The sequence below is a fragment of the Carcharodon carcharias genome, chromosome 14, assembly GCF_017639515.1.
Source record: "Carcharodon carcharias isolate sCarCar2 chromosome 14, sCarCar2.pri, whole genome shotgun sequence".
In the NCBI taxonomy this organism is placed as follows: Eukaryota; Metazoa; Chordata; class Chondrichthyes; order Lamniformes; family Lamnidae; genus Carcharodon; species Carcharodon carcharias.
Genome location: NC_054480.1, coordinates 135,852,003 through 135,985,560, shown reverse-complemented (window position 1 = coordinate 135,985,560; position 133,558 = coordinate 135,852,003). Strand labels below are relative to the sequence as shown.

The following is a 133,558-nucleotide window of genomic DNA, read 5'->3' as shown; positions in this document are numbered from 1 at the left end:
CAACTCTTTTCTCCTCCGCCGAAGCTGCCAGACCTGCTGAGTTTTTCCAGGTAATTCTGTTTTTGTTTTGGATTTCCAGCATCCGCAGTTTTTTGTTTTTATCTCTTAGTTCCAGGCAGCTAGTTGCAGTGCCTCTTCTGGCCACTGCAGCGCTGTCCCTGGAATGACTGGAGAGTTGCCATTCAAGGCGGGACTTCCTCCTGGTGACAGACTGAAGTCCCACCTCCTGCCAATCAATGCTTGTTAGAGAGTGAAATGGCATCGCGGCTGCTGGAGTTGGCAGGGATGTGTTGCCTGCCAATTCCTTGGATGGTAGGGGCCGAGATCCTGCCTTCCTGAAAATTCAGCCCATTATCTTTGCTCAGCAACAAAATTGTAAAAGTGTTCAGAAAGAAACCAAGAACGCTAGAAATAGCAGTCAATTATTCTTGCTATATTTACAAGGACGCTAACACATAGCAACTTGCCTTGTGCCTTTTTGAGTTACTCGGGAGCCTGGGGAGCCTATATTTCCCTGTTGCTTTCGCCATGGCAATGCTGCAGCCAATCAGTGTTAAATTTCCAACCAATCAGCACACTTTTCTCCTGTAGTATAAATTGCTGCGATCATTTGAAATTTGGTATTCTTGTGTTTGTCCTGATGAGTGCAAGATGATAAGATTCGACAGCACGTTTCTATATTCAGCAATATACACAGCAATGACAACAACAGAAACTGGTATCTATAGTGCTTTTTACACAATAAAATGTTCCACGGTGTTTCACAGGAGCATTATAAAATTAAAATTTGGCATGAAGAACATACTAGGGCAGATGGCCAAAAGCTTGGTCAAAGAGGTAGGTCTTAAAGAGCCTCTTAAAAGGAGAGAGAGGCAGAGCGACAGAAAGATGTAGGTATAGCCACCAATGATGGAGCAATTAATATCAGGGATGCGCAAGAGGCCAGAAGCAGACCAGTACGGATACCTGCGAGGTTTGTACAGCTGATGGAGGATACAGAGATAGGGAGGGATGAGACTGTGCAGGGATTTGAAAACGAGGGGAAGAATTTTCAAATTCACTGCTCAACCGGGAACCAACTTAGGTTTGCAAGCAGCGGGATGATGGGCGAACGGGGCTTGATACGAGTTAGGACTAGGACAGCAGCACTTTGGATGACCCGAAGATTGCTGAAGGTAGACCCTGGGAGGCTGTCCAGGACCGGATTATTCAAGAGGTAACAAAGACATGGACAAGGGTTTCAGCCAAAAATGAGCTGAAGCAGGGGTTGAATCAGGCAATGTTACTGAGGTGGAAATAGATAGTTTTAGTGATGTCACAGATAGATGGTCGGAAGCTCATATCGGGATTAAATATGACACCAGGGCTGTGCAGTCTGGTTCAGCCTCAGACAGATGCATGGAGCTAGGCAAAGTCGGTAGAGTTTGCGATATGGACCAAAGGCCAATGACTTGTATCTTCCCAACATTTAGCTGGAGAAAATTTCTGTTCATCCAGGACTGGATGTCAAACAAGCAGTCTGATCATGTCTAGACAGTGGCGGGGGGTAGGGGTGGGGGGGTTGCTGAGAGAGGTGGTGGTGAGGCAGAGCTTGATGTTGTCAGTGTAATGATGCTGTTATTTTCAATGATGTTGCCAAGGAACAGCATGTAGATCAGAAATAGGAGGGGCAGGGCAAAGGATAGATCCATGTGGGACACATGTAAATGCACAGGAGCAGGAAGGGAAACCATTGCAGGTGGCTTGCTGGCTTTGATTAGATAGATTAGAATGGAAGTAGACGAGTGAAAATCCCACCTCGCTGGACGATGTTGGAAAGACATTAGAGGAAGAGCCTCTAATGTCAACCACGTCAAAGGCTGCAGACAAGATGAGAACTGTGGCCTACTCCTGTTCCTATTTCTTATGTTCTTCTGATAGTTTCCTGTTGTCACATTCACACAGGGTGCCACTTATGATTTTTATCAGAGTCATCCTGGCATTGTGGGAGAAAGCAGATTGAAAGGATTCCAATGTCCCCTTCTGGGAAAGATGGGCGTGAATTTGGGAGACAAGAACATGTTCAAGTACTTTGGAGAGAACAGGATTAGCTCTGGCTATAAAGCAACCCACAGTCTGAAAGTTTGCTGCTATTCACTGTTGAAGCTCACGTCCACTTGTACAAACTACAGGAAGAAATGCATCTCAAAAAGCAGGGGAGATAAAGAGGAAAATTGGATGGGGGAAACTACGTCAGATAGAAAGCAATGGAGATAACAATTAAGTGGCCGGAGTCTGAATCCAAATCAATGACTGCAGATGGGAGATCTTGATCCAAAATAATTCATTAATATTGGCACTTTGTTGGATTCCCTTTGGAATGTCAATGGTTAGAATCTAATGACTCTGGAAAGGAGAATTAAAACTGGGACATCAAGGAGTCAGCAAATTCACTGTTGCACAAGAGCGTCTGGTCAGCTTAACCTACATGAAAGAGACTTGGCAACAGGTTACAAGACAGTTGCCCAGATCATATTTCAGAAAAGAGTCAAACGTTAAATTTTATGGACTTACTATGGTATCTATTGCTGTGACAAAACCAGATATAGTATCTACTCACCGCAGAGTTTCTGAGGAATCAGCCGTGAGCTACTAACCATAAGCTAGCAGTAGATGATATCGCAATCATAAACCTACCAGTATGAACGTCAGTAATGTTCCTGCAGTTTACGTCTGTACAGCGAGCTGCTGTAGGGACTGGGCACAAAACGTCACTGTTTACATGAACCAGATATAAACTAGCCCAGTAAAAATAATAGGTAAATTGGCCAATATCCTGGGCTAATTTCAAGGAAGCAATCTAATATTGGGGATGACTGTTGTAAATTGCTCATATTTTGTTCTCCTTGTTTTTAACATTAACTGCCCCTCCTCTTCCCCAGTTAGATCATTTACAAACAACCTGTTCTCTGCTAATAGATCTGCAGCAGTGTGGTTCATTGGTGGTGCAGGACCTGGAGCTTACAAATGTGATGAACAACGAAAGAGTTGTAATTCATACATCATGGCCAGATAGTGATTGCAAGGTTCAATCTAACTAGCTGTTAGGAACAACCCTGTGTTATATAGTGTCCTTAAAAAGGGAAAATGTTTCAAGGTGCTTCACATGAACTAATTCAGACAAAAAGTGATACCATAACAAAGAAGGAAATATTAAGACAGGTGGTCAAAGAGGCAGATTTTAAGCAGCGTCTTAAAGAAGGACCAAGATGTTGAGGTTTAGAGAGGGAATTCCAATTAGGACCGAGACAACCTTCATTGATGGGACAGAGGAAGTAACAAGGCCTATCACCCTCCGTTTCATGAAATAGAGAACTTCTTTTACTCCTCAAAGTATTAAATTTATGCTAAGAGTGCTTTTCTTTGCAACCTAACAAAGTAACCATGGCTTTAAAATGGAGCCGGCAGCTGAGACCCATGCGCTCATACGCCCAACACTTCTTCCCTGTGGCCTGACATCAGACACCTGCTGCCACTGCCATTGGCAGGGAGTCATTTTAAAGATATTAAGATACAACTTCCAAGCAAAAAAGAAAGCTGCTCGCGGCAGGATAAAATCAATCCAATTTGTTTGTATCAGGGTCCCACCCAGCATTTTAACAGGATTTGTGTTTATGTAGAACAACAAAAAAAAAGACCAGATGCCAGATTGTACTCTCCTAGTGAGCACAAATGGGGCCTTCAAGAGCCCCAGATCTCTGCAGAGCCACAGACAGTGAGTTCACGATGACGCCATTCGGCGCCGTTTACTCACAGAAGTCAACCTCGATTTGAAGCGCGCCCTGGAAATAGCACCAGCCATGGAAAGTGCTGCTAGAGACTCGCAGGCTTCACAACACAAACAAACATGGCGTTATCTTCATGTGGGACGGGAACCCACCGCCAGGCGTGGCATGAAAAACCAGAGACACGGCAGCGATGCGAGAAACAATGTCCGCCGTTCAAAACACAGAAAGGCCTAGCAGTGACTCCGAGGTTAATCTGCTATAGATATGGGGGTGACCATGTACCAGACACCTGCAGATTCAAGGAGGCAGAATGCTATTACTGCCATAAGAAAGGTCACGTAATAAAGCAATGCAGGGCGAAATCAAAACAGCCCATAAAGCAGCAAACCAATATGACTGAATTGAATAATGCAACAGAACCTGAAGCTGTCAGTACTGACATTTATTCTCTGTACGACATCATTGCTGTAAAAACTAAACCAATTACTGTCACAATCCAAGTAAATGGGAAGCAACTAACAGTGGAGGTGGATACAGGAGCCTCAACCACAGTGGTGGGAGAGCACACATTGAAATACCTAAATGAAGATACCCAGTCACTGAATCTGGAGCAGACAACTGCCCAATTGAAGACCTACACTGGTGAGTCCATACAAGTAAAGGGCATCGCCACAGTAACAGACAGCCCAGCTTCCAGTGATAATAGTGACAGGTGAAGGACCTAGTCTTCCGGACCAAGACTGGTTACAAAACAAAAATCAAGCTCAACTGGTCTGAAATATTTCACTTCAGAAAGGGAGTTTGTGAACTGCGAAGGAAATAGGACAGTGATTTTCAAGCTAACTTAGAGAAGTTAAAAGACTTGCAAGCAAAAATACGTGCGGATTCTCAGGCGACACCTCGTTTCTTTAAGGTCAGGCCTGTGCCTTATGCCTTAAAGGGGAAGGTGGATGCAGAATTGTGCTGGTTAGAAAAGCTGGGCATCATCCAGCCAGTCCAATTCTCAGAATGGGCAGTGCCCATAATCCCAGTGGTGAAGACTGACCAAACTATACACATTTGTGGGGACTATAAATTGACTGTGGACAAGACAGCCAAACTGGATAAGCATCATCTTCTGAGGATAGACAGCTCATTTGCAAAGCTAGTTGGAGGCAAATTCTATACAAAACATGAGCCATGCTTACCAACAATTAGAGCTGGATAGCACATCTAGAGGGTGTGTAAATATCAACACACACAAAGAACTTTATCAATATACTCCTTTGGAGGATCACCTGCATGTGCAATCTTACAAAGGACAGTGGACAGTCTTTTGCAAGGACTTCCCCGAGTGGTAATATACCTAGCTGATGTTCTAATCACAGGGTCAACTGAAACCGAACCCTTGGCCAACCTGGAAGAGATGTTGAGAAGATTCTTGGAAGCCGGTGTATGATTAAAGAAAGAGAAATGTACATTCCAAGCACCAGAAGTTACTTACCTGGGTCACAGGGTGGATGCCATGGGTTTGCATCTGGTAGAAGAGAAAGTTAGGATGATCAGAGAGACGCCTTCTCCGTCCAGTGTAACCGAACTCAAGCCTTTCCTGGGTATGATCAACTATTATAGCCGCTCCTTGCCAAACTTATCAATAGTGTTAACACCATTATACTTGCTGTTAAAAAAGAATCACCGTTGGTTGTGGAATTCACAACACAAAGAAGATTTTGTGAAAGTAAGGAAACCATTACATTCATCATGTTTATTGGTACATAACAACCGATCAAAAGAATTGGTATTAACCGTGTGATGCGTCTCCTTATGGTGTGGGAGCTGTGTTATCACACAGAATGGAAGACGGATCAGAAAGGCCAATGAACTATGTCTCAAGAACCCTCTCCACACCTGAGAAGGGTTATTCCCAACTAGAAAAGGAAGGTTTATTGGTGGTATTCGGAATAAGGACATTCGGAATGAGTATGTGCATGGACGACATTTCACCATTGTGTCAGACCATAGAGCATTAATAGGTTTATCCAGTGGGGTAAGGCCATTCCACCAATAGCATCAGCAAGAATATAACATTGGGCTTTGATATTATCTGCATATGAGTTTACCTTCATACACTGCCCTGGCTTGCTATTGCAAATGTGTACGCACTTAGTCATCTCCCGTTACTAGATCACATTGTACATGCTCCAGTGCCACAAGTAGTTGTGCTTATACTGAATTTCTTGGATTCTTTGCCTGTGTGTGCGAAGCAAATTAGCAATTGGATGAACAGAGATCCAATTTTGTCAAAAATCTAAGACCTTGTATTGCATGGGTGGTTGAATTCACCAGTATCTGAAGAGATGAGTCCATTCCATGGCCAAAAAACAGAGTTAAGTTGTCAAGATGGAATCTTGTTGTGGGATCAAGAGTAGTCATCTCTTCGCAAGGAAGAGAACCACTCTTGACAGAGCTTCAGTGTGCATCCAGGCATATTGCAGATGAAAACGTTTGTGCAAAACTTTTTCTGGTGGCCAGGCATAGACAGTGACATTGAAAGCCTGGTCAAGCACTGTCTCCATTGTCAGCAACAACAGAAGTTGCCTGTTTCAGCTCCACTGCATCTGTGGGAGTGGCCTGGTCAACCCTGGGTTAGACTACATATTGATTATGTAGGACCATTTTTAGGCACCATGTTTTTATTGATCGTAGATGCTCATTCTAAATGGATGGATGTGTATGAAGTCAGATCAGAGATATCTATATTTTGTTGGATATTCAAATGTTCTCTGTAAAGAGAAACTATAAAAAACTAAAAAAGGGAGAAAATGTAGCAACTGAAGGTAGAGCTTCTCCTACTGTCTATCAGGGGTCAAGTGATTGTTCTTGGAGGCTCCAACCAATGAGCCTTATGCGCGGGTAAGCCAGAGGTGGGCGGGGGAAGGAGGGGTGGAGCGCTTTCTGGTCGAGGACCTGGTTCAAGCATGTAGCATCTGAAAAGCTCTCTGTAATAAAGTTAGATGTTTCTTCTTGAAACCTGTCCAGTGCATCATGTCATTAAGCCTCCCCTCTGGTTTCTGCCTTACAGCACCCACATACACAATTACCTGGCAGAACAGCTTGAATAAATTTCTAGGCTCATGCATTTCCAAGTGATAATACTATATGAGGATTATGTGGATATTGAAAGCTCTTTAAAGACCTTGCATTATGCAGTGATCAGGTTTACATGAGGCTGCTGGGGTTCCTGGCCAAGCAATGTATCTGCCAGGGTCCCACTCATTCTTACAATGCAATCTCCTGTGAGAGCCCCAGCCATTGCTAAAGGCATCGGTGCACCCGAACAAGGGAGGCTGCACTGAGTCAGGTCTCAGATCTGAGCCATTGTAAACCAGTGGCAGAAAGTTTCTACGTGCCTGTGGTTATGCGTCTTCCCTGCTCCCATTCTGGTGGAAGGGACTTTCCCAACTTGGAGATCTTCACGTGACTTGGTTTCACTGGTTGTGCATCGGCTCCTTTGGGACCCACCTGCAGACTAGAAAATTCCAGTCGCTGCATGAGAGGGGCCTTAATAGGTTTTTTAATTTCCTACCCACTCCTAGTGGGCAGGCAGCCATTGCTTCATTGGCCTGGGCTCTTTGAAAAATGGCCTGCATGTGGAAAGATGCTGGTGCACCAGCAAGCTGTTCTCTTATAGCAATGTTTATATCCATCAACCTCAGATCCCACTCCCACTGGATTCTGAAAATCCAGACTATTGGCCAGGATTTTATGGTCCTTCCTGCCCGATGGGATATTACTATCCCATCGAACTGGATGGAGATTTAAATAGCTTGCCACGTCCACCGGGGGAGACATACCACGGCAGGGCCATAAAATCCTGGCCATTGTCTCAGTAAATGTCACAAAGTCATTGTGCAGGATTCCTGCCTTTGAATAAAGAATTTGATATATTTGAATGCATTGGTCTGATATGATACACTTTGCATAATAATATCTTATACCTGACATCTCTTATTGAGATGACTGCTGGTGGGCACTTTTTCGCTACCAGTGATTAGCCTTCATATATCTAATCAAAGGTGTTGCCTCAGAGCCAACTATACTTTCTTTTCTAGACTGTCCCAGCCCTGAACAACTTATTCCTTCAGATGTTGGACCCTGTGTTAGACATAGCAGCAGTCAGAGTAATCAGGGCTATTCCACCAGATTACTTGGTCTGTGGATTACAAAATCAGCATTGCAGATGCTATGTTGGCACCATTTCCCCTCTGATGAATTTTGTGGTCTAGCACATCAGCCATGCCAGTAATGAAGCTACTTACCTGAATTGGACATATGCATACAAGAGATGATACCCCCATCTTGTCCAGTCACTGATCCAGCATGTTATGTCTGGTGGCCAGGACATTGTGCATATTGTCTTGGTGTTCAACTTCCTCATGTAGAAGATAGGGCTACTGGACTTTTCAAATTTTATAGAGAGAAGTTGTTAAATTCCAAAAAGCACAACAGTGGCCATAAACCACAGCCTGCAATTCAGTTAAAGACAACTATTTCAGCTTTATTCTCATCATGGCCTCTTTACATCCAACACACAGAGCAGTGCCACCCCAATCCTGCCAATGCTCCCCAGGTGATTATCCTGGTCTCCATATTTTTGGACTTGCACTAGATAGAAGAACATTGGGGTCCTGGTGATTGAAGATATAACCTTTCCTACTGCCTTTAGGGATCTTGTGACTGTACTGATGAATGAGCCCTAAGCATGGGCAATCACAGCTTTCTAGCTGTGGACCTGTAGCTTCTAAAAGAGCTCTGTAATAAAGTTATCTATTTCAAGTAAGAAACCTGTCCAGTATGTCAAGTTCATTATAGGCCCTAGAGTGGGGAATTCAATGACCCCCAATTCTCACTGGCATCTAGTAGCCCAGTGGCTGGGAACATAGCAGGATTGTTGTTTCAGAGTTTAACCCTTCGTTCAACCATTTCCTTCTCTCAGTGGGTGTTGGGGATGGGAATTTGAAATCAAGATCCAGAGCAAATGAGTCAACAGCTTAAAGGCTACTGTTCACACTTAGTATGCATGTGTTAGAAATGGCAAATAATCTGATTGTCTGGCAATGAATTTGCTTGTAGCCTGTTTAATAAAGCTGACTTTGTTTTTTAAAACTGTAAATACAATATGACACAGTGAGAGAAAACCCAAACTGTTACAGTCAGATCCTTCCATCTGTGATGCAAACCCATCAAGACATGAGGGAGAAGGGTAGATTTAGATGAGGAAAGATGGGAGGAAGCTCGAGTGGAGTGGTTGGGCTGAATGGCTTGTTTCTGTGCCATACATCCTGTATAATGCAGCTAAGCTCCAGGCAAAAAAAAACCATTGCAGTATGTGCATCTGTGTGTTCCTGAAAATATGAAGAAAAAAAAGGGGGAAAATTAATGTTCATTTAATGTGCAGTCAGTGTAGAAGAGCAAATTAAATCCATGTGATTATATGGCTTCAAGTTTCACAGTATCAATTTGATGTTAAGTTTTAATCTGGCATCATCATTATAGTTCCCTTTTTGGACTTTCTTAGCTTTGGTTGGTTAGAGTGTAATGCCCTGGTGTAATTTTATACATAAGGGTCACTAAGTCATTGTATGCTGTTGTAAACCATTCATATCGATAAAGAATTTGCATTTATGTCTTCAAAGTATCCAAATAAACCAAGTACTTTTGAAGTATAGCCACATTGTATTGTAGAGAAACACAGTAACAAATTTAATCTGTTTCTCAGGCTGCTGGTTAAGGGACATTTATAAGTCAAGGCACCAGGTGAACTGTCTGGTTTTCCTCCAATGATCGGTTACTTCCACTTAAGAAAGCAGGCAGGATCACAGTTTAACATCTCACCTGAAACATAGCACTTTTGACAGTGCAGCACTCCCTCAGTACTTCATTGAAGTGCTACCTAGATTATGTGCCGTAGTCTCTGGTTTGGGGGTTAAAACAACGACCTTCTGACACAGAAGCAAATGTGTGACCATTGAGCCAAGGCTGCCACTTTGCACTTAATATGTTTTTTGTGCTGAACACATATTCAGACCAGAAAGAGTTAAAGAGCCATGGAGGACTGTAAACACAAATAATAAATGTATTGAAAGGGAAAACTGTCAGTATTAGCTTGTTCGTTACCAGCAGAAAGACACATTCCAGCCAAATTAGTGACAGTGTGTCCTATTAAAATAACTTTAATTATATTTCTGTGATTTATTGTCAGTGCAAGAAACATCTGAAATACAGAGTGCCCCAGATGTTCACTTTACTATCAGTGGAGATTGTTCATTGTTTAATTGCATAATTAAATAGAGATAACATATTCAAGTTAATAAATACCCTGATATCTTACTTCAGGAATCTAAACAGTTCTACTTGTGACGTGATGGAGTGCCCTGTACTTGCTTATGTCATAGATGCTGGGTCACTGGCACCACACAGCAATAAATGGAGTTAATTCAAGAACAGTCACAAAGAATTTAGAACGAACACCTTCATAGTTGGAATGAAATCATTCTTTATAAAGACGATTCAGTGGGGTTCATTTTCCTGATGATGGGAGGTAACCCCACCCACTGACTGTGTATATGGGAAATTCACTCTCATGCTGCAATTCCCCCACCACCCCCACCCGCCCCCCAACCCACCCACCGTCCCCCCGCACCACCACCCCCCCCACCCCACCCCACTGCACCAGTGAAAAATGATCTGCAAAAAAATCCAGTTCAGATAACCTAACACACCCAGTGAAAATGGGGCGAGTTCAGATCAAATGCGAGCTGCACGCCCTGGCTGATCTTACTCCGTTACAAAGTCAATGGAGGGTGAGGTTGGGCATGGTGTAAACCGGGCATCTGACATGAGCCCGCCTGTTTCCTGCCTGGCAGGGCTTGGTTAAGATCACCCCTGAATAGTGGAATATTCCCGAGAGGACCTCTCCCTGAATCAAGGAGCCAGTAACAATTGTGCTTTGCATTAGAATGTGTTATACTGAGACATTACTGTATGTGTTAGCCAAGGGGGGTGGTAGACAATGGAAGCGAGTTAGAACGTTCACCAAAATTATGGCAGAGAAAAAGGAGTTGCTCTAAAGAAATCCAACCTCCCTCGCCACCCCCAACCACAGTGTCATCCTGGTTCGAGTACTGATGGAGAGCTCAAGATGGGTGATGACCGAAGTGGAAAAATGTCACAACGCTACAGTAGAGGGCAGTCTTTTGAAGTTGGAGTATGTTGTCATGGCAAAATGGAGTGATCGCAACAATTAACTATGTTGGACCTAACCTAGGAGTGCTTAACTTTGATACGAAAATGATTTTTTTTTTGTTTTTCGACAACATTTATAGTATCATTCCTTTCTGTCATTCATACACAGGAGGTGGGCACTGTTGGCTAGGCCAATATTTATTGTTCATCCCTAACTGCCCTTGAGAAGATGGTGGTCAGTTATTTTCTAACTGAGTGGGTTGCTAGGGAATTTCAGAGGGTGGTTAAGGATCAGCCTCGTTACTGTAGGTCTGAATTCACATATTGGCCAGATTGAGTAAAGCTGACAGGTTTCCTTCCAGAAAGGTCATTAGTGAACCAGATGGATTTTTACAGTAACCTGGTAGTTACATGGTTTCCATCACTGCTACTAGTTTATTATTCCAGATTAATTAACTGGATTTAACCTGCAAAGCCACGGTGGTGGGATTTGAACTCATGGGCAGGATTTTGAGGTCGTCAGGCAGGTGTGGTGGGCAGGCCTGGGAGTGGCTGGGAAATGGTCCACCGCCTGTGATCGACCTCTGACCGCGATTTCACGCTGGGCTGGCCAATTCACGGCTAGCCAGCGTGAAAGGGGCGCTGAAAGGCTCAGCGCTGCTGGGGTGTGGGTGGGAGGAGGGCGAGCGCTGAAGTCAGTGCAGGTGCGGGAAAGCGCGCAATCAAAGCTTGATTTTAGCATCAAAAATAAAGATTTCAAAATCCCAGAAAAACATTTCCAGACATAAGAAGCACTGACCAAAACACGTTGATGAAAAAATTTCTGCCCAAACAATGATCGGGAACGTCACCTCGCCCTTGGATGAGGTTTCCTCAAAAATCCAAAGGCCGCCTGGCTGATTCACCCAGCCACCAACCAGATATTTCCAATAAGTGCCATTAAATTATGATCTAGCAGTCAAGCTTTCCACTAATTAAGTACAGTTTCCAGTAATTAAGTACAAGTAACCTCTTTCAAAACATAATTATTTTGGTGCGGATGTCACCACACGATGGATTATGTACAGGGGAGTTCATGTGGTGTGAACTCACCACTGAGGTGATTGGACTTATAAGGTGATCCTTTTCCAGACTCATTTCAACACATCAATCTCTGGTGCCGTGATGTGGCAGGAGCCATGTTGAGAGTTTGCAAGATATACAAAAATGTAAAATTTAGGAGCAGGAGTTTACCCTACGACCTCTCAAGCCTGCTCCGCCAATCAATACCATCAAGGCTGATGTTCTGCCTCAACCCCACTTTCCTCTCTGTTCCCCATATCCCTTCTGTCTATCTCAGCCTTAACTATATTCAATAATAGAGAATCAACAAACCTCCGGAGTAGAGAATTCCAAAGGTTCACAACCCTTTAAGTGAAGAAATTTCTCCTCATCCCAGTCCTAAGTAATCAACCCCTTATCCTGACACTGTGTTAGAGTCCCCAGCCATGGGAAACAAGCTCTCAGTTTCTATCTTGTCAAGCATCTTCAAAACCTTATATGTTTCGATGAGATCACCTCTCATTTTTCTAAATTCCAAAGAGTATAGGCCCAGTTTTCTCAACCTGTCATCATCGGACAACACTGTCATCCCAGGAACCAGTCTATTAAACCACTACGGTACCACCTTGAGTGCAAGTATATTTTTCCTCAAATATGGAAACCAAAACTGAGTACAGTATTCCAGGTTTGGTCTCATCAAAGTCCTCTACAATTGTACCAAGATTTCCTTATTCCTGTACACCCATCCCCTTGCAATAAAGACCAACACACAATTTTGCTTCCAAATTGCTGGCTGTATCTGCATGCTAACTTTCTGTGTCCCTCGTACAAGCACACCCTTGTCTCTTATGAAATCAACATTTACAAGTTTCACACTTTTTAAAAACTATTCTGCTTTTCTAATCTTACTACCAAAGTGAATAACTTCACACTTTCCCACATTATACTCCATCTGCCATCTTGTTGCCCGCTCACTTAACCTGGCTGTATCTCTTTGCAGCCTCTCTGGTCATTCCCATCTAGCTTTGTATCGTCGGCAAACTTTGACACATTACTCTCGATATCTTCAGCTAAGTGGTGTAGATTGTAAATAGCTGCGGCCTCAGCACGGATCCGTGCAGCATCCAGTAGTTACAGCCAATTCAAAAATACTCTGTTTATCCTACTCTGTTTCCAGTCCATTAACCAATCCTGTATCCATGCTAATATATTATCCCCAACTCCATGAGCCATTACCTTGTGTGTTAACCTTTCGTGTAGCATCTTGTTGAATGCTTTTCGGAAATCCAAGTTTGGCTACACCTACTGGTTCTTCTTTATCCACCCTACCATAGGAAAATCCCGATGAGTCGAATCCCAGGGGATCTGCCCACAACTTTGTGTTAAGTGGAATGTTTATGATAGTCGAGGAGGGCCCATTCCCACACGAAAGCATCTCTATGGTATCCTGATATGCCTACAAATGTGGTCTATGTCAAAAACAACAGATTCAAATGCCACATGAAAGCACAGTAAAACAGTAAACGTTACAACAGCCTGATTTTATGATGAAACATAACTTTAAATAGGAGTTGTGGTTTGGCCTCAGGATTTCCGCGCGTGTGCCAGCCAGGAAAGTTCGTCCATTTTCATGTCTTCAGGCCGGGAATTGGCTCTGCACAGAAGAAAATGAAGAAAAGCAAATTATGAACATGTTAGGGAGTTTTTTTTTTCTATTTTTAACATTTTTCAAAGTGCAAGCGATCTCCCTGAGGCTGCACTTAGCCTCAGGGAGGTGAGTGCGCTCTTCCGTGTGCATGTGTGAAAGAACACACTCTCGCTTTCAGGGATTCCCTCCCCGCCTGCACAGGGAGTGCATAGCGCTTCCCGTCAGATGTCACGCTGGCAGGGCTTTAATTGGCCCGCCCACGTAAAATGGCAGCGGGGCCCGCTTCGCTGGCAGGGATTGGCTCCCCGCCCGCCAGAGATTGGGTTGGGCCCACCCGACAGGCAGAAAATTCTGCCCAATAAGTTTGTCAAAGGTGGTTTCACTTTCTAAAAGCTTTGTTGGCTTTGATCATACTATTTCTAAGTGCATTGTTAAGACTTCCTTAATAATAGATTCCAGCATTTTCCCGACAATTGATGTCAGGCTAAGCACAGAAATCCTGAAGTTCCCTGGTTTTTCTCTCCCTCCTTTCTTGCAAAGTTTCCAAAATAAAGTGGGGATAATGTTCAGGCGACTGGAACAAATCTGGATGAAAGAAAATGAATGAAATGACTCAACTTTCTCAAATAAGTGCCATTATCTTTCCCTTAATGAACTGATGGTAACAAAGCAAAACTGAGATTGTTTTGGATATCTTCATCTTGGGGGAGACGGGCCACAGTGGTATTGTTACTTGACCAATATTTCAGAAACCTAGGGCCCGGGTTCGAATCCCACCCCAGCAGATGGTAAAATCTGGTGTCTGGGGCAGGACTTTTTGCTCATCACGTGGGCGCTCACCCCTCCTCCCCCCACCCCCACCAGAATGAGCGTAAAATGACGCGTGATGACGTTGGGCGAGCATCCTGACGTCACTGTGCACTCACGTGATATTTCGGTCGGCGGGTGCACGCGGGAGTTGGAGTCGTGCCCGCCATTCATTAAGAGGCCAATTAAGGCCCTTGACAACCCAATTGACAAGGGCCAGCCTACAATTTGCAAAACCTCATCCACGGGTGGGATTAGAAGGGTCAGCAGCATTGTCAATGTGAGTAGTGAGGAGTTCTGGAAATAACTTGCTGCTGGTGACTTATTGGTACTTGATAGCTTAATCTCTGACTGAGGCTTCATTCTTAGCATTTCCAGGCTCCATTTCTGGACTCACTGGTCTCCTCCAGGCCCCATGAGGAGATGGACTGTGTGGCCCCTTCCGGGTATCAAACTGTTTTCCCTTCCCTTTCCCTGGTAATGGGAATTGTGGTCTCCGCTGGAGGCACTTCCTCTGAGGAGGAAGAGAGGAGCTGAAGGGAGAGGAGGCCACATGTCCCAATGCAGCTTCCAGGGGAGTGACCTGTGGGAGGAGAGGTGCAGGCATAAGGGGTGCAGGGCCAGCAGGTAGTCCAAGGCGGAAGGGGCCACAGAAGATGCCACTATCCTGCTGCCAGGGTTTACTGCTGGTGATGCAGCTACTCCAATACGTCCGACGTGCAATGCTGAAGGAGGCTCCTCCTCTCCAGGGATACTGTGATCTCCAATTGTCTGATGATCGGGCTTGAGATCAGCTCCGACTGTGTGGGTGGATGCCCCATGCCAGTGGCTCTGAAGGTCACAGTGACCCTCAACATCTATGCCTCCAGCTCTTCCCAGGGGTCAGTGGGGGTTCTGTGTGGAGTCTCCCAATCAGCTGTCCACAGTTGTGTCAGGCTGGTGACAGGAGCTCTGTTCAGGTGGGTATTGACTTTGATTCATTTCCGTATGGATGAGGCCAGCCAGGCTGGGTTCCCCAGCAATCGCTGCAAAGCTTCTGGCTCGCTCAGCCTGGCTGGCCTGGTGAGGAGAACGCTGAGGTTGTGGAGCCATACCTCGGTAACCTCCAGGGAGGCAGGGACACCAGGGATGCCTTGATCCAACTAGACTACCGAATAAGGACTAGCACCTCTTGCCAGGGCTGCCCGCTTCCATCCTGGATCACAGAAATGACCCTTTTCTTGGTCCCCAAGATACACTCATTGCCTGTGCAATAAAGTTGCGAGCCACCCACATCCAGAATTACATACTGGCCTACCTTGCGCCTACAAAACAAATGAAGCATACTCAGGCCAAAACAGAAAAGCAAATGTAATTTAATGTTGGAACTCACGTAGTATTGAATGGAACAATATCTGGTGTTGGTAGTCACACCATTAACAAAAAACAAAACGGACGAACAAAAGATCACCCATGACCAGCCCCTCTTGTGCTTAAGATGCTTTAAACTTATGTTTATGGGTGCTACATCTAGGTGTTCCCCCCTCGCTGGCACCGGCATTGGTGACTCTGCTGTCCTGTTGGCTTTGATGTCCTTGGTGGTCGTCCTCTGGCCAGTGGAGCCTGTGCTGGGTCCTCCTGGGAGGGAGCGGCCAGTGCCACAGCTGGCATCTCCCCAGTCACCACAGCCTCATCAGATGCGATGGTCACTGGCAGAGGGGCGGAGGAGCTGCTGCCAATATCCAGAGCGCCCTGAGAGTAGCCCGCAGAGACGACAGGCAGCTCCTGCGCCAACGTTCGGTCACTCTGGACCTCTGCTCACCACTGATGGACGGACACCTAGCTGGGATATTCGGTGCTCCATCCACCTCACACATGCACATTGACCAGCTGAGGTCAGTGCCTGTGTGAGGGCTTGTAGGTCCGAGTGAAACCCCAGGAATCCCTGATTCTGTCCCTGGAGCTGCCCCTCCTTGAGAGTCGCCACTATCTCCATGGAGGAGGCAGTGCACTCAGCCATGAGGGTCATTGCATTACTCATGCTGCACAGGGACTCCTCCACAATGGAGACCATGGTATGTGTATCCTCTTGGATCTCTGCCAGATCCTTCTGCACACTCCGCTGGATATCCAGCATCTGCTGCCTAATGGATGACTCCAGAGGCCCATCATCAGCCTTTGACTGAGCATCATCCTGGTCTCCAGCATTCCTCTGACTGCTGGCGCCCTGGGCACTCTCTGCCTCTGCCTGCACCTCAAGCGAGTGTGAAATGCCCTCACCGCTGTGCACTGAGATACTAGCTGATGAACTAATACCCACCAAGGTGCTGGGATTTGCGTTGGTGCCTGGTCCAGGGAGTGGGTTTGATGCAGGTGCTTGGGGAGCATGGTGGTCCTCCGGTGTCAGGCGTGGTCCTTCAGGGTCCGAAGAGCGAATGCCTGCTGGTGAACCTAAAAGGGAGAAGAAGGACATGTCATTAGTTAAAGTCATCACACTGTCACTGTGCATGCCAGGCAACCTGGTGAGACAATGGAGATCTGCATCATGGTGCCATCGTCTTTCAATGATCAATGGGGACTCCAGATTCGAGGCTCCCATCCACGAAGAGACTACACTAGAATGATTGCACAAGCCGAAACTCTCACCTCAGTGCATTGCACTCTTACCTTCGTCTGACACCCCTGCCTCACTGCGGCTACTTGACCGAGGTTCATGGCGCCTCTCGAGCTCCAAGGCCTCCTGCTTGTAATGGGAGAGGATGAGGAGTGGTGGGGGTCCTCAGCCCATCTGCCACTTCTCAATATTATTATGCGATGTCACCTCCCGAAAGGACAGAGGGGCATTGATTAGCGCACTCTCTACCAGCAGCGCCACTGCAGCCTGACCAACCCCAGCTGAGGGGCACCTTGCAGGACATATCCAAGTCATGGCCCCATGGAGTTGCAAGACAACCTGTCACCCCCTTGGCCAGCTCCGGCGTGATTGACAGTTGGCACACAGACTCTAACACCCCTGAGCTCCATGGGAAGATGACCAGCCCAAGACAATTCAACACACTGAGCCATGCCAACGTGGTACTCAGCCTTCCTGAGTGCAGCGGGTTATTGAAGCACTTCCAGCACTGCACTCAGGCGCACCGCACCTCATTGTGGATGCTCAATTGGGCTGCCACCTCCTCCCATGCCCTCTTGGTGAGGTGTGGTAGCCTCCTCCTCCCATCTTTGGGGACAAGGGCGTCCCTTCTGGCAGCCAGCTCCTCCAGGAGGGCGGTGAGGCACTCGTCGGATAAATGGGGGGGGGAGGGGGGGGCTGAGTGCCCAGCCATCCTCACCTCCCGCTTGGTCTCTGCATCCTTGTTTGCAGCCACGTCGCTGCTTGCAAATCCGATGCGGGCAGCCTCCCTGGGACTGCCGGCTGCCAGCTCACCATTGGACCCGGCGGACAACAGGCTCCGCCCCCACCCCCGCCCCCGCCCCCGCCCGGCCCTTCTCAGAAGTTCTCCAGCCGGGCGTTCACGCTGGGTGGGCCTTAATTGGGCCACCAGTGTGAAATCGCGGTCCGGCTCCGATCGCGGGCAGCTTCCTGACCACTCTCACCCGGCCCCGTCAATCCTGCCCAACAAGGGCAAAATTCTGCCCCTGGAATCAAAAGTCTGATGATGACCATGAAACCATTGCTGATTGTTGTCAAAATCCATCTGGTTCACTAATATCCTGGTCTGGCCTATGTGTGACCTCAGAGCCACAGCAATGGGGGTGGCTCTTCAATCCTGCCTGGAGACGGGCAATAAGTGCTGGCCTAGCCAGCGATGCCCGCATCCCATGAATGGATCTGTAAAAAAATATTGAAGGGTGCCTTCAGTTTCTCTTCTGGGTTGAGAACATTGCATTGACACTTCCTGCAATATAGTCCTTTCCAAGGTCTCAAAAACGTGGAACTCACTTCTCTCAGGTTTATCTTGCTTTTGCACACTACAGGCTTTTCAGGTGTGATCACTGAGCCATGGAGCAATACTGAAGGGGCGTTGGACTGAAGGAAGTGACATCCTCAGATGAGTCAATAAACCAAGGCCGCTAAACTGTCCCCGGGCACAATTCAAAGAAAAACAGGAAAGTTCTCTAGTGTTCTGGCCAATAGCCAACATCACATGAACATCATTTACACTTATCTCATTGCCTTTTTGTGGGATCTTGCTGTGCGCAAGTTGGCTGCCGTGTCTCCCCATATTACAACAGTGATACATCTGATAAGTGTTTCATTGGCTGTAAAGTGTTTTGGGACATGATGAAGGCATGAAAGGTACCATAAAATTGCACATTCTTCATTCCTCTTTCTTATAAAACCCCAATTAAGATTTACCTCAACTTCTCTCCTACTCTTTTCTACCTTGGTGTTCCTGTTTTGCTAATATAATAACACTGAGGATGTTCGAAAAATTTACTGAGTAAAAAAAAACAGAGCGAACATCAGCATGACTAAACACATAACATTTAGTACGTTAAATGTATTGACACACCTGATAAGTATAGGCCTTACGTAGGCCATTATGAAGACATATGGGAAGCACTGATGACTCTTAAAGACTTCACATGAGGTTCAAATATGAAAATCAGGTGCAAGCCCTGACACATTCTGTTCAGTTTATGGGGCAAAGCCGTTAAGGAGCTTGAGAAAAGAACAACTTCTTACATTTGGTCACATATTTTTCCCGTCCCTTGACATCATTGGTTCAGAAGGGGAAACATGATCTATGAGCATTATATAATGAGTTTGTTAAATCTATTGGAAGGCTGTGGGGGCCCAGGCTGTGAACATCAATAAATTATAGGTGGGCTCCTCATTATTGTATTGCATTATAATACACAAAAGGCAGGGGTTATGAGTGTTTCCATCTGGAAAAAGCATGTACATGAGGGAACATTATTGGCCATATTCTACCAATTCCCCAATATGCATGGGAGGCATACATTCATAAAATTCTCCACTATCCATTATAATTTTTAGAAAATGCTTACATGGTTTGTGACCGTCAGTAAAGGCCAACCTTTGTCGCTCATCACTAAATTATATTAGATTAAAAATATCCGGCAGCTGATTTACCCATTTACAGCATTAGAGGAGACATAACTCTTATCCTGGGAGTACCACACCATTGGCTTATACTGAACAATTATAATTATTTTTTCATAATGACAGAAGAGACATTCCTTAAAAAAGAGGAGATGCTATACTCTAATTAACTTGTCACTGTCAGGATTGAACTGCACTCTCTGCCTGAGGGTTGCTGAAATTCATGTTGACGTATTAAAATAACAACAGAGCGAATGACTTTGCTGACGTCTTTATCAAGTGGGCATTCCACTTATTCTATTGATTTGAGTTCAGGATGGTCGGAAAGAACCTGCATTAGTTTTAGCTGGTTTTAAGGCGTCTGGCAGGGAAACCCTCTTTTCCTAACTCGCAACAAGTCCAATTCACCCATCACCCTGTGCTCGCTAGTCTCCATTGACCATTTCTATTTAAAAAATGTTCATCCTTGTTATCAAATCGCTGCATAGAGTCCCTCCTCTCTAAGTCCTCCAGCCCTAAAACCCTCGAAGATATCTGCACTTCTCCGAACTTGGCCCCTTTCCCATCCCTGATTTTAATCGCTCCGCAATTAGCAGCAGTGCCTTCAGTTGTCTCGGCCCTAATCTCTGGAATTCCCTCAATGAACCTCTCTGCCTCTCTACTTCACTTCCATCCTTTAAAACGCTCCTTAAAACCTACCGTTTTGACCAAGTTATTGGTCATCTGACCTAATAAACCCTCAGGTCTAAGAATCAGATTTTGCTTGATAACCTCTGAAGCATCTTGGGGTCTTTTAGTACATTAAAGGAGCTTTATAAATGCAAGTTGGTGTTGAAGTTGTTCTTCTGGTAGGTTTTGAGTAAGTTCAATTTTTGTAATGCAGATCTAAAAACAATTGGATATTTAATGGCTATGTCTTGTGGGATTTGAACATAAATTGTAATTATATGCAGTTGATGTGCTGCTTTAGACTTCTGATCCCACAGTTAACCTCCATTGTGTGATGATTTGCAGCAAAGATTCTGGTCATTTATTGGATAGGCCCACAATGTACCTAGAGTGAAGCCCCGATACTGCATCACCCCTTTGGAACTTTTATAACTCTTCATGTAGTTCCATCTGCCCTATCTTTTTCTCAGTTTTCCTCTGCTCCCAGTTATTCCTGCCAGTTGATAAGGTGCTCTTTTTCAAATGTTGGTTCGTCCAGTGACAAGTCAGGGTGATCAAAAAGACACTGATTATGTTTATCTGTGGTGAGGAACTTTTATAAAGTTCACTTACAGTTTGCCTTTGACATTCCTTTCACCATGAGGTTTACAGAACAGTAACAGATTGCTGCTGATATGGAGGTGTAGGATTCCATGCAACGTGACGGATGGCTGCTGGTGGAATGGAACATTTGCTGCTGTCTCTATCCAGAATCAGCATCAAGCACTTACAGATCAAATAAAAAGAAAGACTTTCATGACCTCAGGGTGTCCCAAAGCACCTTACAGCCACTGAGGTATTTTTGAAGTGTAGTCACTGGAGCAATGTAGGAAATGTGACATCCCATTTGCACAGTCAATATGATATCCTAACCGGTGCCCATATCATGGACAGCAAGCAACTTAATAGCCTGATGCCTCTTTACCAATGGCCCCATAACATGTTCCTGTGTCCCTCCCTCATCTGATCTATGTCTAAATCTTTCCATGTTGCCCAGCATTAACTCTGATTCAGCGTGCTGCTTAACATGCTTCCATTGAAGGAAATTCACATAAAATCAAACCCTTCACTTTAGCAAAAACAAAGTTTCTTCCTTTCTTGTTACTTCTTATTTCTACTATATTTCAAACTTATGGGCAGAATTTTCCCCCCGTTGGGGGGAGGTTTAGGAGTGGGCATTATGCAGAGGCGTGCCTCCGATTGGCGCCCTTGAACAGAGGCACGCTGCCATTTTACATGGGTGGGCCAATTAAGCCCCATCCAGCATGACGTCCGCAAGGAAGTGCTCCTTGTGGGCCGGGGTGGGTGCGGGGCAGGGGGGGGTGGAGGGGGGGGTGGGTGGGGGGGGCGATGGTGGGGCGCGGGTTTCCCTCAGCCGGGAGTGTGCCATTTCACACATCCGCGTGAAAGAGTGCACTCATCTCCCAGAGGCTAAGTGCTGCCTCAGGGAGATCGGCTCCACAATAAAAAATCTTAAAAATGAGAAAGAAAAATTACCCTGACATGTCCCCTCATGTGACACTGTTGCATGAGTTGGGACATGTCCATCACTTCTAAATACACTTTAATTACATTTTTTAAAACCTATATGAAATCTCATCACCACCTGTGGATGAGGTTTTGTGCTTTTTCCAATGCCCGCCAGGGCTCCCGCCAACCTTAAGGTTGGACGGGCAGGTCCAGTAATTACTTTAACGACTTTGTCAATGGCCTCAATTGGCCGTTGACAGGTCGGTGGGTGCGCAGCTGATTCTGCTCAGCCCCCGCCCACTGGAAAGTTTAAATGGGGCGGGGTGATGTCGGGAATTCCGCCCAACGTCATCATGCGTCATTTTATGAATCGGCAAGCAGGCCCCCCCCACCCCCTCCACTCACCAACCAGGAAATCCTGGCCTATGATATCTTGCACAATGGATCATGGTTCTTATTTGAATCATAGAATCTTACAGCACAGAAAGAGGTAATTTGTGCCTGTGCCAGCTCTTTGAAAGAGCTATGTAATTATTCCCACCCCCTGCTCTATCCCCATAGCCCTGCAATTTTGTCCCCTTCTGATATTTATGCTCTTTTTAAAGTTACTATTGAATCTATTTACACCAGGCAGTACATTTCAGGTTATAATAATTCTCCTCAACTCACCTCTGTCTCTTTTATCAAGTATCTTTAATATGTTGTCTGATTACAGACCCTTCTAGAATTGGAAAGCTTCTCCATATTTGCTTCATCAAAACTCTTCACGAATTTGAACACCTCTATCAAATCTTCCCTTAGCCTTCTCTGCTCTAAGGAGAACAGTCCAAGATTCTCTAGTCTCTCCATATTAATATATTCCACAGTGTACCCTGAAAAATACACAACATGCTTCTGTAATAAGAGTGTGTGAAACAGGATCTGCGAAGTTCTAACTTGTGTCTCATAAAACAATCCCATGGCAGAAAACTACTGCCATTCATTGCTTCCAGTCCTTATAACGATGAGTCCCATTCTCAATAAGGTATTTATCCAACTCCAGAATGCCAGTGCTAGCACATTAAAAAGATTGAAGAAGTGCCATGTATCATGATAAATATTTTTAGATGTCAGGCTGACCAGATCTATCACAAAGCAGAAAACGTATCAGGTTCTTTTGAAGTTAATTTCATATCAAAATATATTTTGTGTTGTTACTTCAGAAATTTATTCTCTGAAGACAGAACTTCTCAGTCACCAACAACAGATTGTAAGTCAAACTACAGTAATAGAATGTTCTTGGTCTGTAGTGTGAATATTACGTACCAACAGTGTGGAGCCCAGTTCTGAATGGCTTGGCACAGAGTCAGGCTAAAGCTCACTAAAGACACCCTATGAAATATGCAATAAGTAATAATGGACATTTGAGAACAACCAACCCAGCAATATTCTCATTAAGTAATTTGGCAACACTGCATGCAATGGGTGTGGCATGGTGTTGTTGTTGGGTATACAATGCAGAAGGAAGTCCAGGGGACACTTCTTCCAAATAAAATTTATATCTTGGCAAATTCCTCCCAGCTGCTTCAGCCAATGGACAGCTGTGAAATATAGAAGAGAAAGGCTTCATCTTTAATCACTAGGTTGTGCTAAGTTAATGAATTTTTGACAGAATTGCTGTAAAATTAATACAATTGTCCTCGTCAAACTTGGATTAGTGAAGAACATTTACTGGTCAAGACTTCTGCTCATGATGGCTGCTAGCAACTCTTTCATAGTATGTTTGTGTCAAAGTTGCAAGAGAATAGCTTCAAACTCATCAGTCGAATTCCTAAAATGGAATACTTTGCTGGTATTCACATATTAAGAATGGTTCCTTAGGTGAGAAAGTGGAGTTTTGAGTGGAACTGTTCTCCAGACAGGAGTCAAGGTCTTCAGGCAAGGATGTAGAATGGATAGCACAAATTCTTGGAAAAAGGAGGGAAGAAATGTTTTTAAAAAGCCCCATAGCATTTTCTCTTGATGTTGCATATACATCGTATCTTTTTATAGAGTCAGCTGGAGAGGATCGGGGTCAACTCACAAGCTAATGTGCAGTCATAGTCTCCGTTGCAATCAATGACACTATTCAGGAATGGACATAGTTGCTGTCTATCAGTAATGTTGTGGGAGCAGCCCGCAGGCTAATGTGGCATGTCCCCATGGTGAAAATAAATCAATACCTTTTCCAGAATGCCACGGCAAATCAATATATTTACTCTGAATATAATAGAGGGAAATGGTTTGAATAAAAAGTTCTTCTTGGAGACTTTCCTTTTAATTTAGCAGTGGTTAAGTAACTACTCCAGATCTGTTGTGTGATAACCTACAGTTAACCCTTGAAAATAACAGGCAGAGCATTTCAGGATTAATGGTTGAGAAATTGTATGAACGTCCCTTCAATGAGCTCAGATGATGTCATCAGTAACGGTAGAGAGGCTTGAACTGTCATTTGCCATCTGAACACTGATATGAGATTAGTTTCATGATAATTGCTTCCATCCAATTACTTTTTCGTTAACAAATTCACCTTGACCTCTTGTTAGCATGGTGGCGGAAGGTGCTTTTTTGTTAGGATGCTCTACTCAGTTAAAAAGCAAAACACTGGAAAATCTGAGAGGGAAACTTTACTTGTGTGGAGGAGGTGTGAGCTGGTGTTTGGGCTGGCGAACACCTTTCAGTTCACAATCAGCACAGGAGTGTGTCTGCCTGGCTTTCTTCACCCACAATCCCAGGCCATGGGAGCCCTCTCCCCTTTGCCACATTTTCCTTGCTCCCTTCCTCCTCTGTGATTCTGCTGCAGATATGTACACTTCTTCTGGACCCAGGCTGTGGTCTCTGCATTGGTCTCACAATCACCTTCTGTTCCCTCATCACTCTTGTTATTCAATTAATCCTGCCATCCATTATCATGGACACTGTTTTTTAAACATTCTTTCACAGGGTGTGGGCATCGCTGGCTAGGCCAGCATTTTTATTGCTTATCCCTAATTGCCCTTGAGAAGGTTGGGGTGAGCTGCCTTCTTGAACTGCTGCAGGCCATGTGGTGTAGGTATACCCACAGTGCTGTTCGGGAGGGAGTTCCAGGATTTTGACCTAGCGACAGAGAAGGAACGGCGATATATTTCCAAGTCAGGATGGTGAGTGGCTTGGAGGGGAACTTCCAGGTGGTGGTATTAGGGTAGATGAACAAAAGCTTGGTTAAAGATATAATTTTTAAGGAGTGTCTTAAAGGAAGAAAGTGAGGTGAAGAGGTGAAGGGAGGGAATTCCAGAACTTGGGACTTGGGCAACTGAATGTGTGTCCACCAATGGTGGAGTGACTTAAATCAGGGGTGCTCAAGAGGCAAGGATAGAAGAGTGTAGGTATCTTGGCAGGCTGTGGGGCTGGGGGAGATTAGAGAGATATGGAGGGGTGAGGCCCTGGAGGGACTTGAAAACAATGATGAGAACTCTAACATCAAGACACAATTCGGTGAGCACATGGATGATAGTGGAACAGGATTTGGTGTGAGTTAAGACACTGGCAGTAAAGTTTAGGATGACCTCATGTTTATGAAGGGTAAAACGTGGGAGACCAGCCAAGAGAGCATTGGAATAGTCAAGTCTAGAGGTAATGAAGGCTTGAAAGAGGGTTTCAGCAGCAGATGAGCTGAGACTGGGGTGAACTTGGGCAATGTTATGGAGGCGGCCTTAAAAATGGCATGAATATGAGCTCGGTAGCTCATCTTTTTAGGATCAAATGTGACACCAAGGTTGCGAACAGACTGACTAAATCATATGTCAACTGACTTAATTATAAGTCTACACAAGTGCTTTTAGTATGGCTGGGGTGGTCTGCTGCTATGGGAGTGTTTACCTAGTGTGTGATGGACATCCAATGGGTTCTCTGGTGGGTCACTGTGATTCTAAACAATTATTAGGCTGTAAGCAACTCATACAAGATAGAGAATAAAGATGCAAGTTTCAGTTCATAAATTGTGTTTTGGGAACTGTAGCTATAAACATGAGAAGCATTTTAGGGGAAAAGGCCAGCCTGCAACAATTTCAACAAAGTGTCTCCATGCCCTTTCACACAATGGATTCACTTTTGGAGTCCAATTGCTGTCTTTCCAGAGAAATGTTTTGAACCAGTAATATCCCATAAATGACAATGAGATAAACAACAATGAGGTATGGGGAGACGGGTGGTGTACTGGTAAGGTCACTGGACTAGTAATCCAGAGGGTCAGGCTAACGATCTGGGGCTTGAATCCCACCAAGATAGCTGCTGGAATTTGAATTCAATTAATAAAAATCTGGAACTGAAAGTTGTTTCAGTAAATGTGACTTTGACAACTACCATCGATTGTTGTACAAACCCATCTGGTTCACTAATGTCCTTTAGAGAAGGAAATCTGCTGTATTTGCCTGGCCTAGCCCACATCTGACTCTAAACCCACATCCGCCCTGAAATGGCCCAGCAGCCACGCAGTCCAAGAGCAATTAGGGATGGGCAACACATGCTGGCCTTGCCAGCGATGCCCACATCCTGTGAATGAACAATGGAAAAAAAGACCAGTTCATCTGCTTTTTAACGATACTGGGAGATGTGAATCACAGCACTCGGAGAAATCACCCCTTTTCTTCCGTAGTTTCCCAAAATCTCCAACATCCCTCTCAACAGGCACAGATGGAGCATCTGTTCGATGACCCTACCTTCCTCCTCCTCGTCTCTCCCCCTTTCTCCTTTCTTCCCATTCTCCTGTCCTCCCACTCTTTCTCCTCCCTTCTTTCCTGTCCCTCACCACCTCTTCCTACCCATCCTCCCCTCATCCTTCATCCTCCCCTCCCTCTTCTCTCCCTACCTCTTTTCCCCTGGTCCATTCACCTTCCTTCCCTCTCCACCTCCCTTGCTTCCCCCTCTCCTCCTCACACACACACACACACATCTTCCTAAGAGTTCTCTAGCATCTATCTCAGTGTGAGGACGGGAGCACACTGAAATCGATTATATGTCCGTTACTTTGGCTATTTTATTGCCGCGGGATCACGATGAATGAGCTACAGCAAAATATTCCACGATGGGACCACCAAATTTAGCAAACTGGTGACATTGAATTTGGACACATAACCAAAAAAAAACCCCATTTAAAAAAAACGTATAGCTTCTCACCCAGTTTTAATACTGTTTAACCAACGAGTTAGTGGACCTTCAAAACTTGTGAAAAGTCGAATGTACTCTTATTGGCTTGTTCATTTTTGACTGAGCTCTGTTAGCATCGACTTCCACTGCACTGTAATGTCACTCCTGAGTTGCTGTTTTCCATGTTTCCAAACAATACATTTGTCAGGCAGTTGCTGGCCTGCATATAAGCTCATAGCATTCATTCATGCAACCACAAATTAAATAATGATTTCAGAGTGGGCGTGTCACAGATTCTTGGCTCTTTAGATCATGTGAAACTCGTGCGGTTTTCTTCCAATCCGCGATTTTTGAAGGAGATAATTTCTTTTATTTTCCAACCCCCCCAGCCCCTTGCCCCCTTTTTTTTAATGCTCGGATTCATTTTAGGAGTAAAGCTGGGACTGGCGACGGATAGATTTGAAGGAGGGATAAACGCACCCCAGGTCTGATCTGTGACAGGTCGGTGGCTTGAGTTAGGTTTAAGGGAAGTTTCCCCTTGAGGTGTTGGGCGAGTTTCGCAGAAGTTTCACGCGGTCTTTGGCCGGTTTCAACTGCATGTGTGAGCACTGAAGGACTTTCCCACCGAGTATGGCTGCGTCTTGGCGTTGTTTACCGTGCTGCCCCTGTTCGTGTTGCCTGTCGGAGGATGAGAAAGTGGCACTTGACATCAACAAGAAAATCAACAAGGCATTAAAACAACAGAAACAGAAGCGGAAGAGAGAACTCAAACTCTTGCTCCTCGGTAAGTGGAGACAGACAGACAGAGAGAGAGGCGCCTCAATCGCTGATTCAACTGTTTCACCCCCACCACCACCCCCCCCCAACTTATCTGTCCAGTTATTCATTAGTAATGCTGCTTCACATTTTAAAAGGAGGTTTGAAATGTCCCCTGAACTGTCTCTTTCCTCCCACTGGGAGTCAAAGTCTCACTTAAAACCGAACGTAAGGTTTTGTTCTTTTCGCTTTGCAATTAAGCTTTTACGAATTTGCGCTCCTGTTGCGAGAACTTTTCCGCGTTTGGCGAATTGGTGTCCAATAAGCCTCACAGAATGTGCCTTCCATTTCTGCCAATAGGTGATGCGTTAATCCCCGTACCCCAACAGACAATCCCAATAGGCAAAACAAGAGAACAATTGTAACGTTATCTGGCTTACCGGCGGCCAATAAAGGGGGAAAGAATTTACATTTCTACCGCGGTTTTCATCCCATTGCTTCTCTTGAAGCACTTTACAGTCAATGAAATACTTTTTGAAATGTAGTCGCTGTTGTAATGTAGGAAACATGGCAGCCAATTTTCACACAGCAAGCTCCCACAAACGACAATGCGATAATGACCACACTATGTCCAGTAGCCCAGGACGCTGGGGGGTTTGCACCCACCTGAGAGGGCAAACAGGGCCTTGGTTTAATGTCTCATCCAAAAGACGGCACCCGCAACAGCGCAGCACTCCACCGTCGCTTCACTGGGAGTGTCAGCCTAGATTACATGCTCAAGTCCCTGGAGTGGAGCTTGAATCCACAACCTCTGACTCAGAGGCAGGAGTGACATTCATTGAGCCACTGCTGACATTTACTGCATGAACGTCAATGTGAAAAGTATTCTTGTAAACCCAAGGGCCAAGTTTTGGCCCAAACTTACTGGAATTAAACAGCATGAGATCCCTGACAAGAGATTGCCTGCAGCTGTCTGCTTTTGACTGTTGACATTATAACCCTTAGCCTGGTGTGAAGCCACATTATAAAGATCCATTGGATAATCTGTGCACTGCTGAAACTTTGAGCGGAATCTTCTGCTTTCACTGGTGGTGAGCTTGGCAATGGGAAGGATGTGCAGTTAGGTGGGATGGTGCCATATCTGAACCTCACCAGCTTCCCACCTCTGCCAGAATTAAGTTCTGGGTGGGAAAGCCCAGGGGCAACTTCCTAGTCCCATCGCCTGTTGAGGCCATTAAGTGGCCAATTAATAAATATTTTCTGTCAGAGACTCATGAATCTTTGGAACTCTCTTCCCCAGAGGGCAGCGGAGGCAGGGTCAATGTAAATTTTTGAGGCAAAGGTAGATAGATTCTTGATTAACAAGGGAGTCGAAGGTTAACAGGGTGGAGGGGAGGGGGTAGGCAGGAAAGTGGAGTTGAGGCCACAATCGGATCAGCCATGATCTTTTGGAATGGCAGGTTTGAGGGCCTGAATGGCCTACACCTGCTCCTAATCACATATCCCCCCCACCGCTGGTATTAACCCAGCCACAGGTAGGCCTGTCCCCATACAGCGTGCACGACAGCTTGTGGCTAGCTTGTCATCTTTGGGGCGGGGGGGAGTGGTCCTTCGATCAAAGGCACTCAGTGGACTGGACATCGAGTAGGGCGGGCCCGCTAAATCCACCCTCCCTGCCCTTATTGCCGACCCCCATGTCTCCTCGCGATCCCACCCCGCGAAACCCCATGATCCTGGGACTCCAGTGCCTGTCCTTCCAGCAGCAGCCATGGCCTCCTCAGTGGCGCTGCTGAGCACGAGGGCTGCCGGCCTCTGATTGGCCGGCAGCACTCGGTAGGCAAGATTCCCCCCATCCACCCCCGGGTGTTGATTCCATGGGAGGGCCCAGTGCTGGACTTGAGACACTGCCCGATGCACTTGTGGTTTGGCAGGCCTTCCCAAAAAAAGGCAGTGGCAGCAGACACCTCAACAAAATTCCACCCATTGTATGGGATTTTTTTAAAATCTTTGAATCAAGTGGGATACACCCACCATTCTCATCTAATGACGGATATTACGCCACTGAGAAAATAAAGTTCCTGATCCTGTATCAAAGCAGACCTTCACCTCAGTGCTGGTCAGATTTAGGCCCATTTACCTTCTGTAGAAGGCAGTCAGGTGCCATTCTCAGATGAATAGCTGCAGCATAGATACAGCCACAATTCCTCCTCTCTTTGTATCCTGGAAGGAGCCAGGTTGGAGCTTTGCAGTCCCAGTGCGGTGGAAGCTACGACTGTGCCATCAGCCGCAGGAAACACAGAGAGGTTGCCACACACAGCTGGGTACCTAAGACTATGGTGAGGGAGCTCGTCAAGTAGACATTTTCAACTATCGTTTATTTTTGAGGCACAGCATAGGTCCGAAATCCTCAATTTAACAGACATTTTCATTTACTCATTTTGTTCCTTTGGTCTAGTCAGATTTTTTTTTTTTAAATTCTTATTTCACACCATTACAATAAAACCCTGCCTTTTTATCCAGAACGTAATGTTTATTTTTAAAATTAGCCTTTAGAAACCTGACAGGAAAGTACCTGTAACTGCTGCAAAGTAAGTAAGTGTTTAATTTTTTTTTAAAAAAACTGGTTTTTGGCTACTCTCCACTTCCCCCCCAGGCTTTTGACTCAGTCTGGGGTGTGGTTCCATGGGAGATCTCTGGTGCTTCACTCCTCAAGGCAGTGAGCCTTGGCAGCATCTTGACTGTAGGGAGTCACACAGTGAAGCAAAATCCTGCCCAATATTCATGTGCATTTTGCAGAGGGAGAGTGGGGAGGGCCATAGAGAGCAATGAGAAACAGACTCCTGGACCAATTTCCCCTCCCGCTTGTCCTAGCTCAACAGCTGAGGCCATTTGGGACAGTCCAACAGCTGTTCTAGATAGGATTAGCTAACTCAGGTCCAGACTGGGATAAAACCCTGGCATCCATAACTCAATAGGGGGGGGGGGGTTGCCAACCCTCACAGATTTTCCTGGAGTTTCTGGGATTAAAAATTTAATCTCCCAGACAGAGGTGTGAACAATCCGAGAGGAAAAAGCTTTGCTCCACTTTCTGATTATAATGTAGATGATTGTGCTGTTTCTATCACCAGAATTACGAAAATATGGTTTACATGATCTTCATGGCTGTTTCATGTGTTACAAAGTACAGGGCCACAATGCACTCCTGGTGCACAGTGGCCCTGGCATAGACATGCTTTAAGCGCTACACAGAACTGTGTATTTTTGTTTCATTTCTACTTGGAATGTGAACATCGTTGGCAAGATCAGCTGTTATTGCCCATCCCTTTGAGAAGGTGGTGGTGAGTCTTGTTGGATCCCTGCATGTGATGTAGGTAACCCCATAATGCTGTGAGGGAGGGAGAGAAGAAACAGCGATTATAGTTCCAAGCCAGAGACCGATGGCCACAAGGGTGGATGTGTAGGGGAACTGATGGCAGAAACGCATTGGGGTAGGTTGGGTGGAGCAGCTGAAGGCAGGAGGTCATGTAATGATACCTCTTGCATTGTCGGACTAGAGCTGGCAACTCTATGCACCAAACCTACACAATAGGCCAGATTTTGCTGTGAAAATAACAGTGACGCTAACAGCATTCACCGCTATTCACACGCAAGTTCAATGGCAACTTCTGGTGTGCACACGAGCAATTAAATGTGAAATTTGGAAGTTGCTGTCCAAGATACTATTGTTCCTCCACGTGCTTCCTCTAAACAGCAGGTCACCATCAGACTTACCTTGCAACTAGATTGAACAATAAATTAAAAGCAAAATACTGCAGATGCTGGAAATCTGAAATGAAAACAGAAAATGCTGGAAAAACTCAGCAGGTCTGACAGCATCTGTGGAAAGAGAAACGGAGTTAAAGTTTTGAGTCTGTGTGACCCTTCTTCAGTGCTGAACAATAATTTGCTGTTCTTATGTTGTGAATCAGGACTAAACGTGGCAAAAAAATAGTTAGGGCCAGTCCATTCCAGTTTAATTACCCTTTTGACATAATTATTCCCCAAAAGCGCTTCTGGCACTGAGAATTAAGTTTTACAAATGTGGAGTCTCAATTATTGTTGGAGACTCAAAAAAATGTAAATAACATTTGTTTAACTTCTACTTTGTCTCTTTCCTCTCTCTCTCTCTTTCCCTCTTTTTTAATCTCATTTTTCTTTCCATCTCTTTATTTTGTTTGCTGTACCTGGTTTGACCAATTCACTATTTTACCTGGTAACAACTGTTTCTGACTCTGTGCTGCTTAATTCTTTAAGCTAAAGGAGATGCACGAGAGTTCACATGGGCCCCATAACCTGCCATCCAAACCCCCATAAAAAGTCTTTGAGTAAATATAAATCTAACAACTGACTAACAATGTTTGTTCATCAGTAATAAAAATCCAGCCCAGTATCTCCGCTTTGTAGCAGGAGTGCATGTCACAACATGGCCAGTGGGAAATTAACTCCATACTGCAGAATGCAGCTGCTTCGAACACTACCTATGTTCATTTAAAAGAGAAAAGAGCAAACAAAGTCAAGCGATAAGATGAATCTTTTGCACATTTGGCACTTGCAGCGGTCTGAACTTGCTCCAGGAGCTGTCTTGGCTTTGTTTTAGCTGAGTCTTTAGAGAAGGCTGCTCCTCAGCTGCAATTGCCCAAGACTTTCCAAGACAATAATAATGTTCTTTTCAAATGTCTCTGGCAGATGCTAACAATATGTCCTCAGCACTTGGTGCTAATAAGCAAGAAGGTGTGTAATTTCTGCAGGACAATTTTGCAGCAGCTGCCCTCTGTTTGTTGGCCGGTGTATGTGGTAAAATAATGGGCGAATTGAATTTTCTTCCGAAATTATTTTAATATATGATGGTCGACACACCAGTTCTCCCTCTCTCAGATGCACTTCTTATTATGAGCTGTGAGTCAGCCTTGACTGAGAGATGACACTCTCACCTCTGAGTCAGAAGGTCATGAGTTTGTGAAAGAAATACTTGCATTTATATAGTGCCTTTCACAATCACAGGACATCTCAATGAGGTATAGTCACTGTTGTGATGTAGGAAGCATGGCAGCCAACCTGCACACAGCAAGCTCCCACACGCAGCAAAGTGATAATAACGATCTAATCTTTTTTTTTGTAATGACTCCAGGGATAACTTCTTGCTCTTTGAAAATGGGATCTTGTACACCCACCTGCCTGAGAAGGCAGATAGGACCTTGGTTTAACATCTCATCTGAGAGACGACATGGCTGACAGTGCAGGGCTCCTTCAGTACTGCACTGGAGTGTCAACCTGGATTTTTGTGCTCAAGTCCTGGAGTGGGAGTTGAACTCACAATCTTCTGACTCCTGGCAAGAGTGCTAGCAACTGAGTTAGGGCTGACATCACCCCACTCCAGCCATTTGAGCATATAATCTAGGCAGACACTTCAGCAGTGCACTGAAAGAGAGCTGTGTTTTAGGAAATGTTGTCCTTTGGATGAGACGTTGAACCTAGATACCACCTACCATCTCATCTAGATGTGAAAGACTCTATGGCACAATTCAGAAGTGAGCAAGGGAGTTCTTTTCAGTATCCAGGCTGATGTTCCCTCAACTAACATCAATAAAACAGATTACCTGATGATTCTTCTTCTGGGACCTTGCTGTGTACACAAATCATCTGCCACATTTCCCTACATTACACCAAGTGACTACACTGCAAAACCACTTAATTGGCAGTAAAATGTTTTGTGATGTTTTAAACTATGGGAGTTGCTACATAAATGCCTGTTAATTCTTTCTTTCTATATGAAAATTATGGCATCATCAGTGTTTATAAAGCTACCATTAGATGAAAGGCTGCTGTAACTAAAGAAAGTGTGGGAGCTTGTCCCCCGTGTTCACACGTTATTTAAACAATTGGTTATCAGATATCTGATATTGGATATTGCTGCCGGATATGGCAGCTGACGTGCAAAAGGTTGTTCCTAATTGGGAAGCAATTGTTAGGTGGTGTAAAGTGCTGTTAGAGAGACACGGAGCTGGGGAAATAGAAACTGGGCCTGTTGCCACTGGGAAGTTTGGCAATAGAGATGGGGACCCATTCGAAAGCTGGCAGGAAAGGAGAAAGATGATTAACAAAATTTGAAGGGGATAGAAAGGATCGTGGAAAGAAATAGTCACGGATTCTACATGTAATAATCTGGTTGAATGATTTATAAAAACGGCAACAGCATCAACAATGGGGACAGTGATCTAACAATTGCTTCTCTATAAGGAACATCACCACTTTTAACTGACCAACGTGAAGATCTGAGGTAAAAGCTTCAATTCAATTTGCAAATATATATCATTTCTGCATTGTATCTTTTTATTTCAATGGTAGCTAGGTCTTGACATTAGGATTTTTTAATATTAAATCGATAGCTGCTGTGAGTAATTGTCCTGAGAATCTGAGGTTAGAGTAACTATGGAATATTGGTTGGGGGAATGTGTGAGCTATGTGTTGCTGATTGCTACAGCCTTTAAAGGTGCTGTCAAGGTGCATAAATTTCTGATGGGCTATGTTTCAAGTCTGAACAGGTAAATGGCCCTTCAATCCTTTTATAAGCAGATAGAATTAGTTAATATTGATTGCCTGTTTGTTAAGAAGGGTTCCAGGGCTAGTGAAAGGTTCATGGAACTTCCACAATGAGAAAAAGACCCTTTTGACCTGAGGTGTGAGAACCAGAATCAGGTATAAATACAAAACCTTTTTTTTCATGCCTTTAATTCACTCAGCTGAACTGTGGAGAGACAGAGCTTTCTAAGCACAGACACAGGCAATTATGTGAAATAAAAACCTCACCATAGGCTCAATTTAAAGGAACTTGGGAGTTCCTTGACTGACATGGGGAACACCCAAAACAAAAAGATAATTACCTGGAAAAACTCAGCAGGTCTGGCAGCATCGGCGGAGAAGAAAAGAGTTGATGTTTCGAGTCCTCATGACCCCTCAACTGGTTGAATATTAGAAGAGGGGTGAAATATAAGCTGGTTTAAGGTGGTGGTGGTGGTGGCTGAGGGTGGGGGTGGGGGGGGGGGGGTGGTGGAGAGAAGTGGGGGTGTGGTGGGAGGTGGTGTGGTTGTGGGGACAAGCAGGCAGTGATAGGAGCAGATAATCGAAAGATGTCACAGACAAAGGAACAAAGAAGTGTTGAAGGTGGTGATATTATCTAAACGAATGTGCTAATTAAGAATGGATGGGCAGGGCATTCAAGGTACAGCTCTAGTGGGGGTGGGGTGGAAAGACTAGCAGGGCATACAAGATTTAAAAATAATGGAAATAGGTGGGAAAAGAAAAATCTATATAAATTATTGGAATCCCAGCTCCTTGGGAGCACTGAAACAAAAACAGAAAATGCTTGAAATCATCAGCAGGTCAGGCAATATCTTGGAGAGAGAAACAGAGTTAATGTCACAGGTCTGTGTCCTTTCACCGGAATAGTCTGAATTCTGACGAGAGGTCATTGACCTGAAATGCTAACTCTGGTCCTCTCTCCACAGATGCTGCCAGACCTGCTGAGTATCTCCAGCATTTCCTGTTTCTATTTTGGATTCCCTGTATCCACAGTACTTTGCTTTTGCCTTGAGATTACTGGTTCTGATGGTTTTCTGTTCACATGCTCTGCATTTATGAAGTGCCAGGAGCAACTTCACTGCAGTAATACTAACTCTAAGCTAAATCTGAAGATACAGTTCCATGTGAAATCAAAGGGGACAAATACTTGACCTTCCTCTGCCCTCCCTCCTTTTTCTCCCTTCCTCCCTTCTTTCGCATCATTTCTCTATCCTGTTTTTTCTAACTTAATGACTCTTTTTGACAGAATCTTTTTTTGCTGTGCAAGTCTGATGTATTTAACTTGCCTTTCTAATGCTGCCACACTAATCCACAATTCAACTTTTGAGTTGAATCAACTATTATTAAGAATGGTTATGGTCGACAGAAAATCAGCTTTAAAGATTAGTTTCCCTATCACTCAAAAAATCAGCGAGGACAAAAATCCAAAGTCTCGTTCAACGACGCAAATAAACATTAGGCAATACTCATGCAAGTAAACTTATCCATGGGGCTCTGTTACTTGTCACAATGTTTTGAGTGGTGGCTGAGTTGGTGCTATTGGTAGAGTTGATCCACAGGCACTTCTTGGGCAGAAACTTTGGGTAGAACCTTCGGCTTAGCGAGTGGGGGTGGGGCCCACTCACTGAGGTGTAAAATGAGGCCGGGTGACGTTGGGCGGGCCTCCTGACATCACCCTGCGTCATTTAGATTTTCAGTTCGGCGGGTGTGCACCCGAGTCAGCTGCGTGCCCGTCAAACTGTCAAAGGCCTATTCAGACCACTTAAAAAGCCTATAGAGCAATTAGCTGAGCTGCCCTACCAAGCTTAAAGTTGGCGGGGAGGCAGGCAAAGAGCCCAGGCGGCCTTCGCATTTTTCCTGGAACCTCATCCACGGGCGGGGTGAGGTTTCACGAATGGTTTTTAAAGCATTTGGAACATTTTAAATAAAATTAATGGACATGTTCCAGCTCATGTGACAGTTTCACATGAGGGGACATGTTCTTAAAATTTTTTTTCACCTTTTTATTCCATGTTTTATAAGTGAAAGTAAACTCCCTGAGGCACAGAGGAGATTTCTGTGCTCTGAAAGAGCACTTTCCTCGACTCAGGCAACTCCACACACATCCCCCACCCACGCAGGGAGCGCTCAGTGCTTCTGGGCGCACGTCACACTGGGCGGACCTTAATTGGCCCGCCCATGTAAAATGGCGACGTCCAGCCAATCAGCTGCCTGCCCGCCCCCGCTTAACCCCCCTCCCCCCCCCAAACGGGGAGAAAATTCTCTCCTTTAAGCTTATCTACAGTAAACTCAGCAGCAACTACCTGTGTGCTTTCAAATCCATCTCTATACTACCAACTAAGGTGGCCCGCGCTACCCTCCTATTGGCTACTAAAGATCAAGTGATCTTCCTTAACAAGCATCCCCCTTAAATGTATATTACACACTAAATAAAACCAAAATTACTACACTCAGAAATAAATTTTGCACCTGAAAGCCCTTTCGAAGTATTTGCAAATAGAGTATATTGGGCAAATTTATTGATTCTGTGGCCGTGTTGGGAAGTTGTCCTCAAAATGATAAGTGGACAGTAACTGGGACTAAAACATTGCACTTTTGATTTTTGAGCCTGAGTGCAAGCCCCTTTTGAGAGAGCACAGCTGGTGACTGTCTTGGAACTTTGGGATGCAAAGTGACCTGTTACTGCTTTGCCAGGGTACATGGCACCATCAACCAGTTCTTGTGTGTATCCTGCACAGCGTAGCATTTTCAAAGCACTGCCCTGCACTCCAGAAGTCACAGCGTGATCCTAACATCACACCCTCTAATCAGCTGATGCAACGGTAATGCAAAACTGCTCCTGTATTAGTATTTCTTAAAGGGCCAGGCACCCAAATTGCAGGTTAGGTCATTTTAACAACTTTTGCTTATTTCAAAGTGTTTGGAGGTACTGGGTTGCTCCGAAGTGTTTTTGGAGGGGCTGTTGCTGTACTGGCGTATTTACTAGGGAGTGATGGCTGCACCCCCTCGGGGATGACAGAGTGACTTGTGCAACAGGTTTGGGGCAGCGGTGGTGGAGCCTCTGCGCCTGCAGCATGACAGGAAGGTGGGTTAGAAGCCACCAAGAGGGCAGGCTCTGAGCTATACCCTCTGCTAACTTGGAGCTGGTTTCTCCCATGTTTCTTGACAGTGACAGGAGGCTGCCTGGCAGCACTGCCAATGCCTCCAGCACCTTAATCTGCACGTTCATCATCGTTTGTCTGTAGGCCATGCCACTGAGGTTCTCATCCAAGTCCCCTGCAACAGAGGTCCTCCGCAACCACGTTCTCCAGGGAGTTTGCAAGCGAGCTGTCTTTTACCCTTGGCCTGGTTGCAGCCTACTCGTGCTTGCATGACACACCATGCGCTGATCCCAATTCTGAACTAGCCTCCAAGGAACGTTCTGTGTCAATATCTGAGCTGGTGGCTCCAAGTGACAGGGTTTCTTTGTTATTGCTGAGTCCTTGAGCTCTCTCTCTTTTCCTCCTCAGGCCTCTGAGGCTGGGCAGGCAGCAGTTGTTGGGTGCCTGAAAGCAGCAGTGGAATGTAGGGGTGAGGGGGAGGTGGGTGGAATGTAAGCTGTCCACGGTCACATCATCTGCAGCTTGCACGTTATGCCAGATAGAAGGATGAGGATGAGCTGGGAGTTGAGAAGGGGCATAAGGTAGGAACACAAGATCGCCCTCAATGTTCTTGGCTGACACATGCTCTATTGCTGTTGACCCCACGATGCTGAGAGTCATCGCCTCCATAGGGCTAAAGAGATCCAGGTGTCCTTGTCCCCTGCTGGTTGTGCTCCACTCCTTTGTATTGTGTGCCACCTTGTCTTGCAGGAAAGAGGGCAGAATTCTGTGTTTGTCACTCACTGAGCTTGGGTGATGTTACTGCCATAGCTGAATAGCTGGGGGGGCACGTGGAAGCAGAGGGAGGCGGGTGTGAGGCCGGCAGCATTGGAATGTGTGTGAGGGTGAGACGGAGTACCTGGGTGTTAGGTGCGAGTCCTGAGAGTCAGGGAGTGATGGGAGTATGATGCATTGAGCAGCGTGAGAGGGAGGAATGAGTAGAAGATGTCACGTGAAGATGCATTCGCTGACTTTGACCACCCATGTGAGGTCATTAGACTCCTTGTGCCACACCGCCAGGTCCTCAGGTATCAGAAATTGATCACCCTGGTCACCTACTCCCCATCCTTTCCAAGGGTAGGTTTTGAGGGCTTCCTGGTCCTTTGCAAGACTTGGGTGTCTCTCCTCATGCCACCTCCGCCACTAAGGCCTCTGGGACCTCATCCATCAGCCCTGGAACACTCTCACTGCCCTCGTGTATAACTTCCCATCTTTTAAGAAGAGCAGAAGATACCATATGGTTTCCATACAATGCTGCTTGGCCCACCCTGCTGAGCACAGAGGCAGCTGGCAGCATGAGGAAGACGGGAGCAGTTGGCCAAGTGCTAATTAATCAAAATTGCATGCTGCCTACCTCGATCAGAACTGGCACAGGCAGATTGCAAATCGCGGGTATAAATTTATCCAGGCTCTTAAAAAATAGCTGCATTTGCTGGCAATCCCATGCATGCACAGTTGTATGCACGGGTGCCATATTTATAGGGGGCAGTGCGTTACAGAATGCTTGCACAGCCATATCTAGCCCTGGAATCGCAAAGCTTACAGTGCAAGTAGCAGAAGCTCTCAAGGGTCGCACAGTTTTCTTTATCCCTTTGATTTCCTTAACATTTTTCTTGTCTTTTTTTCCTCCCCATTCTTTTGGGAAGGTGCCTTTCTTCCAATAAATCACCTTGTGTTAGCAGCATATCTCAGGGGCGCGGAAGGGATGGGTGTGGAATGAAGCCTGTATTCCACCACCTGCCTGCCCTGTTGGTGCTTAAATGCGCTGTGCTGGTAGAAACAAGCCCTGGAGCTGCAAAGGGGCCGTCACCGGGTGGATCAGAAGCCTCCTGCCCCTTCCAGTCCCTGGAATCAGAACCCTCCACTGCGGGGAGGCCGCACCCCAACTGCCCGCCCACTGCGGTACTCAGACACCGAGTAAATTGCTTCCAACTGGCACTGCGTCCCCTGCAAACGACAACATAGGATTCTGCGCCTGCGCGGCCATGTGCGCATGTGCAGACATATATCGGTGGCCATCTTGCGTTGGTAGGAGACACAATGCGTGAAATTTTCATTTATGAGACTAGGTGCGGCATTGGCGCTGTCCACCCTGCTGGCCGGAATGATGAGAACTTGGAGGGTCATTAATTATATACAGGTGAGTATCGGGGCCCAATTGCCTGGTGGGTCGGGAGCTGATTCGTCCGCCCGCTGTCAGCTGGCGGGGTCAAAGGTCCATACTTAAAGGCCCGTCCAACACGTTACCTCACTCTCTCCAGCCCACCTGTCTTGCGGACGCGTGCACAGATGTCTTGCAGCCAGAAGGCCGAGAGCCCCCAAGAAGAAGGCAGCACCCCCGCTTCACCCACCAGGCCCTCCAGGCCTTGATTAGAGGAGAGCAGGTGCACCGGCAAGTCCTGTATCCCAGGGACGGCTGCAGGAAACACAGCAGCCTCACCTCTCCGGCCTGGGAGGCCGTCGCAGAGCAGGTCAGCGCAGTTGGCAACCGTGCCCAAAATGTCACCCAGTGCAGGAAGAGGGTGAATGATCTCATCCGTTCCATCTGGGTAAGTCATCTTTCAACTCCCTCCAATATCAAACTCTCATCGTGGCGTTGTGCACTGACACGGCTTCTCTCTTCAGAGATCTCACACAATCGTTGGCCGGGGACAGATATCAACACTCGTTCTCTCACCGAGACATCATCACCATCCCATCTATCATGTTGTTCACACTCTGTCCTCGGGCCTTTCTGGGGAGGGCTCACCACACACAGGGGACATGCAACTCACCCAGCCTCTGCTCCATCCCTTCTCATCACATGCCTTTCTCTCTTCTTCATACAGGCTAAGCTGGCGCACAACAGGCGTTGACTGTACAGCCACATGGGTGCAGTCTATTGCACCCTGCACTCTTAGGAAGCCTGAGATGGTGGCAAAGCCAGTGAACCTCGCAGCCTGGCTATCTTCATCCAGAGCGAACCTGACATAATGATGGGGCTTCTGTGACCTCCTTTATGCATCGGTGTGTTGCCAACTGAGAGATGCCGCACAGGTCCCCTGTGGATCTATGGAAAGAAGCAAAAGCAAAGAAATTTAGTGCTGCAACCACTAGCAGGGGATACCCTCCAACTCCACATGGCGTCAGGTCTTCATGTAGAACGTGGCGTATGTGATGTACATGAGCTCGGGACAAGCTCAGACATGCACGGCACTGCCTCTCACTCATTTGTAAATAGGAGACTGTTCTACAATAAACCTTGGGTCTGGCGAGTTCATCCCATTGTCTAGGTTTCTCCTCCTGACCTTCCTGTTCATGCTCTGGCTCTGCTTGACCATGTCCCTCATGCTGGAGCTGTGCGCGGAGTCACCTCTCCCTCCTTCGCCTCCTCCATTGCATTAGGAGCCTGACAAAGGCAGCACTGAGCTCTGGACCATATGTGCTTCTGCCTTCTCTCTGAAAGGAAACATTGAAGACATTAATGATTCAAGGGGTAAGAAAGTGAAGCTCAAAAGATGAAACAAATGTGAACTGTAAGGATCCATAGTTTTTCTTACTTGCATAGTGGCTGATGCCACCTTGTCCCTGAGATACTGGCACACACATCGAGGTGACCAAGATGGCATCACCAATATGTAACATCTTGAACCCTGTGTGGGATGCTAAAGTTTAATTGAAATGAGTGACCCAACCTAGCTCTGTGCTCCAATCTCTGATGTGGCATATTAATGACCAATCGGTTTTTTAAAAAATCATTTTTGGGATGTGGGCATCGCTGGCTAGGCCAGCGTTTATTACCCATCCCTAATTGCCTGGAGTTGCCTTCTTGAACTGCTGCAGACCATGTGGTGCAGGTATACCCACAGTGCTGTTAGGGAGGATGTTCAGGACTTTGGCCCAGTGACAGTGGGTCATCATTGCATTCCTCCAAGACTGATTAAGCTGAATATGGTTGGACCTACGACACTACCCTGAGGAACTCCCTGGAACTGAGATGCTTGACCTCCAACCTCCACAACATGGTCAATGAGTGGATGCCCTTTGGCTTTTTAGGAGTGTCAATCTAGTGAACAGGTGACAGACGTTCGTTGATGGAATGTCATATATGATACAGCTGTCCCTCCTTCACCATTGTCTGCATTCCCAAATTCTAAATTCCTATGTGTTACTCTTGAGATGCAGTGACTGTGATGTGAAGTCACTGAGCTCTGCTGCCCTTGTCCTTCTAGATGTAGGGCTCGTGGGTTTGGAAGGTGCTGCCTAAGGAGCCTCGGTGAGATTTTGCAGTGCACCTTGTAGATGGTACACACTGCTGCCACTGTTTGTCAGTGATGGAGGGAGTGGATGCTTGTGGATGGGGTGTCAATCAAGCGGGCTGCTTTGTCCTGGATGGTGCCAAGCTTCTCGAGTTTTGTTGGAGCTGCACTCATCCAGGCAAATGGAGAGTATTCCATCACACTCCTGACTTATGCCTTGTAGATAGTGGACAGACTTTGGGGCGTCAGGAGGTGAGTTACTCATTGCAAGATTCCTAGCCTCTGTCCTGTTCTTGTAGCTACAGTATTTATATTGCTGGTCCAGTTCAGTCTCTGCTCAATGGTAATCCCCAGGATGTTGATAGTGGGGGATTCAGTGATGGTAATGCCATTGAATGTCAAGGGGAAAATTTAGATTCTCTCTTGTTAGAGACAGTCATTGCCTGGCACTTGTGTGGTGTGAATGTTAATTGCCACTTGTCAGCCCAAGCCTGGATATTGTCCAGGTCTTGCTGCATTTGCACATGGACTGCTTCAGCATCTGAAGAGTTGTGAATGGTGAACATTGTGCAATCATCAATGAACATCCCCACTTCTGACCTTATGATGGAAAGAAGGTCATTGATGAAGCTGCTGCAGATGGTTGGGCCTAGGACACTACCCTGAGGAACTCCTGCAGTGATGCCCTGGAACTGAAATGATTGACTGTCAACAACCACAACATGGTCAATGTGTAACTCTTTCGAGTACAAACACATTTCCATCTGTTTCAGATGAAGTTATGGTCAATGTGTAGATGCCCTTTGGCCAGTTAAGAGTGTCAAATCTGGTGAGCAGGTGACAGGTGTACATTGGTGGAGTGCCATATGTGATACAGCTGGGCCTCCTTCACTGTTGCCTGCATTCCCAAACTCTAAATTCCTATATGTTACTGTTGAGATGCAGCGACTGTGATCTGAAGCCACTGGGTTCTGAGTAGCCCTTTAACAGTGCTAATGAAGCTATTGGCTATTAGTGGCTTTCATCATAAGGGGGTCTTCCTCCTTTCTTTCTAAGCAGACTCCTGTTCACTCCTATGGCAACAAGGGATCAGAGGACCACCCCAGAAATGCTCCCTCATGTTTGCCCTTCCCCCTGCCTGCCATTCTCTGGCCTTCCTTCCCCGTTGCCCACCTTGTGTTCATCAACCCCACCCCCGGTTGAAGTGCTAGTTTCTGAAAGTGGAGCCCTGCACGAGCACCACAGCACAGAGGTGTTCTTCAGGACAATGTAGACAAAGAGCAGGAGCAGACCAACTCTACAGCCCCCAGCAGAGTGGAGTTCATCGCATCATGACTGGCACAGCGCCATGGCAGATTGGCTACGTATGCTGCACGAACCTCGAAGTGAACCGAGGTCTGACCTGTGAACGCCAGCCCTTTTCAGACGGCTTTGAGGCCGATGTAATTTCCTGCTGACGTGACGCAAGATTGGAAGGCTGGGCAAGGTTCCAGCGAGCAGCTGTTTTAATGAGCATTCATGAGATGTTAATGAATGCAAATGGCATTCACGTCACTAGTCGGCAGGATAACCAACCAATGGGAGAATTGCAAGCTGTCTTTACGCCGGTGGATTTCTGGCTTTTTACAGGCCGCTGGATTCTCCGCTCTCGCCCGCCACGAAATCTGCTGCGGGTGGGATGGGAAATTCCACCCAATGTTAAAAAAACCCCATTCTGGTATCCCAAAAGTATTATTTCTTATTTTTTCTTTCAAAATCTTTTCAATTATGGTGCTGTCATGCATTTTTGGTCAATGGGTTTATGTTCTTTACCTAGATTTCTCATTACAACCATTTTTATATTTAGATTTAAAGAAAAAACTCTAACTAAATGATATTACCTTCATGTGCTGAACTGTAGGATTGATACTAGCCTTTAGAATTTGATGAAAAAGATTTTCATTTATGTAGCGCCTATTGTCTTTCTTAGAAATGTCCCATAGCATTCTGTATCTGCCACTGTCACTGGATCAAAATCCTGGAATTCCCTTCCTAACTGTGATACACCTACACCGCCACCTTCTCAAGGGCAATTAAGGATGGACAATAAATGCTGGCCTAGCCAGCAATGCCCACATCCCATGAACGAATAAATAAAAAAATTAATTTTAGGAATTGCTCTTATACACCGCTGAAACAGCAGCAACATAAATGGCCAGTTAACTTTCTTTGGGTGGTTTTGATTATAGCAGGAACATCGATCAGGGTATAATGCTTAGCAAAGGTGTCAGAAGATCTCTTTTATCCACCTGGAGCATTAGGATAGATGGATGAGGCCTTGGTATAGTACCTCATCTGGGAAAGCAGCAGATCTGAGGACGTATCACCTCCTCTTGTACTGGAATGTCAGCCTAGATTATATGTATTCAACTTCTGGTGGCAGTCTTGAATGATACAAACTCCTGGCTTCAAATCAGGAGTGTCAGCAACTGAGACTAGTTGTTGTACATGAAACATGCAGTGATTTCTTTGTTTGAGACCTATGGATTAGTTAGCATTCAGCACCTGTGTTTTAAACCCTTATCAGTCCCTGTTGCTTTCAGTGTGTTGAGGCCATGTTGACCTGAAATGAGTCTCCAACAAATGTATCAAATCCTTCCTTATGTCATCAGTGAGAAAGATGTCTGTTGTGTAAATCAGACTCTAATGGACACAAAGCTTGATCATTATCTTTCAGTGACTCTTTGTCCAATGTAGAGAGACCCCAAGAATCAAACACTGGCAGAGTTTGAGAGCTAATGGACAACAGAAATGGCCAGTAGAGCTGGATGGATTTTAAGAGGAAGAAATTTCCATTTGGGTTCAGGATAATAGGGATGTAATTGATCCATTCTAGTGGGCTCAGTGTGAGCCAGCAGCTGATTTTTTTCCACTACACCTGATCTTCTTTCCACTGAAGCTCACAGAATGATAATTCGAATATTTTTGGAGACTCGCTTCCTAGATTCATTGTTGCTTTTACTTGCTTGGAAGTTAAAAATTTCGGCAATATTTTCCAAGATAACTGGCACAGTGAGGAAATTGGCTGCTGATTCTTTATGAGCCTGTTTCATACTGCTGGTATAGACTAGTTTCATCCCTAGATATTCCACTGTGCTTAGAGCGAAGTGTATGTACTGGACCTGTACTCCAGTGTTATTATTCTGAAGTAAATTTTACATTGACTGAATTTTTGCACAAAATAAAATGGAAGGCAGCAACAAGCATCTTTTTTAAAATGCTGAACCATGGAGGACTGACACGCAAATGTAACACTTTGCCCTCCCCGTTGAGAATTGGCCATTACCTTTGTGACAAGAAATAGGAGCAGAAACAACGTGTGAAATCATTACACAAAATATGACCCAATAGTAATAAGCTTTACTGGCGGGGGTTCTGAAATTCCACAGCATAGATTTTGATTTCACATTAGTATAAACTCTGATTGTCAAAGGAGGCCACCAGCTGCCAAAATAAACACAGTGATATCTCTAGTCTGACTGCCTCCAGTCTTCTTACCCTTATATGTGTTGCAATTGAAGCAACTTTAACAGCATTGCCCTGTCTTATAGCATAAATTCAAATGTTTTAATAGTCCTGCTTTTCTTGGAATGTTGCCTGACTGAGCATGTGCAGGGGTTGGCACCTGTAGAGTCTGTCAAGCCTCTTGAAACATACTTTTATTCAACCATATTTATGCATTACATAAAGCCACACTGTTTCAGTGATGTCAACTTGGCTGAGTTTGTGGTACTCCTTCATGCTTAAAAAGTTATAGGTTCCACTCCCACTTCAGAGCTTCTCGGTTTAAATTTCAGTGCACCATTTGAAGACCTTTTGCTTGGGAGAGGTGATAAACCAAGGAAGACTCTCCGTCCTCTTGTGGATGCTATGATCCCATTACATTTCTTGAAGAATGTCATATTTCTTGAAGAACGTCTTCATGAAGATGTCTTGGTCGCAAAATAAATTAACCTGTCAATGCTGTATGTGGGGTATCATGGTGTTTTGGGAATGACTGCCATTTTCCCATACATTGTGCTTCAAAGCAAAAAAAAAATCATTTTTTGCCAAGTGTTTTGGAATGGATTTAGATTGTGATCAATTTTAGACAAATGCAAGTTTGTATCTCTGGTTGTGTAACTAACCAATGGTCAGAATAGCAGTCAGGTACCCATATTTGTTGGCCACTGCTTTAGTCTTGATGCTGGTGAAACCCACACTTCTCTGGCAATATAATGGGATTTTTTCTTAAAGTTCATAGAATCGTAGAGCATATAATGAGGCCTTTCAGCCCATCATGCCTGCACTGGCTCTTTGAAAGAGTTATTCAAGACATCCCATTTCCCTGTTCTTCCCTCATTGCACTACGATTTTTTTCCCCTTTCTCAAGTATATTGATAACACACTAGTGAAGCACCTTGGGATCCTTTACTTCATGAAAGATCCTATATAGATGCAAATTGCTGTTATATATCCAATTTCCTGGGCTTGAAGCTGAGTCTGTAAAGTTCCATCTTGTTTAGCACAAAATGGAAAACAGACAATTCTCCAAAATTAATGATTTGCTTTTTCAGAAATTGCATGTTTCAAAGCAGCACGTTAGCATGATTTTATCCTGGACTGCTAATTCCAGAGAAATCGGCATTCTTCCTTTATTAATTAGAGAGGAATTTCACCCCTTTTTTTCAAATTATATTCCCAAATCATTAAGTGCTTTTGTATGTTTTAATTATGTTGATGGCTTTATCAATGGAATGATGGAGTTGCTGAACTGCAAGAAATAGGAGCAGGAGTAGACCAAATGGCCCATTGAGCTTGCTCTGCCATTCAGTACGATCATGGCTGATCTTGGGCTTCAACTCCACTTTTCCGCCTGCTTCCCATATCCCTTAATTCCCTGAGAGATGGAAAATCTGTCTATCCCAGCCTTAAATGTATTCAACAATGGAGCATCCTTAATCTTCTGGTGTACAGAATTCCAAAGATTCACCACCCTTTAGAGTGAAGTAATTTCTCCTCATCTCAGTCCTAAATGATCTGCCCCTTATCCTGAGACTATGCACTTGTTTTAGATTCACCGACCAGTGGAAATGATTTCTCAACGTTCACCCTATCTCGCCCCTTCAGAATTTTCTAGGCTTCAATGAGATCATCTCTCATTCTTCTAAACTCCAGAGAATATAAGCCGAGTTTACTCAGCCTCTCATGATAGAACAGTCAATCATCCCAGGCACCAATCTAGTGAACCTTCAATGTACTGCCTCCATTGGAAGTATATTTTTTCTTAAATGCAGAGACCAAAGCTGCACACATTATTCCAGATGTGTCTCACTAAAACCCTGTACAATTGCAGCAAGACTTCTTTATTCTTGTATTCCAAACCACACATGCCTTCCTAATTGCTTGCTCCACCTGCATGCTAACTTTGTGTTCCTTGTACAAGCATGCCCATGTCATTCTGAACATCAATACTTACATGTTTCACACCTTTTTTAAAAAAACAATCTGCTTTTCTATTCTTACGACTGAAGTGAATAACTTCCCTACATTATACGCTATCTGCCATCTTGTTGCCTACTCACTTAAGCCATCTGTATCTTTTTGCAGCCTCTCTGTATCCTCCCTACAGCTTACTTTCCCACCTAGCTTGGTATCATTGGCAAACTTTGATACATTATTCACTGTCTCTTCATGTAAGTCATTAGCATAGGGCGGGATTTTTTGGCCCTGCCTGCCACCAGGATCATCTGGTCCTGCTGAGAGTCAATGGACTTTGGCTGGGCTGCCAATCTCCTGCGGTGGGTCTCGCCACGAGGGGGGCCAGAAAATCCTGGCCATAGATTGTAAATAGCTGAGGCTCCAGCACTGATGCTTGCAGCACTCCACTATTCACTGAAAAAGCCCTGTTTTGTCCACTTTCTGCTTTTTATCTGGAAACCAATCCTCTATTCACGCTAAAATATTACCCCCAACTCCATGAGCCTTTATCTTGCCTATTAACCTTTTGTGTAGCACCTTATCAAATGTCTTTTTTTAATCCAGGCATACTATATCTATTGGTTCATCTTTATCTACCCTACTAGTTACATCCTCAAAAAAACTTTCATAAATTTGTCCAACAGGACTTCCCTTTAGTAAAACCACATTGGCTTGTTCTAATCATACTATGCTTTTCTAAGTGCATTGTTAAGACTTCCTTATAATAGATTAGCAGATAGATATCAAAATGTTAGGTGAATTGCTTTCAGGATACCAGAACTTTTTAACTAGCAAAATAGTTGCTCCCCTTCAGGCAACAACATGCCTGTTACAGTTTGCTGGCACTATGAGCTTGTAACTAAAGCGAAAACAATTTTATAACTCAGATTTTGCTGGAGTGCAGCATCTTCGCAGTGTACTCTGTCAGTTAGACTTTCACCCTTGTCCTTCACCTTGAAAATGTTGGTTTTATAACTGATTTGAAGTGGGAGCTGATATGGTGAGGGCAATGAAGCTCCCGGGAACCTAATTAATGTCTGGACTAATGGCTTACCTTCTTAACCAGTGAAATATGAGGATTGAGTTCGAAGTAAGAGGAAAAATGGACAAGGCAATAGAGTGAAGAGAGATTGGAATAAGAGAGGGAAAAAAGGCAGAAAGTAAAACAAAGAAAATAATTAAATATTTTAAAATCTCTAGCAACTATTTACTACAATTAGAAATGAAACACCACAGTTTAAATCAAAAACAAAAAATGCTGGATAAACTCAGTAGGTCTGACAGCATCTGTGGAGAGAAAGACAGTTAACATTTTGAATCTATATGATTTCTTTAGAGCTAGAGGGAAATGGAAATGTGGTAAAATATATACTGTTTAAGGGGGGTGGTGGAACAGGTGAAGCTGGATAGAAGGCCAGCAATAGGTGGAGGCAAAGGAGAGTCATAGAGTCATAGAGGTCTACAGCACAGAAAAAGGCCCTTCGGCCCATCAAATCTGCACTGTTCAAACAAGTACCTAACCATTCTAATCACATTTTCCAGCACTCGGCCCATAGCCTTGTAGACCATGGTATCACAAGTGCACATCCAAATGCTTCTTAAATGTTATGAGGGTTTCTGCCTCTACCACCCTTTTCAGGCAGTGAGTTCCAGATTCCCACCACCCTCTGGGTGTAAAAATTCTTCCTCACATCCCCTCTAAACCTCCTGCCCCTTACCCTGAATCTATGCACCATGATTATTGATTCCCCCCACCAAGGGGAAAAGTTCCTTCCTGTCTACCCTATCTATGCCCCTCATAATTTTATGCACCTCAATCATGTCCCCCCTCAATCTCCTCTGCTCCAGGGAAAATAATCCCAGTCTATCCAATCTCCCCTCATAACTAAAACTCTCCAGCCCAGGCAACATCCTGGTAAATCTCCTTTGCACTCTCTCTAGTGCAATCACATCCTTATCACGCGATTGCAAAAGATGTCATAACAAAAGGTCAAAGGGTTGTTAATAGTGATGGTAATGACTAAAGCAGGTGCTAATGGGTGGCATTAATAGTGGAAAGCAGAATGTGATAATGGCTTTAGCCAGTACACGATCCTTTAGCTGGTATATTATCACATTCTGCTTTCCACTCTTAATGTCACCATTAGCACCTCCTTTAGGCCAGTACCACCACTATTAACAACCCTTTGTCCTTTTGTTTATAACATCTTTCGCAATCTTTCCTTTGCCTCCACCTATCGCTGGCCTTCTATCCAGCTTCACTGTTTCACTGCACCCCCCCCCCCCCCTTAAACAGTTTATATTTCATCACATTTCCACTTCCCTCTAGCTCTGAAGAAGAGTCATTGGACTCAAAAAGTTAACTCTGTCTTTCGCTCCACAGATGCTATCAGACCTGTTGAGCTTTCCCAGCATTTTTTGTTTTTGTTTCAGATTTCCAGCATCCGCAGTCTTTTGCCTTTACCACAGTTTAAATGTTCCCTTTCTGGGCTGGAGAAGTTGAGTGTCATTACAGAAACATAATCTCCTCATTTAAAAAGAGAAAAAAAACTACACTGTTAAGTACTAGCCTGAACTTTCTGTGGTGAGTTTCATTTGCAGCAATTTCTTGTAATTCAGAGATTTTGAGGGAATGCTGATGTTTTGCATGAGGCTAAAAGCAGAACAGTGCATATCACCCAGTGACTTCTGTAGCACTGGAGAGAGATGATGTAATTGAGGGTTGAAAGAATCCATTTGGTTAAAATTAAGGAACATTAGGGAGTCTATTGTGCTACTAAGTGATATAGGCCACCAAGCAGTGGGAAGGAGATAGAGGTCAATATTTGCAGGCAAGTTACAGAAAGAGGCAGGAACTATAGAGTAGCGATGATAGGGAACTTCAATTATCCTAATATAGGCAGGGATAGTAACATTGTAAAGAGCAAAGAGGGGAAGAACTACCTGTACAAGAGAACTTTCTTGATCAGTGTATTTCCTGTTCAGTGAGGAATGAGGTTGTACTGGATCCAGTTCTGGGGAATGAAGTGAGGAAAGGGGAGCACGTTTCAGTGTGACAGCATTTAGGGAACAGTGATCATAACATATTCCAGTTTAGAGTAACTAAGAAAGGGACAATCAAGCATAAAAATACTTAACTGGAGGATCTGAAAAGGGATCTGGCCCAGGTGAATTGGATTCAAAAAATGGTCGGGAGAAAACAGTAATTGAACATGGGAGGCCTTGAAAAATGAGATGATTTGTGTATGGATGGACAAGTCACAATGAAGAGGAAAGGAATTGCATCCAAAGCAAGATTTCCTGGATGACTAACAGTATAGAGATTATCATAAAACACATTAAAATAAGACAGATAAATATAAGCTTCTTTTGCAGTAAAGAACCAAGATGAATGTAGAATGTACAGAGGAGCTCTTAAAAAAGAGGATAAAGAGATAGTATGTGAACAAATTAGCAGCTAACATAAATATCTCAAAACATGAAAATAGCAAAAAGGTAGTCAAAGAAAGGGTGAGGATAATTCGGACTAAAAAAGACATATTCTTGTGGAGACTTGGCTCATGTCTGAGTATTAAATGAATACTTTGCGCTTGGCTTCACTAGAGAAGAGGATACTGCCAATGTAACAGTAAAGGAAGAGACAGTGATGGTGTTGGATAGGTTAAAAATAGATCAAGAAGAGATGCTTAAAATGTTTGATAAGGCCTCAGCTGAAAACTCATCTGGTCTGGCTAGGATGCAGCCTGGACTATGGAGAAGTAAGAGCAACAATTACACAGGCCCTGGCCACAATCTTCCAATCCTGGTTAGATTCCAGGGAAGGCGCCAGAGGGCAAGAGGATTCCAAATGTTACACAACTGTTTATAAAAAGGAACAAGGATAAAGCTGATGAGCCCCCCCTAATGTCAGTGATGGGGACGTTTTTAGAGACAATGGGCGCAACCTTCTGGGTCCGCCAACAGCAGGAAGTTTGGCGGGAGGGGGACCTTAATTTGACATGAGACCAAAAATTAGTTTACTGTTGGCGGAATGAACTGTAGGAATTCTGTTCTCGGGACCTTAAAGGTGGGTTGAGCTCCTGACGAATAATGACAGGAAGCCCATTTGCATATATTAGCATGTCATTGCATGCTCATTAAAAGGCCGCCTGGCCAGCATTAAGTTCCCTGTCAGAAAGAAATTGGAACATTCACATTTATGACGGTGTATGAACATACGAAATAGGAGCAGAAGTTGGCCACTCGGCCCCTCGAACCTGCTGCGCCATTCAACAAGGTCAGGGTTGATCTGTCTGTGTTTCAAGTTCCACATTCCCATCTACCCCCAATAACTTTGGTTCCCTTGCCAAACAAGAACCTATCTACCTCTGCCTTAAAAATATTTAATGACCCTGCCTCCAGCGCCTTCTGAGGCCGCGAGCTTTGGAGTCGCACAACCCTCAGAGAGAGAAAATTTCTCCTCATCTCTGCCCTAAGAGGGCGAACCCTGGGGTGCACCGGCCGAGGTTAATGTCTTCTATGATTAATGGGGATTTGCTGCTGCATTGTCCCCTTTGGGGAGTTTCTGTAAATGCCGGTGCTATGCTTGAGACCGGGTGGTGGCTGTGGAGGATGACCAAAGGAGGGAGGAAGGTGGGATAGGCTTAGTGGGGAAGGGTGGAGCAGTGGCCGGGCAAGGGAGGCAAGGTTAGTGTGGACTATTGGGGGGTGCGGGGGGTGGGGAGGGTGCCCTCTGTCCCGGGGAGGGAGGGGGTGGTGGGGGAGGGAGGGTGCGGGCTGTCCGGGGAGGGGGGGAGGGTGCGGGCTGTCCGGGGAGGGGGGGAGGGTGCGGGCTGTCCGGGGAGGGGGGGAGGGTGCGGGCTGTCCGGGGAGGGGGGGAGGGTGCGGGCTGTCCGGGGAGGGGGGGGAGGGGGGGAGGGTGCGGGCTGTCCGGGGAGGGGGGGGAGGGAGGGTGCGGGCTCTCCAGGGAGGGGGGGAGGGAGGGTGCGGGCTGTCCAGGGAGGGGGGGAGGGTGCGGGCTGTCCGGGGAGGGGGGGAGGGGGAGGGGGGGGAGGGTGCGGGCTGTCCGGGGAGGGGGGGGAGGGGGAGGGGGGGGAGGGGGGGAGGGTGCGGGCTGTCCGGGGAGGGGGGGAGGGGGGGAGGGTGTGGGCTGTCCGGGGAGGGGGGGAGGGTGCGGGCTGTCCGGGGAGGGGGGGAGGGGGAGGGGGGAGGGTGCGGGCTGTCTGGGGAGGGGGGGGGAGGGGGAGGGGGGAGGGTGCGGGCTGTCCGGGGAGGGGGGGGAGGGTGCGGGCTGTCCGGGGAGGGGGGGGAGGGGGAGGGGGGGAGGGTGCGGGCTGTCCGGGGAGGGGGGGAGGGGGAGGGGGGAGGGTGCGGGCTGTCCGGGGAGGGGGAGGGGGGAGGGTGCGGGCTGTCCGGGGAGGGGGGGGAGGGTGCGGGCTGTCCGGGGAGGGGGGGGAGGGTGCGGGCTGTCTGGGGAGGGGGGGAGGGTGCGGGCTGTCCGGGGAGGGGGGGAGGGGGAGGGGGGAGGGTGCGGGCTGTCCGGGGAGGGGGGGAGGGGGGAGGGGGGAGGGTGCGGGCTGTCCGGGGAGGGGGGGGGAGGGGGAGGGGGGAGGGTGCGGGCTGTCCGGGGAGGGGGGGAGGGGGAGGGGGGAGGGTGCGGGCTGTCCGGGGAGGGGGGAGGGGGGGTTGGGGGAGGGGGGGGAGGGTGCGGGCTGTCCGGGGAGGGGGGGAGGGGGAGGGGGGAGGGTGCGGGCTGTCGGGGAGGGGGGGGAGGGGGAGGGGGGAGGGTGCGGGCTGTCCGGGGAGGGGGGGGAGGGGGGGTTGGGGGGAGGGGGGGGAGGGTGCGGGCTGTCCGGGGAGGGGGGGAGGGGGAGGGGGGAGGGTGCGGGCTGTCCGGGGAGGGGGGGGGAGGGTGCGGGCTGTCCGGGGAGGGGGGGGAGGGTGCGGGCTGTCCGGGGAGGGGGGGAGGGGGAGGGGGGAGGGTGCGGGCTGTCCGGGGAGGGGGGGGAGGGGGGGTTGGGGGAGGGGGGGGAGGGTGCGGGCTGTCCGGGGAGGGGGGGGAGGGGGGGTTGGGGGAGGGGGGGGAGGGTGCGGGCTGTCCGGGGAGGGGGGGGAGGAGGAGGGTGCGGGCTGTCCGGGGAGGGGGGGGAGGGAGGGTGCGGGCTGTCTGGGGAGGGGGGGAGGGGGGGTTGGGGGAGGGGGGGGAGGGTGCGGGCTGTCCGGGGAGGGAGGAGGGGGAGGGTGCGGGCTGTCCGGGGAGGGGGGGAGGGGGAGGGGGGAGGGTGCGGGCTGTCCGGGGAGGGGGGGGGGGGGGGGATGGGGGAGGGGGGGGAGGGTGCGGGCTGTCCGGGGAGGGGGGGATGGGGGAGGGGGGGGAGGGTGCGGGCTGTCCGGGGAGGGGGGGGAGGGTGCGGGCTGTCCGGGGAGGGGGGGAGGGGGAGGGGGAGGGGGGGGCGCGTGGCAGGCTAATCTGCTCAATCGGGCATTGGTCATGTTTTTTGGTTGGGGGAGGGGCTGATGGTGGCCGAGGGAAGCATCTAGAGGCTGGGGCTGGGGCTGGGGCTGTGGTGCTGAGGTTTGGGTCCCGAGGGTTAGGATTAGGGCACTGGGAGGCAGGGGTGGTGATGGGGGGGGAGGTGGACGTGGTAGGGCGGGAGTAGCAGGGTCATGGCCGGGTACTGTGGGGTTTCATGGAAGCGATGGCGAAAAGTCAGGTTAATGGTGGCCTCGAGGGTGGGAGGTGTCAGGGTCAGAATAGGCACGTTCACTTGGATGGTTGAGGGCTCGGAGGGAAAGTGGAAATAAAGACATAGGCCTGAATCTTGTGGTCGGCGTGTGGGGATGTGGCCTGCTCGCTGACGTGTAAAATAACACACGGTGATGTCAGGCGTGCGTCCTGAGGTCACCGCGTGTCATTCTGATCTTCAGTTCGGCGAGTGTGCACCAGAGTCGGCTGCGCGCCCGTTGAACGATCAGAGGCTTATTAAATCCATTTTAAAAACTAATTAAAGTAACTAACAGAGCTGCCCGTCAAACCTTAAGGTTGGCGGGGGTGGGGGGGGGGTGGCAGGTGAAGAGCCCTGGCAGCCTTCGCCTTTATCATGGAACCTCGTCCACGGGCGGGATGAGGTCTCATGAAGTGTTTATTAATTTAATAAGTTGTTTCATGAGGGGACATGTCTGAATAGGTTTTTTTTTTTTAATCATGTTTTTGAGTTTCCTTAATCTCTCTGAGGTAGCTCTGCGTGAAAGAGCGCAGGCCCTGACCCGCCCTCCCTCCCCCCCCCCCGCCACCCCCGCCCGCACAGGTAGCGCTCTGCGCTTCCAGGTGTGCGTCACGCTGGGTTGGCCTTAATTGGCCCGCCCATGCAAAATGGCGGCGCCCAGCCAATCGCGGGCAGCGCTCAGCCGCACTCCCATGCCCGCTCCCACCCAGCCCGCCTGACGGGGAGAAAATCCGCCCCTATAAAGTGTTATAGGGTCAAGGGTAACGAGGGGGGAGGGCGAAAGGCGGATATTGGGAGATGGAGGATGAAGTGGTGCTGGTGAGGGAAGATGGGGGGAAACTTGGTGGGTGGCAGTGGGAGAGCAGCAAGAGGCAGTGGCTGCAGAGGCTGCTCGAAAAGCGATCTCGGAGGGACCCTAATCAGGTCACCAGTACCTGCTGGGTGGCAGGATTCACTGCTGCCCAAGGATGCTTCTTACACTGTGCAGGATCCTTATACCTTGCACAGTGGATGATGTGAGACAACACATGGTGATCAAATAGGCTCACATCATCTGTGGGTGCTCGGCAATGAAGTGCATTGCCCTAAAATGCATGCGATCACCTCAGCAACGAGCAGCATGATGAGAATACAACAAGCATAAACATGGTAATTATACATATATTTACAATTATGATCGATGATTTAAGGGTGATACTTGTGCCCTTAATGTTTCTTTTTTACTTTTTTCTACTCTTGCCTAGCAACTGTTGCACTGCACCCATGGTAAGAGTGAAGGAGTGCAGGTCTGAGTGCATAGTTGGCAGACACTGTATGTTCTGCTGGACCTGTGTCTCCAAGGTGGCCGCTCACATACTGGAGCCACGAGAGCTGGCAGAATGTGGATGGACTCCTCCAGCCTTTTGGTCCTGTCTGTGCATGGTCTCTGGCATCTCTGCCTGATGTTCCCCTGCTGTCTCTGCATCTTCAACATGTTTCTTATGGTTGGGTCCAGAGGCTTGTCATCTGCGTGGGGCTGAGCAGGGGCCTGGTCTCCGGCAGTCCTCCGAGTGTCAGAGTGTAAGAGTGTGTGAGAGTCCCTTCAGAGTCTCACTTAGGTTCGAAGCCGTACTCTGGATGTAACAGGAATGAGTAGCAATGTTAAAACAACAATTTTATTGAATATTGAATAATGATAATTATAATAACAACGTAACATTAAAATTGATATAAAAAGAGAAAGAAGGAAAAAGAAAGAAAGATAACTTTATTGAAATGAGAAAGCGCTGGAAGAACATCAATCCTTATCAGTTCTCCTCACAGGTGCTGCAAGGCTTTGCAGACTTCACAATCCTAGTTGTTGATGCATCTTTTGATTGTGTCTCACCATCTGCCATCAATCAGGTTATAGTCCATCAATCAGGTTATAGTCCATCAATCAGGTTATAGTCCATCAATCAATCTCCATCTCCTGATGACCAACCCATGGAAGGCCACTCATTGTCTTGGCATGTAGTTCAAGCGTCAGTGGGGTCACATAAAGTAAGAACAGTTTGACTTTTTAAACAATAACTTTTTTAGTGGCGCATCAAGGAAAAAACAATGCTCAGTCAAAACAACAGCTGTGAATGTGATGTGTAAGAAAAAAAATCCTTGGGGGATAAGTCCAAGTCTACAGTTAATTATATTACTGATCATACAATTGATCACTGGTCAAAGCACAATCATTTAAATCAACGTCTACAAAGTAAGATTCATTGCAGGTTGACTTAAAAATCAAAAGGGAAGCAAAAATAAGATTATGACAAACTTGTTATTGCGGCTGCAGGACTACAAGAGACCTCGGCTGTCACTTCCTCTGTCAGCTGTGGACCCCGGTCTGTGATTTGCTCACCAGGTTGTGACCTTGAGGCTAGTCTAGAATGTGGACCCACCGAGGTGAGTCATCTGCGCTGGTGCAAGGTGCAGATGAACGCTGTGACTGTGCATTCTTTGAGGCATCATCTTTAGAGGTAGAGTGGGGGATGGTTTGGTGGTTGGTCTCCCTTGTGGGCCTCCCCGTTTTCTTGCCTGTGTATGGAATAGAGAAAAGAGAGATTTAGTGATCGACTAAGCAGGCTTCGTAATTAAAGCAACATCCCACGCTGTGGCCACAGCTGACAACTGCAGACTGGAGGCATCCTCACTAGTTTCCTGGGGAGTCCTTTCTCACCTTCAGCACAGGCATGGTCTTGATCCTCCTCGGCTATCTCGGTGATCTGCTCCTCATACGGGGTGAGACCTCTAATGTCCAGAATTCCACCTCCAGTCTTGGATCCCTCCTCCTTGTTGCGCGCCTCTTCTCCTGCAGAAAGACAGAAGGACTGTTTGCCATCCCGCTGGTTGCAGGAGCAGTTCAGGAGCATGCGTGCCGATTGCAACTGCTGAGCCCTCCCCTGTAGGTGATTAACAAGCAGGATGTCCTGCAACTGATAGTGGCCGGCACACATTCAGTGCACACATCCCATCCGCTGGCGAGTGCTGCAACCCAAACTCCTGTCTGACATCCCTGGGCGCTTGCACAATTCGACTGCCTCATGCCCCCTTATGTGTCTAAGTTTTCAGGGAGAGTAGATGGTGCATTTACCCTGGTGGAGCGCACCAGATAATTTACCCCCTCACGATACTGCTGGGTGCTTCTTTAGTGGGGCCCACGGGCGCTAACCTCTGCCGCGACCTCTGTCCGAGCCGCCGTGGTCAGAGGGGGAAAGTCTCCAGCTGCCATTCTGGGAAAGCAGCACCTCATCTGCGTGGGGCTGAGCAGGGGCCTGGTTTCCGGCAGTCCTCCGAGTGTCAGAGTGTAAGAGGGTGTGAGAGTCCCTTCAGAGTCTCACTTAGGTTCGAAGCCGTACTCTGGATGTAACAGGAATGAGTGGCAATGCCGAGACGTGTTAAACCACCGAACTTAGACTCGGGATGGAAGATTCTGGCCGTAAGCCCGGGACAAAATTAATTTGCGCTTGGAAAAACACGGGCTAATAAATGAAAATTGGCAAAGATTTCTCAAAGGTAAATTGTGTTTGACTGACTGGACTGGGTTGTTTGGTGCAGCAGCAGTAAGTGTTGAAGACAGTGGTTGTGGTTGTTGTGTGTGTTTGGACTTTCAAAAGCCATTTAATAAAGAAACACGGAACACACTTGTTGGAAAAATTAAAGCTCATGGGATTAAAAAGGCAGGAGCAATATGGAGATGAAATTGGCTAAGGGACAGAAAACAGAGGTTAATGGCAAATGGTTGTTTTTCAGACTGGGGTATTTATATATGAATGATCTGCACTTGGGTATACAGCTGACAATTTCAAAGTTTATAAATGACACATAACTCAAATATAATAAACAATGAGGAGGATAGCAAAAGACTGTAGGAGTACATAGACTGGTGGAATGGGTAGACATATGGCAGATTAAATTTGACCCAGTGAAGTGTGAAATGATATGCTTTGGTAGGTGTTGCAAAAATGTTTAATTTAATGATTCATATGTTTTAGAAATTAAATTTGTAAATGTAAGGTAATTGAAACTTTGACATTCACGAGTTGCCAGATCACCCCAGGTATTTGCACGTCAAAGGTCCTTCCATGTGTACTTACAAGGTCAGAGTGCGAAGGGGGAGAGCCTTAAAATGGCAGGTGGGCCTGTTTTGCTGGGGAATTGAAGTCAGTCAGTCTTGAGGAGAATTTCCTGGGGCAAAATTTCCCCCCTGTTGGGGTGGAAGTTCAGGAGCGGGTGCGTGCAGGCGCGCCTCTGATCAGGGGTGCGCTGCCATTTTATGTGGGTGGGCCAATTAAGGCCCGCCCAGTGTGACGTCTGCCAGGAAATGCTTTGCGCTCCCTGTGCGGGTGGGGAGGGGGGGAGGTGGGGGTGATTCCCTAAGATGAGAGTGTGCAAAAGGGCGCACTTATCTCCCTGAGGCTAAGTGCTGCCTCAGGGAGATCGGCACCAAATTCAAAAATGTTAAAAATAGAATAATAAAATTTCCCTGACATGACACCGTCACATGATTTGGGACATGTCCATCACTTTTAGTTAAACTTTTATTAAATTTTTAAAAACCTACATGAAACCTCATCCCGCCCGTGGATGAGGTTTCACGCTTTCTCTGAAGCCCGCCAGGGCTCCCAGCCTGCCCGCCAACCTTAAGGTTGGACGGGCAGGTCCCTTAACTACTGCAATTACTTTTTAAATGGCCTCAATTGGCCTTTGACAGCTGGCGGGCGCACAGATGATTCGGCTGTGCCCTCGCCAACCTGAAAATTGAAATGACGCGGGGTGACATTGGGAGTTCCGCCTCACGTCAACCCACGTCATTTTACGCGTCGGTGTTCGGGTCCCGCCGACCGGGAAATCCTACCTCTGGTCTTTGTTAGGGATATAAATTGTTCATGTAATTTCCCCAGTTTAAACAGAGGTTGAAAAATGACCGGTAAGCAAGGGAAGGTCTTAAAGTACCAATATGCTTTTCAGATCAGAAGACAAGTTTGAGAATTCAAACTCATTAGTTGAGATCCCCATCTGGGACATCCCAGGTGTACCATGTTGCCGTGGGGATAGATTGCAGGGAGGCAGTCTTTTGATTTAGGTTTATCTGTGTATTTTCTCATCGAAACATGTTAGGAGTACCTTTGAAATGGGGAGTTATACATCTGAGCTGGAATAGTTAGGAAACAGGCAGAGAGAGAAAAGCTGTTAGGAACTGGAAACCTCTAAGCAAGAAAGCAATGAAGCCCATGCTTGGGCTGGGGTATCTGCAATTGAGGTGCTTAAAGAGAATTGGAGGGTCGCCTGGGTGAATGCTAGTGGAAAGACCCCAAGAAATGTGATACCTCGGAGAATAGCAGGAACACAGGAGAATCAAAGTGAATTCCTAAAAGCTGTGGCGCACTTTGGATTAGTCCCAGGAGAAGTGATGGAACTTTAGATGGAATTAGGAACAGAATGAGAAGTGGTCCAGTAAGATTTTAAAGTTTAAAACCTAGGTGTTTATGAAATATATATAATAAATCAGAAACACTTACTTTGTTTAATTCTTGTACAGTAAAAAGTTTTTGTTTAAAACATGAAATCATGTGGCATCATTCTTTCAGTTAATAACTGGGAGTTTGAATTTCTGTTTAAAAGTTGATGGTCTCCCTCAAGATCATAACATATGAAAAATTAGGAGAGGCACTATAAATTAAATGGTACAATTTTTTTTAAAGGGGTGGAGGAACAGGGAGACCTAGAAGTGTATATATAGAAATTTTTGAAGGTGACAGGATGAGTTGAGAAGACTAATAAAGCATACGAAATAGGAGCAGAAGTGGGCCATTCGGCCCCTCGAGCCTGCTTCACCATTCAATAAGATCATGGCTGGTCGGTTTGTGTTATGAATTTCATATTCCCATCTACCTCTGATTAACTTTTGATTCCTTTGCCTAACAAGAATCTATCTACCTCTGCCTTAAAAATATTCAATGACTCCACCTCCACTGCCTTTGGAGGCAGAGTTCCAAAGTCACAGAACCCTCAGAAAAAAAATTTCTAATTTTAAAATAGTGCCCTCTAGTCCTAGACTCGCCCACAAGAGGAAACATTCTTTCCACGTCCATCTGGTCAAGACCATTCAGGATCTTATATAGTTCAATCAAGTCACCCTTCAGTCTTCTAAACTCCAGTGGAAACAAACCCAGCCTGTCTAACCTTTCGACATAAGACAACCCACTCATTACGGGTACCAATCATGTAAACCTCCTCTAAACTGCCTCCAATGCATTTACATCCTTCCTTAAATTAGGAGACAACTGCACACAGTATTTGAGACAAAAGCAGAAAATGCTGGAAAAATTCAGCTGGTCTGACAGCATCTGTGGAGAGAGAAACAGAGTTAATGTTTCGAGTCAGTATGACCTTTCTTCATATGAACTCGAAACATCAACTCTCTTTCTCTCTCCACTGATGCTGTCAGACCTGCTGAGTTTTTCCAGTATTTTCTGTTTTTGTTTCAGATTTCTAGCATCTGCAGTGTTTTGCTTTTATCACACTATTTGAGATGTGATCTCACCAATGTCCTGTATAACTGAAGCACAACATCCTTACTTTTATATTCAATTCCCCTTATAATAAAGGATAGCATTCCATTAGCCTTCTTAATTATTTGCTTGATATACATACCAACTTTTAGTGGCTCATATCTAGAACACCTAGATCCCTCTGCACTCAGAATTCTGCAGCCATTTTCTGTTTAAGGAATACTCTTATTTTATTCTTCCTGCCAAAGTGAACAACTTCACATTTTTCCACATTATACTCCATCTGACAGATTTTTGCTCACTCACTCAACCCATCTATATCCGACTGCAACCTTCTTATGTCCTCTTCACAACATGCTTTCCTACCTATCCTTGTGTCATTTGCAAATTTAGCTACCATGCCTTCATTTCCCTCATCTAAGTCATTGATATAAATTGTAAAAAGTTGACATCCCAGCACAGCATCTTGTGGAATTCCACTTGTCACATCCTGCCAATCAGAAAAAGACCCATTTATGCAAACTCTGTTTTCTGCCAGCCAGCCAATCTTCTATCCATGCTAATATGTTACTCCCTACACCATGAGCTTTTATTTTCAGTAATAGCCTTTTATGTGGCACCTTATCAAATGCCTTCTGGAAATCCAAGTACAGAACATCTACAGGCTCCCCTTTATCCACAGCTCATGTTACTCTTTAAAAGAACTCCAATAAATTGGTTAAACATGATTTCCCTTTCACAAAACCATGCTGACTCTTTCCAATTACCTTGAGTTTCTCGAAGTGTTCAGCTATAATTTCCTTAATGACCAATTCTAAAACCTTCCCCACAACAGATGTCAAGCTAACTGGCCTAAAGTTTCCTGTTTTTTGCCTCCCTCACCTTTTGAATAGAAGGATTATATTTGCTATTTTCTAGTCTGATGGAACCTTTCCAGAATCTAGGGAATTTTGGAAAATTAACACCAATGCATCTACTACCTCATTAGCCACCTTTTTTAAGACCCTAGGATGAAGTCCTTCAGAACCCTGAGACATGTCAGCCCGTAGCTCCATCAGTTTGCACAATACTGCTTCCCTAGTGATTGTAATTTCACCAAGTTCCCCTCTCTTTTCCACCTCCTGATTTACAGCTATTACTGGAATGTTTTTTGTACTCTCTATAGTGAAGACAAAAGCAAAATATTTGTTCATTTGATCTGCCATTTCCACATTATCTACTATTAACTCCTCATTGTCACTCTCTAGATGACCAACACTTACTTTACTTACTCTTTTTAAATACCTGTAGAAACTCTTGCCATCCATTTTTACATTTCTGGCTAGTTTCCTCTCATACTCTAATTTCTTTCTCCTGAATAACCTTTTAGTCATTCTCTGCTGTTTTAAATTCTGACCAATCATGTGACCTGCCACTCATCTTTGCTCAGTTATGTACTTTTTCCTTAAGTTTGATGCTTGCTGTAACTTCTTTAGTTAACCAGAGATGGTGGGTCGTCCCCTTAGAATTTTTCTTATAGTAGGAATATTCTTATTTTGAGTATTCAGAAAACTCACCTTAAATGTCTGTCACTGCTTCTCTATCGTTCTATCCCCTAGCCTAGTATCCCAAATAACTTCAGCTCGCTCAGCTTTCAAGCCCACATAATTGTCGCTATTTAAGTTTAAAATACTAGTCTTAAACCCACTCTTCTCCCTTTCATACTGGATGTAAAATTCAATCATATTGTGGTCTCTGCTACCTAGGGGTGCTTTTACCCTGAGGTGATTAATTAATCCTGTCACATTACGCAATATCAAGTCTAATATAACCTGCTCCCTCTGGTTGGTTCCAGATTTGTGCTAATGTCCCTGTCCTAATGGGCTCAGGAATCAACCAGATAGCTTTCTGGAAAGAATGGCTTGAGAGATTTGGTGGGGAGATGCAATTAGTGTTAATGAAAGGGACGAAATTTGTTGGGGCAAGTGACTTTTGACCTGTTCCTAAAAACATTATATTCTAATTTTCTGATGCAAGAGAAATAATGGAGAGGCAAGTTACAATATTATGAAAAGAAGAAACATCTTAAAAGATAGAGGTCAGTGAAATGGCAGAGATCAAAGGCAACTCTGTACTGAAATGAGAAACAGATGTTGTACACTAAATCAGGAATGAAGAAACATGTGGTATACTGGAATGAAGAGACAGTGTATACTGAAAAGCAAAAGTTATGGAGACTGGGGGAAGCAAACTTGGCGGGTGGAGTGGTGAATGAAAGAAGCATCAGTGGGCCAAGAAATTTTTGTGGAGTCAGAGGAGCACCACAAAATCATTCTGAATACATAGCTGTACTGTTTCTGCACCAGCTGCAGAAGTCCTTTAAGGACAACCAGTTAGGGTGCGCTACATCCACTTCTGAGCTATGCAGCATGCATCAGAGATCAATAGCATAATGGTTATGTTATTGGACTAATAATCCAGAAGCCTGGATTAATGATGTTGGGGCAAGAGTTCAAATCCCATCATGGTAGATGAGAAATTTGAATTCCTCAATTAATTAAATAAGTCTAGAATTGAAAAACTAGTAATTAAAACTTCTGATTGTTATTAAAAATCTATCTGGTTCACTAAGGAACTCTGCTGCCCTAACCTGGTCTGACCGAAATGTAAATTTAGACCCACAGAAATGTGCTCGAGATTTACATAGCTGCCTTTACATAAGCCTCTCAGTTAAGGGCAATCAAGAATGAACAATAAATGCTGGCCTTGCTGGTAATACCCACATCCCACAAATGAATTAAACAAAACATTCCTTTCACTAGTACCTGAAAATTGTAGCTGGGTCCTATGTATGTTAGGCAGCTGCTCAGCCTGCCTGTTTCCAAGACCATTTGAACATGATGTCAGGCAGATTGAGAGCAGAAATGGTGAGGCCAGTTTCAGAGTGCTGCTACCTAGTTCCTGCAGAAAATAATTTCCTAAGGGTCCAATGTTGAATCTTTTGGTCCACATTAAAAGCATTTTCTGCACTAGTACCTGACTTTGCAAAAACAATAGAACCCACATTTGGCTAAAATTTGCTACAAACTAATAGTGAGTTGAAATGTGATCACCACTATAAATACACAAATCGTCCAGCAACTTGTGATGAAGAGATAGCCCATAAATTGCAAATCATCACAAGTTTATAGAATCAGAGAATGATGCAGCACAAGAGGGAACCATTTGGCCCATTGTGCCTGTGCCAGCTCTTCGGTAGAACTATGCGATTGGTCCCACTCTCTCCTGTGTTCCCATGCTGTAACATGCTCTCCTTATCAATATTTCCCTTTTGAATATTACTACTGAATCTTAACTCACCCCCCATTCAGGCAGTACATGCTAGATCACAACTCTCTGTGTAAAAGCTAAGTTTCCTCATGTTGCCTCTAGTTCCCTTTCCAAATCACCTTAATCTTAAATCCTCTAATTAAAAATCTTTCTGGAACTGAATATAACTTATCCTTATTTATTATATCATAATAGTTCAAGGTTTTCTCCTCTTAACCTTCTCTGCTCCAAGGAGAACAATCACAGCTTCTCTAGTCCCTACACATAATTGGTACCATTTCAGTAAATCTCTTCTGCACCCCCTCCATGGCCTTGGACATTTCCCAAAAGTGCGATGGCCAAAATTAAACACAATACACCAGCTGAGGCATTAACCAGTGTTTTATAACATAACTTCTTTGCTTACATACCCTGCCCTTCTATTGATAAAGCCAAGGACCCCATATATGCGTGATGGGCACGCAAGGAGACAGGTGACTACGCCAGAGTGAGAGGGAGATGGAGTCTTAGTGAGTAGTGAATTAGGTTCACGTGGGAATTTGGCACACAGGAAAGTGGTGTAGTATACATAGGAATTATTCTAAGTTAATTGAATGAGTAATTAAGTTAACTAAATAACATAATATCTATCCTGTCATTGTTAGTTATGTTGCAGCTGTGGAATGAGGGAGCTTATGCATGCCAAGGTGATCCATGACCAAGTAAGGATGGCAGATTTCCTTCCTTAAAGGACATTAGCAACAACTATTATGACAATTGATGATAGTTTAATGGTCACCATCCCTTGAAACTAGTTTTCAATTCTGGATTTTATTAATTGAATTTGAGCCCCACCAGCTGCCACGGTGGGATTTGAACCTATGTTCCCAGGGCATTAGCCTGGGCCTTTTGCTTGATCTGCCTGAATTGCTTTTGCTAATCCCAATTCTAATCTGAAATGTCAATAGGATCAGCTTCTCTTTCTAAAAGCAAATCAACTTCCTTACTTACAGTTCAGGACAACATCTTAGTTGCTTCCTTCCTTCTGTAAACCCACTCCCCAAGGGCCATTAGATCATTCCTGTCATTAGGCAACAAGACCATGCACATGTACTCATGCCACTCCTTGACTGAGAAGATATGTAGGTAGCTCCAATCTCTCCAGGTAGTGCTTTAACTGACTGCTGGTGGGTTAGGAGTAACAGTCAAATCAGCCTTGCTATCTAATTTCCTTTTCAGCTAGAGAATTCCCAGTGCCTGTTTATCATGTGACTTGGCTAAGTTCAGGAGCTGACCACGTGGAGAATTGCTGGTTCAGGCTGGCAACACAAAACCCTGTGATACAGCATATTGGATCGCCCATACATAGTATTATCTGAATGCTACCCTAACTTGCTAAACAAGTAACTGTGCAGGCCAATTTAGAATAACCAAACTGGTTTGCAGTTCAACATTAATGAATAGAGAACCCATTTTGAGCGTTAGGTGAATGGGAAAGAGTGAACCAGTTTAACTTCAGTGGGTTGAGTCAATTGAAAAAAAACTGCTTCCGGTCCACTAAACGTAACATCAGAACCAGGAACAATCACTGTATACAGCAAAACTTGCAGTGTTAATGACAACAAAAAAATTTGTTAATTTTTGCTAAGTTTTGAGCAGTTTAAAGGCTTTGTTGCCAATCTCAATGCTGCCCTAGAACAAACCAAGAATCTGGCTCACTATCAATTGTAGCATAAATGACTGTATGTGGTTGAAAAGAAGGACATGTTGCCAAAGCTTTTCATCTTGCACTCATCAGGACAAACACAAGAATGCCAAATTTCAAATGATCAGAACAATTTATACTACAGGAGAAAAAGGGGAAGGGGTGCCAATTGGTTGGCATGTTGACTCTAATTGGCTGAGGATTTGCCATGGAGAAAACAATCGGGAACCAAAGGCTCACCAAACTCCTGGGTAATTCAAAAAAAAAAGGCGCAAGGCTGGAACATATTCCTTTTGTTTGTAGAGAACGGATCCGTGCATATGAATGTATGTCACTTTGAGCAAGCATAAATAAGCTACGTTATGAGTTCAGCTGATATCTTAAATTGGCATTTCTCCTGTAGGATAAATTGTTGTGACTGTTTGAAATTTATCATCATTGTTTTTGTCTTGATGAGCGCAAGACAAAAAGTTTCGACAACATGTCTCTTTACAGTAATATTAAAGTTCTGTACTACCAAGTGAATAAATGACTGCCTCCCTTTCACTTAATGCTAATCTGTTAAAGACCTTTTAATCTGTTAAAGATCTTTTGATTCAGTATTTGACTCTCAAACCGTGCAACAGAATCCATAGCACCGACTGACTCAACCAGGCCACTCCTCGGATTCTTCTCTCCATTCTCCACCAAATCATTTGGATCAAAATTTCTTCTCAGCAGCATCCTCAGTAAAGCCTTTATCTCGATGATTCATATCCCGTTAACATCTTTTGTACAGTCATGTGTTAAACTATTTCGTGTAAGGCTCCTTACCTGGGTTGTAAAAAGGTCTCATTGGTTTTTATTAGTGCTCCAAATCTAAACCTGTGTAGTCCACCACCAAGGGAAAGGAAATGTATTACAAAAGGTTTCACTATAGGGGATCTAAGCATCTGTAGCAGTGAACCTAACCTAGTTGAAAATCTACCTAGACTTTGTACAGAGTTTTCAGTACAGGCTGTTGTAAGGACTTGACTTGTTTAATACACTAGAATGAAAGTAATGAAAACTGGATCTCCATTCACGAACATTCAGCAGTGGCTGAAAACTGAGTTGCCCATTTCAGAGATTGGTCTTAAGGTGTCATCATCTCAATTAACTGTAAATTTTTTTTAGACTAGGGGAAATGTAGTATTGAAATTCAGCTGGGTTCATTTTTTGGTTCAGCAATAAACGCTTTTGCTTTCAAATGGCTCGAACAACTTTTTAGATACAAACTCATTAATTTCTGGCTTAGACTCACTAACGTGACCCGGTTTCGAGCTTCATTTTGACCCAAATTTGCACTGATCGCTAGTGATTAATTAGCTTGTCAGGTTGAATTTCAGAACAGAATGGTAGCTAAATGTTACTTGTTTTATGCGTGGGTAGTATGTGGCTGATAGGTATGTTGATTGTGATTCAACTCCCTGTGTTGTTCTGCCAGTCACTTTGTGTCTGGAACAATCTTGAACACAGCCTTGAACAATCGAGTTGGTTACCAATGGCAATACCATTTATGTAATTTCATCCGCTGTATATCAGACAAGAGGATATGGTTGGAAGCTCGAAATAACCTGGAAACTGACCAAATATTTCTCAATATGAGGTGATTCAGGTGTTCAGTCTTTGACTGGAAACATTGTCATCTATGACATACTTAAGGTGGATAGTAGTATAGTGATAATGTTATTGGACTAATATTCCAGAGACCCAGCTATCTGCTATGGAGAAATGAGTTCTACTCCCACCATGGTAGCTGGGGAATTTAAATTCAATTAACTAATAAATCTGGCATTAAATGCTTGTCTCATTATGAACAGCAATCATAAAACTACTAGGTCGTTGTAAAAACCCAGGTAATTCATGAGAACAATTTGCCCCCAGCGGGTGGGGGGGGGGGCGGGGAGCGAGGTGCAGGAGTGGGTGTGTGCAGGCGCCCCTGATTGGGGGCTCGCTGCCATTTTACGTGGGCGGGCCAATTAAGGCCTGCCCATCGTGACATCTGCCAGGAAGCGCTATGCACTCCCTGTGCGAGCCGGGGTGGGGGGGGGGGGATTCCCTCAGCTGGGAGTGCGCTCTTTTGCGCATGCACACAAAAGAGTGCACTCATCTCCCTGAGGCTAAGTGCTGCCTCAGGGAGATCGGTGCCAAATTCAAAAATGGTCAATGCACAAAATTAAAATTTCCCTGACCATATTCCCTCATGTGACACTGTCGTATGATTTGGGACATGCCCATCACTTTTAAGTAAATTTTTATTAAATTTTTAAAAACCCTCATGAAATCTCATCCCGTCCGTGGAAGAGGTTTTGTGCTTTTTCCAATGCCCGCCAGGGCTCCTGGCCTGCCCACCAACCTTAAGGCCTCAATTGGCCGCTGACAGGTCGGTGGGTGCACAGCTGATTCGGCTGGGCCCCCCGCTGACCTGAAAATTGAAATGACGCGGGGTGACCCTGGGAGTTCCGCCCGACGTCATCCCGTGTCATTTAACGCATCAGCGAGCAGCTCCCCCCCCCCCCACCACCCCCTGCTTGCTCGCTGACCTCAATATCCAGGCTCATGAGTATGTTTCAGGTAAAGAAATCTCTTAAAGACTCGTAGACATTTACGGCACAGAAGGAGGCCATTCAGCCCATCATGACTGCACTGGTCAAAAAAGATCTGACTACATCAATATTGCGACCCACCCGCCCCCCCCCTCCTCTTCTATCCCCCTCTTATCTTGTCTGAATGCCCTACAACCAGAAATGTTGAGCTGCCAATCCTGCCCTTTTAGCCAAGTCTCGGTTATGGCTATGATGTCATACTCCCATGTGCCTATCTGTGCTCTCAGTTCATCTGTCTTATTCCTCAGGCACCTTGCATTAAAATATGTTCTATTTAGCTTGCTAAACTTACTTCTTTCTTATCTAGCCTATGTTTCCTCTGCCTTCCAGGCTCACTTACTAGCGTTTTAACTTCTAATTCCAGCTCAGCTTCTCTCCCCTCTGAACTACTTTTCAGGATCCCACTCTCCTCTCAATTTAGTTTAAATCTGCCCCAGCATCTTTACCCGGTCTGGCCTACATGTGACTCCAGACCTACAACAATGTGGTTGACTCGTAAATGCCCTCTGAAATGGCCGAGCAAGTCACTCAGTTCAAGGGTAATTAAGGATGGGTAATAATTCACAACCTAAGAGTGAGTTTTTAAAAAATCTCAACTTGCTGTTTTAGCACTTCTATATTCAGCAAGTAACTGTTCTTTTGTTATTTATCCTCAGGTGGTTAAGGCTACTTCATTGCCCCTCTCTAATTGCCCAGCAGAGGTGGATTTGGTGGCAATTGTTTTGGCAACTGAATGATTTGGTAAGCCATTTCAGAGGGCATTTAGAGTCAACCACACAGGATAGGATTGGAGATAGTTAGAAGTCAGCACAGAGAGGGGTGACAAACTGCCTTCCCAGAAGGACTTTAGTGACCTAGCTGGGGCCCCAAGGCAATTTAGTCATCATGGCTAAATTGTTTGGCCTTTCATGGCCATTTTATTTGGTACTACTCCCCAAATTACCAGATTTAATGAACTCATGACTTGGGTGTTGCCACTCCAGTACATAACCACTACTCTACTATACCCCTCGATCTAATCATAGTGATGCTTCTGCTTAAGCTGCTGAAAATAGTTGACACAACAAAAGGAGGTATTACCTGAGTTTCCAGTGGCAGCACTGACTTCAAAAACGGCATAAATGCAAAGCACCTTTCCTTACTTTTCCAGTCACGGACGAGGCAAGCCACTGTTCACCCTGGGCCAGCAAAGTGGTTTTGCTATCACTAGGCAGCCAGGTAGGAAACGCTAGCAAAATGTGGTGGTTGGATGTCATCGAGCACAGTGAGCGTAAACTTTCATCATGAGACTGTTGACTCCGAAGCATTGCATTTTGTTTTATAACGTTTCCCAAGAAGTTGCCAGGGAAAATGTATTTCTGTGTCCAGTCTGTTTCCTTTTTTTTTGCTAGAGTTTAGTTTCATGAGACACATGTGGCGGAACTTTATGACCCCTCCCACCGGCAGGATTTTCCGGTCCTGCCAAAGTCATGGACTTTTGAACGGCTCGCTGCATTTTGCGCCCCCGCCCTCACTGTGACAGGGCTGTAAAATTCTGCCCATGGTGTAAAATTCTGCCCATGGTGTTTCGCAGGTTACATTTAGTTGGTGTGAATACCACTACAGTCCTGGAGCAAATACTGCCTCTGCTGTAATCCCTGCAAGTATATTGACTGATAATACTGCAGCTGTTTTATGGGAATGAGGCAAATGGTATTTATTACAAAGCAACAACTCCGAGGGTTCAGACCAACAGAATCAAGGCCATCAAGTTATTGCAATTGCAGATAATCCACCAGAGTTGTCTAAGCAACATGAATAAATGGAAATTGCCCTGGTGACAGAAAGCGTGGTATTAACCTGCCCTCTTGGAAAAACCCTTTTGCAGTCACTGTTTGGCCTATTTTGAGCTTTGCTTGCTAGCCATCCTCACATCTTACTGCACTTGATGCCACCGCTACTATCCCACAGCTATTTCTGCCTCCTGACATTGGTTTCCCTTCTGCCTATTATCTCTTAAAGCCGCTGACCTGTCAAAGTCAGTCCTACTCACCCACCTGCCTCAGCCTGGGATGACTCCTGCTGCGTACCATCCCCACCAGATTTCCTTCTATCTACCATGAACCCCAGCATCATCCCTAGTGCCTTAACCCCCGTTGTATGAGGGCCAGAATGGTTGTGAGATGGAGTTGTTGGGTAATTCAGGGAGGACATCCATCTATGTGCAAAAGTATGATTTTTTTTGCCATTAAAATATGATGATCTCACATATATTAAGAGCTGAGATTATCCTCGGAATGTTTATGATGCAGGCAAGGCAGCATTTGTTGCTCTCCATCAGTTGCCTGAAGAAGATGATGATTCAAGTTTGTAACTCGAGAGGCATTAAGGGTCAACTAAGTTGTGGGAACTAGAGTAGGCCAGACTGGGTAGGGATATACCTGAAGGATATTAGTGAACCAGCTGAGCTTTGACAAGAGAAAGACAGCTTCACGACTAACAACAACAAAAAATTGCATTTATATAACGCCTATAACAAAGTAACACATCATAGGGAGCTTTACAGGAGCTTCAAATAAAATTCGACACTGAGCCACGTTATTCGATGGTTGCCCTAAAGAGGTAGTTTTTAAACATGTAAGCTAAAAGCAAAATACTGCGGATGCTGGAAATCTGAAACGAAAGCAGAAAATTCTGGAAAAACTCAGCAGGTCTGATAGCATCTGTGGCGAGGGAAAAAAAAGAGTTAACGTTTCGAGTCCTTATGACTCTTCTTCATGGAATTCTAGTTTTTTTAAGTATGAGAAAAGAGACCTGGTTATCATACATATCATTAATATTTTTTGAAATAACTAGAATTTATTTTAGTTGGAACATATTGTTCCCAGTAAATATCACAAGTCTGAGGATGATCTGATTGCACAGTAACATGCAGCAACCTCCAAAATCTCCTCCAGATTACCTAAAAAGCAATTATTTAAAGAATGTACATACCGTTGAAAAAATGCAAACAGTCTTATCTAGTATGTCTGATTTCTTAACTTGACACAAAAAGAACATTGTCACATGCTGGAAAATTCTTCTCTCATCCCCAAGTCTGTAACCTCTCTCACAATTTCCTGTTTCTTTGTTTTATTAATAATCTGGAACGCATGACTGAAAGGGTGGTGGAAGATTCGATAGTAATTATCAAAAGGGAATTGGATAACTACTTGGAAAGGGGGAAAAAAATTGAGGACTGTGGGGAAAGAGCAGGTGAGTGGAGGGTAATTGGATTGTGAGTTCCAAGAGCCGGAAGGGGCGTGGGGCAGAATTTTCTGCCTGTTGGACGGGCAGGCCCGACCCAAATGCCGGCGGGTTTGGAGGCGATTGCCGCCAATTAAGGCCCGCCCAGGGTGACGTCTGCCCTGAATTACCCAACAACTCCATCTCACAACCCTTCCAGCCTCATACAACGCGCATGGGCACGAAAGAGCACACATCTCCCTGAGGCTAAGTGCAGCCTCAGGGAGATCGCCTGCACTTTAAAAAAAAAAATATTTAAAATAGAGAAAAAAAAATCCCTTACATGTCCCCTCATGTGACAATGTCATATGAGTTGGAACATGTTCATAATTTACAGAACAACTTTATTACAATTTTTAAAACCCTACATGAAACCTCATCCCGCCGGTGGATGAGGTTTCATGTTTTTTCTAATTCCTGCCGGAGATCCTGGCCAACCCGCCAACCTTAAAGTTGGACGGGCAGGTCCTTTTTAATTGGTTAAATGTTCCTGTCAATGACCTCAAGTTCCGCCCGCCGTCATTTTATGCATCGGCGAGCAGGCCCCGCCCCCAGCTTGCTGACGGCAAAATTCTGCCCATGGTATGCTGCATTGCTTCCTTCTATGCTATATTGATTCTATGACAGTACAATAATCACCATTTACCTGAATGTTCCTATTTTATTTCTCCTAAACTCCAAACATTCTATCCTACATAATCATCTTTCTCTTGACATCCTTATCGTTTTGCGATTACATACGTTGTACCATCTGATGTACTAGTTCGTTCTTTCCCAGGACTCCCTCAGCCTTCTCTTTCCTTCACATTCTACAGATCATTAAAACCCCAAATACCAGCTGAGCTGACTGGTATACCTTCATTTATCTGCTCTTCCCCTATTAATCTTGAAATCTAGTTGGCAAACATGAGTAGAGGCTTTGGGCCTTGAGACCTCTGAACAAAAAGAGATAACACCACTGTAATGACTCGACAGAGCGAACAGGTTTCAACAAGAAACAGATGAACTTTATTACATTGAGCATGTAGCACCTGAAAAGCTCTATCAGGACTATTGTCAGGAAGCCCCACCCCCAGATTGCCCGCACTAAGTGGTCATTGGTCAGCGCCTTCATGGAAGATCATGTGACCCCTGGTAGACAGCAGGAGAGGCTATACCTTCAGTTACCACAATCACGGAATACAGAGAAATTAATTAACTAAATTTAATTAATTAAATTAACTACAAAATTAGTTTACACTTTAAAGTTGAATTCTGAGGTAAGTTGTGCATAATTATATTTGACCTTTTGAATAAAATAGAGTATCCCTTGCAGCTGTTTTATTTTATTGACACCAGTAACCTTTAGGGATACTGTACAGGTTAGAACATGGCCCTTTAATTTCTGGATCTAAGTCGAATTCCAACCTATATCTGTGGCCTGAAGATTTTTTCATCAGATGGCTGTAATAGTCTTAAGTGAATCCAGTTTGACTGCTCTCAACCCACATTCCATGACTCTGACTCCACCACATTTTAGTCTGTGTGCCAGTCTCATTCCAAACCTCACAAGTAGGTTTGATGCAAGAAACAGGAAATATCCTGTTTAGAGAGGGAGTACTGTTCTGATCCAAAGCTGGGGAGGGATGTTTTGTTAGCTCCCTGTAGATGGGATTTTATCCTGCATCTAACTTGCACTATAGACTGACGCAGAAGGATGTGGAAAAATGATTCATTCTGCGTCTTCATCCCTGTCTTATGCTTTGGGCCATGCATTTCATCCAAATGTGATGGAAACCACTGAGCAAGTACCTCACTGAGGATATTTATATTCTCTGAGGATATATGGTGGATATTCTGCTCCCTGTCCAGGGGCGTTGGACAGATTAGAGTATTAGTACTGTAAGATTATAGTGAACCAACACTCCCTGCAAATGCAGTTCCCTGGAGCAAGCATTATTTTTATAATCCTTCCAAACATCCACTAGCTGCACACTAGTGGCCATAGATTGGTTTTCAGTGTTTTGCTGTTGTGGCTGCCAGTCATGTCCAATTAACCCTAAACAAGTTGCTCAAGGCTCCATTCGTAAAACAAAGTAATAATCTTTACGAAACGCTCATCCTTGAAGGATAGACGGGTGAAACTGGCCTGTGCCAGCAGTGTGGGAAAAGCTGCCATGAATTGGAAGGACCCAGCAGAGGAAGAGGAGGTGGAGGGGGAGGGGGATGCAGAACACCGGAGCTGTCCCGACTGCAGAGGGAGGTGGCCCGGCCTTCCATGGGGATCAAGGATCTTGTCAGGACACCACCAATTTGCAGAATCATCTGATTCGGGCCTGTTTCAACAGATCCTCTGTGACTCAGGAGGAACATTATGGCGGGGAACTCATTCTGACTCCATTGAAGAGGCAGCCTAGAACATGTAGAGGCTTACTTCCAGTGAGGGATGCACATCTGTCCAGAGGTTTCACTGTCACCATCGACAGTCCCTTGATCTCCTTCCCCACTTTATACCTCTTCTTGTCCCCCCATTAATAAAAGGAGACTCACATGTGTGACTTCAAGTCTCATTATTTACATTGTGCTCATAAAGGAGAATAGAGCACAGTAGCAGGAAGAAGGCACCCAACTGACTCTCTCAATGCTCTGTCGGACATGCTGGACTCCATACTTGGCTGCTCCTACATGGTGCTCCCCTTGTGGCCTTGGAGGCGTTGGAGGACCCTGTGGCTGAGAAGCACGTGATAGTCGTTCTCATTGTGGAGGTGCCAGGGTAGTTGTCTCCAGGGGCTAGTACATCTGCGTCATTGCAGGGGCAGCCTCTGTCACTGGGTCCTGCTGCCCAGGTGCTTTCTCTGTCAGAAAGTTGAAGGAGACCGAAAATCATAATGATGCTCAGTGAGAATGGGGCACCCTCATCCTCCTCAACCTCAGTCCTTGGTTGGCACTCTGGATGGCAGGAGGGGTGCAACAGCTGGGACACAACTGGCAGCTCTTCTAGACATCCCTGTACCAACAGTGTCACTGACCCATTCAGGCTGCAGAGTGTGGCGGGCATCCTTTATACATCAGTGTGGACTTTGTGCATGTACTTCAGGTGCTACTGTATAAGTCTCTCCATGACTTTTGCTGCTCTCTCAATGGCAGAGTTCACGTGCTCAAAGCCTTGAGCCATGGTGACACGCATGAGTTAGAACAGCTCCCCCATTCTCAGCCCATGATCCCACACTGCCTTAGGGAACACCAACATGTGGCAGCACATCTTGCTGATGGTCTTGGTAGAGCCTCCTCTCCTGTGTCTCTAGAGGCCCTTGCATCTGTGCCCAACTGAGCAGGGCTGTGTCTGTCCTTCCACCTCTGAGGGGGGCTTGCCCAGAGCTGCCTCTGCCTCTGCCACCTCCTTGTTCACACCAATGCCATGCTTCTTGTGGTATGAGGTACATGATGGATTGAGTGAAAAACAGGAGAGATGAAAGATGCCTACGACTGGCATATGGGTAACAAATTATCCAACCTGAACATTGGACAGAAAGTTCAAGTACAACACCCAACTGATGGCACCTAGAATCCAGGTGAAACTGTCAGCATATGCCCAGAACCAAGACTGTGTCAAGTATGAACACCAGATGGTAGGACAGTGCAACAAAACAGATGCCAAATCAGAACAACACCACAACCAGAAACACCGAATAACCCTATTGCGAACAGAGCATAGTGTAAGACGCAACACAAACAAAACAGCCATACCCAGCATCCTGAAGACGTACAGCAGCTTCCAGCAAAGGTCACCATGACTAGATCTGGATAGGTAAGCAAACCGCCGATACATTTCAGAGACTTGTAAGTTTGTGTAACGGTTTATTCAGACCATTTTCCTTTCCTGTCATGTAAATAGTTTGATTCTTTAAAGGGAAACCTTTAGCTTAGGAAAAGGAGATTTTGTGATATGAGGTACATATACCTTTAGGAGAGACTATCCTCAATCACTACCGCCTCGACAGGATGTGATGTATTAGTCCCGTGGCTTGTATTCAGTCTACAAGCAGCAGCAGTAGGAGTCAGATGTACAATACTTTGCCTCCTAGTTATTATTGTACGTATATAGTCCTATCATCAAATAAAGAAGCCACATTATTGTTTTACCAGTTAAGGTGTACGATTAATATGGTTACGTCAAAGAGAAGAACATTAACAGTGCTCATCACCCAATGCCATCCTATCAAACCACACACGAGTACTCACTGAGGTGACTATATCTGCACTGATGGAGAGTGCGCAAATAAGGTGTGAGGTGGATCTTCTGAGCTCTGCTGCCGCTGCTTGGCCTCGTGATGGTGAGGGACTTGGCCTCTTTTCTTGGATGTTTACGCCTCCAGGAAACGCAGGAAGCGATCATGAGAACCAGCCTTGGACAGCAGAAGCCTCTGCAGTGTTGAGGCTCCCGATGCAGCTCAGTCTTCGGAATGCCGTTGGACACAGTGGATTGCAATCCACACCCTTAATGAATGCATTGCCCCCTCTAATCACCATTATCATCACCAATGTTTTTCTTGCCATGCCTGCCGTTCACCACCCTGGTGATATCCATGACTTCCCCTCTTCCATGAAAGGCAGGGTACCCCTCCTCTAGTCTTGGATGCTCTCGTAGGCACGATCAACCCGATTCTTCTGCAATGGCAAAAGAGAGGCAATGAAAAGGCATTGCTGTCCTCCATGATCAATGTCAGCTCCTCCTATTCATTGGAAGCAGCATGTTTCAGTGCTGGCCAGTCCTCACCTCACAATGGCTCAGGGCCATAGTGCTGCTATCTGTAAGTGCCCTGGGCACACACTCCACCCATGCTCAGGGGAAACAGGCTTCTCGGTTGATAAGTCTGCTGGAGGGTGAATAAACAAAGGCCTGTCCTGAGGGTTAGGGGTTGCACAGCCCTTGCATCAAGTGCAGGATCCAGTTTCTATGCAGCACAGTCCTTCTGCTGACACTGTCTGCTATTTCCTGCCTCGTCTGGGTGGTCACCTCCTCCTATCTTCCCCGGAAGGAATATCCACCCATTATATAGTTTATCAAACATCTAGAAAGATGTAATAGGCATGGGTACAAGCAATAGATTTGTACTTGCTCATACATATTTTTGGTTAATTCAATGTCCTGGAAAATGTGTAAAATCTAGTACAGATTTGTTGTAATATCAAACAAATTGACCAACCGTATTGCTCCAGAATTCTTTCTGGATCTAATGGGAGTCTTGTTAAGGACGGTATACAGCATGGGTTTGGGGGGAAGATCATATGGCCTTGACAGAGGTTCAAGAGGACTAAATGGCTAATGAAAGTGCTTGCACAGCAAGTTAACCCCTTCTTTTCTCTGAAGCTCACTGAGACATCTGGCCCAAAGACAAAAACAGAATTCCCTGGAAAAACTCAGCAGGTCTGGCAGCATCGGCGGAGAAGAAAAGAGTTGACGTTTCGAGTCCTCATGACCCTTCGACAGAACTAGATATCTAGTCAATAGACTGCATTCAAGGAATGAAGGACGACATATTTTCTGTAACTCTAACCGCTCACCCCTGTGATTTAAGCAAAAAGTAATTGTTTTCACGTACAGTAAATGCCTGTAACTCCACCAGTGTCATATTTGAACTCCCTTTAATTTGACTGTTAGGAACACAATGCAGTTAAACAGGTTCCCTTGTCACGCACTTGTTTGAAAACAAAACGCCTGCTGGCAGTCGTACATGTTCTTTAAGTGCTCGTGTGATTTCCCGGCTGCTGAAATAAAATGCTTTAAATCCTGATTCCATTTCCTCAAGGATCATTTGACGCTTCTGTTGTGTGAATGTAATGATTTATGGTACACTTTACTGCATTAGAAAAATGGACCCCAGTTGGAAAACCTACATCTTTAGCGATCAATGAGAATTGGAAATAACGCTTTTAAACAAAAAAACAGATGAGGCAGGCACGGGTTGCAATGTGAATCTGGAATGAGAGAAGTCCACTCAGTTTACCGAGCCTGCTCCCACCAGCTAATGTACAATCTGTCCTTTCACAAGGTTTAAACCCACAATTATCTCACCTGCTGGGAAGTTTTGCACCAATAACTGATGATTTTCTAAACCAATCAAATAAGATGTGAGAATATTTTAAAAAGTCAAAGCCTCCACCACTCATCCCTGTCCTGCTACCTTCCACAGCCAACACTCTTCCCACCTCCAGCAGAAAATGACCATTGGATCCATTGAAACTTTTGATCATCTTAAATTATATTCTTCCCTACAGCCTCAAGATTCATTGCAGAGTAGCTCCTCTTCCGAAATGGTTAATCATTACAAAGTTAACTTTTTTAGAAAATTCCTTCATGGGAATGTAGGCACCGCTGGCACGGCCAAGGCCAACATTTCGTCACCTGTTCCTAAGTGCCCTTGGACTGCCGAGGGCAGTTAGGAGTTTGCTTTTACAGGAAAGGTTGACATAAGTAAGGTCATTTCCTACCAGAGAAACCTGCAATTCCACCATCATAGCGCCCAACAGCCTCTTATGCTAATTTGGACAGGATTTTCAGCTCGGTGAGCGGGTGCGCACCAGACACGCACGGGCGTAAAATGGCGCGCGATGACATTGGGTGAGCATTCCGGCATCATCACCCGCCCTCATGATATTTCGGCCGGCGGCCACTCGCGAGGGTCGGCAGCACGCCCGCCGACAACTAGGAGGACTGTTAAGCCCATTAATCAATCCGTTGAAGCGAATTTTTCCCTGCCTGTCTGACTCTGCAGGCGGGGGAGTGAGTAGGCCAAGGGGCCTTTGGATTTTTGAGTAAACCTCATCCACCAGCAGGATGAGGTTTCCGATGTTAATTTAAAAAAATTAAAAACGTGCAGCAGTTTTGTTACCCACGTGATAGGGTGATCGAGTCTGCTGTGTGGACGTTCTTTCTGCATTTTTGAAAACTTTGCTGGTTGATTTTAAAGGACTTCTGCTCCCCGAGGCAGCTCTCTGCACCCTCCCCTGCCCCTGTGCTAACTTTCGAGCTCACCATCCTCACCCCCACCCAGGCAGCGCTGAGTGGTTTCAGCACGCCTTTCATGCTGGCTGGTTGATAATTGGCCAGCCAAGCATGAAATCGCGGTCAGGGCCCGATTGCAGGCAGCGGAAGGTTGCACCGGACCTGTCTGACGGGTGAAGTTTATTACATCATTCTGTGCTTGGGAAACAACTTCGTAGCATCAGTTGGAAATGTGCCTTTCACCAATTTGAACCAGTCATCTGGCTCTACTCTCATTTTGGGAGGGTGTCGGTTACAAAACGGTGTTTCTTAAAGAAGCCTTCGTAGTCTTCAGTAACTGTAAGTCTTTGTTAACAAGTAGAACGATTTATACAAGTACAGTAAAGGGTACAGGCAAAGGAGCTAGCTTCGTGTTTAAGTCTTAACCTGTGTCTGCTCAACAGCACACTGACCCCTGGATCTGAGTCATGCTCCTTCTTACATCACTGTGGGCAGCACATTACTCAGTCCCACATAAATCCTTTATGTGTCAGACCCTTATACTACACTCTGAGGCTCCCTCTAAGTCATCTACTTTCAAAGCTGAAGAGAACCCAAGTTTCTGCAGTCCTTCCCAGTCATTGGGGGTTACCGTTAACTAGAAACTGAACTGGGCCAACCATATAAATACTGGGACTACAAGATCAGAGGCTAGTAATTCTGTGGTGAGTAATTCATCTCCTGATTCCTCAAAGCCTGTCCACCATCAACAAGGCACAAGTCAGGAGTGTGATGGAATACTTTACAAATGCCTGAATGAGTGCAGCTCCAACAACACTCAGGAGCCTCAACACCATCCAGGACAAAGCAGTCCGCTTAATTGAAACCCCATCTACCAATTTAAACATTCAGCCCCTCCACCACTACTCCCTTCACTATCAACGCACAATGGCAGCAGTGTGTTCCATCTACAAGATGCACTGCAGTAGTCCACCAAGGCTCCTTCTACAGCACTTCCCAAACCCACAACCTCTACCACCTAGAAGGACAAGGGCAGCAGATGCATGAGAACCTGCAAGTTCACCTCCTCTGAGCTACACACCGTCCTGACTTGGAAATATATTGCCGTTCCTTAAGTGTCGCTGGGACAAAATCCTGAAACTCCCTCCCTAGCAGCATTGTGGGTGTACCTACACCACATGGACTGCAGCAGTTCAGGAAGGCAGCTCATCACCCCCTTCTCAAGGGCAGTTGGAGATGGGCAATAAATACTGGCTTAGTCATCAATGCCCACATCCCCTGAAAAGAATATGTTAAAAAAAAACATGCTTTCTCCTAACCCGCGCTGCAAGGCTGCACCCTTAGCTCGAACCATGGAAGAGACTGGTCCAAACTGGGATGCTTGACATTGCCAGGGGCTGTGAGTGCCTCCACCAGTGACTGCCCCATGGCCAGCTTTAACAAGGAGATTGTACAACATGCCCAGTTAGCCAACTGTCTTGCAGTCCACTAAAACACACATTCATTTGCAATCTGTGCCCGAGAGATGAAAAGCTCTGGAGCACTTGGTGGCACTTTGATGCCTCTGCGTTTTTTGATTGGGCAGGGAATCTGGAGGCTCGACTTCAATCGTGTCAGTGTGGCTGCGCCTGAACTGCCTCAGCTGCAGAGGAATGGTCGCTTTATACAAGGTTTCCCTAATACATGGCCGCTTCCCTCACCCACACTGCCTGCCCACCCCACATGTGCTTGTGCGCTACCTTCAACTGCAGGGCAGCCTTTGCCCTCCTGCAACATGCCTCAACTGCCAGGCAGCCTTTGTCCCCACACCCCCACAACACGCCTCAATCGCAGGGCAACCCTTGCCCCCCCCCCTCCCCCCCCCCCCCCAAGTTGCCTCAACCTTGAAGTCCAACAGGTGACCCCGGGTGTACTCACCTCCAGGTTCCCCTCAAAGTGCAGCCCGCCAAGCGCAAGCCTTTTAAATGCTGTTGTAAAAGATGTCAGCGTGCAATCGCACCGATGTGGGCGGACAATCGGGTGTGTTGGGGTGGTGGGGGGGCATTCCAGCAGGCTGGACTTATAATGGTACGCAGATGTATTATAATGAGGTTCCTGATATCCGATGGTGGGAAATGGGCCCACCAACACCGGGCAGAATGGACGATCGCAAATTGGTTTCATGACGTCGTGAAGTCGATTTTTGGCCTTCTCACCATTTTGTCTGCTCATGCCACCAAACACGCTCGATGTCTGCGGGCACAATGATTCCACCCAAGGAATCATCTTTGGTGTTCTGTTCTGCATCATTAACAAAGGCCGAATAACTTCCTTATACCACCTTTGCGAACAAGACACAACAGCATTCACAGGGTGGTCTGACCACAGTACTATACCGTTTAAATATCACATCCTCCATGTGGAAGTAAAAGGCTAAGAATATATAATGAGAACAAAGATCAACCACGTTTATGCAGAACAGTCACCAGTGGCACCAAACACTAAACCACTCAGCCGGGCGGTGATAGAGAATCGTGTAAAAGGGGAAAGCAAAATATTTTTAAAATGGGAAGTGATTCTACATATAAAAACCTCTCTGTCTGTCTCTCTCTCTCTCTGTCTGTCTCTTCCTCTCTTTCTCTCTATCTTTCTCTCCAATGTATGTAGAAACTGAGGGCAGGATTTCCGGCGCCGGCATTGGCAGGCATTGCTGCGACTGGGATGGGAAAATTTGGAGAGATGTTGACTTTTACCGGATCTCCAAATTTTCCCGTCCCGCCTGTGATGCTGCCTGTGATGCTGCCTGTGATGCTGCCTGTGATGCCGCCTGTGATGCCGCCTGTGATGCCGCCTGTGATGCTGCCTGTTGCTGGCGGGACCAGGAATCCCAGCCAATGTTTTCATTAAATAGCCCATTATTGCCCTATTCTTCCATTTTGTTGCATTGCCTGTGCTGAGTATGCTGCTTTTTTGGTCATGTTGATGATAAGGGAGCTACAGCTAACCACAATTGCAGAGATATACAGAATAAAGCACTACTGTGCATAACTGAATCATAGTTTCTCTAGTCTACATTATTGTGGTCTGTGCCTATAAAATGAGTTAATGAAAGACGCTTATGTGCATTGGAGAGAAGTTTTGAATTGGATTTCAAATCTTAATGATTTCGCCTTATTTATCAAATCAGAACTTTGATGAGTCAGGATGATTTGGCATCTCATGCACTGATACTTTAATAAGGAAAAGGATCTTCAGAAATATCTCAAAATATTTCAAATGTAATTGCTGTGTATTAAAATGACTGGTTATGTAGGCACTGATGAATCAACAGGAGATAGCATAGTCAGTGGCACATGTTGTTGCCCTGCAACTGTATATCATATTACTGACAGTGCATGGAGAATGCATTTGTTTCCTTTTCCCATTCGTCTCGATGTTTGGAAATAAGTGTGCAGCTGATAAACAGTTTAAATAATTACCTTGTTGTTTGCACCTGATCCAGCCAATGCCCAAAATTGTTTTTAAGTATGGCCAGTCAACCACAAAATGGTGCTCATTTTTATTTTAAATGGGAGGAATGAAGTTATGTAGCAGCTGGGTCTGTTTCTCTCACCATCTGGTTGGGAGGATGCTACCACCCACCATTCAAAACATCCATTGCCCTGGGAGTTTGAGGGGCTGAGATGGGAGGATGGTTTCATGCCTGTGTCTTGCCCTGCTACTCCGAGTGCTGTCATATGTTTTTTACATTGCTCTCACTTTTGAGTTTCTTCCCCGCTGGTTGGCACAGTTGTTGACAGCCAAGTACAAGTCACTCTCCCTTTTTTTTGTATTTCTTGTCGAGAAATAATGAAAAAATGAATAAAGGAAAGACTTGCATTTCTATAGCATCTTTAACAACCACCGGATGTGCCAAAAGCACTTCAAAGCCGGAGAAGTACTTCTGAAGTGTGTATCCACTGTTGTAATGCCGGGAACTAATTTGCGCGTAGCAAGCCCTCACAAACTGTGATGTGACAATGACCAGATTGTTTGCCTAGAAGTGTTGTTTGAGGATTAACCGTTGGCCAGGACACTGGGAGGAACTCCCCAGCTCTTCTTCACGGAGTTCCATGGGACCTTTTACATCCACCTGAGAGGAAAGACAGTTTAATGTCCCTTCTGACAGCGTAGCACTACCTTATTACTGTACTGGAGCATCAGGCAAGATTTTATGCTCAAGTTCCCGGAGTGGGACTTGAAACCACAGCTGTGACTCAGAGGGAAGACTGCTAACACCAAGCCACAGTTGACTCTTTGGTAAGATAGGCTGCCATATATTGCCTATTTATAGCTGCCCTGAAATTATAGCAATGGGCCTTTTTTAAATCAAGATCACTTTGAACTTGAGTCATGTGGGTTAGTTACCTTGGAGCGTGTGTTCTAGACAATCTAACAGCGGTTAATTTTTCTGATGCTAACACAAATTATGATTCAGTTTTATAACTTGCCGTAAAATGAGTTGAACATTTGACTTTAGGCTTGCTAGTCCAGCACCAAAACCACTTCACTAAACTACAATGTAGCTGATTTTGATTTTGATTCTCGTCTGGTCAGCCTAGCAACCCAGAAATAAAGAGCCGTATATCTCAATCCCACCAGGTCAGAGAGCCTCTTCCTATTTACGCAGTTGGAGCTCTATATTTCCCCTCTCTCCTTGCAGAGCAGATTTAAAGTGTTTACCTTTCCAAGTTCAGACAAGCTGCAGGAGACGTGCACCAAGGTTTCTGGCTGTGCTTCCCTGAACTTCGCTTCCTTTTCCATGGAGAAACATCTCCCTTTCCAGCCATGTCTTTCCAATGACAGGATGGCTTTGAGATCAGTGACTCACTGTGTAGCAGATCTGTGTGCAAGACAATGTCGAACTCAATTGTTCCTTGTGGATGCTTTGGCAGTTTTCCTTATTCTGTAATAATTGAGCAGTCTAATCTGTATGTTGGTGGCTCTTTTAAACCAGGCACTGGAGAAAGTGGCAAAAGCACATTCATCAAACAGATGAGAATCATCCATGGGTCTGGATACTCAGAGGAAGAGAGGAAAGCCTTTGCAAAGTTGGTCTATCAGAACATAATCACTGCAATACAGTCCATTATAAGAGCAATGGACACCTTGAATATACAATACCAGCAGCAGGGAAATAAGGTAAGATCAAAAGGAATGATGTTATAAAATGACCGATATAAGCCTCCTGGTTTAGTTTGTTCCTTCTTGGGATTGTTGTAGTAATTCTAAGTCAACCCATTTCTTACTGCTGTGGGGATCATGTGACTGTATAGGCGAATGAGCCCTAAGCGTGGGGAATCTTAGGGGTGGAGCTTTTTTAGCTTTGTCTTAGAACAAGCATGTAGCCTCACCTGGAGGCTATAAATACAGTTTACTGTTCCTTACAAGAAACCCATCCAAGTTTATTATAAGTGTTTGTTTTATGTGAGGATGGTTCTGTCTATACTCCAACAATTTCTATTTCATCTTCTGTATGAGTCCCTAAGAAATAAGGATGGCAGGGGATGAATTTCTAAGTTCAGTCTATTGGCTGAAAGCCTTGTCTATCAGCCACACCTAACTGCATGTGGAGGAATATTGGTAAGGTGCCACAATTAATATAAATCATTGTCAGAAGGTAAAAATTGGCTGCCACTTCTTGCTATCGCCATTGCACATGCAGCAAATGATGAATGAACAGTTAATCTTTTTCTTTGCTGGTGTTGTTTGAAAGGGAATGTTGGCCAGATACCAGGAGAATTCATTGGTGTTTTTCAAATAGTTACATGACATTTTTAACATTCACCTGAAACAGGCAGACAGGAGATCAGCTTATTGTACTGTCCAAAGGGCAGGACTCATTAAAGTGTCTAGTACTCAGCAGTTTGATTTACTGAAGCTCCTGTCAATGGATTCCATCCAGAAGCTCCACCACCACTGTCCTGTGACTACTGTGTCTATGATCTACAGGATGCATATCAGCACTCACCAAAGTTGCTTTGACAGCCCCTCACTCACCCTCAATCCCTCCACCAAGAAGGGCAACTTGGAAGCACCATCATCGTCAAGTTGCCCTCATTCAATATCCTTAATGTTCCTTTGTTTGTGTTGGATCACTGTGTTGGAATTCTTTGCCTGACACCATTGTGGGAATCCCACCACCACAAGGAACCCAGCGGTTTATGGAAAAGGCCCACCTGCATGTTGTCAGGGTAACTAGGATGGGCAATAAATGAGGCCCATAATCCAAAACAATTTATTTTGAAAGTGCTGCTTTTTGATTCATATGGGAAGGGTTACATGTTAAAATATTGGAACGTTTTCCTGAATTTTGAAAAGAATGATGTACAGTGGAAGATTGGCCCTTCACTGCAGAATGTATCTATAAACAAGAGGTACTTGGAACGAGGAGGAAGATGAGGTCAGGGACTTTTGTGTCAACAGGCATTTTTGTTTCAATATTAATTTGCATGTGCAAAAAGGAACAGGATACTGACAGAAATATTACCTGTTTGGCTGAATGAAGCAATTGCTCAGACTAAATTATTTTCTTGCCAGACAATCTCAAGTGGGTAATCTCACACCATTAATCCTCTATTTGCTTTTGCCAGTAAAGTGTATTAGTGCAGGTAGCCAGCATTTATCAGCTGTGACAACAAGCAACATGGAAAGGGAGATTTAGACCTTATTAATAATGTATTTCACTTACAAATTCTATACATTCACAGCCACAGTAGGGCTATGTTCAAATTTTACTTTATACCAAGAGAGTGAAAACCATTCTTGCTTCACTTCTAAAATTATTCCATCCTGTAAGAAGGATTGTAATGGAGACCACATTATGATAAAGTACTTAACATCTTGAAAGGTTATCAGTGCTCTTTTGTTCTCTTTATAACGAGACAAGGCATTGTTGAAGTATCTCTTTCATGGGTACTTATGTCAGGCATCTGATATCTCCATTCAAAGAGCAAGAAATTACTTTACAGTAAGGCTCAAGGACCTTTTCCTGTTTCCTTTCGGGGTGCATTTGATGATGCCACTGTTGCAGTGGGTGTACTTCCTGCCAATATACAGTTGCAGTGCCTGTATCAATATTTCCCACATATTACATACTATGCATAATCTCCAACAACCTTCTTTCTCTGTCCTCATTACATTCACTATATTTAATCTTCATTAATCTATATTCTACCATATCATAACATACCATATTTAATACTCAATAATACAGTTTCCACTGTATTATTATAGTCTATTATTAATTATATAGTCAACAATGTCAATTTCATATTATTTGCCCACCTCAGTTTCCAGTCATAAAATTACTTACGCGGTTGGTATTAAACCCATATCCTGCTATATAATGGCATATTCTGTACAGTTTTTGGTGCGCTAATTGATTAACCCTTAATAATTGATCACATGCTTGATTGTTTCAAGATTTATTTTCAGCCTGAGATTGAGGTAACACTGAGGTAGACTTGAACTCCTCTCAGCACTAATCTGTACTCAAACATCAGGTAAAAAGGCACATGGGCAGACGGATGCAAAGAGAGGTGATTGTGAATGCACAAAATGCCTTCAAGTTGGTGTCAGGCGATATAGTGCTTTCTGCTTTTTTTATTTTTCATGCTTACCATAGTGATGAATGCCGGTGCTGAAACACTCCCTAACGTTAGCACCAAGCGCTGTCAAGTTGAGTCAATTATTGTGCAGTTCGATGCAGAGAGGCCTGCACGACCCCAACAGTAGGCCGCAGAAATAAAGATAGAACCTGCTGGAAATTCTCAGTAGGTCAGGCAGCTTCTGTGGAAAGAGAAACAGAGTTTCTGGTTTCTAATGACGTTTTGTTGGGACTGGCAAAAGTTAGGGATGTAACAGGTTGTAAGCAAGTACAGAGGCAGGGAAAGGTGGGAGGTGGGGGAGGGCAAGAAACAACCAAAGGGAAGATTTGTTAATCGGGTGGAAGGCAGGAGTGATTAACTGATAAAAGAATGTTGACACAAGGGAATAGGGGGGCGGGAATATGACAAGTAAAGATACAAATGATGAGTGGAGAAGAATTGTAAATGGCCACAGCAGAAATGTTACCAGCACCTGGTGTCCAGAAACAAAATGAGAACGGGGTCTCAGACTTCTCTGGAGAAAAGAAGCAATGTCTAATGCAACAGCATTGCATTTTTCACTTCACTACACTAATCAATCTTAGGCCTGTTTGAGTGACTCTGCCAATTAATGCAAATTAGAGTTAGTTTTGTGCTGTAGACCCATAGCCCACCAAGAGCAGGATTGAGACTGCCTAAAGCCCCGTAGATCTCATAGCTAGATGTCAGGAGAGATATTCATCCCATGAACCCAAATCTCAGGCAGGAAAAGTTCCATTACTCCCATCTGTTCCCCGAATTGTATTTGATAACTCGTCTTTATATAGAAGTTGTCACACGGAAGCATCTCAAAACACTTCAAAAAGTGGAGATGTAAACAGCATCAGGAAAGGGGTGGGTTTTTGGAGGGAGTCATCTAAATGGTCACAGAAATATTTTCCTTAGAAGCCTTTTGATTGGAAGAAAAAGGTAGGAAGGAGTGAACTCCAGAGGTCAAGGGCATAATGATTGTCCAAGAGCAGGTGGCAAATTAGAGTTAAGGCCAATAATCAATCACATTTGTGTTGAATGGCAGTGCAGTCTTGAGGGGCCAGGTTGTCTACTTCAGCTGCTATTCCTTATGTTCTTGTGTTTAATCAGTCTCTTATGGAGCAGAGGGAGTAGGGATGAAGTAGTAACTTGAATTCAGAGGTTTGACGGGTAGTGAGTTTTGTGTGTAGCTGGAGAAGATAACATTGGGCAGAATGAGACCGCATGCAGTGGACTTTGAAATTGAGGATCTTGAAGTTAAATTTGTGGCGATTCAGACGGGTACTGAAACTATGTAGGGTGATAGCTGTATGGGATGTTGTAGGGAAGAGGACGAGGGAGCAGGGAGGCTTGGACCTGCAAAGGGTGGAGAGAGGGATATCAGTAAGGAAAGCATTTGCTAAGTCAATTCTTGAACTGATGAATGCATGGGTTTATGCTTCAGTAGTGGTGGTGGAACCCTGGGTATAGGCAAGCATTGCTCAGGAGGTGGAAGAACGTGGTTTTGGTAATAAAGGGGATGAAAGGTTATACCAGCTCATGGTTAAACAGGATGGCCCGGTTTATACAAACATACGAACACACGACTTAGGAACAGGAGTAGGCCACTTGGCCCTTTGAGCTTGCTCCGCCATTCAATTGCTGATCTGATTGTAACCTCAACTCTGCATCCTTGCCTACCCACAATAACCTTTCATCCCCTTGCTTATCAAGAATCTATCGATCTCTGTCTTAAAAATATTCGATGACTCTGCTTCCATAGTCTTTTGAGAAAGGGAGTTCCAAAGACTGACGACCCACTGAGAGAAAAAAATTCTCCTCATCTCTGTCTTAAATAGGCGAACCTTATTTTTAACAGTGGCCCCTGGTACTAGATTCTCCCACAAGAGACAATGTCCTCCCCACATCTCCTAAACTATTGTTAGGGCAATGGAAGTGAAAATTTTCCTATTGATAATTGGACTGGAAAAAGCAGAGAGTGCAGGAATTTCTAGTTAATACTCATCTCTACTTTTATATTAAATTATTAATGATAGCAATAATTCCTTTGTCCATGTACTGTACAGAAGATTGCACCACAAAACATTTCTCTGTTAAAACTTTTGCAAACATTTTGGTTAATGGTTGAAGAATGTACCTATTTAAGTACAAAAATACTTTGAAAAGCAAAATCTATTGATGAAAATAGTAAAATATTAACAGGAGATTTCAATTGAGGAAATTTTGTTAAAATTGAGTGTTTTTTTTGGGTTGGAGCTCCGGTACCCAGTCTTTAACAAATCCTTGCTTGCCTGCAAGCCAATGACAACAAGACAAGAAAGAGATTGCTTATGTGGCACGTCAGCCAATATTTGGAAAGGAAAGATAGACTCAAGTGAGTTCCAACATCATTTCTTCCAAATCCTGTCCACTTTCACCAGATTCCCAGCATTCATTTATTTCATTTTAGCTAAAACAAAGCTATTACAGATCAGGCAATGATGCTGCCTGACACAACCAACTGGAGGTAAGCTTCTTATGGAGGGGTGACCGATAGAATTTCAGGGCTCTCTTCCATTATTATCTCATAGCCCAGCTGTAGGGAGTAACCAATACCTCATATTCCAGCTGTATGGAGTGTGCTAGTTAGATAGTCAATGTCAGGCATTTCAGAAATGCTTGGATAGTCCTTATTTCAATTAGCAATATCCATGCAAACTGACTGCTAATTACATTAACATTGTGTAGGAATATGCATGAATAGAGTTAACGTGTAAAAATACCGACAGAACAGTCAGTTCAGACTTGGAGTAGCTTTACTAATTGGAGGAAAGAAACTCATACAATATTAATCGCTCAAATTAAACTTCCCAAACTTAATAAACATGTGAATTCATTATCAGGCAATTGATCTAACCATTTAAATTGTGTTTACTCTGAGGGCAAAATTTTAACCTTGGCGGGTGGGTGCATGCTTGACCCACTCGAGCGTAAACTGATGCGTGTTGACGTTGGGCGAACCTCATCAATGGGCAGGAAGAGGTTTCCTAAAGCAAATAAAAATTTTTAAATTTAACTAATAACGTCTCTGCTCATGTGACAGAGTCACCTGAAGGGACATGTTTTATAACATCTTTCATTTTTAAAAAGAAAGTTTTTTTAAACTCTTCATCTGCCTGAGGAAGATTCTGGAGCATGCACTCACACGCATGCGGAAAGTTCGTGCTGGCCCCGCTTGCACTCCACCACCCCCTGCCCACCGCCCCCCCCACGCCCGCTGACCGCACAGGCACCGCTGAGCGCTGCTGCTCATGTTACACGCTGGGAGGGCTTTAATTGGCCCCGCCAGTGTGAAATCGCCCTCTGGCCTCGATCGCAGGCGGTGGTCCGCTTCCTGACCATGCCCAACACCCCCCCCACCCCCACCCCCCCCCACCCCCGCAGCGCTCCCCCGACAAGGGAAAAATTCTGCCCTTAAAGTTAATTTTACAGACTGCCCGACGGCTGAGTGATGAAGTCACCATCGCTGAGGCATGGTTTGGTCCCTGGTTAATGCTGAGTTAGCTAAAGTTAGCTAGAGCAGTGGTATGGGTGGCCACAATTAGCCACCATGTTGGTTTACGGAAGGGAAAATGACTTTAAGGAAGGTGCACAAGTAGGAGTCAGTTCACAACAAGGTTGGGTTCAGTAGTGATGTTCTCTGCATTCAGAGAGTCTACCAACACTGGCTGTGAAGGCCCACATGAAGCATGGCTTTGGGATGAGAAGGTGGGGAGTAGCTGGTGCCCAAGCATTCCAGTGAGGGACCCTCCAGTAAGGGACTCTCAACTTCTGGAAAGGAAGGAGAGAAATACCCCCAGATGAGGTGCCCCTCGGATCCTTACCACATGACAATTCAATACATTGCTGCAAATGCTCTGTACTGTGCTGTCATAACAGCCAATTTCCGATCTGACTATCTTTGCAGCCTATATATGTGACACTGCCAACCGCATAAGATCACAAGATAAATACAGATGAGGAATATAGGTGAATGAGGATAGGATTGATGGGTGAATGGGAATTATTTTTGGCCAAGTTGATGGGCAGGGAATAGCAGCTCTGCAGGCAGCACCTCAGAGTAAGCAGGGTCATTTTCAGCTTTAGTGGGCCAGAGAGTGCTGTGTTGTGGATTGGCCACCAGCTGTACACGCCACTTGATTTTACTTTCTCAGGAGAGAATGTTGAAAAATCGCCCATTGCACCTCCAGCTACAAAGGCATGTATAAGGGGATCAGCAGTGGAGAAGAAAGGAGGAGCAGACTCATTTCAAGATTACTGTTTAAGGGCAACGTTCACTTACTTTGTAACATTGACATTTAGAGTTGGCCATTTGTTAGAATTTTCACTGTGAAACGATTATTTTTGTGAAGTTGTTCCCTTTGGCAGCCGAGTATAATGCTACAAGGAGACATAGGAAATTTGCTTTATGGATGTGGAAATAGGAATATCAGAGGGAAAAACTGACAAGAAATGCTCCAGATATAAGATGATGTATTTATTACTAATTCATATCCTGCGATTTTTGTTAAGAACAATTGTAATCTTTCAGTGAATTGTAATTAGAGGGTGGGAGATAATTGGCCAGGGTGCATGGATGTAATTCAGTCCCAATTTTAAAGTTTTACATTCCATTATTACTTTTATATTGACACACACACTGGGAGGAATTGTCCCAGACTTGCACTAAGTGCAGTAGCGGGCAGGTAAAGCGTCATTTTACCCACCGGCCACAATGGCGGCTTTTCAGGGCTAATTGTCCCAAACCCGCCGCATTAATTACACGTCCCCGGGAAACACGCCGTTTCCACGGTGGGCAGCCTGTCATTCACCCGCCAGGCCATCACCTCGCTGCTTCATCACGCCAGGCGCCATATTTAAAAGTCCAGCCACACGCGCACACGTCTCAGTGTTTCCAGCCCAGGACTGCTACAGGGAAGATGTACGCAAAAGGGAAAGAGACTGCAGCCCCCAGGTTTGATGATGCATCACTGGAATGCCTTTTGGGCATCATGGAGGCCCGCTGCAAAATCCTCTACCTGCGCTCTGGTCACAGCGGAGTGACCAACCAGGCTTGGGGGCAGTGACAACAGTGGTCAGTGCCAATGCCCTTCAAAAGAAGACAGCCACCCAGTGCCACAAGTGGATGAATGATCTCTGTTCCCCCAGGCTAATTTACTCTTCTCATCACTTTCAACTCACACACTCACAAACCCATCACACACCTACAGGGCCCTCACTCGCTGCCTGTTCAAGGGACATCACCATTCACTCGCTCACACATACCTTCATTGCCCTCATCCCGCCCATGGGACCACTCACCACCCACACATGCCAGACATACTTATCATCTGGCCTGGCAGGCGTTCTGCTTACACTCTCTCCCATCTCTATTCATGCAGGATAAGCTGGCAAGAGGGAGAGGTCGCAGACTGGTGGAGGAATGCCTAAAATCAAGGTCCTCATGGACTTTGAAAACTGAGCCATCCAGCTGGCCGGCAATGGCCGGGACCAGTCCTGTGCTGACAGTGAGGTCGGTGCTGCTTGACCAAGTGAGGGTCCAGCAGTGCAACATCCATCAGACAACCATGCTGTGAGTGATGTGTCCTGTTTCAGAGGCCACTGCCATGCACTAATTACCTCCCCTTGCTATCGCAGGCACAACTGAGAAACAGCCAACAGACTCCATGACCCGGCCTTGAATCAAGCCCTGAAGAAACCTCTGAAGGGGAATCTGGAGGCATCCTCTTTGAAGTCCCATCACAGCGCTCACACACATCCTCCACCAGCACAGAAACACACACCTTGATGGGACCTATCTTTAGAATAGCTTTGAGATCACAATCTGTTGAGCACATCGCACTGCCTGATCCACAGCAGGCAGAGGCAGGGACTTTCCAGGTCCCCGGCACTCGGTGGACTGCTGGAGCACAGAAATTTGCTGAGTCCGAGTTATATGACGAGCCTCTGGACTCGGTCATATCACAATTGCTGAAGCTGCAAAGGCAAGCTCGGGAACACCAGGAAGGGTTCTCCGCTGCACTCCTCAGATTGCAAGGCACAATGGAGGAGTCCGTCCATCTTCAGGCTGAGGTGATAGCACCAGCATTGCCAATGCACCGAGGTTAACACTGGTAGGATGGCAGCTGGTCCAGGACTTCGCTTTTGCACTGCTGCGAGGGCTCAACTCTATCACTGACGCCATAGCTGGCCTCCAACAGTGTGTACACGAGAGGGGTGCAGGGCAGCTCGATCTCTGTCTAGCCATCCCTTCTCCACAAGGAGTCAGCCAGGAGCCCTTGGGCACCCATAGGGAGGAGGATCAGCAAGTGTACCCCCCCACCGGAGCCATCCACCCAGGTAACTCCGAGAGTGCCTGGCCCATCCGAATCCCCTCTTTCTGTAACATCAGCAACTCCAGCTTCACAGGCCGAGGAGGGTGCCACTGCCACACAGCAGGACCCCGAAAGCAGGCTGGAGCCCTCCAACTCTCGGCCCTCCAGAGGACGCCTGCTAAGGTCATCACAGACAGGGTGTCACAGTCAGCAGGCTGCCTTTAACTCCGCTGTGGCTATCCGGGGAGCACCAAGACATAGCGGCAGGTTTAAGAAAGTTAAGAAGATGTATTTGCACAGCCTGGGCACGGGGGTCAACACTTGTACATAATGTTCACTATTGTCAATAAACTCCCAAGAATGTCTCCCTGCCTAAGGCTCCTTGTTCTGATGAGCAGTGTTCGTGTCACTCGGATGTGAAAACTTGCTGCACAAGATAAAGGCAGGTGTCTCAGTCCAGGGCCTCTACCCTGTGCTTTGTGCAGCCTTCAGACCACAGTGATGGTCCTGCCTCACACTCCATGGAGACATTACTGATGCCTGCACCTCAATGGTGCTCATCATTGCTGCCAGAATGTGGTGAGCAGGCGCCACAGAGTTCTGTCATTCTCTCTGTGTGCTCTCAGCACCTTTAAGGTGGGGCTGGCCCCATCTCTTCAGCATCTGTGACCGGTGATGCTGTGCTCTTGAAGGGCTCAGGTGCTGAAGGCAGGCAAAGAATCAGATGCTTTTAAAGTTTTATGGCCGCATCTCCATGAAATGATCCTGACCACAGAGCGCAAGCGAGCTGCCCTCGGCCAGACAGCAGTCAGACATCCTCAGAGGCTATGTGAAGATCAATGGAGTGTCCTCACTGCATGTTGTCATCATCCTCCTGCAATCAAGTGACTGTTAGGGCCTACACTGCATCAGGAGCATTCTCCCAGAGGGCATGTGTGTTGCCATTTGCCAGACTGGAGTCAAATGTTCATAGATGCAATGTGAGAATCAATGGTGTTTCCACACTGCAGGTCGTCATCATCCTCCACAAATATAGCAGCTATGAGGGCCTTCCAAGCATGCTTGCCTCATCTGGCCAGTGCGAGGGCCTCATGCCTGTCATCATCTTTGAGGACCTCCTCACCCTCATCCCCGTTGGGATCTTCCTCTAGACCTCCAGCTCCTCACCCTGTTGCAGTGCCAGGTTGTATAGGGCACAGCAGATGAAGACAATGCGTGACACCCTCTGTGGACTGTATTGCAGGGCTCCACCAGACTGGTCCAGGCACTGGAACCTCATCTTCAGCATCCCAATAATCTGCTCCACCAAGGTGCGAGCTGCAGCATGAGCCTCATTATAGCGTCGCTCTGCTGCAGTCTGAAGCCGCTGCATGGGTGTCAGCAGCCACATCTTCTGTGGGGAGCCCTTGTCTCCAAGGAGCCATCCCTGCAGATTTTGTGGGCCCTGGAAGACATCAGGGATCTGTGTCCAACTGAAAATGTAGGAGTTGTGCGCAGACCTGCAGATGTATTTGTGGTGGTCGCACACCAGCTGCACATTCAGCGAATGGAACCCCTTGCAGTTGACATAGTTGACCACGTGCTTTGACAGAGATCAGAGCACCACGTGAGTGTAGTCGATTGCACCCTGCACCTGAGATCTGGGCAAATCCAATCGCTCTTGCATCCTGGCTGCCTTGGTCCTGGGTGAAATGGACAAAGTTGTGTGCCCTTGCAAAGATGGCATCTGTGACCTCATGGATGCATTTGTGGCTGGAGGCCTGTGATACTCCACTGAGGTCACCTTTGGAGCCCTGAAAGGAGCCACTGGTGTAAAAGTTGAGTGCCTCTGTCACTTTCATGGCCACTGGCAATGGATGCCCTCCATGGCACCATCAGCTGGCAGATGTGATTGACCAACTCCCTAGACATGTGCAGTCTTCGGCGACACTGGTTCCCGGTCATCTGCAAGAGTGAAAGGTGGCATCCATAGACCCCGGGTGTTGCAAGGTGCCAACCAGCGACTGCTCACTGTGGCTCTTCGGTGGCATGTGCAGGAGCCCCAGCCACCACTTCTTCCAGAGGGTGCTGCTCCTCCCTCTGCGCAGCCACGTGCCTAAGTCACTGTCTCCTTCATTGTCTTCGCTCTCTATTGGCCATCAGGCATACAGCTTGGTCACCAGGCTCCATGATCCTAATGTACTCCTCCTGCAGGATGAAAGAGAGAGAAACGTGGGTTATCATGGGTGTACTAAGAAACTGCCTTGTTAAGTCTGAAGGCCCCTTAACACATCCCGGAGAGCGCTGGCTACCGCTTGGATGGCCAGAGACTAGTGCGTTGGATGTTTGCCCAAAACTCCACCCACTTCTGCTCCGCTCCACCTGACTGGTTGGCGCCAACTTTGCCCACTGGACTGCATGCTGTGCTCTCAGCTCAGGCACAGGCATTCTCCTAACCCGCACTGCAGGGCTGCACTGTTAGCTTGGACCATGGGGGAGACTGGTCCAAACCTAGATAATGACATTGCAAGGGGCTTTGAGCACCTCCACCAGTGACTGCTCCATGGCCAGCTTTAGCGAGGAGATTGTACAGCGTGCCCAGCCATCCAGCTGTTCTGTAGTCCACTAAAATGCTCATTATTTTGCAGTGTGTGCCCGAGGGGTGAAATGCTCTGGGGCATTTGGTGGCACTTTGATGCGTCTGTATTGCTTGAGTGGGCAGGGAATCATCACAGTGTGGCTATGCCTGAACTGTCTCAGCTGCAAAGGAATGGTCACTTTATACAAGGTTTCCCTAATACATGGGCCGCTTCCCCCGCCTGCCCCTCACCCCAAGTCACCTCAACCGCAGGGCAGCCCTTGCCCACTCACCCCCCCAAGTCACTTCAATCTTGAAGCTCAACAGGCGACTCAGGCGAGCACTCCACCACGTTACTGTGTATTCACCTCCGAGCTCCCCTCAAAGTGCAGCCCACTAAGTGCACGCCTTTTATATGCTGTTGTGATACACGTTTACGTGCAATCACACCGACATAGGCGGACGATCCAGTGGTGGGGAACTATTCCTGTGGGCTGGGCTTATAACGAAATGAAGATGCATTATAATGAGGTTCCCAATGTCCGATTGCGAGAAACGCGCCTCGCCATTGGCGGGCTTTGCAGACGATCATGGACTGGTTTCACGACATCATGAACCTGATTTTTGGTCTTCTCGCCAAATTGTCCACCCATGACACCAAACACACCCGAAGCCAGTGGGCAAGGAAAGTCCCGGCCACTATGTCGACATTTAAAATGGAAATGCTTATGTAAACTTGTCACGCTGTAATTACACCCTCCCTCCAGTAATGGTGCTGTACTGCCTCCTTCTGGTTAACTCCTGCTGTGGTAAACATTTAGAATTTGTCGAACATGCTTCATAACAAGCCAAGGAACAAAAGTCAGTGAATCAAATCCATGCCACTTCTACCATTTACATTCTTATTTAATTTAACAGGAAAATTCTCAGGTAGTAAAGGAATTAGAAGCCTATAAAATCACTACTCTTGAAAGACTGGATGCGGATGCGATTAAAAGCTTATGGAATGATCCAGGAGTAAGGGCATGTTATGAACGGCGTCGGGAGTACCAGTTGCTTGACTCTACAAATTAGTAAGTCCTTATTTTTTTTTTCCTTTCAGTTCAATTAGAATGAACAACGATGTCAGTCTTTGCATTTTAAGTCTGTCTGTGCTGCCTATTTTGATAATTCAGGAATGTAGGAAATTTGCCTCAGTAATTCCATTCTGTTTTTATTTGATCTCAGCATCCAGCCACCCGACTCTCAATCTCATCGTTCTCCAGAATTACACATAGTTGCCTTTTGAACTGACTTATGTGGTTTAATGGTCTTCCATGGTAACTATTCCTATATATCTATTAGCTTCAGTGTGAAATGCAAAGATATGAACCAGGAGCAGGAGTAGGCCACTCAGCCCCTTGAGCCTGCTTTGCCATTCAGTAAGATCATGGCTGATCTGATTGGAACCCCAACTCCACATTCTCACCTACCCCTAATAACCCTTCACTGCCCCCCCCCCTCCCCCCCCCCCCCCCCCCCCAGTTGCTTATCGAGAATCTATTTACCTCTGCTTTAAAAATATTCGAAGACTCTGCTTCCACTGCCTTTTGAGGAAGAGAGTTCCAAAGAGTCATGACCCTTTGAGAGAAAAAATTTCTCCTCATCTCTGTATTAAATGGTCAGCCTTTTATTTTTAAACAGTGATTCCTAGCTCCCACAAGAGGAAACATCCTTCCACACTGTCAAGACCCCTCAGGATCTTATAGGTTTCAATCAAATCACCTCTCACTCTTCTAAACTCCAGTGGATAAAAGTCTAGCCTTTCCTTATAAGGCAACCCCGCCCATTCCTGGTATTAGTCTAATGAGCCTTCTCTGAACTGCTTCCAATGCATTTACATCCTTCCTTAAATAAGGAGACCAGTGTTGTGCACAGTACTCCAGATGTGGTCCCACCAACGCCCTGTGTAATTGAAGCATAACCTCCCTACTTTTGTAATCAATTCCCCTCATAAGAGACAATAACATTCTATTAGTTTCCTAATTGCTTGCTACACCTGTATACTAACTTTTTGCAATTCATGCACTAGGACACCCAGATCCCTCTGCATCTCAGAGCCCTGCAATCTCTCACTATTTAGATAATAAGCTGCTTTTTCATTCTTCCTGCCAAAATGGACAATTTCACATTTTCCCACATTATACTCCATTTGCCAGATCTTTGCCCACTCACTTAACCTATCTATATCTCTTTATAGCTTCCTTATGTCCTCTTTAGATCTTAGTTTCCTTTCTATCTTTGTGTCATCAGCAAATTTATAATTTTTTTTATTCACCCACGGGATGTGGGCTTTGCTGGCTGGGCCAGTATTTATTGCCCATCCCTAGTTGCCCTTGAGAAGGTGGTGGTGAACTGCTGCAATCCATGTGGTGTAGGTACACCCATAGTGCTGTTAGGAAGGGAGTTCCAGGATTTTGACCCAGCAACAGTGAAGGAATGGCGATATGTTTCCAAGTCAGGGTAGTGAGCGACTTGGAGGGGAACTTCCAGATGGTGGTGTTCAGGTGTTAGCAACAATACCTTTGGTCCCTTCATCCAAGTCATTTATATAACTTATAAAATGTTGAGGCCCCAGCATTGATCCCTGCGGCACACGTTCACTATATCTTGCCAACCAGAAAATTACTCATTTATTCCTACTGTCTGTTTCCTGTTGGCTAGCCAATCTTCTATCCATGCCAGTATGTTACCATCTACACCATGAGCTTTTATTTTCCACAATAACCTTTGATGTGGTAATTTATCAAATGCTTTCTGAAAATCTAAATATAGCACGTCACTTCTCAAAGAACTCCAATAAATTGGATGATTTCTCTCTAATAAATTGGGTAAACATGATTTCTCACAAAACCATGTTGACTCTACGTGATTGCCTTAAGTGCCCTGCCATAGCATCTTTACTAATAGCCTCTCACATTTTCCTCATTACAGATGTTAAGCTAACTGGCCTGCTGTTTCCTGCTTTCTGTCTTTTGCTATTTTCCAATCTAATGGTTCCTTCCCTGAATCTAGGCATTTTGGAAAATTAAAATCAATGCATCAACTATCTCACTAGCCGCTTCTTTTAAGACCTGAGAATGAAGTCCATCAGGACACCGGGACTTGTCAACCCAAAGTTCCAACAATTTGCTTAGTACCTCTTACAGTAAATAGTTTTCCTGAATTCGCCACTTGCTTCCCATTGAAATAACAGGTGGGATCTTCATCTCACTACTTAGGCAGAAACAGAATCATAGATACTTTAGAGTTGGCTACTCGCCTGTTCCAATGTTCGGCCCGGCCCTGATTTAGGTAGTCTGTGCTCTCTCAGGAACAGGCAGTGGCCTCGTTAATACATTAAATAAGGTTCAAATGACACAGTTAGGACCCCTATAGAATTTTGCTGTCAATCAGTGCTGTCACCTCTGTGTCCTGACAAACTATGGGTGTGGCAGAAACAGAATTACCTGGAAAAACTCAGCAGGTCTGGCAGCATCGGCGGAGAAGAAAAGAATTGATGTTTCGAGTCCTCATGACCCTTCAACAGAACTAGGTGAATCCAAGGAAAGGGGTGAAATATAAGCTGGTTTAAGGTGTGGGGGGGGGGTGTGATTTGGGTGGGGGGAGAGAAGTGGAGGAGGGTGGTGTGGTTGTAGGGACAAGCAAGCAGTGATAGGAGCAGATCATCAAAAGATGTCACAGACAAAAGAACAAAAGAACACATAGGTGTTGAAGTTGGTGATATTATCTAAATGAATGTGCTAATTAAGAATAGATGGTAGGGCACTCAAGGTATAGCTCTAGTGGGGGTGGGGGGAGCATAAAAGATTTAAAAATATTTAAAAATAATGGAAATAGGTAGGAAAAAGAAACATCCATATAATTTATTGGAAAAAACAAAAGGAAGGGGGAAGAAACAGAAAGGGGGTGGGGATGGAGGAGGGAGTTCAAGACCTAAAGTTGTTGAATTCAATATTCAGTCCAGAAGGCTGTAAAGTGCCTAGTCGGAAGATGAGGTGCTGTTCCTCCAGTTTGCGTTGGGATTCACTGGAACAATGCAGCAAGCCAAGGACAGACATGTGGGCAAGAAAGCAGGGTGGAGTGTTAAAATGGCAAGCGACAGGGAGATTTGGGTTTCCGCCAACTCCAGCATGATGCCGCTACCAAACACATCTTCCCTTCACCCCCCGCTGTCAGCATTCCTTGGGGATCATTCCCTCCGGGACACCCTAGTCCACTCCTCCACCATCCCCTACTCCTCAACCCCCACCTATGGCACCTCCCCATGCCCACGCAAAAGATGTAACACCTGCCCCTTCACTTCCTCTCTCCTCACCATCCAAGGGCCCAAACACTCCTTTCAAGTGAAGCAGCATTTCACTTGCATTTCCCCCAACTTAGTCTACTGCATTCGTTGCTCCCAATGCGGTCTCCTCTACATTGGAGAGACGAAACGTAAACTGGGCGACCGCGTTGCAGAACACCTGCGGTCTGTCCGCAACAATGACCCAAACCTCCCTGTCGCTTGCCATTTTAATACTCCACCCTGCTCTCTTGCCCACATGTCTGTCCTTGGCTTGCTGCATTGTTCCAATGAAGCCCAACGCAAACTGGAGAAACAGCACCTCATCTTCCGACTAGGCACTTTACAGCCTTCCAGACTGAATATTGAATTCAACAACTTTAGGTCTTGAGCTCCCTCCTCCATCCCCACCCCCTTTCTGTTTCTTCCCCCTTCCTTTTGTTTTTTTCCAATAAATTATATAGATGTTTCTTTTCCTACCTATTTCCATTATTTTTAAATATTTTTAAATCTTTTATGCTCCCCCCACCCCCACTAGAGCTATACCTTGAGTGCCCTACCATCCATTCTTAATTAGCACATTTGTTTAGATAATATCACCAACTTCAACACCTATGTGTTCTTTTGTTCTTTTGTCTGTGACATCTTTTGATGATCTGCTCCTATCACTTGCTTGTCCCTACAACCACACACCCCCCCACACTTCTCCACCCCCGCCACCCCCCCCCCCCGCCCCCGCCAACACACACACCTTAAACCAGCTTATATTTCACCCCTTTCCTTGGATTCACCTAGTTCTGTTGAAGGGTCATGAGGACTCGAAACGTCAATTCTTTTCTTCTCTGCCGATGCTGCCAGACCTGCTGAGTTTTCCCAGGTAATTCTGTTTTTGTTTTGGATTTCCAGCATCCGCAGTTTTTTGTTTTTATTTATGGGTGTGGCAGGTTTGGCAGCAGCCATTGGGGGTACTACAAAATGGGATCATAAGCTGCAGGCACAGGAAGCTGGAGGCAGATGTAGCATTATCATTTACTTCACTCCTTTAGGGATTTTTAAGCCGTAGAGACTTTCTCAAGATGAATTCCTTGCTGCTTTGCATTGTCTTTGTATTGCCCTATTAGTGCTTCATTGACCTGCCCTATTTAGTCCCCACCTTTAAGGTGCTGATGCAGATTTGTGCCCCTCCCAAATGATGAACTGCCTATAACATGATTAGTGATTAGTCATCAGGTAGGCGGAGCAGTTGCTGATACCCAACCAAAAACTGAAGCTTGGCCCAGATGGTTATAGGGAGGTGGGGATGCGGTGGACTGAAGCTTGGAGCAGCTGGGAAACCCAGGAATGTAGGTCAGGGGGGCAGCTGGGTGAGAGGTTAGGGTTTGAAGTGATCATGGTGGGTGGATGTCTATTGTAGGGAGGGAAGTATGTAAGCTTGGCACACTGGGGATGGAGGTGAGTATTTCCACTCTTCCTGACCCGTCAGGATCGGCACTTACCTGCTGGATCCAGCCTTGCTTGCCTCCCTTCAGCTGCCGGGTTTCCCAAGGCCTGGGAAATCCAGCTACTAACAGTTAAATTTAAATGGCTACTAAAATAAGAGGCACACAGGCTTGTTAACGTATTTGAATAACGGACTCACCTCTGTTGAGCTTGTTCATTGGGAGGCCATGGCGTAGTGGTGTTGCCGGTGGATTAGTAATCCAGAGACCCAGGGTAATGCTCTGGGGACCCGGGTTCGAGTCCCACCACAGCAGATGGTGGAACTTGAATTCAGTAAAAAATCTGGAATTAAAAGCAACAGCCTGACATAGTCAACCTCACAGAATCAAACCTTACAGATAATGTCCCAGGCTCCACCACCACCATCCCTGGGTATGTCCTGCAGGACAGGCCCAGCAGAGTGGGCTGCACAGTGGTATACAGTCGGGAGGGAGTTGCCCTGGGAGTCCTCAACATTGACTCTGGACCCCTTGAAGTCTCATGGCATCAGGCCAAACATGGGCAAGGAAACCTCCTGCTGATTACCACACACCGCCCTCCCTCAGCTGATGAATCAGTGCTTCTCCATGTCGAATACCACTTGGAAGAAACACTGAGGAAAGAATGTACGCTGGGTGGCGTGTTCAATGCCCATCACCAAGATTGGCTCAGTAGCACCACTACTGACTGAGTTGGGTGAGTCCTGAAGGAAATAACTGCTAGACAGGATCTGCGGCTGGCGGTGAGGGAACCAACATGAGGGGGAAACATACTTGATCTCATCCTCACCAACCATCTGTCCATGACAGCATCGGTAGTTGTGGGGACAAAGTCCCGCCTTCACATTGAGGATACCCTCCATCGTGCTAAATGGGATAGATTTCAGACAGATCTAGCAGCTCGAGAGATACTATGGGCCATCAGCAGCAACGGAATTATACTCCAACAAAACCTGTAACCTTATGGCCCAGCATATCCCCCACTCTGCCATTACCATCAAGCCAGGAGATCAACCCTGGTTCAATGAAGAGTGCAGGAGGGCATGCCAGGAGCAGCACCAGACATTCCTAAAAATAAGGTGTCAACCTGGTGAAGCTATAACACAGGACTACTTGCATGCCAAACAGCATAAGCAGTAAGCGATAGATAGGGCTAAGTGATCCCACAACCAATGGATCAGATCTATGTTCTGCAGTCCTGCCACATTCAGTCCTGAATGGTGGTGGACAGTTAAACAACTCACTGGAGGAGGAGGCTCCCCAGATATCCCCATCCTCAATGTTAGAGGAGCCCAGCACATCAGTGCAAAAGATAAGGCTGAAGCATTTGCTACAATCTTCAGCCAAAAATTCCAAGTGGATGATCCACCTCAGCCTTCTCCGGAGGTCCCCAGCATCACAGATGCCAGTCTTCAGCCAATTCGATTCACTCCACATGATATGAAGAAACAAGTGAAGGTACTGGATACTGCAAAGGCTATGGGCCCAGATAATATTCCAGCAATAGTAATGAAGACTTGTGCTCCAGAACTTGCCGCGCCCCTAGCCAAGCTGTTCTGGTACAGCTACAACACTGGCATCTACCCAGCTATGTGGAAAGTTGCCAAGGCATGCCCTGTACGGAAAAAGCAGGACAAATCCACCCCGGCCAATTACTGCCCCATCAGTCTACCCTCATCTTTATTAAAGTAAGGGAAGGGGTCATCAACAGTGCTATCGAGCAGACACTTGCTTAGCAATAACCTGCTCACTGACACCCAGTTTGGGTTCCGCCAGGGCCACTCAGCTTCTGACCTGATTACGGCCTTGGTTAAAACATGGACAAAAGAGCTGAACTCCCGAGGTGAGGTGAGAGTGACTGCACTTGACACCAAGGCAGCATTTTACAGAGTGTGGCATCAAGGAGTCCTAGTAAAACTGGAGTCAATGGGAATCAGGGGCAAAACTCTCCACTGGTTGGAGTCAAACCTAACACAAAGGAAGAAGGTTGTGGTTGTTGGAGGTCAGTCATCTCAGCTCCAGGAAATCACAGCAGGAGTTCCTCAGGGTAGTGTCCTAGGCCCAACCATCTTCAGCTGCTTCATCAATGACCTTCCTTCCATCATAAGGTCAGAAGTAGAGATGTTCACTGATGATTGCACAATGTTCAGCACCATTCACAACTCCTCAGATATTGAAGAGTCCATGTCCAAATGCAGCAAAACCTGGACAATATCCAGGCTTGGGCTGACAAGTGGCAAGTAACATTCATGCCACACAAGTGTCAGGCAATAACCATCTCCAACAAGAAAGAATCCAACCATCACCCTTGATATTCAATGGCATTACCATCACTGAATCCCCCACTGTCAACATTATTATTGCCCAGAAACTGAACAGGACTAGCCATGTATAAAAATATAAATATATAAATATAAATACTGTAGCTACAAGAGCATGTCAGAGGCTAGGAATTGCGCGATGAGTATCTCACCTCCTGACTCCCCAAAGCCTGTCCACCATCTACAATGCACAAGTCAGGAGTGTGATGGAATACTCCCCACTTGTCTGGTTGAGTGCAACTTCCAGAACATTCAAGAAGCTTGACACCGTCTAGGACAAAGCATTCACTCCCTCCACCACTGATGCACAGTAGCAGCAGTGTGTGTACCATCTACAAGATGCAATGCAGGAATTCACCAAGGGTCCTTAGGCAGCACCTTCCAAACCCACAACCACTGCCATCTAGAAGGACTGGGGCAGCAGATAGATGGGAACACCACCACCTGGAAGTTCCCCTCCAAGTCACTCAGCATCCTGACTTGGAAATATATCGCCGGTCCTTCACTGTCACTGGGTCAAAATCCTAGAGCTCCCTCCCTAACAGCACTGTGGATGCTCCTGATACATCCTTTAAATCCTACTGGTGCCCTACTCACACTAGTCTGTTCATTTCTTTTGCAGTTACCTGACTGACATTGATCGAATTGCAGCTAGTGATTATATACCAACAGATCAAGATGTATTGCGGGTTCGAGTACCAACGACAGGCATTAATGAGTATTCATTTAATATGCATCGAGTATCCTTAAGGTATGCAGAAACCACTTTGTGGGAATGAGAAGAAAAGTCTAAACTCATTGGGAGTATATGTTCCTGGCTCAACAGCAAAAGGAGTTAGCAAAATAAACTCTTTAATCACCCTGATTTGTTTGTTAACAGTAGTGAACAGAGGGAAATATATCCTCTAGAGTGGGGCGGGGGGCAATGTTTCAACAGCTGGAAGCATGTATTGTGCACCAGTGGAATTATGTTTTAAATCTAATTTTCCAGAGTGTGCACTGGTAAGTCCCACAATAATTAAACTATGATTTACAAGGAAGCCTGATACCCAGCCCAGCAATGTAACTTTTAACATGCTTTATTTCCATTGACCTGAAGGTTTTACTCCCTTTCACTTTCATTTCTATTCTTTCTCACTCATTCATGTTTTCTCCTTGCCTCATTTCCCTTCTTCTCACCTTATTATCCTCTCTCTCTCTGTCTCCCTCTCTCATTCTACCTCACTTTTAACACTTGTCATTTCATTCCTCACATTTCTTCTTTTACTGCCTCTTTGACTCAATCCCTCCCTGTCTCTTATTCCTTCTTTTCCTCTTTCATCCCCTCTTTCCCTCCTTTTCTTCCCCTCATTTCCTTTTTTTCACATTTCCTGTCATTTATACTTTCATTGCACACAGGGAGCAGAAGGCATGAGAGAACCAGACTGTATAAGGATTCAGATAGGGCGTGGTAGGAGAAGCAAGCACACAGCAGGTCATTGGCAAATCCTGGTAGCTGTTATTAATAAGATCATAAGAAATAGGAGCAGGTCATTCAGCCCATCAACCGTACTCTACCATTTGATAAGATCATAGCTGATCTGATTAACTTCCTTCATGTTCCCCATAATATTTTAGCTCCCTTGTTGCTCATAAATCTGTCTAACTCGGCCTTGAATATATTCAATGAGCCAGCCTCAGCAGGGCTGTGGAAGGCTATTCCACAGAGTAATGCGAATAGAAAATAGTTTTCGAGTAAACGGTGGGATTGATGACCTCTGCTCTTTTCGAAGGTGCGAGACATTTTATAGCCCCGGACAGGAACACATTATAATCAATGAAGCAGATATGCTTCACATCAACGAGGATGGTTCATTGCTGGAACTGAAAGGGTTAATAAAATCAAGAAGCTGGGGCCAAAGTCCATGATTTTCTGTCCATTAGTTTTGCAGGATAGAAAGTCAGAACTGCAGGTCTGTGATTTCCAACCTGTGCTTCCTGAGTGCACCAGGAGTTCCCCATCATGGAATCAGGCTTCATTGGCTGGTCCCAGGCTACCTGTAACCCACATTAAACTTGCATTAAATTGGCTGTATTGGATTTATTTAACTGAATATTGGATAAGGTTCTACTAAGTCTGACTGGAGCCGCAAAGTTGAATTGAAGGAGCATTGAAGATAGGTAGAAATGTATCTTAGGCCAGAATCTTTCGCTCGCCAGGCGGGCTCAGCAGGGGGTAGGGGGTAACCCGACTGCCGCCCGTGATCGGCTCCACACCGCCGTTTTACATGGGCAGCGAGAAGGGGCGGGCGGGGGCGGGAGTTCAGTTGTCTGCTGGGTCCAATGGCTACCTGGCGGCCGATTCAAAAGCAGCCCAGAGCAGCCCCTGGAAGGCCGCCATTGAGGGACACAAAATGGTCAAGATGGATCCGGTTGCTGGTAGACATGGCAGGCGGGAGGGCAGGTCGGTGGGGCAGTCGGCCCCGCGTTCCTCTGACAAGTACCTCACTGCCCTCCTGGAGGAGGTGGCAGCAGAAATCCTTGTCCCCAGGGACGGGAGGAGGAGGCGCCCCCCCCCCACCACCTTACCAAAAAGGCCTGGGAGGAGGTGGCATCCTGGGTCAGCAGCCTTAATGTGGTGAGATGCACGTGGGTGCCGAGCCGGAAGAGCTTCAATGATCTCCTGCGATCGGGATGGGTGAGTACCGTTTTGCCATGGATCATTTAGCACAGCAGTTAAGAGCCGCCCATCCCCTTCTTGGACCTCAGAGGTCTTACGGTGTGAGTGACAAATGTCAATGAGGCAGCATCTGGCCAAGGGGATGAGCCCTGGATGCTTGGACTGAGTGTCTTGCGGCTCCAGGGTCACGAATCAGCTGAGCCCTGCGAGGTTTTCCTCAGGTGGGGTTGTCCAGGCTGCAGTGGTGCTGCAGGTAGAGGGTGGGCTAATCAATGCTCCTCTCTCCTCTCATGAAAATACATCCCCTAACAATGCTGAGAGGTTGTGGACTGGCGGGGAACTGCCCCACTTATTCATCTTGACCTGATATGAGCGGGAGGCCATGGAGAGATGCCATGCGCCTAGGTCAAGTGGCCACGGTGAGGTTGGGGTGTCACAGGGAGGTAAGAGTGCCGTGCATTGAGGTCAGAATATCTGTCATTGTAACCAATCCACTGTAGTCTCTATATTGATGTGGGCCTCGAACCTGTGATCCCTACTGATAATGGAGAGACGAGGGCACCATGATGCAAATCTCTGTCTCATCCAGGTTCCAGGCATGCACAGTAACAGTGCAATGACTTCACCAATGACATGTCCATGTTCTTCCTTTCAGGCTCACCAGCAGCCCATCGGGGTGAGGATCCTGAAGGCACCACCACTGAACCCTGAGGACAGCACCTGCGTCACACCTTGTCTGCCAAGTAGGCACCAGCGCAGATACCAGCACTTCGATGGGCATTAGATCGGCAGCTATTATCTCGGAGCACATTGGTGAGGGCACTTCACAGTCACTTGAGGTGCAGGTGGAGGCAGAGAGTGCCCAGGGCATCGGCAGTTGGAGGACTGCTGGGGACCAGGAACATGTTCAGTCGGTGGCTGATGGTAGGCCTCTGGAGTCGTCGCTGAAGCAGCAGATGCTGGAAGTCCAGCAGGATGTGCATGTGGATCTGGCAGAGATACATGAAGAAATGTGTGCCATGTTCTCCGTTGTGGAGGAGTCCATGTGGAGCATGAGCAATGCAATGACCCTCATGGCCAAGCACACTGCCTCCTCCATGGAAAGAGTGGCGACTTTCATGGAGAAGCAGCTCCAGGGACAGAATCAGGAGTTCCTGAGGTTGCGCTCGGACCTGCAAGCCCTCACACCGGCAATGACCTCAGGTGGTCACTGTCAGTGTGAGAGATGAATTGGGCACCATGTATCCTGGTTAGGTGCCCCTCCATCAATGGTGAGTAGGGAGGTCCAGAGTGACCTCACATTGGTGCACAAGCTGCCTGTTGTCTCTGCAGGCTCCTCTCAGGGCGCTCTGGATGAGGGCAGCAGCTCCTCTGCCCCTCTGCCAGTGACCGTGGCATCTGATGAGGCTGCGGCAAGTGAGGAGATGCCAGCTGTGCCACTGGCTGCTCCCTCCCAGGCGGGGCCAGCACAGGTTCCAAGGGCCAGAGAACACCCACCAAGGTCATCAAGGCCAACAGGACAGCAGAGTGAACAGGCTGTCTCCAATATCGGTATCAGCACCGAGATGTAGCACCTACAAGCTCAAACTTAAAGCACCTTAATCACAACATGTCCTGAGCACGGGTGGCATTTGTTTTCTCCGCTTTTAATTTATTTCTTAATTGGTGTGATGGAGAATCTGAGTTTTATTTGCTAACTTTATGCCAGGCACCATATCATTAAAATGTGTTTTTGTACATAAGCCTCTGGGTGCTTCATTAGTTCTGCAGGTGCAGGGTAACCCATGATGTTATGAGGGACTTGTTTCTGATTAAACTTTATTGAAATGGCACATAGAGCAAGCAAATGTTCCTGTCCGGGATCGAGTATGGAGCCTGCAGCCCTGGCATGTGGTGGTGGTGGTTCTTATTTGGTAGGCTAGCTGAAGGAGCGTAGGATCAAAGCGTCCTGGGTGTCCCTGCCTTCCTGGAGGTTGTCCATGTCAGCGTCCATACCCTCAGCGTTATCCTGAGCATGTTCGTCCTCGGACTCACTACTGGACTCATCGTCTGTTACCAGAGCAGCTGCGTCAAGATCTTCTTCCTCCACTGCATTCCCCCTTTCCAGTGCCAGATTGTGGAGAGCGCAGCATGCAACCACTCTCAGTGACACACGATCTGGGGCTTATTGGAGTGCACTGCCTGAAAGGTCCAGGCGTCGGAAGGGCATCTTGAGAAGGCCAATGGTTCTCTCTACCACAGCCCTTGTGGTGCCTTGGCTCCTATTGTACCGCTGCTCAGCTTCTGATATTGGATGGCGGAGAGGCGTCAGGAGCCACCTTCTGAGGGGATAGCCCTTGTCACCCAGCAGCCATCCATCAAGCCGAGCTGGAGCACTGAAGAGCCCCGGCACCTGGGAGTGTCTCAGGATGTGAGCGTCATGGGAGCTGCCTGGGTATCTTGCACAAACTTGCAGAATCTGCATCCTGTGGTCACACACTATCTGCACGTTCATGGAGTGGAAGCCCTTCCTGTTGACGAAGGCACCGGGCTCACCCGTTGGCACCTTAATGGTCACATGTGTGCAGTCTATAGCACCCTGGACGCGGGGGAAGCCAGCAATTGTTGCAAAGCCTCTGAATCGCTCAGCCTGGCTGGCCTCATCAATACGGTAGTGAATGAAAGTCAATACCTGCTTGAACAGAGCGTCTGTCACCAGCCTGACCCAACTGTGGACAGCTGATTGGAGGGGAGACTCTACAAAGATCACCCACTGACCCCTGGAAAGAGCCGAAGTTGAAGGCCACCGTGACTTTCAGTGCCACTGGCATGGGGTGTCCACTCACACAGTTGGAGCTGATCTCAGGGCAAATTCTCTGACAGATGAAGGTCACTGTCTCCCTTGAGAGGCGGAACCTCCTTCGACATTGCACCTCAGACATATTGAGGTAGCTGCATCGCCGTCTGTAAACCCTGGCAGCAGGATAGTGGTTTCTTCTGCGGCCCCCTTCTGCCTTAGGCTTCCTGTTGGCCCTGCGACCCTTTTGTCTGCACCTCTCCTACCACGGGTCGCTCCACTGGAGGCTGAATAGGGGCACCTGGCCTCCTCCCTCTTCTGGCCCTCTCTTCCTCCTCAGAGGAGGTGCCTCCAGTGGAGAGCACAATCCCCATTCCCAGGGTAAGGGAAGGCTGTTTGATACCTGGAAGGCCCCAAGTGGTACGAATCCTCCGGGGGCCTGGAAAACAACACCGAGTCCTGAACTGAAGCCTCTTATTTCTGCCAAAGCGAAATGAAGATGTCCTGTTCACACAAGCAAGCAGCAGCAAGTTACAAGCTAAAGTAGAAACTATTGGCATTAACAAGTGCACTCACCCCTCTTATCTCGCCCGTGGATGAGGTTTTTGAAAATGTGTCTGCTTAGCCCATGCGATGGCCTGAAAATCGCATGGGCTACATAAACTCCGTGACAATAGGTGTCCCAAGGGCCTTAACTGGCCAGCTAATTAATGGCGGGTCCACCTCCGCCTTCATCACACACCCGCCTAGCGGAATATCACGAGGGTGTGCGTTGACATCGACACGCTCTGCTTCATTTCTCGGTTGGGCGCATTGGGCACGCGCCTGCACGGTGACCTAAAAATTCTGCCCTTAGCTTCCATTCTTAAAAAAGAACCCATCAGCATTTGATAGCCAATAGAGTATTCTACGGATTCACATTTAATCCTGTTATGTGGCTATCTTTTAAAGCAATAATGACTTGGCCTGTGCGTTTTTCAAGTGATATCTATTTTTTTGGTGCAGTATGACCTAATTGTTCTTCCTGATTGAATCAGTGGTTGTCAAGCTTTCTAAGTCCTTCTCTAACTCTTAGAATTGTGGATGTCGGAGGACAGAAGTCTGAAAGGAGGAAATGGATCCACTGTTTTGAGAACGTTATATCAGTTATATTCCTGGCATCTCTCAGTGAATACGATCAAGTCCTAGAAGAGAGTGAGAACGAGGTAAGACTCCTTGGATGCCGGGGAGTTCCTTGTGTGAAGTTAAGACTAAGACAAGTATCACCCATTCCTTCCTTGTAGCTAGTTCAGATTCTGGAACTCCCGACTTAACAGAACTGTGGGAGCACCTTGGCCACTTGGACTACAACAGTTCCAGAAGAAGGCCTATCATCACCTTCTCGAGAGCAGATAACCGTGGGCCTTGCTAGCAATGTTGAAATCGCTAAAAATGACTATTCAAACATAACTGTGGTGGCCAGAAAGGATGGGATTAAATTATCATTCATAGGTTAATGAGCTATTCAGATATTTAACTTGAAAGCAAATGTAGCGATAGCAAAATAAACTAGCAGCTGAAAATATTCACAAGGGCTGTAAAATATATAGTCAGAGATTGGGAGTAAGCTTTAACCACAGAGGGGATAAAAAAGCAAATAATCTTAAATATTAACTGGGAGCGGGTGCTAGTTAGTTCAGTTGGCTGGTGAGAAGGAAGAGGGGGTTCTATCCTCTAGGGTTGCCCTGTGCCGATTGGAGGGGGGGGGGTCCTCTGTAAGATGGAAACCCCTTTCTTCTTACCTGCTCGCAGCCTTAAACTCACGTTCCTGCCCAAACCCTCCCTGCCAAAGACCCCGGACTAACCTGGTTCCGGGATCCATGAGTCTTCTTCCTCCTCCTCCTTGCAGCTCTGGCAGTGCCCAATAACGTGCTTTTGCCGCTGTTTAGCTGGCAGCCCCAGAGGGAGGGGCTTCCTCCCAGCGAGATGGAAGCCCTTGTTCAGCCCACTGGCAGCACGCTATGGCTGCGAGGTGGGCCGGCGTGGAGCGGGTTGGCTTCCGGGTGGGGGAGGGGTGGTGGGTGGCGAGCCGTCTGCATTCCCCGCGCCCCCCCCACCCACCATATTATTCAGCCTAAGGAAATTCAGCCTAAGGAGCGTATGGAATGAGCAATACCTTCAGTGGCTGGAGAGTGTAACTGCAACAGTGGAGCCCACATGGGCAGTTTCCATTATGACTTTAGGAATTTACGATCTCAACAAATTATCTGGAAGTGCTTATAGATGTAAGGTTTTTAAATATATTGCTGTTGAATGTCAGTCTTGGTAGCTGACACCATAGAGTCACAATGATCATAAGACATAAGTGCAGAAATTAGGCCATTCGGCCCATCGAGTCTGCTCCGCCATTCAATCATGGCTGATAAGTTTCTCAGCCCCATTCTCCCGCCTTCTCCCCGTAACCTTTGACCCCCTTACCAAGCAAGAACCTATCTATCTCAGTCTTAAATACACTCAATGGGCTGTCACTTCAAGTTCCATTCCAGGACTTAAGTACAAATAAACCTCGGCTCACATCCCAGTGCAAGACTGAGTGAGTGCCGCATTATTGGCGATGCTGTCTTTCAGATGATTCGTTAAACTGAGGCGCCGTCTGCTCTCTCAGGTGACTTGGTCCACGACCTCACAGCAGTATTCTGAAGAAGAGAAGGGGAGCTATCCCCGGTGTCCTGTCGAACGTACCCCTCAATCAACGTCACAAGGACCAGATGATCTGGTCACTATCCCATTGGGGTCTCGCAATGTGCAAATTGGCTTCTGCGATTCCCACATTACAACAGTGGCTACACTTCAAAGGTGCTTAACTGGCTGTAAAGCTTTTTTGCAACGTCCTGAGGTGGTGAAAGTGGGTATATAAATGATATAGAATAGATGGTAGAGATGCAGTTTTCTGGCAATCTCACATTAAATCCTTTTTCAAATTTAATGCAACATATTTGCAGCTTGACAGCATAAATCACAGCACAAGATTCTTAAAACTTAAATTTGAAAGAAATCTCTATAATTACGTGCTGCGACTTTTCTTTATTCCAGAATCGAATGAGGGAGAGCCTCGCTCTTTTCCATTTTATTTTGAAGTCTGACTGCTTTGCAAATTCATCAATGATTCTTTTCTTAAATAAAATGGACATTTTAGAGGAGAAGATTCTTAAATCACACTTAGTGGACTACTTTCATGAATTCGATGGTAAGTAGGAAACATAATTCTTTAACCGTGCTCATTTTATCCTTTCCATGTAAGGGTCCTCAATGTTTAATTACTTTTCTTTTACTAAAATAAATCTAAATTCATGCACATCAAAGTGAAGATGAAGAATGTTAGTTCTAGGGAACGGAGGAGGCATGGGGCATATGAGGGGGGCATGGGGATTGGGCTGGAAGCATGAGTCAGCATGGAGGGGGCATGGAGGTATGAGGCGACATGGAGACGTGAGTTAGCATGGATGAGGGATGGGGAGTGGGTGGGGGGTGGGGGGTGGGGGTGGGGGTGTGGTGAGGGCTAGAGGGCCCAACAGCTTTTAAAACCACCGGGACAAAGTCTCAGAGACCAAGATGGGCCTTCTAACCAGCTTCTGGGGTCGGCGGACATGACTCAATCTCGTCCCTGCTTCCCCGGACTGAAGATCGCGTGTGATGGGACCCTTTTATGTCGAGATGGGTCTGCCAAATCGGGAAATTTTCTGACTTGAGCTACCCACCTCGGAAGTGAAAATCCTTCCCTTGGACTTCCCGATGGCATGTTTATAGCAGAGATAGGTAGATTCTTGATTAACAAGGGGGTGAAAGGTTATCAAGGGTAGGCAGGAATGTGGGGCTGAGGTTACATTCAGATCATCCATGATCTTATTGAATGGCAGAGCAGGCTCGAGGGGCCTACTCCTTGCTCCTAATTGAAATGATCGTGCGTTTAGCGCATTATGTGGTTGGCTATTTGAGGAATGTCCATTTTATTTTATTGCCTCCCCATGCTGCTGTTTTCACCTTTACTGTCTGGAACTGAAATGCAACTGAGGCACTATAATAGCAGAGCAAAATTCTGAAATCTAGTGGATTTCTAGCTGACAAATGTGGACAATGGTAACTGAGGTGAAGGGTTGTGGCACCAATTTATTCTTATGCTTGATGCAGTCAGCCATTTCTCACCCAAGATCTCTGTGCTCCTCTAATTTGGGGCTCTTGCACACCCCTGATTCTTATTGCTCCACTTTTGGCAACAGCTGCACCATCAGCTGCCTAGGCCCTAAGCTCTAGAGTTACAGGTAGTCGTCTGGTAGTAAAGAGCTGAGTATTGTGAGAAAAAGGGACATTCTATCAAAGCTTTTCGCCTTGCACTCATTAGGGCAGCTACACCAGATCCACACATTATACCTTTCCCAACCAAGCAAAAGCTTAAGGACTGCCATTCCCTGGTTCATTCCCCATGGCAACATCTTGACCAATCAGAGTCGACCTGCCTGATCGAAAGAATTTGAAAGAAAAGCTTGGCAGTTAACAGTTAATTGTTCTCTGTTAAATTCCGCTTGGTAACGCCTCTACCCAATCTGAGTCCATTTGCTCAGCAATCAGTACTCTCTTCACATGCAGTATAAATTGCTGTTCCCTTTACCGCTGATTTGTCTTACAGAGCTGTCCTGATGAGTGCAAGACAAAAAGCTTTGATAGCATGTCGCTTTTTCAGCAATTCTCTTGGAATTACATCCTTAAACCTCCCTTCATTTCTACCCCTCTCTCTCCTCCTTTTAATAAATTTCTTAAAACCTACCTCTTTGACCAAGATTTTGGTCACCTATCCTATTGTCTCCTTATGTCACTCAGTCTAAAATGTTATTTGATAATCCTCTTGTGAAGTGCCTTGGAATATTTTGTTGTATTAAAGATAGATAAATACAAGTTGTTGTCGATTCATGGGCCCACCCGTTCATGAGTGTATAATGCTGCTATTCCTTTGCAGAATAGGTTGTTTGTGCAGGGCAGTGCATGAGTAGAGGGGTCACCACACGGCTGTTATCAGTTCTGCTCCTCTAAAAACCTTTTTATTATTTGACGATAGAATCATATAGCACAGAAGGAGGCTATTCAGCCCATCATGCCCGTGCCAGCTCTTTGAAAGAGAGATGCGTCTCATACCTCCATATTTTCCCTACAACCGTACAAACTTTTCTTTCTCAAAAATCTATCTAATTCCCTCTTGGATGCCACCATGGAATTTGCTTGTATCAGATGATACATCCCGGATCATAATGAATCATCTGCCCACCCATCCATCCATCCATCCATTTTCACACTGCTTTTCCTGGTGAGGGTCATAGTAGCAGCAAGCGGAACAGGACCAACCAGGCGCAGATTTCAGCTCCTCCCAGGGGAATCCTAGGCGTTCCCAGGTCAGCTGAGAGATGTAAGCCCTCCAGCGTGAATCATTGGATTTTTTTTTTAAAATCCCCCAGTTTACCCACTGTTCTTTTTGCCATTCATTCACCTTACATCTTTGATTTATTGCCCCATTATCTGCAAGCTATAAATAAGTAAAGCCAATGAAAGTTTGGGGCAATTTGATTTACCTGCCTCAGGATTGCAAGCAATGCCTTAGCTTTATAATGACATCTGCTTAATATGTATGCATGCATTGGATGATATGAGTTGATTTTATATTGTTCTTCCTCTGCCAGTTCCTACACCTGGGGAAACATTTTTCCCTGTCGGGGGGGGGGGTTGAGCAGAGGTGGGCGGGGCCTCATCGCCATTTTATGTGGGCGGTCCAGTTAAGGCCCACCCAGCGTGACGTGCGCCCTGTGTGCGAGGTGGGATTCCCTGAGTCAGGGCCCGCACTCTTTCTCGCATGCACAGAGGTGCCTCAAGGAGATTAGTTTAAGGGTTAAAAGTTTAAATAAGGAAAAGAAAATATTTTAAGGCATGTCCCCTCATGTGACAGTGTGACATGAGCTGGGACATGTCAAGGAACATTAATGAAAACATTTATTTAATTTATAAGCCCTTCATGGAACCTCATCTCGTCCGTAGATGAGGTTCCATGAAAAATGTGAAGGCCGCCTGGGCTCTTCGCCTACCCCCACACAGCCGCCCCCCCCCCCCCCCCCCCCCCCGCCAACCTTAAGGTTGGATGGGCAGCTTAGTTAATAACTTTAATTGATATTTAAATGGCCTTAATCGGCCTTTGACAGTTCGGCAGGCGTGCAGCTGACTCAGGTGTGCGCCTGCCGAACTTAAAGTCTGAATGGCGGGCAGTGATGTCGGGATGCACGCCTGATGTCACCGCTCGTCATTTTGCGCATCGATGAGCGGGCCCCGCCCCCACTCGCTGACCCGCACATTCTTCCCTGAGTTTTCCCGACTCCTGCCAGATTTCCTGGGACCTGTAAGTATGCTGTTCCAGGCTTGAGCAGCTAAATTGCCTACTCCCATTCTTAGGTTCCAGTGGCAGCAGCATGTTTATGTGCACAAATGCCACTATGTATACAAGTGACAGCTGTGCCCATGGTGACACCATGATACCATTGCCACAATGTCAGTACTTCATATGTGGGCAAGGTGGAATGACCAGTCTTCCCAGGGTCAGAGGTACGTGGCTATGGTGGGCAAAAGAATCCCACCAAGTTGATACAAGTTCCAGTCTTACTGGGTTTCTTCTCCTTAGAGAGGAGCTGAAAGGGTGATTTAATAGAGATGTTAAGCAGCCCACTTGTTTGGCACCACATCCACAAACATTCACTCCCTCCACCACCAACGCACAGCAGCAGCAGTGTGTACCATCTACAAGATGCACTGCAGAAACTACCCAAGTTTCCTTAGACAGCACCTTCCAAGCCCACAACCCCTATCATCTGGAAGGACAAGGGCAGCAGATAGACGGGAACACCACCACCTGGAAGATCCCCTCCAAGTCACTCACCATTCTGACTTGGAAATATATCACCATTCCTTCACTGTCGCTGGGTCAAATTCCTGGAACTCCCTCCCTAACAGCACTGTTAGTGTACCTACACCACATGGACTGCAGCGGCTCAAGAAGGCAGCTCACCTCCACCTTCTCAAGGGCAATTAGGATTGGGCAATAAATGCTGGCCCAGCCAGTGACACCCACATCCCGTGAATGAATGATTAAAAAAAAATGCTCAAAATTATGAAAGGTTTTGATAAAGTAAATAAGGAGAATCTGTTTTCAGTGACAGGAAGATCAGTAATCAGTGGGCATAGATTTAAGGTAATTATCAAAAGAACCAGAGGGAAGATGAGGAGAAATATTTTTATACAACAAGTCATTATGAAATGGAGGTGGAAACAGATTTAATAGTAACTTTCAAAAGGGAATTGGATAAATACTTCAGAAGAGAAACTAGCAGGGCTATAGGGAAGGAGCAGTGGAATGGGACTAACTGGATAGTTCTTTGAAAGAGCCAGCACAGCCATGATGGTCTCCTTTGCTGTAAATGAATTCCTGCCAAAGTGGAATAGCTGAGTCCTGATATTCAAACGTCCACATATTCTTCCTTGCTCAAGTTAACTTGAAATCCAATGTGACAAATATAATTTTTCTTTGTCTTCAGGCGCTAAAAGAAATGCTGGGGCTGCCATGAACTTTATCTTAAAAATGTACCGGAGGCAAAATGAAGAAAACAGAAAAATCTACTGGCACTTCACCTGTGCTACAGACACAGAAAATATTCGCAAAGTCTTTATGGATGTCAGGGACACGGTCTTGGTGCGGAGCCTGGAAGAACTGGACTTATTGTAGAAAGAGATGAGGAAAGACCAGCAAACAATGCACTCAGGAGTGTTGTACTCCTGGCAAAGTGATGACTTAAACCTTTCCTATGAAGCACAGCTGAGAACGCAACAAACTTCCTCAAAAACCACAAGGACGCCTCTATCAATGGCACAGGTTTCTTCAATCTCTCAGCTGTTGCACCAGACTTTTGAGAAGTACTTACCATCAAAAGCAAAATATTTCCTTGATCATATCAATATGAACCTGCACACAGCTCCCTGGAAATGCTGGGAATCAGCAAAGTCTTAACAGAAGATCAAGCAGGGAGGGATGGTCAAATGATGAAGGACTATAATGTAGCTTCATGAGTTTGAGGTCGTTCAACCATTGTGATGTTCCAAAATTTGCTTTTAAAACCTGGGTTGCTTCATTACTTTATGTATGCAGGATTGAGCTTTTGCAGAGTGACTGACTGACCCAGAATCAGAGGTAACATGGCAATAATTACAGGAGAGGCCATTATGCTAGTAAATGAGAGTGGTGAGGGCATGCCAGGAGCAGAGAATGTCACTCACGGTTTGCAGGCGGGCAATCTGCCATTTTATGGTTTTATGATTTCATGATGGTTCCCCGATGTTGTATCTGCAGAAAATACCTCCCATCCAATAATTGCATTGATACTACACCCTCCAGCCCAGAGGATGTATATGAATGTACAAATTAGGAGTAGGAGTAGGTCATTCAACCCCTCGAGCCTGCTCTGCCATCCAGTAAGATCATGACTCTAGTAAGATTGTGGCCTCAACTCCACCATTCCACCTTTTCCTGATATCCTTTGACTCCCTTGTTAGTCAAGAACATACCTACTGCTGCCTTAAAAATATTCATTGACCCTGCCTCCACGGCTCTCTGGGGAAGAGAGTTCCAAAAATTCATGACCCTTCATGACATCCATGAAGAAAAGTTTTCTTCATACCTCAGTCTTAAGTGAGACCCCCTTTATTTTTAAACTGTGTCCCATAGTTCTAGTCTCACCCACAAGGGAACCATCCTTGCAGCACCCACCCTGTCAAATTCCCTCAGGATCTCATATGTTTCAATAAGATCACCTTCCAATCTTCTAAACTCCAATGAATACAAGCCTATCCTGTCCAGCTTTACGTTGTAAGGTAACCCCCCACCATCCCAGATATCAGTCAAGTGAACCTTCTCTGAGCTGCTAGGTGAATGGCTAGGCCCAATCACATGGTCTGCTCCTCCTTCTCTGGAGCTGTGTGTATGTCCTAGAGTTGCCAACTCTTGCTTGGACATATACCTGTAGGTTTCATCACATGATGCTAATCACCCAGCCCCACACTCCTGCCATTGGCCATCCGACACATTCATTCTCACGGTGCCACACCTTCCCACCAACTGGAAAGCTGTCCATTACCTGTTTGGATGATTCTTCATTGTCGGTCAACAGCTTTTTCTTCTGTCTCCAATGTTTTTAGAACTCACAAGTTTTCAAAGAAAATGAACAAGAAGCACACAATCTTTTTCATGGCCCCATGATCTTTCTCCCATGTTCCTTGTGGCAGTATCCTGGAGATTAATCTTTAGTTCCTGAAGACACCAGGGCAATTCTGGAGGGTTGGCAACCCTATCATGTACAGTTAAATTCTCAAATGTTGAGTTAGGTCAACATCTTCCTTTGTGAAGAGCTGAAGTGATGGCCAACATGATTGCAGTTGGTACGAACTGAATAGTGAGGTGTTGTATGGCCAGTGTTTTGAAACATGTCAACACTGGTTTCTGGACCATTGAAAGAAAGCGAGGCCAGCTCTCAGGGCAGTTTAAAACCAGTCGCTTCGTGGTATAGGACTTGAATATTGCTGAAAAGAGAGACATGTTGCCAAAATTTTTCATCTTGTGTTAATCAGGACAAATGCAAGAATGACAAATTTCAAATGATCACAACAATTTATATTACAGGAGAAAAGAATACTGATTGATTGGCAAGTTGACTCTGATGGGCTGAGGTGTTGCCATAGAGAAAGCAACGGGGAATTATAGGCTCCCCAAGCTCCTGGTTATTTCAAATAAGGCACAGGTCTTGAAAATATTCCTTTTGTTTGCAGAGAACAGGTCCCCATGTATGAATGCATGCCATTTCTAGCAAGCAGAAATGAGCCACATTAGGAGCTTGACTGATTATCTTAAACTGGTTGTTAGTGTAGCTATTAGCACACTCAGGATTGAAGAGTTTTGGAAACATGTCTCTCTTTTCAGCCATTTGAAATCTACAGTTGGCTTTATTTTTCCAATTTCTGGCCCACATTATCTGCTCAGACTCCAGTTTAAGGCTGCAGAAAATATTTGTGGAGTAATGCATTGTCTGTGCTACAGGTATCACATAAAATGCTGTACAAGACAGAAAGAGGCCATTGGGCCCAACTGGTCTGTGCTGTTATTTATGCTCCCTATGCTTTTCCTCCCACCCTACTTCATCTAACTCTATGAAGCCTGATTTGTTTATTCAGATTCCCCTTAAATGCGTCTGTTATTTGCCTCAGATGCTCTTTGGTTCCGGGTTCGACATTCTAACCATTCTCTGGGTAAAGAAGCTTCTCCTGAACTACTTGATGGATTTATTAGTGACTAGCTTATAACTACAACCCCTAGTTTTTGTACCAGTACCATTAATTGACTTGATTTAAGACATTTCTCATGGGTACATGATTCTACCAGGAAACAGAGTTGGGCTTAGAAGATGATTTGGAACAAACACTCAGCACTTCCCTAAGGGTTACATCTAAAAATAAATTATTTCCCTACAGATTCCACAGGTGGCAGTGTGCGATAGCACAAGGTATCAGGAAGAGCTGTTTGTTTTATCTGTCCCTCTGAGACAGATATAACATTAGGTGGATATAATGATCTATCTCACAACATCTGAAAGAATTAACTGAATTTTTTAAGCCTGTCGAGAGAGAAACGTTGTAAAGAGAGTCCAGTTTTCAATTTATAAAAGCAAACTGTATTAACGAACTGGGAACCCTGGACTTAAGTATTTATAGAGGAATATTGTATGCTTTTAAAGACATTTTCTTCCAGATACATGATCCTCTCACCTTCCTTAAGGTCCTGCTTTCTACGTCATAAAACTAACCAGGAATTAACTTTGATAGATTAAAGAGAGCAATTGATGTGACAGCACAGATTTGGCACAGTCTCGGTTTAATAGAATAATTAATACAGCATGAGGCCTGTGAGCAGAGGCCTCACATTTTTGCCTTTTCATTCCTGGAACTCCCTTATGACAAAAGAAACCCAAGGGTCAGCATAATTTCAACATTTCAAACTCGCCCGCTGACTGCAAGTGACTTTATATGTTTGAATATTATTATTGCTTGATGAAAGATCATTTGGCCTTTCCTTCATTTTGTCATCAAGGTTCCACCTCTGCCATCCGCTCCTGGAGGTGTTGACTCCTTCCCAAGCTGCGGTTCCACGCCCAAAAGGAGAAAGAAAAGCCCGGACCAGTAATCTTATTTCCCGGTTTTTACTGTTTCTTCAGCCTGGGTGGGCACTAACTGCCCTTGATCTGCCTTGTTCCACCTGTAGATTTGTCAGCCAAGACAGCCTGTGTGCGCAGGCTATTCAATGGTAGTTATATCACAAGCCTGTCAGATCCTGCCCTTAGCTGATTCTCCACACTGTCGTACTTCCAGTGAACAGCGATTCAGAGCGGGAAACAATGCCGATTTTCGTCTCCTTAGCCCAGGGCCGCTGAAAGTTAGATGGTTATTATATCGGTCAGCCAACCTGCAATGGCAGCTTTAGGCACGGATGGCAAGTTATGAATCTATCCGGTCCCCAACAGTTTGCGATTATACCATTTGACTATAGTGTGCTGTAGAACATTTTCAAGATGATAAAACAAAACCTGACCTATTAAGTTCACTACAGCGAAGGCGCTATATAAATGCAAGTTGTTACGAGTAACAACGGGTAGAGGAATAAAAACAGGGAATTTAACATGAAGTGACCCTGACTAAAGTGACGAGTAAAAAGTATTGATGCTACGGAGTCCCCCTGCGTCTTGTATCACCCAGCAAGTCACCGGTATGCTAAAAACGTACCTGTCCCCGTACTTTCTAAGTTTTAAAACTTTCTCAAGGCCTGGATTTTTATCCTCGGTGGCTGCGCCTGATTGGCGCGCCCCGGGAGCGGTCCAGGAAACTAGGCGGACCGGCCTTCCGGCCGCGAGTTCACGCTGGCTGGCCAATTAGCGGCCAGCCAGGGCGAGACGCGCGCGCTGGACAGCTCAGCGCTGCCGGGGTGGGGGCCGGAAGAGGGCGGGCGGTGACGGGTTTCGGCGGGCGTGGGTGAGCGCCGCGCGCCGCGCGCCGCGCGCGAGCTCCCTGTGGGGCCGACGGCTGCCTCGGGGAGCTGCAGACCTGCGAGTGATCAGATAAAGGTTTAAAAAAAAGCTCCGAAGAAATGTCCGGGCATCACAATCAAGCAGCTGAAGATATCGCTGGCAAAAGTGCCGACCACAGATATCTATTTTCATTTCGCTTCAGAACGGAAATTTCATCCCGGCCCTTGGATGAGGTTTTGACGACAAAGGCAAACAAAGGCCGCCTGGCCGACTCGCTTGTCCGCCGGCCGCAAGGTTGGTTGGACCGGCCGTGAAAAATCGGGGACAATGGTGCCGTTTAGTGGGCTTAATCGGCCTCTCGATTGTCGGCGGGCGCGCTTCCGTTTTTTTTTTCTTCTTCTTCTTCTTCTTCTTCTTTGCGCGAGCGGCCCACCGAGCGAAACACCGCGCGAGGTGCGTGGTGACGCCGGCACGCTCGCCCGACGGCTTCTCGCGCGATTTGGTGCCGTTGGGGGTTGGGAGGGCGGGCAGCCCACCCACCCGTCCGCCCGTGGGATGTAAAATTCAGCCCGACACAGGTGGTGAAAGTGCCGGTCCAGCATATCAGGTATTTGTTGTGACGCAGACTCGGGGGGTGGGGGTGGGGGTGGGGTGGGGGGGGGGGGCGGAGAAGCTGTGAGCGTGTGAAACAGCCTGTTAGCGGCTGTGCCAAACCCCTCCCTATAGGGACCAGCTCCTTTGATAATCTTTTAAATGAAAACCAAATCAACAAAATTGGGAAAAATCAGGCACAGCCCCTAATTCAGGTCAGCTGTAAAACCAAGAACAAAGTTTTAAAGGAAACTTACAAACTTTAAATCAAAATGTGATTAAAGGGGTCAACAAAACACCCCAGTCGCCGCGGTGCCCACCGAGCACGGAAGGCCTCGAGAGTGCCAGCAGACACCGCGTGCTCCTTCTCCAGGGACATCCGGCAGCGACCAGCTCCTTTGATCAGGTCCGTAACCGTCTGCAATGGAACGTTAAGCAGCCCATCTTGTGATGGACCACGTGGAAACCGTTTGTTTCATGGAAAGGATTGTGGCTCTGTTACTTACAGTGCACTGTAGTAATGTCATTAATCTACAAACAGTAACCTGTGCGTTATATAAATACGGTTAAATATAAATAACGGTTTTGTAAAATGTGATTTTGTATGCATTTTCCTTGTGTTCACAGATTAAATGTATTTCTGTACAACTTGATCATTTGTGTCTTTCAAAAATTCTATTGCCTGCGAACCATCGATTTTTATACTGAATTCTGAAAATCCTGGTGGCGACCAGGGCTGCTTGATGTAAATATAATTAGCAACGACGTGACATATTTGAGAGAGTTAACATTTTTTTTTAAATTCCAAGTTTTGGTAGATAACATATCTTTTAAATTATTTTAACTCATCCTTTCCCAACAAAACTGGAAATTTTTTACTTCCTTCAAGTCCTCCCTTCCCTTTTTTCCCTTTTTTCAAAGCTTTTAGAACCCAATTTGGACTGACCTGATCACGAGGGGCAAAGTTCTCCCGTCCCGCCTGTGGCGGATTTCGTGGTGGGCGGGAGAGGAAAATTCGGAGAGAGGACAAAAGTCGGACTCCCGCTGGTGGGAAAACAAGTCAGGATTTTCCCCCACCGCTTTCACGGTGGGTCAATGGCAGGTCCGAGTTCCCGCTGACCCGTGTCGGGAATCCCGTCTGCAGACATTAGCTCGAACGCAGATACAGAGGGGGGTGCGTTGTATTCAATTGGTAGGAATGGGAGGGGGTGAATGTGGACTCTAGAGTAGGAAAGGGAGGGGTTAGTGTAGCACAAGAGGGAAGGGTTGCACAGAAACTCATGGATAGGATTAGGGGGCCATGCAGAAGGCTTGCACATGAGGGATAGGTTGCACAGAGACTCATGGAGGTGCAGGAGGGAGATGGTGTTGTGGTTTGTCCTGAAGGAACGGTGGAGCTGAGTGATAGATGGTCATAGTCCAGGGATTGAAGCCAAAAAGGTCGGGCTGACAGATTAAAGGCAGTCCTGGGGGCTCTGTGGGCCGTGCTACAGGGCTATGCATTGTACACATGTCATGGCCCCGCTCCAGTGAGGGGCAAGGCTAGTGTGCTCAATGGGGATCAGGCACAGCTCAGTGCACAGGGTGTGGTCATCGTGTCTCACACTCTTGTGATGATGGGGGTGTCTGGCTCGATACTGGGTTGCAGATAGGATGGTCATGTTTGGGGGAGGCATCTGCAGCCTGTAAATGGTAAAAATGTAATAAAGGGGAGGTACTCAAAGCTCTCTCGGGGTGGAGGAGGGGAGTGTCGCCTCTGTATACCACTGTGCACACAACGTCAAGATGGGCAATGCTGAGGTGCACATGGGTCATGGGGACATTAAGTGTGATGGGTTCAATGGGGAGGGCTGGAATGTCCACAGCAATAACTGATCTAGGGTTACTGGTGGAGACTGCAGAATAACCGGAAGGTAGTCTAGGTGCATAGTGGGGTTCCAGGATGACAGTGAGGACACGAACGGTAACGGGGGGAAGGTGGAAGCTGGTCTCGAAGTATAAATGCAGCGCCACCATCTTGAGATCCTGAAGTAATGACGCAGTTCAAAATCAAAACTGGAAAAATTCTCCACAGGAGGGGGCCTGAGGCATTGTGGGAGGAGCCCATAGCTGGACCCAAGGGCCCTTGCAGGGGGCACCATCATACCTCTTATATTCCCAACATGGAGCTGAAGGGAACTGATAAAACTCATGAACACTTTATTGAGAATGTAGATTTGGGATCATTGACATATGCTGCGCTTTAACGCGAGACTGCAAGAGTCATTGGGGTCACATTTAAGGTGATCAATGTGACCATTTAAAGAGGGGAATACGAGAAGGGAAGATGCCGCCAGTCATTAATGGAGCACAGCTGCTGGATATCTGCAAAGTGATCACTGAAACCCTGGAAATGCATTGACCAATTGGCATGTTTCACATGCCAAAGGGCACTCATTCCAAAAGTGCAAGTTTGGCATCATCAGTATACCAAACCAGGCTTCATGTGAGTGCCCTGACTGACGGTGAACATAGCTTGGCTGTGCTCAAGCCTTTCCAACCTCAATGGGATTGAGACGTGCAGTTGCAGGGGTAGCTTCTTAGGCTCCAAGATCTGTGAGGTACTATAGTTGGGCATTTCTCATTAATAAGTTGGATCTTTCTGTAGACAGGAAGGAGGAGGATTGCAGGATGGAGGTTGTGCTCAACACTGCGTTCTTGATGGCAGTGCTCCAACTGAGAAGGAGAAGAAGGGCCAGCGCTGCCTAGCACAGCTTAGAGAGGAACCCTGGCTTGAGGTCCTTGGTCCAGGGGAGCCCCAAGAAGAACCACAGGATGAAGAGGCCAGGCACATCCCATGGAGGAGAATGGAACAGCCAAGGGTCTACCGAAGACGCCATTCCTATTTGGAGACTTGAGAGACTGTGCCGTGCATGTCTGCACTGGTCAAGAGATGTGATGGCTCATATCTGCCACATTCTGTGGGAGAATCTAAAGCTACTTGGACTGGGAGGACATCCTCTGCCAGTGCCCCTGAAGGTCAATGCCACACTCAACTTCTTTGCAAGTGACTCATTGCAGGGATCCACAGGGGACCTATATGGCATCTCTCAGTCCTCAGCACAGAAATGTATCAAGGAGGTGACAGCTGCCCTCTACAATAAATTCATCATTATGCGAAGCTCACAATGGATGAAGCTAGCCAGGCTGCCAGAATTCTTGGAATCGCGGCTATCTCAGGATTCCCTAGAGTACAGGGGGCACTCGCTTGCGCACATGTGGCTTTAAGAGCTCCATGGCACCAGCCCCTGATGTTCATTAACAGGAAAGGGTTCCACTCCATCAATGTTCAGCTGGTGTGCTATCATCAGAAGCACATCATGCACGTTTGTGTCAGGTACCCTGGTATTCCCATGACTCCTACGCCCTGAGTCACTCCCAGGTGCCTCAGATATCTGAAATCTGAAGGGTTGCAGCACTTGCATGGTTGGCTGCCGGATAACAAGGGTTACCTGCTGAAAAGGTGGCTCATGACACCAGTGCATCATCCTCAAAGTGCCTGAGAGGAGAGGTGCAACATGGCGAACTGTGCGACAAGATCCATCATAGAGCAGACCATTGGCATCCTGAAGATGCACTTTGGATGTTTGGGCCACTCAGGTGGGGCTATGCAGTACTCCACAGAGGATGTCCCGCATCATCGTGTTCTGTTGCGCCCTGCACAATCTGGCACTTCAAAGGGGAGATCACTTGCCAGAGGGAGACATGGAGGAGGCAGAGAACTCCTCAGACGATGAGGACCTGGAAGGGAGGGAACCTGAAAAGGCCGACGCGGGTGACCTTGCAGGTGGTGCTGCCCTCGAAGCGGCACAACACAGAAGATATGTCCATGACAGACACAGCCACAAGGTTCCAGCAGGAGTAAGGGGAGACGAGCACATATCTCTTGCCCCTTAGTGCCATGCCAATGCTGGGAAAGGCCTGAACAGGCAGTGACATTGAGAGCAAAGTCTGCCTATGGCCTTGGACCTGCAGCACTCATGTCACACCAGGTCCTACTCTTTGGAAAGGTCAGCAGCCAAATCTGTGTACACGCTCTGGGGAATTGAAGGCAGCTCTCCAGCGCAAACCCTGTGTCTACTGGACTTGATGCAGTTGTGGTTTCCTGACTGAGAGTCTTCTTGCAGCGTTAGAGATGTGCACGTGGTTGGCGATAACTGTCATAGCTGCAGGTCCTGTGCTTTGGCACAAACAATTACAACAGCTCATTGTCAATGAGGCGCCATTACTGGTGCCCTCCAAGGCACATGGGGACCTATGACTCCATGGTGTCTTGTGAAGAATAAAAATTCCACACTCAAAGTGCAGACATTTTCAGGAAAGAGCTGGATACATATCCCTGACATTACACAAAGGGAAAGTAACTAACATGAGCCCGCTTGACATCACCTGAATCTGAGGCACACAAAGCAGCCAATCACAGAGTGGGAGCTTGGTTCACCCCATAATAAGAAGGCACATAGAGGCATTTAAACAATGCATTCAAATGATAAGACCATTGTCATGAGCAGCAAATGTATTTACAAGGGTGCATCATATATACAGTGAGTGAACACCCTATGGTGAGATCAACATTTCTTAATTTTTCTAATCCTATTGCTACATCTAGATGCATCTCCGGCAACCGCAGCAGAGGTGGAGACAGCCTGCTAACTGCGACGCCCTGTCGTCAGCGATAACCTTGGTGTGCGTCCTCTGGAGGGCCGAGGGCTGGAGGGCCTCAGCCTGCTTTGGGTGAGGCAGGTGCACCCTCATCAGCCTGTGGAGCTGGAGGTGATGGGGGTCACAGGCAGAGGGGATTGGGATGAACTGGACACAGAGTCATTTGGGTATTCAGCTGATGGTTCTTCTGCCTGTGGGTGCCCAACGGCCCCTGCCTGACTCCTTGAGGAGAAGGGGCATCGGGAGCGAGGTTGAGGTGCCCTGCCACCCCCCTCTCGCCGAGCCACTGATGGATCCCACCAATGCCTTTGGAATGGAGTGCAGGTCCGAACATAAATCCGGCAGGATCTGCTGGACCAAGGCAGCTGCCACCCTTCCCATGGAGACTTCTTGGCGCTTGCATGTCTGAGCCATGACATCGGACAGAGCGCGGACGGACTCCTCCATCCTTCCCTCTGCTGACTGTCTCGCAACTCTGCCTGATGTTTCACCGCCTGTCTCTGCATCTCTAGCATGTTTGTAACGGCCGATTCCAGAAGCTCATCATCTGACTGGGACTCAGCAGGTAGCTGAGCTCCTGCAGTCCTCCGAGTGCCAGAGACCTGGACCATCACTGCCTCCAACTGCTGTGGAGTCGTGTCTGTGTGGTGTTCTCCCTGAGCCTAATCTAGAGCTGTGCCCCACTGGGGTGTATCTCTCTATGCCGGTGAACACAGTGACAGGTCTTCAAGTGGATCCTCATCATCCTCCTCTGAGGTGGCCTGGGGGCTGGGGCTTATGTTGCCTGTGCCGATCTGTCTGGACCTGCTGCTGGCTGTAAGAGATAAAAGACAGACTTAGTTCATGAACACACTGAATGCAACATTGCATATCACTCACTGTGAATGTCAGGATGTGATCCACTCATGGAGTGATCATCTGTACTAGCTTGCTGGGAGAGGATGATCTCACCTACCCCACAGGAGTGATCTCTGTCCTCCCCTGCCAACCCAGCAGCATCCTCCTCGAATTTGGAGAGCTCCTGGATGTTGGCCATCCCTCCTCCAGTCTGGGATCTCTCCCTTTAGTTGGGGGGAAGCTTGGCCTGCATGAAGACAATTGGATAGCACGTGATGAGAAGGGATGGAGCAGAGGTTGAGAAGCAGACTGAAGGTGCTGTTTGTGCAGCCTGATCAATGAGATGCTGGTGAATAGGTTTTCAATGCTGAGCCCTCCCCCGCTAATATTGTGTGACATCTCTGAGCTGTGTGACACTTTGAGTGCATAATGCCTTTATGAGAATGTGAGTTTGAAGCGATCAGAAGGTTGGTTTACTCTGGCAGTGCAGATGAGATCATTCAGCTTCTTCCTGCACTGGATGGCATTTCTCTGGTGGTTGCCCACAGAGCTGACCTGCTTCACGACCACCTCCCAGGCCATCAAGGTGAGGTTGGTGGGCCTTCTGGATCCATCCCTGGGAAAAAGAACCTCCTGATGCTGGCAGAGACCTGGGATTAAAGTCTCCAGGGAGCCGTGGCTAAACCTTGGTGCACTCTTCTCGTTCTCCGGAACTTCCGACCACACAGCTGGGCTGCAGAGAGTAATGTGTGTGTTCGGGTCGCGTTTAAATATGGCGCCAAGAACTTTGACCCCATGAGATCACAGCGGGCGGCCGAATCAGTGCCCGCCCTGCCACATGATTCAGCGAGCAGCTCATCCACGCATAATTAATGAGGCTTCAAGCGGAAGATCGGGTGTGAGAACCTGACCTGCCAATCGGTGGGAAACATGTCGCGAATCCCACCCTCCACTGCACTTAAGTCTCCAGCGTGGAAAACTCTGCCCTGGTTCCTGATTTACCTATTTCCTATTTGTATCCTCGGTAATATTCTGCATTTAAGAACAATATTCCTCCACCTAGGTTTCACAGTAAACGATATTCACTGCTGGTCTCATTCCTATTCTTACCAGGGTGGGTCTTAAATTTGCCCAATAGTATAAAATGGGCAATACCAAGGTGGCAAACCGTTTTGCATCTCTCTTGAATGTTTAACTTTCCATTGAGACAGCATACATGATGACAGGAAGAAGCAGCAAGTGTGACCAAGAAAGGGAAAGTGATTGTGAGGAGGGTAGCAGATTTTGAGGATGTGAGTGTGAGTAGGCAGGAGATGCTGTGAAATATTTCCTGCCGACTTGAGTAGAGGGATGGGAATTGGAGAAGGGAAGGATGGATAGTGCTGAGCTGAATAATATGGTGATGCAGGCTTGTGCAAAGAGTTGGAGTGATGTGAATGAGATTCCCTTTCAGATCATTCCACAGCTCCCTGCACTGGGAACAGTTCCTGTGGCATCTACATGCTCTGTCACCTCTCTCCACGCCTGCTGACTTTGTTTCTATGCGTGACACTATCGTGGAGGGAAGGGCCCTCCTTTCAGTGGCTTATTCAATCAGTAGGGGCTGCTGCATTCAAGAACCTGATTGCAGCTCCACAATCTATCATTCCTTGCTATTTACCACTGAGAAAAGCTCCCTCCCCTTTAAGGTGCTGTTGCATGCCATGCACAGATTGCCCAACCTCCCTTAAAGTCGGTGAGTTTCTGTTAGGGAGCAGGTAAAAAACCTGTTAGTTCTCTATGTATTTTAATTCAAATGAGACCCGATGGGAATGGAATGGCATCCACAGGGGTGAACGAGGGGAGCAGAGTGCACAAACACCCGGGCGATTAATGTTGTGTTCAAAACTTGCCTTCATTAAATTGAGGCCCAATCTATACCTCTTCAGGTGGATGTAAAAGGAATAATCTCCAGAATCGCTGAAGCCTTTAAAGTAAACCTATTGTCCAACTAATCTACAGACTTAAGAAACAACACAAAAGTTATTCAACATCAACATAACACAATACTGTTTTCACAAAGAAGCATGTTTGTCCTTAATGGGCATTAAATGAAAAATTGCCAAGGTACACTTCAGCAAGTGATATGAAGCTAACTCCAGGAGACATTTTCTATCTGCTCCCATTTCACAGTATAATTGTAACCTCTATGAGGTCAGGTTTTGAAAGGCCCTGGGCTGTCCACTGATAACCTTTTAAGCTTCAGGGAAAAAAAGCTTTTTGATGCTAAGTATCCTGTCAGTATACTGTTGACTTTGGAGTGCAAGCAGCATTCGGATGCTTGCTCTCACAAGTTTGCAAACTCAGAGTTCTGTTTTCCTGGGTAAAAGAATCAACAGTGTAATCTGGGTCTCCAGCCCGTGCAACTCTAAACCATATAGGCAGTGGTCTGTACCATAATTATATCCTTAGATATACCTGTTTGGCATTTTACACCTCAATACGTGAAGACAAGATCAGGATGAGAAAATCACCTTCTATAATTATGTATTATTTTATGTATTATATTGATTGTGATGATACCTTATAAGCAATTGTAAATATTTCCTTATTTCAGCAAATATCAGTGTTTCATACGAGTTTGCATATGTCCTTTGAGATGTCCTTTTTAATCATGATCAAACATGTATCAGTCCAAGCTGTACAAGCGAATTAATCTGTTACACGGAATTTGCAAGTTTTGCTATTTTTCATTCAATCTTGGTTTATGGTAAACCCTAAAACAAGTTCAAACAAGAACCATACTTTGGCAAGACTGAATTGCAATCTTGGAAACCTAAATACACTTCATCACTTTGTTCTTTAGGCTCAACACATAGGAAAGAATGTCTCGGTGACATTAGCTGGTGGTACTTGTCTCATGCGATGCACTGCTGTGCAACATTTCAATGTAATGCAACAACCTGGATTCTTTGAGATCTGCTAACTATTGAACTTATGACCTCAAAAAAAAAGTGCCAGTTAATGGAAAATTAATTTCTGATCATATAAAATGTCTCTTCAAAAACAACTTTATACTAGTCAAATGGTGAGGGTTTTTTTCCACAACTTGGCCTTGGCTTATTTTTTTCCAACGTAGCAGTTGCTCATTCTATACTGCTGTAAGTTCAGGTTTCCCTTCACTCTAGATTTTCAGCTGATTACATGATTTAATGGTTGGTTCGGCTGAACTCCCAACTCCCCGCCTCCCAAGAATTTCAGGACCACAATGTCACTGTGCCTTGACCTTGATGCCTGTCATCTCTCAAAAAAACACACACATTGTGCAATACAACAAACACCCAGAAGTGAACTGAAAGATGTAATTTGGGGAACAGTGTTAAGACCCCAGTCGAGACCAATAACTTTTTAAAAAGGAAGGAATCCCCACGATGCCTGTGGAAAGAAAATCACTAGATAAGATTTCAATCTTTAAAATTCTTACTGTAACAAAGCAACTAAAATCAACGTACTCAAGAAGTGTTTTGGTCTGGGAACTGCATCAGTGGCTCAGTTGAAAGTTCACTTCACAACGATGAGCCAAAATATTGAGACCAATAAGATGCCGTTTTGTTATCTGGCATGCACTGAATTAGCATAGCTGAGGGGAGAGGAGTGTGAGGATGGTAAGAGCATTAACATTGGACTCTGGGCTAAGGAGTCACACAGGTCAAAATGTCTCCGATTCAATCTCAAGTGCATGATGAGTTAGCTGATTTCAGTCAGGGCAATAAAATTTTTATAGAATCATGGAAACTTCAGCACTGAAGGTGATGACCTGACCCTTTGCGTCAGTGCTCGCTGTTATGTCCATTACTATGGTAATAACAAACTGCACTTACTTTTAGAGCCTTCAGTATATTCCCATCAAAGGATAGCAAAAACAATACAAGAAAAGTGTTATTGTTACAAAATGATTACTCCAAATAGGTGGCCATCTAGTGTTCAGTTAACAATGCCATATATAAATAATAACACAATATAATTCTGGGTGCCATGATTGACAAGGCATTGGAGAGGGCACACAGAAGATTTACTAGAAAAAGCACCAGAGACACGATAGAAGCTGGAACTGATGTCTCTAGAGAAGAGAAAATTAAGTGGAGGTTTAATAGAAAAATTGTGAGGGGATTTGTAAGTGTGACTAGGACGAAGCTGTTTCCACTGGCAGGAGGAGGACAGAAGACACAAACTTAAGCAAATAGGCAAAAGAGCCAAAGGAGAGGTGAGGAAAATTTTTCTCACACATAAGAACATAAGAAATAGGAGTGGAGTAGACCACTCGGCCCCTCAAGCCTGCTCCGCCATTCAGTAAGATCATGGTTGGTCTTGTGTTTTGATTCCCATCTAATCCCATTTTAACATTTTAACATTGAGTTGTTATGATCTGGAAAGCACTCGCTGAAAAGAATTTCGGATGCAGAATCTCTATTAAGCTCCCAAAGGGAATTAGATATGCACTTCAAGGGGAAAAGAGTTGCAGGGCTATGGGGAAAAGATTAGGGTCTATGATTCTACATCACTAACAACCCTACTGAAGCTATCTACTCTTATTCTATTACCTTCATTTTCGGCATTAGTCATATTCTTACCTATTGCAAGTAGTTATTTAATTCCCTGTTAAGTGCTGCGATTGATTTGGCTTAATAACCATCTGTAATAAAAGCACTTCAGGCTCGAATGTAGGCATGCCGATAATCCTGGCAGTTACAATGGGATCATCCCGATGATGTGCACTATTGATCTTAGCGGTCTATGTGGGTCGTAGGGCAGCCGCCTCACTGAAACATTGGCAGTGGCTGCCCTGCCCTTGGAGGGAGACATTGAGCACTTGCTTGTTCCCAGAAGACTGAACAATTTTGCATTTGTAGCTAAGCCTGGGGTTTGGGGTCAGGAGTCAGGGATCATGGAAGGCGCATTGTCAGGGCTTTTCCAGAAATGTTCAGACTCTGCCCCTAGTGATTCCGTGGCTAAGGGAGGGGGTGGGGGGGGGGGGCGGGGGGGCATGCTAAACTGTTTTATAACATTATCAGGAAAATGTGGCCTTTAGAGGAAGTGTGCAATATATACAAGGTATTTAATATAATCCGGATATCACAGTCAGCCTACCTTGCAATTTAGGAAGATTCAAAACAGGAGTAGGCCATTCAGATCGTGGGCCTCTTCTGTAGTACAAGTGTGTTCAGCATGACAAGGGTTAATGTGGAACTGGAGCGCAGTACTGCCCACAGTACGATGTAGAGAGACACATGACAGTAGACAGGAAATAGAGTTGTATGGAGAGACTCAATTAGAAGTCAACATGAAGTTAGCTCCTACTTTGGGCTAAACTTTGTACATATGTCTATGGTCATGTTTTACCAATGAACGCTATTGTTCAAACTTACAAGCCTTTGAACCACTTTGTGAGACCTACTGAATAAACCCTTGCAACATGGTGGCAACTAATGAATTAACTCAGAACCGGAGAAGCTGGTGAAGGACCTGGGACTCTGAAAAACTAAAGGAACAGCATCCTGAGCTGACTGAAGAACACATGAATCGAAGACACAGCTGGAGGTCACCCACCAAGAAAATCCATTGTAGGCATTGACACTGAAAGTCAGAAGAAAAGTCCACTGTGCAGCTAAAGAATGTCACCCGAGCATGTGGAGAGCTATTGTGAATCCCCATCGATTGCAGAGTCAAAGGACCTAGCAAGGGTGAGCAAAAATTCAGTTCTAAGGTTGAACTACCCTTTAAGAGCCTTCTGGCTATTAACCAATCACAGCAGTCCGTTTTGTTAATCACCGCAGCCAGCCTCGGTTCAAAGTCGGCACCATAACCATGTGGCAGCCAAGCTTCATTGAAAAAAACTAAGTTTTAAAAACTAAGCCAAAGCTGGGAATTACCTTTTGATCACTATTAATCTCACAGGCCAGAGCTATGTTCAGTAATCTCTGTGCAGTGTCTCAACTGCTGGGACACTTTGGAAAGCTGGGCAAGCCTAAGATATTGAGACATGCAGAGGATCCCACACCAGGAAGAAGTCCTACCGTGCTCCTTGGGTGAGATCAAGGATCTTGGATCCTCCTTTTGGAATGCTGACATCTCGGTAAATGGTCAACTTACTAATTTCAAATTAGACATGGGAACCAGTCTTGTGTTCCTCTCGGATAAGGAACGTGGTTGAAAGACCTCTGGCTACAAGTGACAGACACACCACTCTATGCCCCCAGACAAATTCAACTTCCGGTCACAGGCATGATCCTAGAACCGTTTCAGCATGGCCGCAAGCAAATATTCAAAATTTTGTATGTCATCCGAAACCAACCCTTTTCTCTCTTAAGCAGGGATGTCTATGTTGCTCTTAACCTCCTCAAAATGGCAAAAGATGTCAAAACAATCTCTGTGGTCCACTACACAAAATTGCAAGTTCCCAAGAGATCCACCAGGCTCTCGATTGGGACTTCAGCTCTGAATTGTCTTCACTGTTTGCAGAGTCTGTTTGTTCAACTCCCTCGCAAGCGACAGAAGCTCCTCGGTCAAACCAGCCAACCCTTCAGATGAGTACCACCATTCGTCAGTTGGAAGACACACATATGAATGATCAGCAACAGAAAGATGAGCCCCCTGCAAACCTCAGGCTCCAACGGTTGCTGTCACCCAACCTGGGAACACCATGGCAACGAAACTGCAATTTGCAGCGGAAGATCACTGCAGCAAGTTGATGTTGGAGCAGGAAAGTAGCGACCAACTCAGCAGAGTACGCCTCAGTGGGGTACGAGAGCACAGGGAAGAACATAGTGTGGCTATGAAAGCCAAACTGTAGGTTGAGCTCATGGGTGAGAAACATCCAAACAGATTGGAAATAGACCAGCAATTTGCAGGAAGATCATGGGCGGAATTTTATGCTGGTGGGATTTTACCGTCCTGTCAAAGTCAACAGACTTTTGAATGTATGCCACAT

At 46.0% G+C, this 133,558-nt stretch overlaps 1 protein-coding gene and 1 long non-coding RNA gene across 8 annotated transcripts; one reads left to right on the top strand and one right to left on the bottom strand.

Moving 5' to 3' along the window:
* Positions 1-13,105: 13,105 nt before the first annotated feature.
* On the bottom strand, positions 13,106-28,273 carry LOC121286972. 3 transcript variants are annotated; one of them, XR_005945132.1, is made up of 5 exons: positions 28,054-28,273; positions 26,888-27,535; positions 22,385-22,587; positions 16,787-16,917; positions 13,106-13,686 (listed from the first exon to the last, which is right to left on the bottom strand). It is a non-coding gene; the product is annotated as an uncharacterized LOC121286972 (long non-coding RNA). The 3 variants fall into 3 exon arrangements; XR_005945133.1 differs by having other exon boundaries at positions 27,338-27,535; XR_005945131.1 differs by lacking the exon at positions 22,385-22,587.
* On the top strand, positions 27,488-119,081 carry LOC121286971 (guanine nucleotide-binding protein subunit alpha-11-like). 5 transcript variants are annotated; one of them, XM_041204337.1, is made up of 8 exons: positions 27,533-27,641; positions 68,637-68,721; positions 83,205-83,389; positions 95,695-95,849; positions 103,522-103,650; positions 109,410-109,539; positions 111,407-111,560; positions 115,936-119,081. In XM_041204337.1, exons 3-8 carry the CDS (start codon positions 83,243-83,245, stop codon positions 116,121-116,123), a joined length of 903 nt encoding a protein of 300 aa, XP_041060271.1. In that variant the 5' UTR covers positions 27,533-27,641; positions 68,637-68,721; positions 83,205-83,242; the 3' UTR covers positions 116,124-119,081. The 5 variants fall into 5 exon arrangements, with proteins under 5 accessions (XP_041060269.1, XP_041060271.1, XP_041060273.1 ...); XM_041204339.1 differs by lacking the exon at positions 27,533-27,641 and adding an exon at positions 33,684-33,929; XM_041204335.1 differs by lacking the exon at positions 68,637-68,721 and having other exon boundaries at positions 27,488-27,641.
* Positions 119,082-133,558: the final 14,477 nt, after the last annotated feature.

Coding starts and splice junctions, on each gene's coding strand:
- LOC121286971 (XM_041204335.1), top strand. CDS start 27,488: ATGGCTGCGTCTTGGCGTTGTTTACCGTGCTGCCCCTGTTCGTGTTGC. Junction 103,651..109,409: donor ATGCATCGAGTATCCTTAAG/GTATGCAGAAAC, acceptor TCTAACTCTTAG/AATTGTGGATGTCGGAGGAC. Junction 109,540..111,406: donor TAGAAGAGAGTGAGAACGAG/GTAAGACTCCTT, acceptor TCTTTATTCCAG/AATCGAATGAGGGAGAGCCT.